This window comes from Alosa pseudoharengus, unplaced genomic scaffold (assembly GCF_046254945.1).
Source record: "Alosa pseudoharengus isolate Yale_2024_CS ecotype anadromous, Long Island Sound unplaced genomic scaffold, YU_APseudo_1.1 YU_APseudo_1.1_scf_11, whole genome shotgun sequence".
Taxonomy (NCBI): domain Eukaryota; kingdom Metazoa; phylum Chordata; class Actinopteri; order Clupeiformes; family Clupeidae; genus Alosa; species Alosa pseudoharengus.
Genome location: NW_027468576.1, coordinates 5,764 through 127,659, shown reverse-complemented (window position 1 = coordinate 127,659; position 121,896 = coordinate 5,764). Strand labels below are relative to the sequence as shown.

The 121,896-nt window shown below is 39.8% G+C and overlaps 1 protein-coding gene and 1 long non-coding RNA gene across 3 annotated transcripts; both read left to right on the top strand.

Annotated features, from left to right (window-relative positions):
- Positions 1-793: 793 nt before the first annotated feature.
- LOC143116555 (uncharacterized) lies at positions 794-12,304 on the top strand. The gene is made up of 3 exons (XR_012985841.1): positions 794-1,379; positions 9,800-9,904; positions 11,219-12,304. It is a non-coding gene; the product is annotated as an uncharacterized LOC143116555 (long non-coding RNA).
- Positions 12,305-14,991: 2,687 nt separating this feature from the next.
- LOC143116551 (mitotic checkpoint protein BUB3-like) lies at positions 14,992-121,211 on the top strand. Of its 2 annotated transcripts, XM_076277732.1 has the most exons (9): positions 14,992-15,091; positions 29,650-29,892; positions 101,852-102,046; positions 102,156-102,225; positions 104,302-104,453; positions 117,253-117,411; positions 117,893-118,070; positions 120,138-120,408; positions 120,928-121,211. In XM_076277732.1, the coding sequence occupies exons 2-8, from the start codon at positions 29,653-29,655 to the stop codon at positions 120,356-120,358; spliced, it is 1,215 nt and encodes a 404-aa protein (XP_076133847.1). In that variant the 5' UTR covers positions 14,992-15,091; positions 29,650-29,652; the 3' UTR covers positions 120,359-120,408; positions 120,928-121,211. The 2 variants fall into 2 exon arrangements, with proteins under 2 accessions (XP_076133847.1, XP_076133848.1); XM_076277733.1 differs by lacking the exons at positions 14,992-15,091; positions 29,650-29,892 and adding an exon at positions 74,780-74,910 and having other exon boundaries at positions 120,138-120,354.
- Positions 121,212-121,896: the final 685 nt, after the last annotated feature.

Here is a 121,896-nt window from a genome sequence, read left to right as displayed (position 1 = left end):
ACACAGAAATGCTTTAGAGGTGAATGTTCTGGAGAGGCCGAGTCAAAACCCAGACCTCAATCCTCATTTAACATTTTTTATTGATTTTCTTGAGGAATCAATACAATTATACATTACAGGTAGATAGATAGATAGATAGATAGATAGATAGATAGATAGATAGATACTTTATTGATCCCCGGGGGAAATTCAAGTATAATAATCACCTCACCCACCCAGAAATCCATCCCTCATACCCACCCTTCGCCGACCTATCCCATAAATTTACCAGAAAATAATAAGTCACATAATACAAGTATAAAACAACAACCAATAACAAACAAAACAAAAAGCAAATACATATACAAAGACACATACGCCATCTAATATTTTTGTTGTAGTGGGCTTTGTATGCTCTCATAGTAAGTCAAAAAAGTGGACCAGGTTCTCTCAAAACTCTGTATGTAGCCTTTCAGAGTGTATCTGAATATTTTCTCCAATTTTAGAAATGTCATGGTGTCTCTAATCCATCTGCTAAATGTGGGTGGTGTTTGTTCCTTCCACATGAGAAGTATCTGCCGTCTGCTCACACCACACATTGAAAAATGTCTGTCCAATATGTTCTAAGATGCGGGCAGGACCAGAACATCTGTATGTGATCAGCTGATTGACTTTTACAACGTGGACAAGAGGGGTCAACATCAGGAAAAGTCTTGGCCAATTTGGCCTTAGTCCAGTGTACTCTTAAAAGGATTTTGAGTTGAATCAGGCTATGTCTAGTGTAGCAGGTACAAATATTGTTACTGGCTTTAAGAGGTTAGCTCACGTGAACGCGCAGGAAAAGGAACGAGCAGAGCTGTAGTAACGTGAATGAGTCTCGTCGACTGAGTGATTACTGTTACCGGGCTGAACCAAAGTTAGAAAGTAAGTCGCAGTTAAGCCATATTTGGTGGATTTATAAGTCAGTATCACGTTAATATTGTTTACGTTTTATTTAGTAGTAAGGGCATCAAAGTTGAGGTGCATTTCATTTAAAAGTAAACATTTGCTACTAGAGGGAGTAAAGTAACATGGCGGCATATGTTGGGCTACACGGAAGACGGCTGGAAGAGCGTTGAGGTGTGAGCTGGAGACAAATGTTTCGTTTATGTCGTTTATTATAGTGTAGTGAAATGCGTTTATTTTGTTAGTTGTGTGGATTTTGGACGGGTGACTGCAGCATACAGGAGGTGTTGTTAGAGAAGCTAACCCCTTGCCTGTTCACCTAACGTTACACGAAGTGCCGCCATTTCGAGGTTGTGTTGCTGATGGCTAGTGAACCAAAGTCTGAGAAGATAGCCTGGGAAGGTTCCTGCCCTGCCATTTATCCGACATCCACGTTGTGATCTCGCTGGTTGTGGGTAACTACCTCTTTACAACAATTACACTGACAAAACACGCACACACGCGCTCTTCAGCCTGAACAGAACTGAACTGAACTAAAAGCTGTGCTCATACTCACTCACTCACACACACGCCATTCACACTACGTTCGGAGAGAGACAAGACTGTTACTGATTCTCTCACACTTCCACACGGCGCCTGAACTGAACTGAACTGAAACGCGCCTGTACATGGACAGCTGACGTCATTTACACTGACTGCCACACACTATTTTGAATGTGAATGTTTTTCTTTTGATTGTCATTCTGCCTAAATTTGAGATTCTGTTTGGATCGAATGTATCATTACCCTGAGATTCATACTGGTTTTCACAGTTTGGTATTTTGAAGAAATGTGAATTTAATTGACTTATGAATCATATATGAAAGTCATTTGAAGTGGATGTCCGATCTGAAGGGAAAAGTGTTATAGAACAGTAAGTCCATTATCTGTGAGATTGTTAATTCATGTCAATCTAATGACAAAGGTGGATTGATGTTTTCTTGTTACATGTTAAAAGATAGTTTTGTAAGCAAAACTTAAAGTTATCTAAAGGTCCTGTGTTTATCATTTAGTACCTTAGGCGGGAGTAATAAATATTATTTCCCTTAACTATTATAGTCATCTGTCTTTTGGGTTACTTACCTGGGGGTAGGGGCGTCCCACCTGATTCAGCTAGACTTGGATAGTGTAGGGGTGAGTGTATAGTACATCCAGCACATACTTTTCATACACCACAATCCCTTCAGGCAGCCACCGGACAGTCCTTACATCCTGAAGCCCACTTTAACCAGTCTATTAAGCCCACACTTAGTCTAGGCTGCTGAACAGGACACAACTTGCTCGTATATACACGAACATTGGGGCTACAGCTATTGGGTGTGGGGGACCTAGATCCTGTCCCACTCAGAGCTCCCTAGGCTAAGCACTGTACTATCCCCTACAAGGCGGCGGCAATAACTCCGACTGCCACACTAGCACAGGGGGAAGAGGTGTATACTAAGTCCAGCGTAGCCTCCCACTGATCCTCTCTCATTACTTCTCCAAAGTCATCCTCCCAAAGCTTTCTAAAGCTTTTCCTTGTAGTGATTGGGGGGAGATGTTGCAAATATAATTATAAAGGAAAGAAATCAAGCCTCTTCGATGTGGAGACAAAGAGAGAAGATTGTCAATAGCATTATCTAAAAGCAGATTTGGAAAGGAGACAAAGTTTTTCTGCACAAAATGTCTTATTTGGATATATCTATAAAAGTGGGATTTAGGCAGGTCAAACATCTCAGAGAGTTGTGAAAATTATCCAAATTTGCCTTGAAGAAAGAGATTTGAGACAGAAGTAATGCCTTTTGTCATCCAAGTTTTAAAGGCCGAGTCCAAAGTAGAGGGTAGAAAATTGTAGTTATAGACAATTGGGGAATGAATTGACATTATTGACAGAACCAAGGTGGACTGGGCAGCCTGCACACTCAAGGTGTACACAGGCCTCACTCCTGTCAGGGTGATAGTCCTCTGTCCAGAATAGCATTTTCTGGATATTACAGGCCCAATAATAGTAAATAAAATTGGGCAAGGCCAGACCATCTAGTCTCTTAGGTTTTTTAAAGAGATTGCCTTTTAATCCTGTGCGATTTACCATTCCAAATGAAGGAAGCTATGCAATGGTCCAAAGTTTAAAAAAAACTTTTTCCTAATCAGGATGGGTATGTTTTAGAAAAGGTAAAGAAATTTTGGTAACACAATAATTTTAATTTGACGCAACCAACCAAGGAGAGAGGTAAGCTTGACCATCTTGCCATACCTTGAGCGCACAAAAGTTCTTAATAAATAGCAAAGAAAATGTGGGAGGGATTTCTACTTCTAGATATTTAAACCCTTTCTTAACAACGTTGAATGGAAAATGTGATTGGGCAATTTTTGAGGCAGCTTGACTGAGAGGAAATATTTCACTCTTTTGGAGATTAATTTTGTAGCCAGATATTTCACCAAAATGATTTATAGTGTGGACAATTGAAGATACTGAAGTAATTGGGTTAGAAGTATACAATAACAAGTCATCAGCATAGAGGGATCATTTGTGAGTTTGTCTACCTCGCACTATCCCAGAGAAATCATCAGATTGCCTAAGTGCAATGGCTAGGGGCTCTATCGCAATGGCAAAGAGGAGGGACAACAGCGGGCAGCTTTGATGGGTGCCTCTACCTAAGGAGAAATATTCAGACTGCTGGCCATTGGTAATTACACCAGCCAAGTGTTGATCATATAGGAGTTTTATCCAGGATATAAAGGCTAAGATTAACCCTTAGAACCCTAAGCTGTTTTTAGGGCATTTTCACTAACTTTATTCATAAGTATTCATTCTGGTCATTGTAAGTGCCATACACTCATATTATGTATCGTTTTTTTCAGCAGAATCTAGGCTATCCAGATCATTGCATGTATTAGTACTTACTTACTTATTTTGATTTTTAAAGAATTAAAATATAAAAAGCGTATTATAAAAAATCTTATATTTGGACATATATCTCACCACAGCAAGCTCATAGCTCTACATGCATTCCATGTGTGTGTAGGGCAGACTGTCCTGAATCTGGCAATATAATTGCCATGTTGGAGGGATACTCTGGGGCTGAGCAATTTACAGAAATATGTGGTGTGTGATTTACAGAAATAAATGGCATTTTTTATTTAGTGATGAAAAATGACCTTTCTGCGCTCCATATCTGTGACACAAACTGATCTGACTTGACTTGACCCGAGTTTGCGTGTTAGCCTGTCTGTGCCTATGGTGTATGCACTCATAATGATTCTCAACTTTTTACTGCATTGCCATGAACAAAGTTAAGGCAAAAAAGGTGTTTCTTTTTTGAACAATTCGGGATGCAATGTGAGCCTTGAATTGGATGCCATGCAGGAATTTGCTAGGATCTCAAAACCGGATTATGAACATGCTTTGCCATAGAGAAACACACAATAGCGTTGGATTATAAACATGCTTTGCCACAAAAACAGACAAAAACGTGGGGTAAGTCCAGCTATATGAAGTTATTATTTTGCTGTCTCTTCGTCTGTTTTATAACCCAGAAGGATGTACTTAGTATCAAATGATAGCTCTGTGTCTCCTCTTTCATCTGACATGCATGGCATATCTATCTGATCACGGGTACGCGAGTAATTCAAACGAGAGTAATGTGTGTGCAGCGTTGGTTTGTGTACATGACATTATTTTGCAGTCACATCGTCTGTTTTCATAAGCCAGAAGGATCGATATACATAGTACCAATGGATAACCCTGTGTCTCCTCTTTCATCTGATATGCTTGCCATATCTATGCGATCACAGGTTTGCGAGTAATTCAAACAAGAGTAATGGGTGCGCAGGTGAACGCAGAGAAGTATAGACTGTAAATATGATGCAATTTGATTTAATTTCATGATTTATTTTAATTTTCATACTTGATCGTACAGACGAGTGCGTAGTCTCTTTGGATTGCCCCACTTGTGCTCTGTCATGCAATAAAGGTTTCATCTTGCCGAGATGAACAGTTCCGGAGCAATGTAACAGAGAAGAAAGCACTTTGCGTCAATCGGGTTCTAAGAGTTAAACAAAATACACTTCTTTACCATTTAAAATACACTAACAACAAAGTACACTTTTTAAAAGTACATTACAAAAACACTTTGAATATTGCAGAATTAGTATATTTAATTTTAGTACACTGAAGTTGAACTTAATAACATCTACTTTGAAGTATACTTTCTAAAAGTACACATTAAACATACTTTACATAAAGTGCAAAAAGTGTAAGCATACTTGTTTTATACTTCATAATCATATTTCTAACACACTAAAGTATATTACTTTTTTACCTGGGTGTGCATCCCAAAATCCTTGTGAATGATCCACAGTTTAACCTTAGCAGAGCGGAGCTCAGCCCTATCTAGAGCAGTCTTGTGCTGGTGTGTTTGCACTTTACCGCACCAGTCGGAGAAACAAATAACCAAACTCTTCAGTGGGATGAGTACATAAGTAGGCCTAGTTCTAAGTTGCATTTTAGTAATATATTTGCATTTCGTTAGCTTGGGTTTTGTAATATTACCTAGAAAATATGCTAGCCATTCCTGCTTCAGTTCCAGACAGGTCATCTATCTATAAAGCAAGAAGTGTCTGTGTGTCCTAATGTCTGTGGCACGCATATCTCGCTGACCATTTGTCAGACTGACCTAAGCTTTCGTGTGTGGCTCGTGGCACAAAGGTGTGCATTCTCTGCACTGCACTGTTTCCAAGGGGACCAGTTTCAGGGGAGCTCCACCCCATGTCTATTGTGTGGCTTGGTCTCACTTTGATGATAGTCAGTCACCGAGAAACACGCTTTGGATTTCAGCAGCTGAGTAATCTCACCTCATCTGCGAATTTCCGAATATATTTTTGGGGAACAAACGTCCTACGTAAATAAGCATATTTCGAAATATGCATTCAAAAGTCTTCAAAATCGAGATTGCACACCTTTGTGCCATGCACGAGCACGTACGAAATCTTAGGTCAGTCCGACAAACGGTCAGCGAGATACAGTATGCGTGCCACAGACATTAGGACACACAGAGATAGATAGATAGACAGCCTGTTAAATTGTCAAATGGTGTAACCACAAAAATGACAAATATCTAATACTTCACACCTCCTAGAGTTCATGCAATTGCTCTCATGAAATTGTTAGTTTATTTTGTAATATCCTATGAGAATATGTTTTATTATATTTATTTCTAAATTTAAATTATATGGGTTTTTCATTGTACTGAGCAAGACCATATGCTGTAAACATCTTGTTTTCTGTCTATTCTTTGACCATTTGAGTAAAAATGGTTTAAACAACCATTATTACAGTAAAGTAGAGTATTAAATCATTATCCATATTAATTTTTTTGTACATTATTAGTATTTTAGACAAAATACTGGTTACACCAATTGACATACATCGGTTACACCAATTGACCATAAAACGTTTATAGTAATAGGACAAAAAATTGACACAGAAAATAGGCATCAAGGTAAACTGAATTGGATATTTTGATATGTATTCATGTCATTCATCATATTCATATCAAATATCATTTCATAACATCAATGAAGAAACTTATGTTCTATTTGATTTCAATTCAGTTCTCATACAATTTCAGTCTATACCCATATTTTCAAAGAAAGTGAGATAAAGTGCCCTATTTTCGCGATGCAAAACCTGGCGCAAGGCGTATTATTATTCTGACACAAAGTTTTTTCATATCTTACACTTCACTTTTATTAAATAATGCGCCCGGGGGTGTGGCAATTACCGACATAAGGTGTGGTCTGGCACATGATCTAAAAATCGCTATCTTATACTGTCTAAAAAGCATTACGCCACTGACCAAGAAAAGCCTGGTCTATAGCGAAAGGCGCATATGAAACACAGCTAAAGACGCACTGTCACGAGATGTAAGCAGCAATTCCTCTGCAGAATAAATGTCCTTAGGTTATTTATTCAGTCATTCGAACATTATAGGGGGAAGTTTTGCTTTTTTCAGGCTATGTTTTTGCTGGTAACCCATTGTCAGTCAATATTGAAAGTAATTAACTGTGTATAACTGTTTTGTCGATGACTATGACACCACAGAGAAGTTAGTTTCACTTTGCCTATATGTTCAATTAATAGACAAGTGCAGATGTGTGTAGCCTATACTCTACTCGGTTTTAGTAAAGAATGGCTTAGTGGAATACCTGTTCCATACGGTCTTGCGTACAAGCAGATTCCTTCAAATACACCACTGACTATCAAAATACTGATGCGCTGTTTGAAGTTGCCCTGCTTGCTGGTTAAAGGGAATGACAGATGTCCTCCTCATTGGTTTAAAGGATGTTAAGCCCAAAACACACCCATGACTGATTAAGAAACATAAGAGCCACCTTTTTGCGCCAGGCACCTGACGTTTGATAACAAAACCACCCCGAATGTGGACTGGACAAACCCCTAAATGTATTTACGTTATTTGCTAGTGACCATGCATTTTATATTGCTAAATTAGGGCCCAAAGTGTGTGTGAGAGAGAATAAGAGTGAGTGAAAGAATGGGTATGATAATTTCTTAACAACCAACCAACAGCAGGATCTGCGTTCACATGCACTCTGTGGCGAGACAAGTTTTTCTTGCTTGTAAGTGGCATCCATTGGGGGACAAGAGGTACATTTTATATATAATAAATGTATTTATATTATTTATTTATAATTTGAACATACTGTTTACATACATCATAATAAAATATAAAAAAATGATTATGGAAGTTTAAATTTAAATGAAAAGCTTTGACATTTCAGAAATCGCTTAAATTGCATTCTAATTAAACCCTTTTAAAGCTATTGTTCATGCTAAACAGTTAGTCACTATTTAAATATTAAAAATAATATAATTGGCACCTAAAATTACATACTCTTGGCCCTGAATCTGATCAAACTGGTCTCAAACAGAAAAGAGTCAAATGGTGTAACCGGTTACACCATTTGACATTTCTATTTAAAAGCAAAATTTGAAGGCATTATTATGGACAACTATGTACACACTTCACCTTTATGCGAATATTCAAACACAGTTTTTACATTAAATTGAATATTTTATGATTATTATGATTTATCAACATTTTTAAAAGGTCATACCATTTGACATGTAACCTAAGCTTGCCTGGCCATGGCCTAAAAACACTATTATGTTACTTTAAGAGAGTTGCTAACCTTGACTCATAGCAGTTGGGGTCTTGAAGGGGTCCTTCTCTATGACATAATTTCCTGTCACATGATTCTCTGACATAATACATACACAATTGCTCCTTAACCCTTAGAACCCGATTGACGCAAAGTGCGTCAAAAAACACACCCTTTCTTCTCTGTTACATTGCTCCGGAACGGTTCATCGCAGTGAGAAGAAACCTTTATTGCACGACAGAGCAGAAGTGGGGCTTTCCAATGAGACTAAACACTTGTCTGTACGATCAAGTATGAAAATTAAAAAAATCATGAAATTAAATCAAATTGCATCATATTTACAGTCTATACTTCTCTGTGTTCACCTGCACACACGTTACTCTAGTTTGAATTACTCGCATCGATATGGCAAGCATAGAGGGCACAGGGCTATCCATTGGTACCATGTTTATCGATCCTTCTGGCTTATAAAACCAGACGAAGTGACTGCAAAATAATAACGTCATGTACACAAACCAACGCTGCACACTCATTACTCTCGTTTGAATTACTCGCGGACCCGTGATCGCATAGATATGCCACGCATGTCAGATGAAAGAAGAGACTCAGAGCTATCATTTGATACCAAGTACATCCTTCTGGGTTATAAAACAGACGAAGTGACAGCAAAATAATAACTTCATATAGCTGGACTTACCCCACGTTTTTGTCTGTTCTTGTGGCAAAGCATGTTTATAATCCAATGCTATCATGTGTTTCTCTATGGAAAAGCATGTTCATATTCCGGTTTTGAGATCCTAGCAAATTCCTGCATGGCATCCAATTCAAGGCTCACATTGCATCCCAATTTGTTCAACAAATAAACACCTTTTTTGCCTTTACTTTGTTCATGGCAATGCAGTAATTGTAAAGCAATTTACAAAAGATTCACTGAACAAAAATGCTGATGTGGTACATGAAAATTTAGCTAAAAATGTGGAGAATGCAATGCAATCAAGCATTTTGGACGATATATTGTCACAAGCTGGCAGAATAGGCAACAGGCCGATGTGCGTTTTATTTGGAGACTGTTTTGCGCCACAGAGACTGAGTTTGCTGCTGATATTCTGGGGATAGGCCTAGCCAATGTACGACTTTAGCCTTTTAATATATTTGCTGCATTAGATCAGTCTTTCTAGAACAGGCAAGGGCTTTCTAGCCTCACGTCAGCAGCGCTGCATCACCCATATAGCCTACATTAAAACAACCAACGGATGGTGGGCGGGTGCGGTTTTGAAAATTGGTCAACAAACTTTGGTGCTGATGGATGGCTGATGGATGATAAGTTTTGCTATGCAGTTATGGTTGAAATAATAGCCCATCAGCGCATCTCTAGTGTGTGTGCCTCTCTCTCGCTCAGAGGGGAGGGAGAGGCTGAGGGTCGATCCAGCATGGATTCTAAACTCTGTGGTGGATAGGATCTACAATTAGGTGTTAATAATATTACCACGCTAGGTCGAAGTACTCCCAAGTGCTATTGCATTGTAGTTCTCCTGTTTATTCGCTTGGAAAATCGCCACGTTTCATGTTGTGTGACGTACACATTTTTATCAACTACTCGTGCAACTGTATTTAAGTAGGGAAAATGTGGAGGTGTTTGATTACTGCTATGTTCCTCTCTCTACGGCCACGGCAGAGCCCGCTAGCATAGCAACATGCTAACACATTCGCGCCGCGCGACAGAGCGTTTGAGTGCACCTACCGGCGCGGGAGAGGTATGACTCAACTCGTGAAAGTTAAGGTAAGAACATATATTACTACTGATTTTGGGTGGCGTGTTCCTTTAAGTGGTTGATGTGACAGACACGATTCCCCATATTAATTCAAACATTCAGAACCAGTGTTGGGAGTAATGCGTTACAAAAGTAATGTAATTACTGTAATATATTGCTGTTTGCGGTAACGCGGTAATGTAAGGCATTACAAAAAAAAATCGGGTAATATTTACTCGGTACAAACTTCAGTAACGCGCGTTACAATGCAGTTTAACCCAAAATTAAGCGCTTGTTTTGTTTTGATACATATTCGCAAACACCACAACAGAGGAGAAAAAATCCGCGCAAAATAGTAGAACGTTATCTCCTGATACTGGTTGAATATGACTGTGGCTGCAGCAGACTCGCAGGCGGACTCTATTTGCGGGATGGACATAAGCCTACGCTCATTATTTTCAGCTTGTCAGAGACAAGGCTTTGAAGAACATAGTTAAGCACTTTGTGTGCGAAACCGAAAGATCTCTCAGCTCGCGAAATAGCACAAGTAGCCTAAATTAATGAAACATCTAAAGTAGTGCCACGCTAATCTTTTTGATTCTTGATAAAACACAAACTATGCTGTTGTGCATGTCAGCTTTGTGCTGTGAACTTAAATTGAAGAGAATAAAGGGATAGAAATGCAGAAAAAGATTGTGTAGCCTGGCAGTGCCACCGCTCCCACCACGCGCATCACGCACTTTGTGTTGGGCACCAAAGGACAGAGGGGGCACCCAAATGTAACCAATGAAGAGTAGCTTTACTGCAAACTGCGTTTCACTCTTCATTAATAACGTTTACAATGTCAAAATGCACTAACACGATGTTACATGCAAGTTTGATATCTTTTGGGTTCTCTCAATCACCACGTAGTACTAGAATTGGTGGGTCTTCAATCATTCGTTTTCCAAGCATTTAGGCTACATGAAGCACATGATATGCTGAGTCGACTGAAACGCATTCCATTCAGATAGCTAGGTGGATACCAGGCTCATAATTCACTTGTATTCGCAAAACGAAATGTGAAGCAACATGTCATTGCATACTTCCATTTCCAAAGCAATGAAGGTTGCTTAAAACAACTTAACATTGTGCATATTATTGTTAATATTGTGCTATCAATGTAACTCAAACAAATAAGGCTTGTTAACAAGAGCTGGCAAAAGGGCATTATGACAAGTAAAGATCAATGCTCTTAAAGTGACAGTGCACCATTTATAAGTAAAACAGCATTTCTTCAGAAATTAATGTTTAAAAATACACAGTAATGGTCTGTAAATAATAGGCCTTTTATTTTACTTTAGGTGTTTGAGTTATCATTTAAATGTCACTCACTCCTCACTCCTCACTCCTGAGGAGGCTGCGGTCCTTCAATGTGTGCAGTAAGCTCCTCAGGATGTTCTACCAGTCTGTTGTTGCCAGCGTCCTCTTCTATGCAGTAGTATGCTGGGGAGGAAGCACAAGGAAGAAGGATGTGGGGCGAATTGACAGGCTGGTAAGGAAAGCTGGCTCTGTAGTGGGAGCTGAACTGGAGTGCATCACTTCACTATCTGACAAAAGGACCCTGAACAAACTGATCAACATCTTGGACAATGAGTGTCACCCACTCCACAGCACTATTGTTAAGCAGAAGAGCCTGATCAGCTGGAGACTTCGCTCACTGCCTTGCACAACTGACAGACTGAGAAAGTCATTTGTCCCCAGGGCAATTGAACTGTTCAATGCCTCACTTAAGGGAAGAGGAGAGATAGACTTTTCTGCATAGTCTGCCTGCCTCTTCACCCCCTCCATGTTTGGTACTGTCTGTCCACTAGCCACTTATACCACTGTCTTTATGCCTCACTGTTTGCGTGCTATATTAGCACATTAGCACATATGCATAACCCCCCCCACCCCCTCCATGCCACAGCAAACTGTGGCCACACTTATACATTTTCTTAATAGTTAAATATATAGATATATAGACTTTACTTTATTTCTGCATTGTTGCACTGTTGACTTACTCATTTGCACTGTCACCATGACCACTATCAGCATTGCACTACCACCATGACACTCATTCACACAGAGCACCTTAGAGCACCTTACCATACCTTACTATGCACAGAGAATCACAGGCTTAGTCCCTGCCTCAGTCATTGCAAGCGCCTCTGATTTATTAATCACCACTGTGGATACTGTTTTTAGAATTGATTTAGATTAAGTGTTAGTATAATTTGTATTTTTGTAAGTTGTATTTTAGTATATTTTTATATATTGTATTAAGTGTTAGTATAATTTGTATTTTAGTATATTTAGCATATTCTTATCTTCTACTGTCCTTACTGCTTAGTTGTGTTTTTATATTATATACTTTAATTACTCTTTCTGCTGTTAAAGAATGTGTTTGTGTTGTATGTATGCTGCTGAGACCTTGAATTTCCCCTGGGGATCAATAAAGTATCTATCTATCTATCTATCTATCTATCTCAAAGCCACTGAAATGGCCAGCAGGCCACCATCTTGACATGTCTTTATTAAAGGAACCGTATGTAAAAATTGTATTTCAATTAATCATAAAATTGCCCTGATAGGTCACTAGACATTAAGAAATCATGTTCATTTCAAATACTTATATCACTGACAACAGTAGTCTGGCCAGGATATTGTCATTTAAAAAGTGAAGTTGCAGCCCTCAACTGATGTTGATGTTGTCATGTTGTGTTTTGGCCTAATGCGCCACCCTCCACCTATCTACTAATCACAAAGTCAGTAGTGTTTCGTCATTCGGTTGCCAACTCTGCCAGTCAGAGGGGAGGGGAAGGGGATACACCGCTCTACAGTAATTTGAAAGTGATTGTAGTAACCGTTTTGGCCACAATCTTACATACGGTTCCTTTAAGCTTTGATTTACAATATAGTAGGCTCTCTATTGATTTTAATGAGTTACAGTATTTCTATCACAATTTACCAGACTTTGACCTTTTGTCGGTTTTTAACATTCTGACTATGATTGTTCCTTGTATTGCATTATGAGCACTGCGCCTATTGCATTCTACTGTTGCCTTAAGCCTAGCTCAGTCATTATGCTATACCACATCTCCCTCCATTGGAAGAGCAAGCTGCATTGAGCGTAATAAATTGCATTTAGAATGGCAAATCCATATTTCTAGATATTTTGGTGAAAGTAACTTAAAAGTAATGCAATAGTAGTGTAATGCCTTACAATTCAGAGACAGTAATATTATAATGTAACATATTACTTTTAAATGACATTAATAAGTAATGCATAGTACATTACGATTTTGAAGTAACTTGCCCAACACTGTTCAGAACAATGGGGTTTCATTACTTGTATTAAATATAGAAAAGTTCTTGTGCAAGATCATGCCAGATTATTTTAGAAGGGATTTTGGAGAGAATTTCAAATTTTTTTCAACAAGTGTAATTATTTGGTTCATGTTTTTGTGGTTACACCGTGTTGACAATTTTACCCAAATTCAGTTAATACTCTTTCAAAATTAAATAAATCCAAAACTTTAAGATTAGGGTTTGATGAAAATGATATTTGAAAATAATTTGTCAAATTATTTTCAAATTTTAACCATTTTAAATGTATGTAACCCATATGTACACAAAAAAATGAGCGTCACGTCATTGACCCTAAAACACATGGCCATACTGACAAGCAGTGATTTGCCTTTGCTTCTGCTGAAATCATGGATCGAAGACTGTGTGGTTGAACATAGCCAGGCCTACTGAAAGAGAATGGCTTGTTGCATCAGGTAGTCCACGTAAACAGATCTACTTTGATAACTTCACAGTGCAAAGAGGTAACAGTTGCTCAAGTCTTGAGATTAGGCTATTATCACAAACGTAAGCAAATCATTGTGGTTAAGGTACAGAAAATGTGTATGTATAGATATGTTAGCGGTTAGGTTTAACCATTTCCCCCGTAGGTTCAGGAGGGCGTCATGACGCAGTAGGACTGCCCGATAAACGCACTATGCGCAGCAATCGACCTGACCTGCTCAGTGGAATATTCACGCCGGTGTTGTGTGCCTTCTGGTTTCTCCACCTACTGGTTTCCTTGCGCGTGCATGCGCTGCAGCAGTTGTCAGACATTCACAAACAAGTTGTTTTTAGGCGGTTTGAAGTCGCTTTTCATATACGCCATGAGCGCTCGGCTACATTACAGCCACTCGTACAAAAGACGTAAAAAAATATATGTTTTGAAAACTAGTATTAAACTGGATTCGATACCGCAAAAGCAATACATGCACGACTCTCTCCAGCCTGATTCTCTACTCCCTGAGCCAACTAATACCTGGCTGTTACGCGATACAATTAACTATTGTAGGCTACCATCAATTAAGAACGTAGGCAACACCCAGGTAACATGTTGTCCAGGCTATCTGAAACAAGTGGTTGCCCTTCATCTAAAACAACTGGTTACCTTAGGCTGCTACGGCCGTCAGTGCACTGTGCACAGTATGCTACTCTTTGTGGTTGATCAAATAAAAATAAATTGGTGATGACGTTATTGTAGGTCTAGTAGTAGTAGTCTAGTAGACCTAAATTCTTAGAAAATAAATGGTACGACAGAAGAAACGATCTACATTTTAGCGCACCAGACCGCGATGTCTTCAAGGGTTGAATGAAGGGAGTTTGCAAAAATTAGCGTATTTTTCAAGTCAATAAACATTCTTACGAATGTCTTTGTCAGGGAACATTTGACTTTTCAAAACCATAGGCCTGATAGTCGCTCAGACAAGGAGATAAGGGCAATACCATTTGTGTCACCTAATGCAAGACAAAATGTTGCTTGTGTGGTTAATTAATAGGTGATTGATGATGGTTTTCAGCGAAATGGAGTGGCTCAAAGAGATAATGCGCTGAATAGGTCGGTTTGGTTCATATGTGTGCGTATTTATTGCAGGTTCGAATCCATTTTAATGCTATAAAGTGCAAAATGATAGCCTTTATTTTACATGTATTTTGTACGAGTGATTGTAGTGTAATGATAATGGGATAGATATGAAATGCGACTTCAAATCCGCTGAAAACAACTTGTTTGCGAATGTTTGACAACTCCTGCAGCTGTGGTGAGCAACGCGAGCACGCGCAAGGAAACCAGTAGGTGGGAAAAACCAGAAGGCACACAACACCGGCCAGGGGTGCACGAAAAACTTATTAAGGTAACATTAACGTTAATGGTAACTTGTATCAACGTATAATGATTGACACGTTTAACAGGTAATTTTAACATAAGCAGAATTTAAACAGATTGGCCATGCGATGCTAACATGGTAGTGTTTTGGTGTCAATGAAGTAGCCTAAAGTTAACGTCATTTGATGGTTAACGTTAACGTTAGCCTTTAGCGTTTGCGTTTATTTCAAAATGATTACCGTTACTTGCATGGTACAAGTGTAACTTTGTGTTGCTTTAGTCAGAAATCTAGCGGTGACTTTAATCACAATGTTACTTTAACTTGACATCGCTCATGTTAGCATGTTAGCTAAAAGGGACATGTGGACCTATATAACGTTAGCTGACGTTGTGTTAGGATAACACGCACAGTAACGTTAGTTACCAAGCATAAAATGATTCACCAGTGAAACGAAATGGCACTAGTTCCGGACTCACAGGCGTAGCTTTATCAACCGTCTCTGGTGCAACGGTGCCTGTAACCAGCCATTCTGAAGTCACGTTAGTTAGCTAGCTAGTCCCAGTAGAAACAGATAGGGAACACCATAGACGGTAAAAGAGCCTCGACGCTGCTGTTCTGTCAAACTGGGCTACCTGTCGAGTTATACTATCACGAAAGCTCAATGAAAAAGAAAACTCACAATCCACTGTTAGAAGTACATTTACTGTAATTTTGTGTTACCTCGTTGTACAATATTTAATAGTTAACGTCTGCTAATCGAAATCGCTAATGTAAGATCACCAAAAAAAGACCGTTTTGAAATATGCGTTCCGTAGTCCTGTCATGTAGCTAGCACCTGGACTTTTTCTATCAAACATTTAACTGTATGTTGATGGTAGCATTTTAAAAAATCCTACCTATGTGCACAACTCAGGGACAACTTCTAACCCCAAGCCATCAGGATTAGCACATCCACACACACATCACAATACAGTTAAGCACAAATATTCCAAGTGATTGGAACACAGACAACTCATCATACACACCTCTTATTGTTTTACATTAGTTCGTTTTTTGCATGTTTAATTAATATTTGATCATTACTATTGGATTTATTTGGTTCAATTTGACATCTTTATTGAGTAAATAAAAACACACATTCAATTCAATATAAGCTTAGCCTTCCAAAAAGAACTGCAGGTGTTCATACCATTCTTTGTACTGGATTCTCATGTGGATTATCAAATGTAGTTAGACATATTATTTTCCACTGTTGTGTTCCACTGTAGTGGCCTGACTTAGACTGTATTCCTTTATACAACTAGATAGAAAGAGTATATAGCCACTCTGAACTTGTCTTAAACTGTGAACTTGTCTTATTAATATAGCTTTTAGATGTCCCAAGGGGGGCGTGTGAGGGTGGGACTCTGTTTGGCCTATTGCAATCCAGTGTCAGTTTGAACAGCTGAGAGAACGAGTTATGTGCCATGTTAATGTTTGCCTATGTTGTCAGAATTTTCATTAATATGTAGAAATGGGTAGAAATTGCTTGGTGTGAAATTGCAGTCCTGATAAGCCTTGTAGTTCATTTAATTATTTTGTCATGTGTGTGTTTGAAACATGCTGGTTGCTAAGTTGACATTTTGGAAGCGGTTGCTAGGTTTTTGCTAGGGTGCTTGAGGTGGTTGCTAAGGTGTTGCTAGGGTAATTATAGTGGTAACTACCAGACATGTGGACTCGAGTCACATGACTTGGACTCGAGTCAGACTCGAGTCATGATTTTAATGACTTCAGACTTGACTTGATAAAAATCTGCATGACTTGCGACTCGACTTGGACTTGAATACTATTCACTCGAGACTTGACTCGGACTTTGCCTCTTTGACTTGTGATGACTTGACCTGTCTCGAATCAAAAACTAAATTTCCTGATCGTGGACCAGTCACCCCAGAGACGCTTTCCCTCCGCGACTAAAAAAAAATTAAAAATTAAAATAGCGGAGACAAGTGGCCAGAGCACAGTTCAGTGCTGCCGCTACCCCCACACGTGTTACGCACTGTGTGTAGGGCACCAAGAGACCGAGGAAGGACCAATATTTAGCCAATAAATAGTAGCTTTACTGCAAACTGATTTGCACTCTTGTTGGAGAACGTTTAATGTTAAAATGCACCAACAGCATGTTACATAAAGATGATACTTTTCGAGACCTCTCCATGAAGATCCAACTTGAACTTATGCTAGCCTACTGCATTTAATTAAGAACGCATCTAAGCACGCACGAGAGGGAGAGAAAACGAGTAGGTTCCAGCTGGCTTGTCATTGTTGATGATAATTGATATTTTCTTTTAAATATAAGGAACGTATAAAAGGAAATCCTGAAGGCAACAAATACGAGATTAGAGGAGATTGCGAATTTATCCGGTTCTCACTAGCCTACTGTTATAAACTATGAGATCCAGGTCACTATGACATACTAGCTGCACTCACTGTGATTTGGAAAGTGGACAAGAAGAGTTGTCTTTGCCTTTGTGTAATGGAACTGGTGAATCTTGAAGTATTCTATAATTTATTTACATGAAGCACATGATATGCAGATTGAAACGCATTCCACTCAGCTACTGTAGCTAGGTGGCTACTGGCTACCAGGCTCATAGGCTACCAGGCTCATAGGCTAATTCACTTTTAATTGCAGACAGAAAATGTCAAGCAAGCGTCATGTCATACATGCTTCTCTTTCCAAAGGAATGAAAGCTGTTTGTCCCAACTTAATATCATGCTTATCATTGTTAATATTGTGCTATACATGTGGCACAAACAATGTTTGAGTTTGTGGACTAGCCATAGGCTGAATGGAGCTGGTAAAAAAAGATCATTATGAGAACGTGTGGACAGTGGCACAATGGGCTTAAAGTGACAGTGCACCATTTACAAATAATATAAACAGCATCAAATGTGTAGTATTTCTTAAGAAATTAATACTTTAAAACAAAATTACTGTCATTATTATCTTTTAAATAATATAAAAGTGTTGACCTTGGCTTCCCTTATGAGTCGCCACTGGCAGACAGCCTAATAATAATATAATAATAATAATAATAATAATAATAATAATTGTTTGCAGGCAAATCTGTGGCTTGGCGCAGTGAAATGCCATCAGTCAAATTATTACTCATCCTTACAGTGGGCTCTGCAATTTGGAAAAACAATATATATATTTGCAGCTGTGCTGAGTGTCATGTAGCTATACGTTTTGTACAGATTACTCAGGTATGCACATGTGTATATTACACAGGTATGCGCATGTCGTAAAAGATTGCAAGACAGAAACATTGAACATGTTTTAATCTGTATTTATAAAAAAAATACTGTGGATTAGATGTAAGTGCTAAAATTATGATCGATAGTCTAATAATGGCATTATTAAGTGAAGAGTACCTGATTACTTGTTTAGGACTTGAAAAAGATTGGGACTTGGACTTGGACTCGACTTGGCTTTGATGTGACTTGAACTTGGACTCGACTTGCCCTTCTCTGTATTTACTTGGGACTTGACTTGGACTTGACTGCTAAGACTTGGGACTTACTTGTGACTTGCCAAACAGTGACTTGGTCCCATCTCTGGCCCAGCCTAACAAGCAGATGTTGCAAAAGACATCAAAAGACTCAATTAATCAGAAATAAATAATGTCATCTGCATCGCTTTATTTAACAAACTGCAAGCAACAAGAGGGTTGAGTTCGCTGTGAGGCCAAACCCAAAGCAGAGCCTATCTGTTAAGGCACTCGATAGGCTATATGGTAACGAGCTGTGTGCGCCTGGAAAGACAATAGAAGATGTATTCTGAATAGCACAGCGAAGACGGCTCTGGTCATCCCATACCCTCCCCCCACTTCCTGTAGCCTACCATTATGACTTGTTGCCGTTTTGGGACATTAAGCTTTTTCACGTTAAGCCCCCCTCCCCCGCCCCCTTCTTTCACAAGCAGTGGGGGAGCGCGGGGCACAAAGTAACACTTTTTGGTAGACAAAGGAGGGTTCTCCGCGCTTCTGTCGTTTGGCGACAATCCGGTGCAACCAGGCCAGGACAGATATTTTAGAGAGGAGACGCGGGTGCAGCTCAGATGTCTTCTTAATTTTCTTTATTCTTTAGTAAAAGGTGCAGAACATTATTGAACTTTGACTAACGTTTTGATGTGTCGATGTTTTTGACTAACGAACGTTTAATAATGTTCTGCACCTTATACTAAAGAATAAAGAAAATTAAGAACACATCTGAGCTGCACCGGCGTCTCTCCTTCTCTCTAACACTTTTTGGCTTTGGCTAAATATTTCTAAAATAATTTGAGTTTCACTAGTCACATGTTTTAACAAGGAACACTTGTTATTGAACTAATAACAGACGTGTGTCGAAAATTTACTTTATTTTCCATACGGAGAAATAACATATGCAGAGTCTAACCAAGGTCAATCTTGCCAAAAAAGCCCTCAAACCTGAAAACACATGAGGCAAAAGTGCAAAACATCACAAAACTAACCAAACTAACACGCGCATATTTTTGTATTGCAATCATTGTACAATAGGCCTAGGCCTTTATATGGCTCTGCTCCTGCCTAGATTCGAACTCAGAACTGCCTGAAAGTTGCAGACCTGTTCTGGAAATACGTGCATTAACCCACTCGACCGTCAGACAACGCTATCTGCTTCGAGTAGGCCTATTGGGTAGGACTGTAGCCTACACTGGTTGCTGTGGCACAGTCTTGAGTGACCGAATTCGTTTTCCTTTGTCATATGAATGCTGTCATTTTGCTAACATTACTGTTAAGGAGATGCTGTAGGCAAAGGCTATATTTAACCTCGTTAGTGTAGTAAAACAAATCAGAACTATTCACGAGGTTTCTGGGCAGCATATTTATGTTCTGTTAGCAAGCAAACTTCTCATGACTGCCGACAAAGTAGCCTACTGCCAGCTGACGAAGCTCTCATTTTAAATCATTACTGAGAGACAGGCACTGTACAATCAAGACATCTTGCCACTGAATCCAAAACTATGTTTAACATTATGTACAAAGCTTATAGGCTACAGTGGACTAGCATGTTGCAGAGGCTGCTAAAAACACAGAGAAACGCACTGAAAACTTGGCCAACAGCCCTTGCTGTCGAATGCTCCGTCCGGTTCGACCGTGGAACGCCACAGTGGACTATGCTGCCCCCAAGCGGCTGCAGTTGTACTTACATTTCACCCAGCTGCGTGAATCACCTTGATGGTGAATGAAGTGTCAATTCTTAATTGTGGGACACTGTAGTTTGAGTAGTGCTACCAAAATCATAGAAATTAATAAAATTGCAAGACATTTACCTCTTCTATGATCCAAGAATGATTTCATTCGAGTTGTTTTTTTAACATTTATTTTAACTAATGACATAGAAAACATTCCCAATTGCATCCACATATCGTAATGCACTATGCAAAAAGTGATTTACACTCGTAGCTGAACACAGTGATATGCAAGCCTTCCAATCCACTCAGAAATGTAATTAGGCTACTCTCACGTCCTTAATAGTTTAAATCAATATGAAATTACTAGATACTTACTTGGCTATTAGTAATTATGCAGGCCACAGACTATGAATTATTAAAAATATATAAACTTAATATGAATTACAAAATATATGAATGTATTGAAACATATGACATGATGCCATCTCTTTAGGTGACTGTCTTTTTTGGACAGTTCTACGAAAGGTTATACTGCTTTGTGAATTACCTCAGTCAAAGCATTTTCACAAATAAAGTAGGCCTACGGTATTTTCCGGACTATAAGTCGCTCCTGAGTATAAGTCGCATTAGTCAAAAAATGCGTCATGAACAGGACTATAAGTCGCATTTATTTAGAAATGTATTTCACAAAATCCAAAACCAAAAACAGAGACTATGTAACTGGATTATTGAGGTCAATAAAGATTAATGTTAATGAAGACGAAGGAGTGAAGGCAGCCAAGAGGAGGGCAGGAAGGTCATTGCAAAGCAAAAGATTCACTGAAAGAAAATACCATGTGGTACACCAAAATGTATCTAAAATGTGGAGAATACAATGCAATCAAGCATTTTGGGAGATGTGGAGTCACAGGCTGGCAGCAGATTAAATGCTCACAAGAGAGAAAAATATGCAGTTTTAGACTTGACTGAAGCAAGCCAGGCGATAGGCCAGGCCCGACGGTAATTGTAAAGCAATTTACAAAAGATTCACTGAACAAAAATGCTGATATGATACATGAAAATTTTGCTAAAAATGTGGAGAATGCAATGCAATCAAGCATTTTGGGCGATGTGGAGTCACAAGCTGGCAGCAGATTATATGCTCACGATAGAGAAAAAGACGGTTTTAAAAGGACGTTACCGAAGCTGAGGCAGGCCAGGCAATAGGCATATAGGCCCAACGGTAATTGTAAAGCAATTTACAAAAGATTCACTGAACAAAAATGCTGATATGATACATGAAAATTTTGCTAAAAATTTGGAGAATGCAATGCAATCAAGCATTTTGGGCGATGTGGAGTCACAAGCTGGCAGCAGATTAAATGCTCACGATAGAGAAAAAGACGGGTTTAAAAGGACGTGACCGAAGCTGAGGTAGGCATATAGGCCCGACGGTAATTGTAAAGCAATTTACTAAAGATTCACTGAACAAAAATGCTTATATGGTACATGAAAATGTACCTAAAAATGTGGAGAATGCAATGCAATCAAGCATTTTGGACGATGTGGAGAGACAAGCCGGCAGCAGATTAAATGCTCGAGAGAGAAAAATATGCGGTTTTAAAAGGACGTGCAGACCGAAGCTGCAGCAAGCAGGTGATATTTAGAAATTTATTTCACAAAATCCAAGACTAAGAACAGACAGACTATGTAACTGAACACATTGAGGCCAAAAATATTGAGAATTCTACAGGGAATCTTGAAGACGAAGGAGTGAATAGTGGCAAGAGGCAAGCCGAAGGCTGCTAAGTGCCCGACGCTATTGTAAAGCAATTTATAAAAGATTCACTGAACAAAAATGCTGATGTGGTACATGAAATTTTAGCTAAAAATGTTTACACATTTTACAGCACTGTCTGACGTTAATCTAATAATGGAGCGGCCTGAAAGCGGACCAACTCTGACTTCAATTGAACCCCATGCAGAGACACACACACGCGCGCACAGGACCACTTTGGGGGTGCCTCTCTCTCTTTGCTCTCTCTCTCTCTCTCAGCAGGATTTGTCACCGCTAAAGTCAAATTATTATAGCCTATTACGTGCTTCTACATCAACCGCTATCGACAGGAAAGGAAAACAAACGTTTAGCGATCAGGAACCGCAAACACAGAAGCATGACAGCCTATAATATAACGCGAGAGAACATGGATGTGTTCTCCATTTGAGGAACGTTATAATCGATTGCGGACGTGAACAGACAGCTACAGACACGGAGCGCATAGGCCTACTTTCACTTTCTGTGCGTATTCACGTGAAAGATAATTAGTAGCAAAACAGCGATCAAATATAACATGGTAGTGAGTTTTGTTTTCAAATGTTTTCATGCATGTCCAGATAACGGGTGAGGAATGTTTAGGGGACAGACTATCGTGAATCCTGAATTTATGGCTGGGCACAGCACCTTTATTTGGACCATGGCTTGTAGCCTTCGAGTCAGCTATAGGCCTTCATTTCTTGCGTTTAACTGTGAGACATAGGCCTATACTTTTCGTTTGGAGCAGCATACCGGTAGGCTATCAATGGCATTGGGTCACTATTAAGTTTCATGTATGAAAGAGTGTGATTGTGAGATAAGGTATCCGCTTTCATTCATTCATTCATTCATGGAACGTGTGCTGTGCTGCAAGGGAAACCTTATTCCGTATAGCCAAAGAGGTCTAAGATAGCCTAAATTTAGTTATTTTTTAAATTATGCATGATTTACTTTTTATAAAATTCGTAGGCTGATGCCTGGCAGCAACAATTGTGTTTAAATGTAGGTTAACCTGGGGCTGCGTGCTACTGGTAGCTTGAGAGCAATGTGTTGGAGACTCATGGTGTAGGACAATGACTTTGTTGGCAACAATATTAAACCAACCAACAATATAAATTATTAAGAAGAGCTATTTTATGAGTTAAATTGAAACAAAATTATACTGGCTTTTATTTGTCCGAATCTGATGCCCAGCTATAAATAGAATCCCGGCAGTAATTTGAGGATTTAAGTATGCACGTGTGTTTCACGACTTGTGCATTTGAGAGCGCTCTCTCAAGGCTGTAGACGATAATGTTTCATGTAGGGTTCATGTCAGTTAATATAAATTAACATTTAAAAACATGTTCAATTATATAATTTTTTTCATATATAAGTCGCACCTGACTATAAGTCGCAGGACCAGCCAAACTATGAAAAAAAGTGCGACTTATAGTCCGGAAAACACGGTACTTTGATTTTCTGTAATCCTTACTGTTTACCTTTGATTATCCTTTTTTAATAAGCATCAAGATTATCAGTGTGATTTTGGTCTTACTAACCTTAATTGCCCTAAATTAAAAAAAAAAAAAGTCGCAACTATTTTTGCAATTTTCTACGGAGCCCCTAAGGGGACATGAGCAAAAAAAAATCTAAAGTTTAGTTTCATGTGCTCACATGAAACTTTCATGTGCTCACGTGAAACTTTCATGTACGCACATGAAACTTTCACTTGAGCACATGAAAGTTTGACGTGAGCACATGAAACTAAACTTTAGATTTTTTTTTTCATGTCCCCTTGGGGGCTCTGTAATTTTCACTTCCTCCCGCAATTTCTCCACAACAAACAGCTAAAAACACCGCAACTTCCATCCAGGCATTTTAGGTCGCAACAGTCTCAAAAAACCTTGTGAAATCCTGGAGGGACTGATTTTCTACCTATCCCTTACTGCCACTGGGGGAAAAAAAAAATCCCTACCGACCCATGGCCTCAACTGACAACCAACAGGAACCAAACCTTTTTTTTTATGCCTAGAGTAATTCAGTTACTAACTCACTTACTTTTTGGAACAAGTAGTGAGTAACTATAACTAATTACTTTTTTAAAGTAACTTTCCCAACACTGGGTGGGATGGTACGGTAACTGCATTACTACCGCAGTCACATGACGCCTACACAGCTCGTCACAGTAATCACCGCAAAAAAAAATAAAAAAATCTGTGAAACATTTGTTGCCGCCTGCAAATATTGCCACCTGCAGAGGTCTTAAGACGGGTGGGCAAACTGCGGCCCGCGGGTCGGATCCGGCCCACCAAGCACTTTCATCCGGCCCGCCGAGCATTTAATTTGGTTATCAGGTTGCTTGCTATTTTTTTCCTGCGATAGAAACGACGTTGGTTAGCTTTACTGCAAATTGCTTTTCACTCACCTTAGAGAACGTTTACAATGTCAATGTCAAAACATAATGTTAAATAAAGATGATGGGCCTAATCTTAGTTATCTCCTTTGCAGCAGATCTAACCTGAACGTTATGCTACTCCATTTGATTGGGACCGCGTCTGCGATCACGAGAGGGAGAGAGAGCCGCAGGTTCCAGCTGTCATTGTTGAGAATTGATATCTCCTTCTTATAAGAAACTTTTAAAAGGAAATCATTAAGGCAACAGTAGTTCCCACTACTGACAATATATAAACTGTTAGAGGGCACAGCCATAGGTACACTAGCTCATTGAGAACTAAACGTGAATTATTCTTTAAGGTGCCATGTGTAAGAATTAGGGTAAAAATATCCAAAAAAATTAGCTACACGCATCAAAAGAATGAGAAGAAATAAGGGCGATGATGTCATTAAAAAAATGTATAGTGCTGTAGAGATAGCAACCTGAATTAGCATGCTAAATTACTAGCCACAGCCCGACAGGTGTATACTCATTGATTCAAGTACGCCCACAAGCCATGCGAGTTATTCGTGCATTGCAGTTTGGCTGGCGGTTATGTTGCCCGCATACCGCCTCCCATGGCCGAAACTGGTATTATGACACCCGCCGGCCCATTTTCAAAACCCAATATGGCCCTTCAGCCAAAAAGTTTGCCCACCCCTGTCTTAAGATGACATGAACAATTCCGGGTTGAAAGCATATCAGAATCTCAGAAATAATCACGTTATGCAGTCAGTATAAGACGTCTGCAGGCGGCTACATGAAGTCGAATCCCCCTATTTAGTACATGGACCAAATGAGATGTTGGTACCACTCAAGGTGGCATCATACAAAAATGTTAACTGCAGACATGTATCTTTTCAAAAAGTATAAGCAACCTTTGCCACCTTGAGTGGTACCGACATCTCATCTGGCCCATGGACTAATTGGCCTGCACATGCGTGCACGTAGTGTGTAATGTTGTGATGTGTAATGTGATGAACCATCTTATGACATTGTTTCATCAAAAGAGGACCTTTCGCATTTGTGTTGGGGAACGCAATGCTCCAACATTCCATTTGTTTATTATGTGATAATAGGGGAGAACTGGCACAATCATAACACTTTTTATTCTCTCTGTTCAAACTCGATTTACACAAAGACGTAAGAATTTTACATTTAAAAAATAAATTGTAAATTTAGCCAGAAAGGAGTCATACATGTTTACTCCATGAAAGTTGAAACAAAATTAAAAAATATGTTCTAGTTTGTTAATAATTTAAAGTGTAATTCCAGCGAAAATTGACCCAAGGGTGTTTTTCTGCATTAAAACACATCAAATAAGCCGTGGAGACAGTAATTTCCGTTGATCAATCACTACAGAGCTTGGCCTGGTATATGCTATAGCCCCAAATCGCAAACAGTGGAGTATCTATGGGCACTTGGGCAGTAAGCTGTTAAGACTGTTAAGAACACTTACCAACTCCCTACCAGCACCGCAGTCACGCTATGCGGAGAAATTCTTTGGTCACCTCTATTAACGATTTGCGGCTCCCATTGACATCCATTCAACACATATAACCAATTGGGGAGCTGTAAATTGTTAATAGAGGTGACCAAAGAATTTCTCCGGATAGCGCGACTGCCGTAAGTGTTCTTAACAGTCTTCTGTAATAAACACCGCATTCGCTAACTAGGTTGTTGGTGTTTCCTTTTATTTAGTTTGGTGCTGTTTTGAACAATATTACTAGTTAAAAAAAATGCTACAGGCCTCTCAAGTGTCACGCATTGAGCGTGACAGTCACTCATTTCGGTCTTTTGTCACGCACTCCCGCCACACATTGTATTTCTCACGCAGAAAAACTATTTATAATATTTAATATGCCGTAGCGCCCAAAATGTCTCTGGCCGCGCCGCTCTCACTATGGAACCAGCAAGAATCAAGCACGTCTCCCCTGGAGTTCTTAGTCGAGCCTGCCACTTATCAGCCGATCAAAAGAAACTGGAGGTCTCGCAAAAGAAACTTGAGATCTCGTAAAACAAACTCAATATCTCGCAAAAGAAAGTCAAGATCTCGCAAAAGAAACTCGAGATCTCGCAAAACAAACTCAAGATCTCGCAAACCTAGTCAGTGTTTGTCCCAAGTACATACCTTTTCTCAGTTTTTTTTTTTTTACTTTCGTTTTTTTTTTTTTTTCACGTCACCTCACGGGCTCCGTATAAGAGTCTTGGAAAACACTTTTCCATTTCCATCAGGTGTCAAGAGTTCAGTGTCGGTCAACAAAATGAGCCCTGCATGAGTTACCTAATCGAAATTGACAAGCAGCTGTAACTAAGCATGCTAAACTCGACATCCAGTATTCTAACGTTAGCTTTGAGATACGGCTTGATTGCATAACTTAACTTAGTGCATTGAGGAGACTAAACTATGTTGTGATAAGACCTTAGTAGAGTTAACTTGAATGCAGCAGTTTTTAACATATTAGTGCAGAATGGTCACGATGCTAAGCGGATTTAATAGCAATTTAGCCCGCCTGCTTCTATGTGACAACAGCAATCCTTCAACAGTCTTAATGTTTTGTTAAATGCACATGCAAAAGAGGGGCAGCGCTGCAGTGGGTTCGTTATGAGAGAGAGCGGGGCGGGGCAAGGAAAGGCTGCGCAGTTAAAAAGCGCAGCTCAATGAAAGAATTTGATCTTATCCTTAATTTAATGGGGCAGCCGTGGCCTACTTTTGGGGCAGCCGTGGCCTACTGGTTAGCGCTTCGGACTTGTAACCGCAGGGTTGCCGGTTCGAACCCCGACCAGTAGGCACGGCTGAAGTGCCCTTGAGCAAGGCACCTAACAGGGGCGCCGAGCGCCGCTGTTGTAGCAGGCAGCTCACTGCAGCTGAGTGTGTTTCACTAATTCACAGATTGGGATAAATGCAGACACCAAATTTCCCTCACGGGATCAAAAGAGTATATACTATACTTATACTAAATAGTATAACATAGAACATTAATATGTGGCAGCCGTTTTTAAATTCATGGCGCCCCGCCACAGATTACTCAACGTATGGGAAAAACACTGCTCTCTCCAAATAGGCTTAATAATTTTATTAGCACTAAATAAACTGTATTACATATTGTCATAAGTCACTTTTTAAATCATGCCATATTGTATAATTATATCCTGGCCATGGATGCATTAATCATTGCATCTGTCTTTCAAAGATGTCTGGTAAAAAAACAATTAAGCATCCCCTCATTCGCCCTGAGAGGAAAGCCCCCTAAAAAGGCCAGGTAAGTGGATGCTAGCTCAGCGGTGGTGAAAAGGGTAGGCCCGTTATTGAATTGTTAATGCCATGTGTCAAATCTTTTCTTCTGCAAGTCTGAGCAATTATAAATTATACTTACGCCCCATTTTGAGTTTTTTGCACATCATCTACTTAGGAGGGCATTGCTCCTATATACTTTGACCAATAATCAAATGCCTGATCTCTTTGGAAAGCTGAGACATTGTAGTTTTTGGAAAACAATTAGAATTTTGTGATGTACTGACACAGAATTACAGAGGCTAGAATATTGTTTTCTTTTTCTACCGGATAACAAGCATCTCTGAACTGACCACATTTCAACCCTCTAGGTCTTGACTTGATATGACTTAGAAACACAACTGAGCCCTAGCATCAGGTCTTGTGAAGCTGTGTGCAAAAGTAGATCAATATAGAATGACAATATGAGTACTTTAGACCATTATTTGCCAAGGTATGCTCATGTGTTTTGTAAAATGCCCTATAGAAACTCCCCATAGGACTGGGTTATCTAAAATGCATACTGACAATCAGATGCTTACTGTATGAACCCCTTAGAAGCATAATCTTGGCCTCAAATTAAAGGTAACACTCTGAAGTTTCATGCTTGCATTTGGTGTACTTCAGGGGTTCTGATATGGAATGACTACACTAAATATGAAATAATTACAAAAAAGTAAATCTTTACAATTTCTATTTCAATTCAATTGGTGTTAATAAGATGGATTATACATCTGCACAACTAATATTGGATCAACTGGTTACCGACACATCTGAAGGCAATTTTCGCTGGAATTGCACTTTAACTTAAGAGCGACATGTAGGCCTAGGCTACCTTTGTTACAACCTCAGTGAGTTGCATAGTTTTAAAAACAAACGTTAAGGGTTGTTTTAAGGACATGTTTGTGCATGCCCATAGCCAGCCACTCTGAAACAGTCAAAGGCGATTCAAAACTAGTTAGATAGTCGAGACAGGACCCATCGTCCACCACTCTAGTTCATCCAAAACAAACCAGAAAAGGGACTGGAATTATCTTTTAACCAACTAGATTACCAATATCATATTATAGTCAACACATAAGAAAATTCAATTGACATGTTTTCAATGATTGGTGCCTTGGCCAGCATTTTGAAAATTCATGATGGATGTAAATCGTAAAAACGTAAATCAGGTTTCTCGGCCAAATATAATAATAATAATAATAATAATAATATTAATATTAATAATAATAATAATCTCTATTTATATAGCACTTTTCAAAACAAAGTTACAAAGTGCTGTACAATATCAACATAAATGAAAATGCAAATAAGACATAATAATTTAACAATCAAATAATATATACTAATTCAATTAGAACTTAACATAAATTTGAAAAAGGAAAATAAACTTACACTGAAATAAAACTTACTGAAATAAAACTTGACACTGAAATAAAACTTAGGATACTGAAATAAAACTAAAATAAAACTTGCGTATACAAGGAATTTGGTTTCTGCATTTATTCCATCCGTGAATTAGTGAACACACAGAGCACACAGTGAACACACAGTGAGGTGAAGCACACACTAACCCAGAGCAGTGAGCTGCCTTGCTATAGCGGCGCTCAGGGAGCAGTAAGGGGTTAGGTGCCTTACTCGAGCATTTCAGCCGTTCCTACTGGTCGGGAATCGAACCGGCAACCCTCCGGTTACAAGCCCGAGCCCTAACCAGTAGGCCACGACTGCCCACTGGATCAATTTCTAATTTTTTGGACTCTTTGGCTATACGTTGTGTACCAAATTTTTTCACAAAGTGCACAATTCTTGTGAAATTTCAGCAAAGCCACTCCAGTTATTGGAACTACTTTGTGGTTGCTTTAATGAATTACTGAAAATGTCATTGTTCATATATTGTTTCTTTTAGACTATGATGCATGGAGAGTTTGCCTTCGTCTCCGTGACAATGGCCTGCTGGCGAAGCCCACTCATGGTGACATCATCAGACTGGCCCCACCCCTCACCATCAAAGAGGATGAGATCAGGGAGTGCGTTGAGATCATCCAGAGGGCAATCCTGTCCTTCTGAACCAGGGTCTGCATGTTCAGCCCAACACTTAAAGGCTTCTTTTGTAAAAGAGCTGAACTTAGATGCAAGTTCTCCCAGGATGGTACTTTAAGCGTTTGCTCTATGAAATATTGAAATTAGCTGTTACCTGCATAGTTGCAACCATTTTTAGCATTGTTACATGGAGACGAACTTGTGATTAGCAGAACAGGTCAAATTAACATTTAGTACACCTTGAAATGGTCAGGTAAAAAGGGATGTGCTCTCAAACAATATTCATTATTGTATTTAAATACCAGAGAATAAAGTTGTCGACAATGGTACATTGGCTCAAGAAAAGCAAAGAGAAAAGGGAATGACATCACAGCAAATTGTTTTTTAATCAAATGTTTAAGACGTTTTACAAATTTTATTATGATGAAAAGTGTAAACTCCTTTTTTAACAGTGAAACCACTGTTTCACTTTTAAAAGTGGAAAAAGAGGCCACATATGGATATTTGTATTGAAAGGCTATAGGGGACATATACCCACTTTTAAGGATGTCTTTGCAATTCCTTGACCCTTGTTCTTGAATCAACACTTACCTCTCATCTTCATGAAGTTTCACTGAGTAATGAGACTACTATTTGCATTTACAGAAAAAAAAAACAGGTCCTTTATAATGTAATTATTTGTATTCCATCTATTAAGTGTTGTCATGTTTTCCTTTGTGGGTCATACACTGTGTTTGAGAGGGAATATAAGAGAAGAGAAGATACGTGTGTAAGCTGTTCTAAAAGTTATAAACTTGTGTTAGCATATGGCTTGATCTTCGTCTGAATGACAACAATGGAAAAAGCAACATAATCTTTTGTCACTGATGTAACAGAAATGATTGTATTGACTTTGTCCAGACACATTCTCAATGTCAGTTGGAAAAACAAAGTGAAACCCAAGGCTAATGGCTGGAATAAATGCTCATTTGAATCAGAAGTTGCCACCTGCAATTCAAACAATGAAATAGGATTGGACATGTAAATGAGGTAGAGAAAAAGCCAGAGCATAGAAAGTGGATAACCCCACATAGTCCATGGGCCCAGAACAACAACAAATAAAAAATCCATGACTTACTATAGTCCCTGACAAAAGTCTTGTCACCCCTTTAGAATTTTAGTTTTTTAAGCAAAATACAGACACTTTTGGAGTTTTGTTGAGGAAACAAAAAAACAGGACAATTTCAATAGCTCAACACAAATGAAACAACAATTGGTTTCCCCAAATTCAACACAAAATATGACCAAAATGCTGCAGGAAGTGTAATACTGTCAAACTGACGTGGTCAAAAGTATTGTCACTTCACAAAAAAGTGTCTTTTGCACTAATAAAAGCACATTTTCATTGTTAAAATCCAGTGCAGGTTATGGGTAGTCAGACGTCAGCTGTGAAAGCATTCCTGAGAAATATCAGTCCATTTCTAATGGACAATAGACTCAACTTTACATTTCTATTGATTTCTATGGATAGTATGATGTTTTCTCCAAGCTGAATGGGCATAAGTCACAACTTGTTGTAACAGAGGTAAATATCGTAGCAAATAACCTATGGTGATAACACAGCTTTAAAAAGCAACACTAAAGAACTTTCCCTGTGTCGCACGCACGCTATTTGTTTATCCAGCACCGGCTTTGCAAATAACTGTCCACAGACAAGGTAGAATATTTTGCATGACTTATAAAAGTATGATGTATTGCGACATCAGATGCCAGTCAAATTTGTAGTTTCTTATGTCTCATTCCATCGAACTACAGATCCGCTACCCGATCTGGCAAACTTACATAGTGCGGTTATAGCCGATAGAGGGCCACGAAGCGAATGCAGAATTGCCATTCACCCTGTTACGAGTTGATGAACCACTGAAACGATTTTGGAAACATTATTTTAAGGTACAAAAAACTCGGTGTTGCTTTAAAACATTTATTTCACTCTTGCTGGAGTGAACGCAGAATGGGCTGTTGCGCAAACAAATGAATTAGGGTGATCTGCATCTCCGTTCACCAAAACCTATGGTTTTGCTTACCCATTCGCACAATAAATAATTTCTGAAACGTTCTCTACAACTACAGAGACAACGAAATGCAGTTTGTGTCTAACCAGAAGTGCAAAAAAGCAGAAAAAGTGCAATGTGATCTACAAAGTAGGTGGTGCATAGACAGGACAAAAGATATAGTGCAGTAAAGACGTATGTTTTCAGAAGGTGGTTTAGAGTAATATAAATTAAATATAAGTACAGTGGGCAGTGCTTCGACTTGGCCAGCTTCACTCGCGGTCCGCGCGTGGGATCACGCGGTATCACGCGACTTTAATTTGTATTTTTCCAGTAAGACGCTGCAACAACTCAAACAACCGGTAGATGGCTCAAGTGAGCAGGGTGTCTCGTAAAAAGAAATGGAGCCTGGAAAACCCTACACAGACTTCATTACAAACTTTAGCAGACTGGTTTAGAAATAATTTAATAGCCAGAAATATGCCTTCCCTGCCCTAATAAAGAAATATTTGGTTAACTGCGAGTGAATCCCGTTTGCAGCCGTAGAAGAAACGCAGGACAAATTAAACATTCTGGTTTTCTCCGAGTGCAACGATGATAGACAGACATCATTTGGACAAAATATAGAGCATATTAACCTCCGTTGCTCAGCCAAATGCCTTCCTGTTACGTCTGTTATCACGGAGTTACAGGCGATAAACGATTTTTGATGGTCACAGTTTACTTCATTAGCGTTTTTTTTTTTTTTTGATTATTAAAGAGTGTTTTTCATTTAAAGGTTTGACTTCGTGCTTATTCAGTAGAGCATTTAGTGCTCTACCCAATCCCAGACGTTCACATTTTTTGTTTGTAATGGATGCAACCGCGAGATAGGCTATGCGTTTGACGGCAATGAGTTGTTAACAGACATGAACCAAGACATATAGCCCAGCAGCAATATAGGGACTGTTCGTTATTTATTGAAGGGGCCACCGGAGGAATTTTGAGTGCTTCAGTCAAAAGTTGCATGATCCTCTCTTGCCTGCTAGAAATTGTTCAATGACCCTCCGACAGAATTGTTCAAAAAGACATGACCCTCCCCTGCCAATTGTCGCTGTCTTCCGCCCGCGCCACAGCCACACACTGTGATAACGTTCTTAAATCAATCTTCCCCGTGAGCTTGCATGCTACTTCCTTTTCAAATGTGTTGCGCCTGTTTGCACAATTAATCATATGTGATTAATAATATGACATAATCCCTGTGCACGGGGACCGAAACAATGCATGCCAACTTTTTCCGTGTTTATCACGTATTTTAACTTTCCCCCGCTGTCTTGCCGTTTTAATGTTTTCCCGTAGAATATCCCATATTTTAATACTCTCATAACAGCCCTGCCATCGGGCCTGTCTCTGTGTTGCCCTGTTGCTACCCCTTGCCCTTCCAACGAAACAGATGTCTTCAAATCATCGTTTTCCTTGCTTTTAACGGCGTGATTGTCGTGAGAGCACGATTCATTGGCGCTTGCATGTTCGGCCTTTGGTCTACGTGTGCACCTGAGGCTACTCAGCTACAAGAGAAAGAATTTCCCCTGTTTGTATGTTCACTGCAAGTTGGCCTACCATAACTTACCAACTCTGCACTGTACAGTAGACCCTAACTGGCTATTTATATTTTTCTGAACTTTATGAAGCAGAATTACGCATAGGCTACTTGGAACATAATACATTTGACAAAGGACAGATGTATGTTGCTAGTGACAAAATATTAACTTTGTGTTTTACGATGTCTTTGTCATGGGGAAGTGTTTTTCCCCATGCATTTATTCTAGGTTACTGTCAGTGACTGCCGTGAGAGAAGCGGGTTCTGTGTTTCGTTCATGTCAGTGATTGACGCGAGAGAAGCGGGGTCTGTGTTGTGTTGCGTTGCGTTAATTTATTTTCATCGGGCATACCGTGCCGTGCCGTCCACAGCTCTTCAGTTCTGACAAAGCCAAAAATTACTAATTTTGAAACAATGAGTGCAAGAAGCGCGTTTGTATGGTTATATTGCTTGACGGGGGGGGTCCCAAGCAGCTTTCAGCCATAAGGCTACTTTGAGAACATTTCAATTCACCCGACACTAATATTCAAAATGTTGAAAACTATTTCGGCATAGCCTATAAAGCAGTTTAATTAAATGGAATGTTAGTTGTAAACAAACGAGCTACTTGGTGAGGCTTGGCCTCACAGATGCGTTCGTGCCTTAGATGGCAAGAAAAATCTTCACGATAGGCCTATTAACTAACCACCCGATTCACGTTGGCTGGGGGGAAGGGGGGCCATCAGACATTTGTGCCCAGTTAATCGGCCCTGCCCCCAACAAATCACACCTTCCCACCTCTGACAGCTTAAAAGAAGTCAAGAGGACTCCTTACTCACAGACCTATTCACAAACCTGCGGCATTTTGCCGTGTTTTGAAATCCTATGCAGCTACAGGAGCTTCCAATCGTGAGGAAGCAATTTTGCATTGTAGGCATAACTAACATGCAATAACGCCGCCAACAACAACCAAAACTAGGCTAATCATTGTCAACATGTAAATGTAACATTATTGCGAATCAAATAAAAATGTTCTCTTTTGCAAACGTAGGCATAGTAACAGAATAATTTAATAATGTTACAAAGATACTACATCAATCCGTATGTTTCATTAGGCTACTAGGCTATTTGTTTTGCCTTGATTCATTTAGGCTAGGCCTTTTTATTCAGGGGCCGTATTCACAAAGAATTTTAAGGCTAAAAGTAGCTCCTAACTGGCGAATTTAGGAGCAACTCCTAAAAATAATGGGCGTGTCACTCCTAACTTTAGGACTCCTAATTTTTTCACAAAAAGTAATTCACAAAGCATTTTAGACCTAAAAGTAGCACCTAAGTCTGGGACAGCTTAAGTTGAGAGGACTCCTAACTCACTAAGGCCTATTCATAAACAGCTTTTTTATGGCATTTTACGTTGCGATGTTTTGAAATGCGTAGCCTACAGGAGCTTCCAATCGCGAGGGAACAATTTTGCATTCATAAAAGGGATGCAATAACGCCACCCAAACACAACCAAAACTACTCATTGTTAACATGTAAATGAAATGTAACGTTTCATTGTGAATCAAATTAAAATGTTCTCCTCTTTGCAAACGTAGCCTATGGTGACAGATTAATTTAATAATGTTGCAAAGGTAGGCTACTGCATCAATCCATAGGCCTGTTTCATTAGGCTACTAGGCTATTTGTTTTGCCTTACTCTTTATTCATTTAGGCTAGGCCTTTTTATTCAGTTATTAATCATCTTCCATCCTTCGCACTACTTGTGTAGCGCACGCATTCTCGGACCTGTCACCTGTCACTCATCATCGGAAGAGAGGTGTTTGGAATTCCTGCGTTACAATCGTCAGCCAATCAAGGTGGTCACTTCAGTCAAGCTTGTGCATGAGTAATGACGTCATCCATACCCACGAAGACCAGGGCTCTACACTAAAAAAAACATTCAGGAGCACTTGTGCGCCCAAGTTAAAAAATTTAGGAGCACAGACAAAAATTTGGGCGCACAGTCAGTTCTGTAATTTACACATAATCTAAAATTATACTCGGCTAACAGTTAAACATGCCAGTGCACCAATTGCGAATATTAAGGTTGACTGACAACATTTAGGCTACAGGAAACAGGATTTTAAAGATCAGTGCCTATACTACTTTACTTTCAGTCTGTTCTATTTTCCTACATTTTGTTAATGTAAAATAATATAATACCATATTTGCATTTAGCCTGTATATCAAGTATCCTGCCAAATGTAGGCTAATTTATTTATTTGTGAATCCATCTATAGCTAAACCAAATATGCCCATGGTGACCTATCTGACTGCATACTGCCTAATACTACTACTGAAACAGTCCATTTTCTCTTCCACAAAACCCAACATAGGCTAATCAAGGATATATGTTTTATACTTTTAGTTTTTATTTGAAATATCTGCATTGATGGGGGCAGTAGGCAAACGTTAGGCCTACTTTCGTTTTGCACTTCAGCTTGTATTCGGTGCAAGCATGCGTGTAAGTCTGGAGTTGTCAGTAGCGTTCTACCTTTGAATAAAATGGGAGTATTACGGGAGGCTACTTTTGTGCCGGTGTCTGAAAGGCTTTGTGAATAACTTTTAAGAGAAAACTCCAAGCTAAAATCTTTAAGTGCGATTTAGGAGTAACCTACTCCTAGTAGCAAGATAAAAGCCTTTGTGAATAGCCTCACGGCCCCAGTTATTCATCATCTTCCGTCCTCGTGTAGCGCACGCATTCTGAGACCTGTCACTCATCATCTTAAGGGAGGTGTTTGGAATCATGCCCGCGTTACAATCATCAGCCAATCAAGGTGGTCACGCCCATTTACCCAAATTAATGGTCGAATATTACTGATGATCATTGTTATTTAAGAACATGCAGTGTGTGTAGGGTACCAAAAACATCTTGCTCGTAAAAAAGCATCATAACACACATTCTGGCGGGTCTGTTATTTACTGTAGGCTGCGCAAACCACATGCCTTTATTTTGGGCAAGCCTGCATTCATTCAATCATTCATTCATTCAACCTTTATTTATTCTCGGAGGGTCATTGAGGGAAGCCCTCATTTTCAATGAAGCCGAGATTACAGAAGCGAAGCAAAGCGCTCCACAAACAATACAACATTCGAGGCCTTCTGTTGAAGAATTTTATATAAAGCCTGCGCTAACAGTAATCCTCCTGCCCCTGATAGGCCTACCACAGCTGTGGATAGTGTGGAATGTTCAAGTAATAACACAATCCAATGTGTGTCTCAATTGTCCCCCACTGACCACCTCACACATTTCTCTAGATTTTGCAACGAACTTACATGACACAATGCCATAAAATATGCCAGTTTTAGGACACAGAATAATGTTTGTAATGATACCAGGTAGGCCTACGTTTAACAGTAACAAGTGTAAATATAGCTGTAAGCAGCAATGTGGGGGCCAAGCAGGCAGTTCAGCAGTCCAGATTTGCCATGCAACTCAATGCCGTGGCATCAGGCATATAGCATTAAGCAGTTACAGCAAGTTCCATGTCAAACAACCCAAGATTGGCTGAGTTACAAGGTCAAGTTTCACATCAAAACATAACTGATTTTGTGGGGCTGAACCAGGGCTGAGTGTTGCCGCCCCCTCCCCCAGCCAGCCCACCGCTGCAACCGCCCCTGCCCGTCCCACCCTGCCCCACTCTCACGCACGCTTTAGAATTAACTGGATGGAACTCGCTGTCATCAGTTTGACATCAAAAATAAAAGATCGATTGATTGCTGTGATTTCAATGCCCCCATAGAGGTCAAAGGTCACCAAATTAGGATCATCAGGATGAACCAGACGGTTCTATGGGCTGGCATTGACCTGCATTGCAGAATAATGCAGCAACTACAGGCCAAAATACATTTTTGCCAATTACAGAGCCCCCTAGAGGTCAAAGGTCACCAAATTTCTTGAGCGTCCTCCTGGTTGGTCCTGAGGGCCATGTACTAAGTTTGGTTTTGATACATGAAAGCGTTGCTGAGATATGAGCTCACTTCCTGTTTGGCGGCTTCGCCGCAAATTTCGATTGGCTGTTACGCGCGAACGGTTTTAGTTCCGAAGACAAAAAGCAATGCATTAATGAGGCATGGTCTGTAGATGATATCTGTGAAGTTTGGTGTCGATCGGACAAAATTTGTGACCTCTGATACGTTTTAAGTGATTTTGATGAAATCCAAAATGGCGGAAAATCCGTCATGGCGGAAATTTACGTCATAGGGTGCGTTGAACTCGGCTTGGTCGAAGGATTCCAACGATACCTCATTTTTGACAATTGGCCATACGGCTCAAAAGTTACGTACGTGAACGCACGTCCAACTTTGGCCTGTTGGTGGCGCTAGAGTGCTTGAGGTGCCATCATGAAACTTGGTGACTTTAATCATGGGACTGTCCCTAATCATCAGGTATATAGCATTAAGCAGTCACAGCAAGTTCCATGCCAAACAACCCAAGATTGGCTGAGTTACAAAGTCATTTCCTGTTTGGCGGCTTCGCCACCAATTTCGATTGGCTGTTACGGGCGAATGCTTTTGTCAATCGTTCCAGAAAATTAAACACTGATAAGGCCTGGTCTGAAGATGGTCTGTGCCAATTTTGGTGAAAATCAGATGAAATTTGTTGAAAAGGTTTTTGACAAAATCCAAAATGGCGGAAAATCCATCATGGCGGAAATTGACGTCATAGAGTGCGTTGAACTCGGCTTGGTCCAAGGATTCCAACGATACCACATTTTTGACAATCGGGCAAACGGGTCAAAAGTTACGTGTGTGAACTGAAAGTAATTGTAGGTGACTAATTACTTAATATTAATCTTAGACTGGCGAACTTCAGGAAAAACTCAGGAATCAAGTTTATTCTATTACAGGCAAAGAGGGTACAAAAAAAGGTCTATGTAGGCCTAGCCCAGGCCTAAAAGGCCTAGGTTGGCCTAGAGCCAACTCCTCTCTTCCGCTACATCCTTAGTCCAAGTCTAGAAAATCTGATCTCTCAAACATTGCAGTTTAGTTACTTTTAAATGGTTTAAACAAAAAACAAAATGGCGCCAAGAACAAGCCCACTTGATTGGTTCTACAGTTGGTATCAGACACACCTACTCACACCCACTTCACACCTATGAATTCTTGTCAGAATAGCATGAGGAGAGATATCTTATATATCAGAAATATCACTTATAGAATGTTCCAAACATTCTCACAATCACATCATTACAATCCTTGTAATGAGACTATCAAAATGATACCAGACATGAATACATTTACATTTCATGATACATGGATACATTATATCAAGGAAGCATCCTTTGTCTTGTGTAAGTGATAGGCCTTAAACCAGCACATTAGCATTCCATTGGGGGAGGGGATAGTGTCTTTGTTTAAAACCAAGATGGGTTACATGGCTAACTAAAAGTAGTCTTGAAGTTAAATTATTATCCATTTTAACCATACATTTTATTGCTATCAGAACGCACGTCCAACTTTGGCCTGTTGGTGGCGCTAGAGGGTTCGACAGGGAGGCATGAAACTTGGTGAAATAAAATATTGGAGTGTCCCCAATCAGTGTGCCAAATTTCACAACTTTTTACCAGACGGTTCTATGGGCTGCCATAGACTCCCATGGCGGAAGAAAGATGTTAAATAATAAATATAGCTGCAAGCAGCAATGTGGGGGCCAAGCAGATTAAGCATGAGTTAGCATTAGACATTGTGATAGTTTCTATCCACAAGCCATCAGGATACTGAATTATGGCGTCCCTAGTCAGTGCTGGATTACCAGATCATAGACACCTGAGCACAAATGTCTGATGCGCCCTATAGCCTATAGCTTGACTAAAACCTTAACATATTACAGGCTATTCACAGATGCCAGTCATTTACTTCTGTTTATGATAATAATAATTGTATAATCTATCCTCTCTCACATCATGCACCCACTTGTTGCTTTCTGTCCTGACATCCTCTGCTTTCCATTTCTCCAAACTCCAAGTTGTCATTGTATCTGTCCTCTGCTTTCCATATCTCCAAACTCATTCTGTCATTGTATCTGTCCTCTGCTTTCCATTTCTCAAAACTCATTCTTTCATTGTATCTGTCCTCTGCTTTCAATTTTTCCAAACTTCAAGTTCTTTCATTGTATCTGTCCTCTGCTTTCCGTTTCTCCAAACTTCAAGTTCTTTCATTGTATCTGTCCTCTGCTTTCAAAGTTTTTTCATTGTATCTGTCCTCTGCTTTCCATTTCTCCAAACTTCAAGTTCTTTCATTGTATCTGTCTTCTGCTTTCAAAGTTATTTCATTGTATCTGTCCTCTGCTTTCCGTTTCTCCAAACTTCAAGTTCTTTCATTGTATCTGTCCTCTGCTTTCAAAGTTCTTTCATTGTATCTGTCCTCTGCTTTCCATTTCTCCAAACTTCAAGTTCTTTCATTGTATCTGTCCTCTGCTTTCCATTTCTCCAAATTTCAAGTTTTTTAATTGTATCTGTCCTTTGCTTTCAAAGTTTTTTCATTGTATCTGTCCTCTGCTTTCCATTTCTCCAAACTAATTCTGTCATTGTATCTGTCCTCTGCTTTCCATTTCTCCAAACTTCAAGTTCTTTCATTGTATCTGTCCTCTGCTTTCCATTTCTCCAAACTTCAAGTTCTTTCATTGTATCTGTCCTCTGCTTTCAAAGTTCTTTCATTGTATCTGTCCTCTGCTTTCCATTTCTCCAAACTTCAAGTTCTTTCATTAAGTGTGCTTGCAAAGCAGCACACTTATTGTTCTTCTTAAGTTTTCTTATTATTATTATTATTAATATTATTATTATTCCCGTCTCCCTTAAATTTTTTCTCCCTGTGCCTAGGCCCTTTGAGACAGAGACACCGTTCCAACTTTAAAACGTCCGGGCAGTACCGGTGTAACTTGCTCGAGAAGATGACGTCAAGTGGGCGTGTCGTTCGTCCGCCATATTGGATTGAATAGAAAGCGAAACTAAATTTTCACAGGTCACAAATTTGGTCCGAACGCCACGAAACTTGACGTACATTATCATTGGACCAAGCCTCACAAAAGTTACTAGAAGGATTTTTGATTTTCGAAAGCGTTTGCCCGTCACAGCCAAACGAAATCGGCGGCGAAGCTCCGAAACAGGAAGTCGTCCATATCTCAGGAACACTGTCACATATCGATACCAAATTTTGTATATGAACTGGGGACTCCAGTGTGAGGGTGCATAAGCTAAAAAAAAAAAAGGAATATTCCAAAAGTTTCCATGATTTGGCAAACCACCCACAGGTATTTGGTAACTCTCCCCATTCACCTTTACACCATTCACCTTCTATCACAACGCCTTCCGAGTATGCACAATCAATGCCTCTGGGTATCCACAATGTTTCCGGGCAACCTTGCCCAACCATGAAATCCTTGCTCTGCCATGGGATAGTATGGACTTACGAACTGAAATAGCAAGGAGAACGGTAGCTATATATAGCTTACATAATAGAGTTGTTTTCACATTGACGGTATTCAAATTAAATTTTTCATTATTGTTACATATCATGATGGGAGAGTATTATTAAAAATGTTACAAGTATGCAAATGCATATGTTTACGGGCATTTAGGTTTTACTGTGTTGTTTTGTTGTAAAGACATGCAAGGCATTCTGGGCCATGTAATAGACAAACAGTGGTCGGCAGCGTTAACTTGATTTCCATACGTATTAATATGAATAGGTGTTTCTGTAAACCTAGGGACAATAAACAGCTATCTCTGTTACAAAAACGAGCTGGTAATCGCTCATTGAAGAGGGAACTATGATAAAAAGAATTTTTTCCTCAAAGCATGGATTTGACGACAGTACAAGCAGGAAATACCTTGAAAAGACTGTCCGTTTATTTGATGTTGCCATAGCAACGCATCCTTCAGAGCAAAGATTCTAGAAGAGCTTCAGGGAGACACGTTTTGAGTTTGTGGCCAAGTACCTAAAATATCGGTTTCCATGTGTATGTGCTGGATGGCGTGCTTCCTTTATGAAAGTAAGTGTTTTATAGAGTTACAGACATAATGAGTCATGTTGTAGTGGTCAACATAAATGTGCCCCTTCTGTTATTAGAATGCTAAGCGGAGATTTAAAACCATTCATTTCTTGTGTGGCTAGAAGCTAGCTAGCTATGTCAGGGAGGAGATGTTGCTGTAACGTTAACGTTATGAGATGTATGTTGCTTGATATGCTTGTACTCGTAACTTCGTCACTCGTAACTTTAGGACTCCTATTTTTTTTTACTAAGAGTAATTCAGGAAGCATTTTAGCCCTAAGTAGCGCCTGAGTCTGTGACAGCTTAAGCGAGGACTCCTAATAAGACCGATTCACAAACAATGTTTTGTGGTGGCATTTCACGTCGCGATGTTTTGAAATGCGTCTAACAATCACGAGGGAACAATTTTGCATTGTAGGCATAATAACTAAGGGATGCAGTAACACCACCAACAACAACCAAAACTAGCCTACTCATTGTTTACATGTACATTAAATGTAACGTTTCATTGTGAATCAAATTAAAAGATTCTCCTCTTTGCAAACGTTGGCATAGGCATATGGTGACAGATTAATTTAATAATGCTGCTGTATGAATCACGGTAAGCACGAATGAAGTGGCCACTTCTTAATGGGACTCACTGTATGGAAGTAGGCTAAGTAAAATAGAGATGTTTAAAATAAGATAAAGTTAGGATATGCCCGCTTGACAACGGCAGAGATAACTGTGGCCTTTGGCCATAGCAACCATCCATTTAGAACGACTGGCCTTCATAGCAACCAAGGATCTTAGCTGTGATTCATGTAGCTACAGTATGCATGCAATGTGATGCAAAGTATAGAAAGGTGATGAAATATACAGAGACAGGTCAAGAAATATAGTGCAATGTAGACAGTAGTATACAGTTGATTTACAGAAGGTGGTTTAGAGTAATATGAATTAAATATAAATATGTGCAGTGTATTAGCAGTTATCTCATACAATAAGTAGAATAATGCATGTAGATGTAGCAGTAACAGTATAATAGTAGAAATAATAATATAGATATAGGCAGTGTATTAACAGAATATAATAAAACAGAATAATTATGGATATTCAATTTGACAAATATATAACAGAAATGTACATAACATACAGCTATGTGCAGTGTGGAAACAGTGTCATTGTAGTGCAGAAACAACAACTTAAGAGTAGTAAGAATAAGTCTATGTGCAGGATGAATAGTATGAAGATCAGTAGAATAACTATGTATAAATGTAATTACAGTAGGCCTATGTACATTTGTAAATAAATAGAAAACTATGGGTGAGAGGGATAAATTAATTTTATTTAATCGTAAAAGTAAATTGCATTCAATTAAATTGCAATTAAAAATCTTTCCAGTAGGCTTTAATGTCACACAAAAAGTACAACCAAAGCTGAGCTTGATCAACTACAACGTCTAAAGAACCAGAACTTCAGTGTAGTTTTTTGCTGGGTCCCAGGCCATGTTGGTCTGAGGGGAAATGAGAAAGCGGACAGTGCTGCTAAGCAAGTCCTCAATGAAGAAGTCACAGATGTCAAATCCGTGCCCCAGACCTTAAACCTATACTGAACTCTTACATCTCAGATAAGTGGCAATCTGAATGGGATTAATGTACCAACATCAAGCAAGGAATGGGAATTTTGGCACGTTTTCATGATCCACTGGGTCGTTATGGGCCACACAAAATACGGTGTTGCTAAAATTACTCCTATTGTGGCTATTAGAGACATGCGTTCATGAGTATTCAGCTACATTTAATGAGTTAAGTAAAATACATTCACACACAAAAAAAACCCATCGCTAATGTTGTGGACATTACTTTATTCTGAGATACATCAATAGGCTCAGAAAAACAATCCTAAACAGACATAAGGTCTTTATAGAGCAAATCCATATAGATTATTTGTCAAATAAACCAGTAAAACAGAATTAGGGGATGGAATATATAACATTCACACTCATAGCTCATATTTTTAAAATAAATCAGTGAAAAAGTATCCTGACAAACAAGCAGCATTTGAATTCCTTAGTCATATTTCATCATTTCAATTCTTCTAGGTTACCTGATAGCCCAGTTTGAGAGGTGCAAGACACGTGACATTATTTATTTTTGCAGCCAATCACTGCTGTTGTTTTATTTTATTGATTTGATCTTAGTCATAGAAGCTAAATTCAAAAGCATGCCACAGGTAAAATCCAACGAGCCGCATTCACCCCGCAAGTCAATAGTTGAATAGCCCTCTCCTAGAGCTTTTGCGGTATTGCCACTGCTCCAACACTGAAAGGCACTGTCAGAATGCTTGGATCAAGCCAGGTTCAGCATAGCGTATGCCACTGTCTGCTCATGTTGGTGACCGGACCAGGGCAAGCACACTTTTGCAGTTCCCGCCGGAAATGCAGTCTAGTTGTATCTGTCCTCTTTTTTCAAAGTTCTGTCATTGTATTTGTACTCTGCTTTCCATTTCTCTTAACCCCAAGTTCTTTCATTGTATCTGACCTCTGCTTTCCATTTCTCCAAACTTCAAGTTCCTTCATTGTATTTGTACTCTGCTTTCCATTTCTCTTAACTCCAAGTTATTTCATTGTATCTGTCGTCTGCTTTCCATTTCTCCAAACTTCAAGTTCTTTCATTGTATCTGTCCTCTGCTTTCCATTTCTCCAAACTTCAAGTTCTTTCATTGTATCTGTCCTCTGCTTTCAAAGTTCTGTCATTGTATATGTACTCTTCTTTCCATTTCTCTAAACTCCAAGTTCTTTCATTGTATCTGTCCTCTGCTTTCCATTTCTCCAAACTTCAAGTTCTTTCATTGTATCTGTCCTCTGCTTTCCATTTCTCCAAACTTCAAGTTCTTTCATTGTATCTGTCCTCTGCTTTCCATTTCTCCAAACTTCAAGTTCTTTCATTGTATCTGTCCTCTGCTTTCCATTTCTCCAAACTTCAAGTTCTTTCATTGTATTTGTACTCTGCTTTCCATTTCTCTTAACTCCAAGTTATTTCATTGTATCTGTCGTCTGCTTTCCATTTCTCCAAACTTCAAGTTCTTTCATTGTATCTGTCCTCTGCTTTCAAAGTTCTGTCATTGTATATGTACTCTTCTTTCCATTTCTCTAAACTCCAAGTTCTTTCATTGTATCTGTCCTCTGCTTTCAAAGTTCTTTCATTGCATCTGTCCTCTGCTTTCCATTTCTCCAAACTTCAAGTTCTTTCATTGTATCTGTCCTCTGCTTTCCATTTCTCCAAATTTCAAGTTTTTTAATTGTATCTGTCCTTTGCTTTCAAAGTTTTTTCATTGTATCCGTCCTCTGCTTTCCATTTCTCCAAACTCATTCTGTCATTGTATCTGTCCTCTGCTTTCCATTTCTCCAAACTTCAAGTTCTTTCATTGTATCTGTCCTCTGCTTTCCATTTCTCCAAACTTCAAGTTCTTTCATTGTATCTGTCCTCTGCTTTCAAAGTTCTTTCATTGTATCTGTCCTCTGCTTTTCATTTCTCCAAACTTCAAGTTCTTTCATTGTATCTGTCCTCTTTTTTCAAAGTTCTGTCATTGTATTTGTACTCTGCTTTCCATTTCTCTTAACCCCAAGTTCTTTCATTGTATCTGACCTCTGCTTTCCATTTCTCCAAACTTCAAGTTCTTTCATTGTATTTGTACTCTGCTTTCCATTTCTCTTAACTCCAAGTTATTTCATTGTATCTGTCGTCTGCTTTCCATTTCTCCAAACTTCAAGTTCTTTCATTGTATCTGTCCTCTGCTTTCAAAGTTCTGTCATTGTATATGTACTCTTCTTTCCATTTCTCTAAACTCCAAGTTCTTTCATTGTATCTGTCCTCTGCTTTCCATTTCTCCAAACTCATTCTGTCATTGTATCTGTCCTCTGCTTTCCATTTCTCCAAACTTCAAGTTCTTTCATTGTATCTGTCCTCTGCTTTCCATTTCTCCAAACTTCAAGTTCTTTCATTGTATCTGTCCTCTGCTTTCCATTTCTCCAAACTTCAAGTTCTTTCATTGTATTTGTACTCTGCTTTCCATTTCTCTTAACTCCAAGTTATTTCATTGTATCTGTCGTCTGCTTTCCATTTCTCCAAACTTCAAGTTCTTTCATTGTATCTGTCCTCTGCTTTCCATTTCTCCAAACTCATTCTGTCATTGTATCTGTCCTCTGCTTTCCATTTCTCCAAACTTCAAGTTCTTTCATTGTATCTGTCCTCTGCTTTCCATTTCTCCAAACTTCAAGTTCTTTCATTGTATCTGTCCTCTGCTTTCAAAGTTCTGTCATTGCATATGTACTCTTCTTTCCATTTCTCCAAACTTCAAGTTCTTTCATTGTATCTGTCCTCTGCTTTCCATTTCTCCAAACTTCAAGTTCTTTCATTGTATCTGTCCTCTGCTTTCCAATTCTCCAAACTTCAAGTTCTTTCATTGTATCTATCCTCTGCTTTCAAAGTTCTGTCATTGTTGTATATGTACTCTGCTTTCCACTTCCCATGATTATAACGCGTCCTAGTGGTCAAAGTTCACCAAATTTATTGATCCTCCTCCTAATTCGTTGTTCAATCCATGTACCAAGTTTAGTTTTGATACGTGAAAGCTTTGCTGAAATGTTAGCCTACTTCCTGTGATTATAGTGCCACTAGTGGTCAAAGCACAACAAATTTATTGTGTGTCCTTGGGATGTGCTCCTAAGTCCACATACCAAGTTTTGTTATCATGGGTGAAAGTGTTGTTAATTACAGCGCCCCTAGTGTTCAAACATCACCAAATTTATTGTAGGTCCTCAGGATGTGTTCACGAGTCCATGTACCAAGTTTGGTGATGATACGAGAAAGTTTTGCTAATTATAGCGCCCCTAGTGGTCAAAGTACACCAATTGAATTGTGCGTCCTCACCGTGGGGTCCCAAGTACATATACCAAGTTTGGTTTTGATACATGAAAGCGTTGCTGAGATATGAGCTAACTTCCTGTATCTCTAGCGCCCCCGTAGTGGTTGAAGGTCACCAAATGTATCGTGTGTCCTCAGGATGGGGTCGCAAGTCCATATACCAAGTTTGGTTTCTATATATGAAAGCGTTGCTGAGATATGAGCCTACTTCCTGTGATTATAGTGCCCCCCTAGTGGTCAAAAGTCGCCAAATTTATTGAGCCTTCTCCTAATTGGGTCCTGAGCCCATGTACTGAGTTTGGTTTTGATCCGTGAAAGCTTGGCGGAGATAACATTTCACTTCCTATTTGGAGGCTTCGCCGCCAATTTCGATTGGTCGTCACGGCTGACCTGTTTTGAATAAAGGTCCAAAAAGCAATGCGTTTGTGAGTTATGGTCTGAAGATCATCTGTGCCAAGTTTCGTGAAAATCGGATGAACTTTGTGACCTGTGAAAACCTTTTAGTGTTTTTGATGAAATCCAATATGGCGGTAGGACTAATTATGCTGACGTCACAAATTGCCATCAGTCAGCTTACGGACTTCCCAAAATATTAACAGGCATCACTAATATGTTTTAATTCCAAAGACATCACCCGTTACAGGCCAAAACGTAATTTTGCTTATTACAGGGCCACCTATTGGTCAAAAGTCATCTAATTTATTGTACCTCCTTCTAATTGGGTCCTGAGCCCACGTACTGAGTTTGGTTTTGATCCGTGAAAGCTTGGCGGAGATAACATTTCACTTCCTATTTGGAGGCTTCGCCGCCAATTTCGATTGGTCGTCACGGCTGACCTGTTTTGAATAAAGGTCCAAAAAGCAATGCGTTTGTGAGTTATGGTCTGAAGATCGTCTGTGCCAAGTTTCGTGAAAATCGGATGAACTTTGTGACCTGTGAAAACCTTTTAGTGTTTTTGATGAAATCCAATATGGCGGTAGGATTAATTATGCTGACATCACAAATTGCCATCAGTCAGCTTAAGGACCTCCCAAAGTATTAATAGACATCACTAATATGTTTTAATTCCAAACACATCACCCGTTACAGGCCAAAACGTAATTTTGCTTATTACAGCGCCACCTATTGGTCAAAAGTCATCTAATTTATTGTGCCTCCTCCTAATTGGGTCCTGAGCCCAAGTACTGAGTTTGGTTTTGATACGTGAAAGCCTTGCCGAGATCTGAGTTCACTTCCTGTTTGGCGACTTCGCCGCCAAATTCAATTGGTTGTGACAGGTGACCTGTTTTGCATATGGGTCCAAAAAGCAATGCGTTTGTGAGTTATGTGACCTGTGAAAACTTTTAAGTGTTTTTGATGAAATCCAATATGGCGGAAGATCCATCATGGCGGAAATTGACGTCATGCAGTGTCTTGAACTCGGTTAAGTCCAAGGATTCCAACGATACCTCATTTTTCAAAATCTGGCCAACGGGCCAGAAGTTACATGCGTGAACGCATATCCAACTTTGGCCTGTTGGTGGCGCTAGAGCACTTGAGGTGTCAACATGAAACTTGGTGAAATGAATCATGGGACTGTCCCCAATCCGTGTGCCAAATTTCACAACTTTTTACTGTACGGTTCTATGGGCTGCCATAGACTCTCATTGCGGAAGAAAGTTGCATAATAATAGGAATAGGTAGAATCACTAATGGTGCCTCGCAGCTTCGCTGCTTGGCCCCCAATAAGAAATCATAGAATCACTAAGGGTTGCCTCGCAGCTTCGCTGCTTGGCCCCCAATGAGCTATTCATTGTCGAAGGTGCATGGTGAAGTGAAATTCTTACTTTGGAAAACAAACATTTGCCGATATCATCGCCGATCATCAGAATATTGCAACAGATTCTGTGTTCTGGACTGCAGGTAACTTGTTAAGCCAGTGGTTCTCAAACTTTTATTTCATTCCCCACTTTGGTCATCAGTCGGTCATCAAGGGGCATGACTGATGATAGTGGAGATAACGTGTTATCCCGAGGATTTTGCAAGTCAGCATCTTCAACGGTATTAAAAATATAAGTTTTCGATGTCCCAAACGGAGAGCCATACTTTATTGTTTTTAACGATCTCTATGCTACTCACAAAAATGTAGGCATGGGGACATGATGAAGTCGGCTATCCAACTGTCGTGTGTTAAATTATTGTGATTACGAGCCAGTGGTTTTCAAACATGCGTGACTCGGACATCTAACTAAATGCAACAGGCATATTGTCCTCGCATTCGCAAAATGAGGACCAGTGTTTTGGCAAATTGCAAATAGCCATTCGTTTTAACGATTTTTTATGATAGTATGAAGTGCTTTTTGTATAGGCTATAGGGGTGTGAATCTCTCATGTAAAAGACGATACGATTCACATCTAGATACATGGGCACGATTCGATACAAGAAAAGATACATGTTCATAAAAAACGATTCAGTACGATTCGATTCGATGCAGTTCGATGCAGTTGAAGAATGGAAAGCATTCTGAAAGATTTTTTATCATTTGCTTAAGGTGCACATTAATTTTATATTATCAATTATCATGGTCATGTCAATTAGGCAAATACAAATGTGTGAATATGATTATCTAAACTGAGGTTTGTATCATATATTATATTGAAATGAAAAAAAGAATAGTCATTTCAGCCAAACAAAGCAGCCACATTTTTATAGACTTTATAGATTTTCTAGAGTTATATCTGATTGTTTTCAAGGAGCTGTAGCCTATTGTTGAGGTAAGACAATACCAAAATAAAATCAAGTCTGAGTGAATATGAGCAAAATAATAATAATTTGTAGCCTTGTATCGTTTTAGCAGCAAGGGTCAAATTATTCTTTAACTTTAAGGAAATCCCTTCATCAAACGTAAGGCTACTCTACAGACTATCGTTGCCGTTTAGGAATGCTATAGTAAGTGTTTAATTTCGCGCTAGATTTTGACAAACAAAAGAGTAAAAAGTGTCCGACAGAGTGCGAGTTGTCACGTGCTTAAGTTGCAAGTAGATGTATGGGTAATGAAGTTCTTTGACTACTTTGGGCAATGAGTGTAGCCCAAAACGAACTTCATTACCCACAAATCCGTGCCACGTGTAGTTTCAAAACAGGAAGTGGGATGAACGCGCTGCTTGCAACGTAAATCAGAGTCTGAGCGAGCAGAAAAGGTTATGAACCGATTTGTAACAAGTAAATCGATATAACGACCGGTTCATTTCAGTTTTATTCCGATACGGGGCTTCACATATCGATGTAGCCGTATCTTACACGTTAAAAACGGATACCGATACGTATCGGTTAATCTTTACACCCCTAATAGGCTACTATCTTAATCTTGGAATATGGGGAGGGAAGTGGCTCGTCTGCAGTCAGCCAAATATGAATGTAATTCTGCGGCATAAAGCAGATGTATTTGTTTATTGTACAGAAAAATAAAAATGACATGTCAAGCAGTCAATTGACTACATTGCAGTCAAGAAGTAGGGCAAATGAAGACACTGTTTTGCGTAGTTGCGTTACCCCCAACACTGACAATAACATAGACAGCAAATTAAGATATTTTTTCGTTTTGTGGAGCGGCACCGGTAGGCTATCAAAAGCAGATTTCGATTTTTGCTACCACCGTGTAGTCAAGCCATACCCAAGTAGTCTTAATCGAGGTAATGTTTAATTACGATTTATTTTGTTATTGAATTCGTAGGCTGGGATTCCTCTCGGTAACAATTACGTTTAAAGGTAGCCGAGCCTCAGGCTACTGACAGAGCGATGTACAGTGGCAGAGCGACGCACAGTGGCTGAAAGTGGTACTAAAGCTTCACGCAGCTTCACGCCTCGTAATGCGCGACTGAAGTGGCCATTTGAAAGCGATGCCCACTGTATGTCCATGGCCTTCAAATCTTATCCTAGTGTTCTAATCCTTGGTGGTTGCGTGCATGCTTGCGTTCTTATTCTCATTCTCTCTCCTGCGCAAACATTATGTCCTGCATGCCTACTGCGTGTAGTTCTACTGCATAAAGTTACGCAAATAAATTTGTTTCTTTTACAGAAATGGCCTACTGTCACACTGCATGCAGGCTATAACCAAAAGCACACATTTTGTAAATAAGCGGGTCGGATCGCGGGTCGGGTATAATTTTGTCCTAATTAATATTCGCAAGTTGCGGTCGGGTTGATTAAAATATCAGGCGACCGCGGACCGCTTGTGACCAAACCGCGCAACACTGATAGCGCACCAGACCGCAATGTCTTCAAGGGTTGAATGAAGGGAGTTTGCAAAAATTAGTGTATTTTTCAAGTCAATAAACATTCTTAATTTTCGAATGTCTTTGTCAGGGAACATCTGACTTTTAAAAAACATAGGCCTGGTAGTAGCTCAGACAAGGAGTTATAAGATAAAGGCAATACCATTTGTGTCACCTAATGCAGTTCAGTGAATTAGCAAGATACCATCAGAAGCCAACAATCATAAAGCACCTGTGCGCGCGCTCTCGCTCTCTCCCCTGCGCATGAAGCTGTCTGCTGTTGTAGGCTAGATTTGCGTTAGTTCTTTCTATCTGCTTTACTTTTGTGAGTTGCGACCACCTAGGCTATGTTATAGACGTTCTATGAGGTAGCAGTGTTTAGCTGTGTCACAAAACAATAAGCTTTGTCAGACTACTTTTAAAATGATATTCAGGACTATATACATTTTAAACATTCGGGGCTGAAGAATACCCGACAAAGCCTTGCGTTAATTCTTCAGATACACATTACATGTTCTTAGTGTTCTTAGACCTTACATGTTCTTAGTGTTCTTAGACCTCCTTCCTCCTCCTGCTCAAGCGAGTAGGACGCATTTCACACTGCTCCTGCTTCAACTGTCCTTTTAGCAATTTCCACTCTTTTTCATTCTTTTATTTCATTTACAAGCTAGTTTAGCAAAGACAGTGAAACCAGTACATTTAGATCTGAAACTTTAGTGGTTAGTTTTTTACTTTAAATGAGCCAGCCAAGTCAACGAGCAAAAACTGAACGGCAATTCACCTTGAAGTTGGATTAAAACAAAAATGCACTCCTCCGGCCAGAGACCCAGGAGATCATGGCCAAAATGTACTGAGCTAGAACAGAGGATTTCTACTTTGGAATCAAAGATGCATGCCCTTCCATCAAAGACAGATGAACTACGAGAGGCATCTCATGAAGTGAGTACAGCAACTACTGGAAATGCAGAGAATGTAACTCAGCAGTCTAATGTCACTGCTAATACAGCAGATGAATGCATCGACCTCACAAAGGAAAATGTGAGTACAGAGCCTTGGCACAGGCAAGGTGCCAGACCAAAAAACTTAAAACAAGAACTGTAATTACCTCAACACCAGTAAATTCAGATGTTAACTTCAGGCCTCGTATCAGAAATACAGACAGATCAGCAAACTACTACAGGGCTTGTGGCTCTAAGGGAAGCCCACAGCCCCTAACACTATGGAACAGATTTGAATGCCTCCGGGACGTGACAGAGGAATTTCCCAGGGAACAGACCCAAAGCAGGCAGCGATCAAACCCCAACAATAGAAAGATGGGCACAGACAAGAAGCAGCACTCAACACCTATTCATCCCATAACCCTCATTCTAGGCGACTCTGCTGTGAGACATATAAATGGGGAAAGGATGATTGTATGTTGTTTTCCAAATGCTTCCGTGTCTGACACAAAAAACAAGCTTGCAGACCTGGTGTCGAAATATGCAACTATCAAGCGCATCATTGTGCATGTTGGAGCAAATGACATCTAAAGAGAACAGCTGTATGTCAAAGAAGATTTCAAGGAACTTTTCTCAGCCCTATATGAGCTTGGAATACAAATTTTCATCAGTGGCCCACTCCCAGCAGAGGGAAGCTTTGTATTTTCCAGACTATTCAGTTTAAACACCTGGCTCGCAAAAACATGCTTTTCAGTTGGAATGAATTTTATTGACAATTTTAACCTTTTTTGGAATCGCAGGGAATACTTCAGACCAAATAGTACAGAGCTGAGTTGGACTGGGGCGCTCAGTGGCCATACAGACGGAACAAGCGGATGACATCAACATCAAACAGAGATATGCCCACCCCCCCCCCCCCCCCTGCTGTGGGGCCCTCTGGTAATCACCCGGTAGCCTCCACTGAAATGCAGACCTTGGAGAAACATAAACAACCAGCTCAATGCCCAGCCAGAAAGGGTCATGTTGTAACACCAGTACCAATACCCCTCCCCACCTCCGTCGACTCCTTGTCACCACAAAGACACAACAACTTGGAATACACTACTGGAATACATGCTGAAAGCGGAGCGTCTGCAACAAACTCCCCAGGGCCTCAGCAGGCAGATGGAGACTCTGAACCAATATTCAACCCCATCTTCCTTGATTTCCCATCACCACCTACACCCAATCACGTCCCCACCCGATCAAATTCCCCAGGCCACCCAAACCCCCCTGTATATATATCCCCATCCCAACACTCCCCCACCCGCTAAAACTCCCCAGGATCCCCTGTATACCCATCACCATCCCCACCCCAGCACATGATTTTCCCTGCAAGAATGGGAGGACTGCTGCCAGTAGCCCTGCAACTTGTTAGTAGCCCAAGACCTTCAACTGTATACCCATCAACATCCCACCTTGTTGGTAGACCAAGACCTTCAACTGTATACCCATCAACATCCCACCTTGTTGGTAGACCAAGACCTTCAACTGTATACCCATCAACATCCCACCTTGTTGGTAAACCAAGACCTTCAACTGTATACCCATCAACATCCCACCTTGTTGGTAAACCAAGACCTTCAATGGTATACCCATCAACATCCCACCTTGTTAGATCTCTTAAGCAGCAACAACCTCTTAGTTCATATTGTCAGCTGGCATATAGCAGCTGCAGTGGACAATTATTTGATGATGATGATGATGATGACTGTATTGTATGATATTCTCAGGGTCCCTGCAATATAAATGGTACTGACAGTAGTTTTGAGAACATGCCGGGACCCAGTAAGCCCATGACATTCTCTATTCCTGTATTGACAAGAAATAGAACACAAATGCATCGAGCTTATAGGGTAAACCAGTCCAATCTCCTATCCGTACCAATTCAACTTCAGATTTCCCCCATGGACCATTTTTCCCCAACACTTACAGCAAAACTAGCACTCCTAAATATCAGATCTCTTTCAAACAAATCATTCTTAATTAATGAATTTGCACACACAACCTTGATTTTTTACTTTTAACTGAGACATGGTTAGATCAAGCAAACAGTGCTGCTACTCTCATTGAATCAGCTCCCCCAAATTTCATTTTTTGTGTGCTACCAGAGCAAATAAAAAAGGTGGGGGGATAGCCACAATTTTTAAGACGTCTTTTCAGTGCAATCAGTCGTCATTCGGTGACTTTACTTCATTTGAATATCTGTGTGCACGCATTAAGTCTTCTCCTCAGATTTTATTACTGACAATTTACAGGCCTCCAAAACATTCAGCAAAAGTTTTTCTTGAAGAGCTAGGTGAACTGCTATCAGTCGTTTGCATAGAGTTTGACTGTCTTATTATATCAGGGGATCTAAACTTGCATGTGGATAATCCTGAAAACAATTACGCCAAGGAATTCATTGCACTAATCGATACTTTCTCCCTAACACAGCATGTACAGGGGCCAACACACTCTCTTGGCCATACCCTCGACCTTGTTATCACAAAGGGTCTCGATGTCTCTACAGCTGTTAAAGACCTGGCCTTATCTGATCATTTCTGCGTGTTCTTTGATGTGTCTATGTCCCCACACACTCAAAACACAGCTATGATTGTAAAAAGGGGAATCATAAATGATCAAACAAGTGCTCTCTTTGAGCAAGCACTTTCACTAAAGTCAAGTCAACTGTCAGACTCTGTAGAAGACTTATTTGATCACTTTAATGCAAAAATGGCAAACATTATGGATGACATTGCTCCATTACAATTCAAGAAAGTTAAGGACAAACAAGAAAGCACCATGGAGGCAAAATCCAGCAGTTAAACTTCTAAAAAGAGAATGTAGGAAGACTGAAAGAAAATGGCGTAAATACAAACTTCAGATCCACTATGAAATCCATAAAGAGATGCTCCGCACATATAACTCTGAAATATGCAAAGCAAGACAGTCCTTTTTTTCTAACATTATCAATAGAAGTTCAAATAACACTCGTATTCTATTTTCAACTGTTGATAAATTAACAAATCCCCCCTCACAATTAGCGCCTGAACTTCTCTCAACTAATAAATGCAATGAGTTTTCATCTTTTTTAAAGGTAAAATTGCCAAATCAGACTCAACATATCTGCTCAATTACAAATTCAACAACCTGAACTTCCAGCAACAAACAGACGGAAACTAAACTTAATGTCAGAGTTCAGCTTGATAGACTACGAAACACTTAAAAAAACGGTACAGAATCTCAGCTCTTCCACATGTGTCTTAGACACTGCCTACCAATTTCTTCAAAACTGTTTTTCATCTCATAGCGGCGGATGTCCTTCAAATTGTAAATGTATCACTGCTGTCTGGCACTTTTCCTAAGTCACTGAAAAAAGCTGTTGTAAAGCCACTTCTCAAGAAGAATAACCTGGATGCCTCCATGCTAAACAATTACAGGCCCATGTCCAATCTACCTTTTATTGGCAAAATTATTGAAAAAGTAGTCTTTAATCAATGAACCACCTTCCTAACATCAAATGGGTATTTTGATTACTTTCAGTCTGGTTTTCGGGCAAATCACAGCACTGAAACAGCTCTCATTAAAGTTTCCAATGGCATACGCCTAAACACAGATTCAGGTAAAACATCAGTCCTAGTGCTACTGGACCTTAGTGCAGCATTTGACACTGTTGATCACAATATTTTACTACACAGACTGGAACACTGGGTTGGATTTACAGGCATAGTTATCAGCTGGCTAAAATCATATCTACAAGAAAGGAGCTTCTTTGTTGCCATCGGAAACTGTACCTCAACACCAACGTCCTTGACCTGTGGTGTTCCCCAGGGGTCGATCTTAGGGCCACTATTATTCAACCTCTATATGCTCCCACTTGGACAAATCATCCAAAATAACTTGATTGAAGTCCTTGCACTGGCTTCCAGTAAGTCACAGAATTGACTTTAAAGCTCTATTGCTTGTTTATAAATCAGTAAATGGAGCAGGACCTAAATACCTGTCAGACATGCTTCAGTAGTACACACCTTCTCATCCTCTCAGGTCCCAGGTGAAAAACCTGCTAGTAAAACCTACTGTTAGAACTAAACATGGTGAAGCAGCTTTTAGCTGCTATGCGGCTCAGCTGTGGAATCAACTTTCGGATGACATCAAAAAGGCCCCAACTGTAGCCAGTTTTAAATCTAGACTTAAGACCAAACTGTTCTCAGATGCTTTCTGCTAACTGTGCCGAGTTACAAATTCTGAATCTGCCTTGATAACTATTCTACTTTATCTTTTATTACTTTTTTTACTACTTTTGCCTTTGTTTTTTGCTTTTGCCTTTATTTTTAAATTATTTTACCTTGTGTTTTATATTTTCTTTTCATTATGATCTTTACCTTTTAACTATTCTTTGACTCTATTGCCTTTCTTTATTTGTTATTATTGTTTGGTTTTGTTTATGTAAAGCACATTGAATGACCTCTGTGTATGAAATGCGCTATATAAATAAACTTGACTTGACTTGACTTCAGATGGGAAGTGTCAGGAATTTTCATACGAGAGACGCTCTCATTGGTGGTTAGTATATGGAGTAGGGAATTGACAGCAACATATCCAATCACATTATGAGAGATGCTGAATTTAACATAAACTGCGATGTTTGATTTTAAATTAATATAAATTTAGCCGGGACTGTAAGCTGGCACACGTGGGTGCTCGATGTTTTCAGTGGGTGCCCGAGAGACGGAGCACCCACGGTATCGGCGCCTATGACAAGCGTATCTCGCGGTTGCATCCATTACAAACAAACATGCAATGTGAACGTCTGGGATTGGGGAGAGCATTAATTGCTCTTCTGAACAAGCACAAAGTCATGTCATTAAATGAAAAACACTCTTTAATAATCAAAAAAATAAACGCTAATAAAGTAAACTTGTGACCATCAAAAATCGCTTATCGCCTGTTACTCCGTGATAACAGGACGTAACAGGACGGCATTTGGCTGAGCAACGGAGGTTAATATGCTCTATATTTTGTCCAAATGATGTCTGTCTATCATCGTTGCACTCGGAGAAAACCAGAATGTTTCATTTGTCCTGCGTTTCTTCTACGGCTGCAAACGGGATTCACTCGCCGTTAACCAAATATTTCTTTATTAGGGCAGGGCATATTTCTGGCTATTAAATTATTTCTAAACCAGTCTGCTAAAGTCTGTAGTGAAGTCTGTGTAGGGTTTTCCAGCTCCATTTCTTTTTACGAGACACCCTGCTCACCAGTGTTGGGCAAGTTACTTCAAAAGCGTAATGCATTATTTATTACTTGTTATTGTCATCTCAAAGTAATTTGTTACATTACAATATTACTGTCTTTGAATTGTAAGGCATTACACTACGTTTACATTACTTTCACCAAAATAACAGGAAATATGGATTTGGTGTTCTCAATAGATCTTCATGTGTTCAATGCAGCTCATTACACAGCAGGAGGTGATGTGGTGTGGCATAATGACTGAGCTAGGCTTAAGGCTAACAAAAGAACAATATAATGGTTGCAGTTATGGCTCATGGGACAATGTAGGCCCCAAAGGCCAAAGGTCACTCACAAATTAATATAGTAAAATATAGCCATAGTAAAATATAGCCATAGTGAAATTGTATGTTGATTTTAAATGGTTCTCATCATTGCTGGTTGCCTTTCCTTCCACTTACAGTGGTGTAGACTTAATGCAAATAGTTTGAGAATAATGGCTACGATCTTTGTCTGTAAAAGCAACATTTTAGTTATTCTCACTGTTTGAAATGAGAAGTATAGCCTAACCATGTTAGATCTGTTGCATGAATGGCTGAGAACTCAAATTCCCTTTCTACAAGTCATCTAAACAAGGCAATCAAATTCCAGGACCAGCATAGATTACTTTTTTTAATTCTTGGATAATCTTCTCTGGTGCCAATTGAGCATTTCTCAATTTTGGATTAAAAAGCAAAGTAACTTAAGTTACTGAGAATTGTACCGAGTAAAATATTACTGAAATTGTATTGGTAATGTCTTACATTACTGCATTACAGAAAAAAGCAATGCATTACTGTAATTACATTACTTTTTTAATGCATTACTCCCAACACTGCTGCTCACTTGAGACCTCTGCCGGTTGTTGCAGCGTCGTTGCAGCGTCACTGGAAAAATACAAATTAAAGTCGCGTGATGCTGCGTGACAACAGCGTTCAAAATGGCCCGGGTAACACCGTTACTTAAGAAAGCTTCTCTCAACCCTGCTCAAGTCGAGAACTACCGCCCTGTCTCACTCCTGCCTTTCCTATCCAAAGGCATTGAGCGAGCAGTCTCCAAACAGGTCTTTGACTTCCTTTCACAGAACAACCTTCTGGATCCAAATCAGTCTGGGTTCAAAAGCGGCCACTCTACCGAAACGGCTCTGCTGTCTGTAACAGAAGCCTTAAAAGAAGCCAGGGCGACCGCTCGGTCATCAGTACTCATTCTGCTTGACTTATCGGCTGCCTTTGACACGGTTAATCACCGCATCCTTCTCTCTATACTCGCTAACATGGGAATCTCCAGTTCTGCTCTCTCCTGGTTTGAATCCTACCTCACAGGACGCTCGTTTAACATATCATGGCTTGGTCAGCTATCTGCACCTCACCAGCTCACCACAGGGGTCCCCCAGGGCTCAGTACTGGGCCCCCTTCTGTGTTCGGACCGCGACCAGAAAGTTGCATATTCGGTTTTTGCGCGGAGAAGCACTAGGGGGAGACGAAGCACCCACCAAACGACCCAAAAAGTGTTGTAGAACCATCAGAACGACTCTCAACATGCATAATTAAGGTCATTTTTGCTAAAATTGTTGCATAGGGCTTCTTTAAACCTATACTGAACTCTTATATCACAGATAAGTGGCAATCTGAATGGGATTAATGTACCAACAATAAGCAAGGAATGTGAATTTTGGCACATTTTCATGATCCACTGGGTCGTTGGGCCACACAAAATACGGTGTTGCTAAAATTACTCCTATTGTGGCTATTAGAGACATGCGTTCATGAGTATCCAGCTACATTCAATGAGTTAAGTAAAATACATTCACACACACAAAAAAAACATCACTAATGTTGTGGACATTCCTTTATTCTGAGATACATCAATAGGCTCTCAAAACAATCCCAAACAGACATAAGGTCTTTATAGAGCAAATCTATATAGATTATTTGTCAAATAAACCAGTAAAACAGAATTAGGGGATGGAATATATTAAAATAAATCAGTGAAAAAGTATCCTGACAAACAAGCAGCATTTTAATGCCTTAGTCATATTTCATAATTTCAATTTTTTCTCTAGGTTACCTGATAGCCCAGTTTGAGAGGTGCAAGATGCGTGACATTATTTATTTTTGCAGCCAATCACTGCTGTTGTTTTATTTTATTGATTTGATTTTAGTCATAGAAGCTAAATTCGAAGGCAGGCCACAGGTAAAATCCAACGAACCGCATTCACCCCACAAGGCAATAGTTGAATAGAGCTTTTGAGGTATTGCTACTGCTCCAACACTGAAAGGCACTGTTAGAATGCTTGGATCAAGCCAGGTTCAGCATAGCGTATGTCACTGTCTGCTCACGTTGGTGACCGGACCAGGGCAAGCACACTTTCGCAGTTCCCGCCGGAAATGCAGTCTAGTTATCTTTGGTCAAACAGGAAACTGGGTTTCTTTTACCTACCCACGTGCTGTATATGGCTGTATTACAGATTTTTAAAAAGTTGATGTATAGCAGGGCCGTAGTCACCATAGACTTTGGGGGGGACGTGTCCCCCCTAATAATATTCAGATGTGACCAAAATGTCCCCCCCAATATTCGGACATAGAAAAATAAAGGAAGAAAAAAACGCTATAGGCTACTACAGGAAACCAACAAGTCCCACCATCTGAAATGCAATCAAACGTAAATAACGCACAAATTAGTGACCTATTGATGGTTTCAGAGAGAGTAGCCTACACTGTGAGTGGTTTGTCCTGGAGGTTTTGCGTTTATCGTTTGAGGCGTGCGCTATCAAAAGCTTCCTGCACCCTACTGCGGTGCGGGCTGTCAACAATATCGCAAAAGATACCGGTACAATTCTTACAAAACTTGTTGAAAAGGTGTAGCACTGTCTAAGGAAACCCCATTCATTTTTGAAGCTGATCAGACTCAAAGGGAACTTTGAAGCATTTTCCATATAGCCTATTTTCTCGAAATTATAGCGAAAGTGAAACGTATGTCCTGTCGACTTAATGACTTGTTTGTGATTTTAATAATATGTTTGCATGGCAGGAAATGTATTGAAATTCACACCGCACCACAAATTTGGTCCCCCCCAATGTTGACATCATGGCTACGGCTATGTATACACTGCAAAAACTGCTTATCTAACAAAATCTAACTAAGTGTTATTAATCTTATATCAAGATAAAAAAAACTAGTTGGTATTGTTTTCAGTATAAAGAGACTTACCTAGCGCTTTCTTGTGAAATCATTTGACTTAATTTAAAAAAAAGTTTGACTTATTTTAAGACATCTCATCCTGAAAACAAGCAAATTTGTCTGCCAGTGCGTTAAGCAAATTTGTCCTTAAAACAAGCAAATTTGTCTGCCAGTGCGTTGAGCAAATTTGTCTTGATAAGACTCGTTAAAATAAGTCAAAGTCTTCTTAAATTAAGTCAAAATGATCTTTTGAGAGGGCGCTAGGTAAGTCTTTTCATACAAAAAACAATACCAAATAGATTTTTTAATCTTACTATAAGATTATTAACACTTGGTTAGAATTCATTTTTTGCAGTGTAGGCTATTTACTTAGACAGCACACTAGGTGGCGATAAGATAACTCTACAAAGACATATCACTCACTTTAAATGAAAAGAAGAAGAAGCGGAAGAGGAAAGAGGACAGTGATGTAAAATCTTTGACCAATCCATAGACCTCTCTAGAATATATCCCGCCTCCTAATTCCGTATCCATCCAACTTCCGGGCGTGATTTGTCTATGGGAAATAACATGGCGTTTTGAAAGATCGTACCTGTCACACTCTGTAGGTGACAAAGTAGAAAAAGCTGCTGGGCAGATTGGCCTACACACTTCTGCCATCTAGTTTCCACTGGATTTTTTGATTTTCGGTGCCGTTTAAGTAGTATAGTCTATAGTATACTACTTAAACGGAACCGACAATCAAAAAATCCAGTGGAAACTATATGGCAGAAGTGTGTAGGCCAATCTGCCCACCAGCTTTTTCAACTTCGCTACCTACAGATGTTTTACCGGTATGATATTTCGAAACGCCATGTTATTTCTCATACATGGATTTCTATGGAACGTCATGAAAACATGCGTGCGCAACCAAGAGGCAGAAAGCACCATAGAACAGCATAGAGCAATGCAAAAGAGCAAAAGAATAAAATTAGTTTTTGTGCTGAAAACTGCACCAATTCGAAATCACGATGGTTAGAGAATGTTAAATATGTTCAATATCCCTAACAGAATGCATGTCTTCACCAAAAATGACAAAATACGATGTTATATTAATCATTCAAATGAACGTCAAACTTTGAAATATAGTCTGAAATGAGATGTTATTATCATTGAGACAACAGGGGTATACAAAAAAATCCGATTGTAGCTTACAGCAGCCGACTATTTAGGTTAAGTTTATAACGTTGTGGACGGCCACCAAGCGTCTTCTGCCTCACGGCTGCGCGCGCATCTAGTTTTGTTGGTAAACGGGAAACCCGTGTATAGACAATAGGCGAGTTCGACTTGCGGCAGATCTGTGCAGATCTGACTTGATGTGATGCATGCTGGGTTGAACACAATGCATACTGGGATGGACGCAATGCATACTGGTTAGAAATTCTGTCTGACTTCTGTCAGCCGGGGAGGGACTTACCACCGTGACACCATGTCACATGGCCTTAAAATATCGCGGGAGTCTTAGCCTGCAGACAGATCTTGCAGTTGCCTTCCACGAGCTGCACGAGCTGAAACACGCCCTCATGACGTCAGTTCAAAGACGTGATAGGGCCATTTGGGAGGAATGTCCTCATGACGATTATGACTAGAGGCTCATGCTGCTTCCTTATGTTGGAATATGCGAAAATAAACAGAAATCGAAGGGATACCTTCTTATACGTGATTTCTGCAACAATGGTAGGCTAGCCTACTGAAAACGTTTGGATATTCTGTTATTTTCTGCTGTTGGCTAAATAGATAGACACACATATATAGGGGAAACACTTGATATTGAATTTATGTGCTACAATGCAGGCCTGTTAACTGTATGACAACAGTGGTTTATTTAAACTACATCATAAGAATTTATTCCGTCAGTCATCATGCTCATTTTAATGAGTAAGAATGAAAGTTCTGCTGTGTTTATTGCAAACAACATTCCGCGATATCTCCCGCGATGTCTCCCGCGAGTCACGTCAGGTAGACTGTAGCCAGAGAATAGGCTTGTTCGTCTTGACTGAGTCTGACTTTCGTCTGGCTTTCTACGTAAACGTGATCTTCAGAGGCTAGCCGGGAGGAGCTACAACAGAGGGCAGCTCATCCCGGACAGAAAGGCTACAGTCTGCCTGACGTGACTCGCGGGAGATATCGCGGAATGTTGTTTGCAATAAACACAGCAGAACTTTCATTCTTACTCATTAAAATGAGCATGATGACTGACGAAATAAATTCTTATGATGTAGTTTAAATAAACCACTGTTGTCATACAGTTAACAGGCCTGCATTGTAGCACATAAATTCAATATCAAGTGTTTCCCCTATATGTGTGTCTATCTATTTAGCCAACAGCAGAAAATAACAGAATATCCAAACGTTTTCAGTAGGCTAGCCTACCATTGTTGCAGAAATCACGTATAAGAAGGTATCCCTTCGATTTCTGTTTATTTTCGCATATTCCAACATAAGGAAGCAGCATGAGCCTCCAGTCATAATCGTCATGAGGACATTCCTCCCAAATGGCCCTATCACGTCTTTGAACTGACGTCATGAGGGCGTGTTTCAGCTCGTGCAGCTCGTGGAAGGCAACTGCAAGATCTGTCTGCAGGCTAAGACTCCCGCAATATTTTAAGGCCATGTGACATGGTGTCACGGTGGTAAGTCCCTCCCCGGCTGACAGAAGTCGGACAGAATTTCTAACCAGTATGCATTGCGTCCATCCCAGTATGCATTGTGTTCAACCCAGCATGCATCACATCAAGTCAGATCTGCACAGATCTGCCGCAAGTCGAACTCGCCTAATGTCTAATAAGGGGAGAACTGCCACTCTCGGAAAACTTCCGGTTTCTGAACTGGTTGCAGTTCCTTCTGTGGTTCCACATGAGGGCGCTCGTCCACGAGTGCAGAATGCATGGAGGTCTATGGAGCTGTACCCCTCAAAATCCACTTTTCTTGGGATATAATTTTTTTTCAAGTAATTTGAGTATTGCATTCGAAAGGGGAGGCAAAGAAAATACACTTGGTTGAGTATTATATTTTTTAAAGTCACTTAAAGCCTGTGGTGCAGGTTAAACAACACTTTCAATTAATGGGTACATTAAGCACTCAAGATATGTATATAAAGTTAGATATGTCTCCAAAATGGTGTTAAAGTCCAGTTTTTGTAATTTTTTGTTAGTAACGGTGTGTTTCCACACAGCGAAACACCTCGCGATTTTCGGCCAGCGAAATTTCGCCTCGGGGGCGTGACGGCGAAACCGCTAACCTTTTGACTGCAGTGTCTAGCCAGTGGTGGCAAGCGAGCTAATTAGGCTAATCAGCTAATTCTAACGTTTAAGTACTTAATGAAGATATCCAGGGGTCTTTATGCCTCGACTAAGTTGATGTTGCCTATAAACAACAATTCATGTTCATAGAAACAACAAGGTCAATAAGACATAATATATTTCATACCTGTGTTGCAGCATGTAGCCTAGCTGTCTAGCTAGGTTTACAATGCAATCCAATGTCCTAAAATACTAGCATTTCGCCTGTCAGCTAGCTAAAAATGATCGAGTGCTTAAACTAACATATATAGTGGTCTATTTAGTGGTGTATGTGCTCTGACTAAGTTCGTGTGGCATATAAACCACAATTCGTGTTGATACAAGTGCCAATGTTCGTGTAGAAACATTTTAATCACATACAAATTTTCGTGTTCCAGCTCAGGTAGTCTCCGCCATCTTGGTCAGACTTTTTTGTAACTCCCGCCTCCAAACACAAAGACGCGGACCTGATTGGTTCTCGAATGGTCCTCATTTAAATAAAGTTAAACTTTGGCCAACTTTGTTTCGCCTGCCTCTGCGATTCGCTTTCATTTCGCCCAACTAGGGCGAATTTCGTCTCCATTCAACCTCAATGAGAGCGACGCGAAATTTCGTTGTGTGGAAACACACCGTAACGGTTATTTTTTACGCAATTCGGCGATGACGTCATATGAGGTAGACGTGGTGGAAGCTATCTTTTACAGTCTATGGGTGGAAGCAGAGATAAGAAGGAATCCGACCTGCAGTCATATCCCTGTCCCACCCCATCTCTCTCTCCCACTTACTTACTGTCTCACTATTCACTGTCCTATACAAATAAAGGCAAAAAGCCCAAAAAATATACTATACTATAAATATAAAAAAGATCTTTGGTGGAAGTAGCCTCAGCCTTATAGCAGCTACTAGAACTAGCACTGGCGTCTAACTGGGATGAGGAAGAGGTGGCAAGACTCACAGTTAACATTTATGATGGCCCACAGCCATATCATTTTGAACCGGTTAGACGTGAGAGGGCGAATGGGGAAATACCGAGAGCTGATGGCCATCAAAGAGAAATAAATGCATGGTCAGAGGAGAATCACTGGAGAGTTGGTGAAGTGTCCTGGTGAGTTGCTAGCGCAGCAACGAGCGCTGGAGCTAGTCTATGAATAGCAGTGGGTAGGCCTACAATAACAACTTTTTTTACTGTCGAGTGAAAGTCAATGTTTTCTTTATATCTAGTGACAGTGATTATGTCGTTGGCTTAGATAAGTACCCTAAACTTAGTCAGAAGATCTAGAAATAGAAGGCATATTATGCTAGCTATGTAGCTTGCAGAGGAGGCTTCTATAAGACTACAGGTGAAGCAGTGCTTCACCAAAAAAAAGTAAAAAAACAAAACACAAAAAAAATCTTACAATTATCACAATTTTTCTCCTTTGAAACAGAAATACAGTTACTAAAACAAGCTGTTTTCCTGAAATCAGTTCTGTGAGTGACAACAGCGCCATCGCACCCGCGGTGAAACAGAGAATTACAGTGAATCAGACTGCTTCACCAACTTTTCGTTTTGCTTCACTACCATAGATATCTTTCCCCATTGACTTCAATGTAAATCGAGTGAAACCCCAGGCGGCTCGTGGAATTTTTCAGTTTCAATTGATCCTTATGGCAGATAAGTCCCACCCGTGAAGCAGTGACCGATTGGGCAGAATTTCACACTTCCTGCCGTTGAATATGATTGACGCAACACTCTGGCCAATCACTGTCTCCATTAGCTTGCCATCACTTTTCAGTTGCCTTCAGTGACCTTACTAGAGTTTCATTATGAATTGTGTAATTCATTCGCATAGTTTGTTTTACATTAATTTTGTAAGGTACATCGGATTTTTTTCTGTGTAGGAGAGAACGTTTTATTTAGGATTATTGTGTGTAGCTCTGTGTTTTCTAACATCAGCTAGGGGTCTCCCCCACCAGTCAGCTAACGTTAGTGACTCGCTAGAAGCTAGAAGCTAAGTCCTAGCAAGATGGTTTCGACGGAAGTTTCAGGCGATGAACATCGTTGACCGCAACGTACAGGATTCTTTACAGTTTTTTGAAATGAGGACCTATGAGTGAATGCAGAGGGGAGACCAAGAGACTTCCTGTGAAATTAACACAGTTCGTGGGTGCTACTTTGGCTACGGTAAGGATAAACTTGATAAACTGTAGGCTACAGTAGGCTATGCATTAGGTGCATAAGTGCAGCTTCTCAACGTAGCCATCCTGTAAGTTCATTGATGTGTTATGATAACATTAGCCTATGTTATGGATGTGTTATAGGCCTAACGTCTTGGCTTCCCATTTTAAAACCTCAACTTTGTCAAAGACAATTCAGAACAATCTGCTTGAAGCTAAATTTCAACTACCATTTAAAAACGAAATAGACACTGATTTGATTTAGAAAAAAATCTAGGATTCTTCAATGTATCAGAGGCAAATGCCAAGTGGATCTTTACTTTTGTAGAGAAGGAAGGCAGTGACAGAAACAAACTGGTTGGTCAAACATATGCCAGAGCAACAGTCATGGTATAATTTCTTAATATATCCCAGAGGCAAGAATGTGTCTCTTAATAGGCTACTGAATTTGACATTGCTTATGGGGCATAATTAGTAGCTTAGAATATTGGAAGGTTGTTGTTTCAAGATGTTGTGGACATCAACAACTTGGCATTAATACACTGCAAAAACGTACCTAGTCACTAATAAGTGCTAAAGTGGAGATGCTCTTTTTTGGGGGCATGACCATAGATAGCCTAGTCTCTGCAAGCAATATGTCTAACAAAAATATGCAAACTTATAATAATAATAATAATACATAAACCTTGTTTACTGTCTTGTCCAGTCTTAGGCCCACTACACCCCATTTGTGGCCTGTACTTCGAGATGGTGGTAAACAGGTCTTGATTTCTCAACAAATTACTCTGAGCTCTCTGACTGATCAAACATAGCTTTTGTTTATGCCATTGCAGACAGTTCAATGTCATCATGTGTCTCATACATTCAACCTCACCAACTTTGCCAGGTGTGTTAGGCACAATGTTTGTTTCCTTGAGGGGTGGGGGGGGGGGTCATAATTTCATAACTGCTTCACTAGAAAAAAATACCACCAGCCGCCACTGGTAGCTTGACCCACCTGTGAACCCCTATGTTTATTTCTAAGCTTTCAAGCTACCTCTTTCTCCGGTGAAAATGTTGTTTGCAAACGTAGCCGACGCCGAGTAGGCTGGTCGTGTCTTCAGTGTGATTATAGTGCTAGTTTTCCCCGAGATTGACATTGTCATTGACACCGTCAGGGTACCGCTTACCGGGAGAGAGTAATAAGCGTTTCTGTGTCGCTGTGTTTGGCAAATTGGCAGGTGTATGTGTGGGCGGTGTCGTCCCATGGAAACTGTGGTGGAGAGCTTGTGTTGTAGGGAGGTGAGCGCGTTTTGGTCGCTGAGGAGCTCACCCCGCGGCCAGCAAATAACGTGCCTAACACAGCGTCCTGGATTTGAGGCATGCTGCCTGAATCCGTTTGTGCTACACATAGCATACTCACACTCCAGGCAAGATCATGGTCCCCTTCAAGCCAGCACGCACGAGTATGTTCATGGTTTATGTTTACTTTACCAATCTTTTTACACGGAGTTCTTTGAACCAACAGTTATAGGAGAGGAGATGTGTCGCATACACAATAAACATGCATAAGACACAGGCTTAAAATGACGTCTCCAACCTACTTACAGTTTTAAACTGAACAATCTTTCCTACTTATCCCTATGCAATACCGGTACACTGTGTACAGGCAGGCTATACGCTGGGCTTATGGGGTTTTAGGCAGGAGTATAAGGAAGCCTCTACCCTCTTGTGTGGTTTCACCATCAGACAACAATTCCAAAGTGGTGACCAGGGGCCTATTGCACAAAACTAGGATAAGGGATTAAGCCGGGATATCTTGGTTATCCTGGCTCAATTTATCCGTGATCCAGTTGCACAAAAGCGGGATAGGGGGCAGCAGGATATGTTATGGTATAAGTTACCATGGCGATTTATTCTTTGGCGCTAGCCTGCTCCAGACCAGGCTAAGTTCCAGGATCTATTTAATCTCATCCCTTATCTCAGTAAGCAGTCACCACAAACGGAAACCAATAATTATTCCACTGCCCACTACACATTGTTATCACATATACCTAGACCCATTGTCATTATTTAAACGTTTGTGATCATTAATTAACTTTTACATACTCGCCATTCCCGACCTGTCATGCGACAATGTGACATCACGGGAGTGCCTAACCATTTCGCACGTGGTGGTCGCGGAACTAGTTGCAATATTCTCCTAAACAGAGGTGTTGCTGTTTGTTGCTGTTGTGAAAAGGCTATCGCTACCTACTTCACACCGTAGAAGAAGCAATGAAGCCGCTAGTTGCCATGGTGAATCAGTGAATCTGTGATCGGTGGCGGGGTCTATTTGAGGGAGCCGTGAGCGCGCACTTATCCAGGATAGGTTTCACCTGGCTTGATGAATCCGTGTCTGCTCATCCTGGCTTGGTCTTTGTGCAACCAATTAAGCCTGTACGCTCTTGTTTTGGATTCATTGAGCGCAGCTCAGTAACTTATCCCGGATGTCTTAATTCTGCTTTTGTGCAACGGACCCCAGACCTATCAGGGGCCTGTACTACGAAGGGAGCTTAACTAACCCAGATGTAACCCAAGGTTACTTTGTTAAACCGGGGTTGACAAAACCTGGTTATCTTTAGTGGTGTTAATCGGTACTACGACGCTGATTATGAAGTTGATTTGTTGAGCCGGGGTTAACCTCATTGGAGTTTGTGCGCGTTCACATAAAAGGGGCAGGTTGCAGCGCAAATCACCACTTTCAGTGATGACGCGTTCACCTTATTTTACGGATGAGGAATGGCAATTATTATGACAAATACGTCGGCAGTGAACAAAGCATGCTGGCAAAGCTGTTGGCAACGTATTGCAGATCCTAAATGCCTAAAAGTAAAGTTTTATTTCCACATGTTCTTCAAATACGGAGGAGTAATAGCTTGCGGAATGTATTTAATGAGTTGAAATAATTAAATTACTTATTTTGAGTTCATAGAAATGCCTACAGATGCAACACAATTTAGAAGTGGGCATATAGATTACAGTAATAAGGATAATTGAATGTTTAAGTAGCCCCATTGACTGATTTAGTGTATGCCTAATCCTGTGAACATTTCAGATGCAACACCATTGCCAAACGCACATGGCAGCAGGTGAAAATGAAACACAAACACATTATTCAGAATAGTGGTTTATATAGTCATAGCTTGCATTAATATTTCCTAATTATGAAAACATGTAGGCCTATGCTTATAGCCTTCACTTGGCCTCTGTTTTACAGCTAACAAGAAAAAGGTGTCTTTGAACACTACTGTAAGGCACCAGAGTGTTTTACAGTAGCAGAGGAGTTGGCCATCGCAAATAATAGTGGAAGGCCGATTATGGAGGGGGTTGAGGGAGGCATTCGGTCGGATTCTGGTGCTGTGGAAATGTGTAGCCTTTATGTGCAGGGTACAGTAATATGACATTCAATTCAACAAGTTTGTTAAAATGGTGATTTTTATTTATTAGGCCTACTGCAGGCTATGTCCGATTTATTTTAGGCTATTCTTGCTCAGATGTTCAGCATACTGTAGGCCTATGTCCGATTTATTTTAGGACATACAGTATTCTTGCATCACCGATTGAATACATGAATGTCCACGTATACGGGCATTGCTATGAGACGTCTTCCTAGATCATCTGACAAAGATAACGAATTCCCTCGGCTGACAATCTATATCTTCATAGAGAATATCGTCCGGGTAGGCTATATATATTTTCTGGCGGTCTCTAAAACCCCTCGCCCTGCGAAGAGAGTCCCTCACGATTTGCGCTCCAATGTCGTATGGATCATCCAGGTACGCCGACATGTCTCGGGAGAAATTGTTAGTGGAGGGGTGGTACTTATAAAGGGTGTGGTTAACGGAAACCTCGGGTTAACCAAGAACATAACCTGGTCGGAGCAGGTTTGAGATGCAGCGTAAATTGCCATGGCAGCATACCTCGGTTAAAACCTATCCACCTTTCATAGTACGGGTTAATCGGGAAGTTACGCCACACGTGATCAAGTTACTCTCGAAGTTACCCAGATAAGCCAGAAACCCCGCTTCGTAGTACAGGCCCCAGGGCTTTCAATGGCCTCGTTTAGATGAAAATGAATAAAAAGAATTGTTATGCTTATTCTATTGTGATCGCTCCATTGCCCTTAAAATGTTATAAAGTACACAGAACACATGAATTTTGATAATAAAAAAAAAACAGTTTATTGGCATTGCTTGTAATGGTTACTGAACATTTAAACATTTACTGAACAAGGATAAAGACACAGGTTGGAAGTAAACAAATCTCTATTAAAAAAAATGGTTAGGCACAAAACATACAAGGATACAAGGAAGTTTATTGTCACATGCATATAGTTACTGGAAGTAAGAAATGCAGTGAAATTATGTCTGGTGTCAGCCTATTTGTGCATTAATGGGGGGGGGGGGTAAAAAGTGCAGTAGAAGAGGGGTTTAGTAGATTAAGTGGCAAGGGCTGCATAAGAAAGGTGGGGGAGGATTGGGATTGGGGGGCACCAAGGAGCACCCATAAGCAACAGGGGCAAGGGAAAACTCCCTTACCAAGAAAGAAACCTTGGGCAGATCCACGGCTCAAGGGGCTAACCCAACTGCCAGGGGTCTTGGTGTGTGTGTTGGGGGGATGACAGGGGAGATGGGATAGTGTACTGTGTATGTGGGGAGAGGGCAGTGTGCAATATGTGTGTTGGAGAAGCTTCCTCATGAGACAATGTGCTGTGTATGGGGGGGGGGGGGGCAGTGTGCTGTAAGTATGTTGGGGATGTGTGTTGGAGAAGCTTCCTGATGAAATAATGTGCTGTGTATGTAGGGGGGGGGGAGGGTAAAAAGTGCAGTAGAAGAGGGGTTTAGTAGATTAAGTGGCAAGGGCTGCATAAGAAAGGTGGGGGAGGATTGGGATTGGGGGGCACCAAGGAGCACCCATAAGCAACAGAGGCCAGGGAAAACTCCCTTACCAAGAAAGAAACCTTGGGCAGATCCACGGCTCAAGGGGCTAACCCAACTGCCAGGGGTCTTGGTGTGTGTGTTGGGGGGATGACAGGGGAGATGGGATAGTGTACTGTGTATGTGGGGAGAGGGCAGTGTGCAATATGTGTGTTGGAGAAGCTTCCTAATGAGACAATGTGCTGTGTATGGGGGGGGGGGGGGCAGTGTGCTGTAAGTATGTTGGGGATGTGTGTTGGAGAAATAATGTGCTGTGTATGTAGGGGAGAGGGGGGAGCAGTGTACTGCAAGTATGGTGAAGGGACTTACTATTGCAAGCAGAGTACTGTATGTATGATGTATGTGAGTGATGACGGTGAAGATGTGTGTGTGGGCGGGAGGGGAGTGGAGCAGTGACTGTGTGTGTGTGTGTGTAGTGTGTAGGTGGGGGCAGTGTGCTGTAAGTATGTAGAGGATGTGTGTTGGAGAAGATCCTGAAGACAATGTGCTGTGTATGTAGGGAGGGGGGGGGGCAGTGTGCAGCAAGTATGTAGAGGAGGCTTACTGTAGCAAGCAGTGTGCTGTATGTATGTGAGGTGATGACAGTGATGATGTAAGTGTGTGTGTTTTTTGTGTGTGTGTTGGGGATGGGGGTGGGTGGGGGGGTACACATACAAGGAACACTGATGAAGGGCTAGACGCGAAATGTTTGCACCTTGTTTCTTTGGCCTGCAATAGTGTGGTCTTACCTGAGGGTCAGCTGATGGTTCTCTTTCTCACACACAAACCCATGATATTTCATGCATGCATACTGTACATGCAGTGATACATGCAAAAGCACATCAAGCAGACACACAGTGAGCCCAGACAACACCGCTCACAGGTTGACAAGGCACAGGTAAAATGATTGGTAAATTATTTTGAATTACATACAAGAAATGTCATGCAAATAACAACAAAAAAGAAAATCCAAGCACACAGACATAGGAGCAGACATGCAGCACCCCTTGAATGGGGTACAGCGACAATTATTACCACTTACATAACCAATACAGTATAACACTCAAATATGATATCACAAACCAACAGACTAAAGCCAGCCTGGTACACCTGTGTCCCAGCATCAGAAGTGGAGGTGGGCAAGGGCTGATCCCCAGTATCACACTGTCCATGGTCTCCTGCTGTGAGGCGTCTGTCAACATCTTGTGAAAACAAATATAAAAAAGGTCAGCGAAGAGGGTACACAAGAGAAAAAAGATTACAGTACAGTGGACCCTGATATGCGCTACTCGATGTATTCAAAAATACATGAAAGACATTCAGAACATATTTGATGATGTTGAAGGTTACTGTTAAATGTTTACATCAATACTAGTGGTAATACATGTCTAGAGTGCATGTGGTGCATAAACTCTATGAGGTAGTGCATTTACTGTATTGGGAGGTAGCTAAACTCTGAAGTGAGAAGTGGATAAACTCTGTTTCTGAAATGTCAGAGGTGGGTAAACTGTGTTTACTTGCGTTAGCCTCCACTACAGCCCTGGTGACACGGTCATGGACAAATATATGTGAAAGAGAACCGTAGCAGTCTAACACAAAACGCAAACACACAGAGCTAGCTAACGCGCAGCTTGTAAACATTAGCATGATGCTTACCGTGGCAATATCTCGCTTGCGGCAGACGGTGTCTCTGGACCTCGGGACAGGGCAGGCAGAGAGGTTTGCATGCACAGACGGCAAAGCGGTAGGAATTAACTTCGCCATCCTCTCACTCTTTAAACCAAGTGAGACCATCTTGGCATCCCCTGAGTGGTAATCCTCCTCCTTGAAATGCGCGCTACATATTCTCGAGAAGGCGGTGACGGAGCTAGCTGAAAAATCTGCCCACCTAACCTTGACAAATTGCACCTAGCTTCGGAAGATCCCTTTGTCCTTGGGGAAGCAATGGACCCTAAGTCCAGTTTTGCTGGAGTTCTTGCACCCGGCACAAACACAGTAGTAAACCATTTTATCTATTTATTTATATATCTACTCTCTCCCTCTCTCCATCAGCTATGTTATGTTATGCTATGCTATCTCTCACTACTATCTATCTATGCCAGGGATTCCCAAACTGTGGTACGCGTACCCCCGGTGGTACGCGAGCTGCTTCTAGGGGGTACGCGAGATGAAAAGGGCTATGGCGGACAGGTAGCCTATAAAATGAAAATTTTAAATCTTTTGTAATTAATTCATGAATAAATACATAATTTCGAATCAGGTCATAATGATATGAAAACGTGAAATTAAAGGATATCATTTATAAACTCTGTATGTGTTCATCAAAAAAAGGGCAGCTTATTAAACATGACGCCTGGAATAGCTAATAGAATGCGTTACTTTTGTTGGATGGTCCGTGGGGGGAAAGTTTCGCGGATATAACAGGTTTTTGAAAGAAAGGTAACATTAAGCTAGGCTTTACATTTAACAAACTAAAGGTAGCCTAAGTTTAGTCTTTCTAGACTGTATAGTGTTGTACAAACGAATACATCCTTGTCATGCGTTGTTGTAGGCCTATTATAAGATAAGATATTGTATGTGGATGTAGTTAGGCTACTATGCAGGCTAATTTTCATAACTTTTTAACTGACCAAATGCACGCACCTAAAACCGGGAAACGGACAAATATTGTCAACGCGGGGGGGGGGTTATGTGTTTATGTGTCGGATGGTGGGGGTACGCGAGCCGAGTCGGAATGTAGGCGGTGGTACGCGGAGGGAAAAGTTTGGGAACCGCTGATCTATGCTATCTCTCTCTCACTATCTATCTATCTATCTCTATCTATCTATCTAGGCTATCTCTATCTTTATATTTACTTATATATCTGACACTGTTACTCTCTCACTAGCTGCTACTCTCACTAATCGTAGTCTCTCTCAATGGTATCAAGGCGGCCTTTCCTATGTCTTCCCAAAACGAGTACCTCATGTGACGTCATGGAATGCATTGTGGGAGAAATAAGAATCTTCGCAAACCTGTTGCTAACCGTTTAATATCACCTACTTTTCCTTATTATATTTCTTTTTTGTGATACTTTACAACATCAAATACAATTTATAATTGTTTAAATGTTTATTACCAACTAGAAAATTGCCAGAAAAGACAAAAAAAAAAACCTGCACCACAGGCTTTCATTGTTCTAAAAAGCCTTTCAAATGTGTCAATGATGTCATTCATTAGCACAATGCTAGCGTGTTATGTGCAACAACGACCCAACCTGTAAGAAATCAAAAGGACATAAGTACTCCATTCAACTTTTGACCTATAACCCATGTTGAAGTTATACAAACTACAATCAAATCTGAGATTTGTCAACGACAATCAGGTGGAAGAGACAAATTTAGCTGTCTAGCTCCATTGACTCCCATTCATTCTGCACTCATGGCGATCGCCCCCAGTGGAACTCTGGTGGAACTGCATCCAAAATTCGGTACAATGGGACTTAATACGGAGTGGCAAGGCTCTCCGTAGACGGGCTCTGCTGTAGCCTTTCTGTCCGGGATGAGCTGCCCTCTGTTGTAGCTCCTCCCGGCTAGCTAGATCACGTTTACGTAGAAAGCCAGACCAAGTCAGACTCAACCGAAGTCGAACTCGGGGGCGTGACGGCGAAACCGCTAACCTTTTGACTGCAGTGTCTAGCCAGTGGTGGCAAGCGAGCTAATTAGGCTAATCAGCTAATTCAAATGTTTAAGTACTTAATGAAGATATCCAGGGGTCTTTATGCCTCGACTAAGTTGATGTTGCATATAAACAACAATTCATGTTCATAGAAACAACAAGGTCACAAAGACATAATATATTTCATACCTGTGTTGCAGCATGTAGCCTAGCTGTCTAGCTAGGTTTACAATGCAATCCAATGTCCTAAAATACTAGCATTTCGCCTGTCAGCTAGCTAAAAAGATCGAGTGCTTAAACTAACATATATAGTGGTCTATTTAGTGGTGTATGTGCTCTGACTAAGTTCGTGTGGCATATAAACCACAATTCGTGTTGATACAAGTGGCAATGTTCGTGTAGAAACATTTTAATCACATACAAATGTTCGTGTTACAGCTCAGGTAGTCGCCGCCATCTTGGTCACACTTTTTTGTAACTCCCGCCTCCAAACACAAAGACGCGGACCTGATTGGTTCTCGATTGGTCCTCATTTAAATAAAGTTAAACTTTGGCCAACTTTTTTTCGCCTGCCTCGGCGATTCGCTTTCATTTTGCCAAACTAGGGCGAATTTCGTCTCCATTCAACCTCAATGAGAGCGACGCGAAATTTCGTTGTGTGGAAACACACCGTAATCCACGCCCGGAAGTTGGATGGATACGGAAGTTACGGAGGCGGGACTTATTCTGGGGAGGTCAATTCATTTGAAAGTGAGAGAGCCCGCACGGAAGTGGTTTAAAACAAAACGATTGCGCCTTGGGATATCGTTTCTGGTCGAAGCTGTTGAAATAGTTTTTGTCCGCTACAGCAGCAATCTTTTGAACGGTAAGATGTCTGAGCGTCACTGCAGATCACATATAATTTGTTGTACAGTTTGTGAACTGGGTTAATGTGTGTGTGTGACTAGTCAGGCACCAAATTAAGACAGCGAACAGTAACGTTGCCGCTGTCCTCACGGGCAGGTTAACGCTAAACTTATTGACAACTGTATGATCCTTACAAATTGGGGTTGTTGTTTTCAAGTTAGTAATTATTATAGTCTAAACTCGTATAATTTGCGTCTCACACTAAATGGACATTTTGCTAGCAGGCATCCTTGGCAACACAAGCGTTGCACTTCGACGCATTTGTTACCGTTTATCGCCCGTGTTTGTAGACCTGGGGAGACTGACAGCTACTCCCATTCATTTTAATGGGCAACGGTATACTAATCCATTCACATCGGATGCATGGCGTGTGCATGGCAGCTGCGTTACCTTCCTGTTTTCTTTTCGGCGCCCACGTTAAAAGAGCCAAAGTCCCGCCCTTTCCGTTTACTCGCGTGGATATGGGGATTCGACCATAGATATTAGAAAGCTAGATACAGAGACGGTTGATAAAGTTAACTATAGAATCTTTGCTAGATACCTCATTGGGCTCGAGAACGTACGTAAATAGCGACGCCTTCTTTGTGGGGCCAGCAATCACTGGAGGCCAATGGAGGAGCATGTGACTGACTGGAAATCAGACAGGTGTCTGTGATTGCCTGCCAATGTGGGCCATAGACAATAAAGGTGCCCCACATAGCAAAATTCAGTTGAATCAACGTTGAAATATGTTTTGGCAGAAATGTTGAAACTACATTGAAGCCTAACATTGATCCGATGTTGAAAGTGTCCCCTCTACTTTCTGTTGAATCAACATTGGATTTTCAATCAAGGAGACAATGATAACAGGAAGTTTATTGTCACATGCATATAGTTACTGGAAGTAAGAAATGCAGTGAAATTATGTCTGGTGTCAGCCTATTTGTGCATTAATGGGGGGGGGGGGGTAAAAAGTGCAGTAGAAGAGGGCTTTAGTAGATTAAGTGGCAAGGGCTGCATAAGAAAGGTGGGGGAGGATTGGGATTGGGGGGGGGGGGCACCAACAAGGAGCACCCAAGAGCAACAGGGGCAAGGAAAAACTCCCTTACCAAGGAAGAAACCTTGGGCAGATCCACGGCTCAAGGGGCTAACCCAACTGCCAGGGGTCTTGGTGTGTGTGTTGGGGGGATGACAGGGGAGATGGGATAGTGTAACGCAAGTATGGTGAAGGGACTTACTATTTCAAGCTGAGTACTGTATGTATGATGTATGTGAGTGATGACCGTGAAGATGTGTGTGTGGGCAGGAGGGGAGTGGAGCAGTGACTGTGTGTGTGTGTGGGTAGGTGGGGGCAGTGTGCTGTAAGTATGTAGAGGATGTGTGTTGGAGAAGATCCTGAAGACAATGTGCTGTGTATGTAGGGAGGAGGGGGGTTGCAGTGTGCAACAAGTATGTAGAGGAGGCTTACTGTAGCAAGCAGTGTGCTGTATGTATGTGAGGTGATGACGGTGATGATGTAAGTGTGTGTGTTTTTTGTGTGTGTGTTGGGGATGGGGGTAGGGTGGGGGGGGGGGGGCAGAAAGGCTAGGCAATCAAGGACATGGGTAGATGGAGGAGAAATCAAAAATAATAAATAAAAAGTTCTATGGAGATGTGCAAAAGTTGGAGAAAGTCAGATATGTGTGTGTGTGTTTTGACGTGTGATGAAATAACAAAATAAATAAAAGGTCTGTAGCATAGGAGAGGGATGTAAAAGTGCTAAAAGTCTTGTAGGTGTGTGTGTGTGGGGGGGGGGGGGGATGGGGTCATGAGTGCTGAGTAGTGAATGAGTGCAAAGTCAGTATAGTGTGAGTTAAGAGTTGGGAAATGTTTGAGAGTGCTGAGGAGTGAATGTGTGCAAAGTCAGTATAGTGTGAGTTCAGAGTTCAGATGGCCTGGGGATAAAAACTTCTCCTGAGTCTCTCAGTTCTGGCTTTGTGACTACATAGGCGTCTTCTTGATTTCAGCAGTAGGAATAATCTATTGTTAGGATGAGAAGAGTCCTTCAGAATCTTTTGGGCTCTTAGGAGTACTCTTCTGGAATAGATATCTTGTAGAGCAGGGAGTTGAGTTCTTATAGTATGTTCAGCTGAGCGCACTACTCTCTGCAGAGTACTACAATCTCTAACTGTGGAGTTTCCATACCAGGTGATAATGCTACCAGTTAGAACACTCTCAACCGCTGAAGTGTAGAAGGCCTTCATGATGGATGTAGAAACTTTGAATTTCCTTAGCTGACGAAGGAAGTAGAGTCGTTGTCTGGACTTCTTCAGAACATATTGAGTGTTAACAGTCCATTTTAAGTCTTCAGTAATGTGGACACCAAGGTATTTAAAACTTGAGACTCTCTCTACAGGTTGCCTGCTGATCATTAGTGGGGTGTAACTGTAGTTCTGCTGCTGCCTTCATACTGACATTGAATCAATGGTGTTTCAACCATCACCTAAATGGGAATCTACATTAGGTTGAAATAATGTTACTGAATCAATATGGTTCAACCATTATCTAAAAGCTACAAAAATGCTTAACAAAAATGTTAATATATGAATCACTGAACAAAATAATAGAAGAGGGTTTGTTTTTACATTTAGGTTTATTTAATTAATGTCTACAAAAAACAAGTTCAACTTCATCATCGTACTCATAAATAAGCATTTATCAGCATTGAAATTCCTTGTGTTGAAGTGTCCATTCAACTTCAAGAATAACTAGAATTGCGGTTCCGAGGAACTGCAAGAGTGGGTTTGATCAGGGGCATGGAACTCGGCCTCATCCAAGGATTCCAACGGTACCTCATTCATGAAAATCGGACATACGGGTCAAAAGTTACATGCACACACCTTCATATACACAGACAGCCCAGCCCAGCCCATTAGAGCTCTGCCAGATGGCTCAGAACTCTGCCAGGTGCAAGCTTAAACAATTAGAGCTGTGATGTCACAATCGAATTAGAATCCTTGAACATTCCGCCATTCATTTCAATGGGGCCCAAAAACGCCGAAAAACGGGAATACTGCGAAAACGACAAGGGCCAGCGACACGAAATTAACAAGCAAGTTACACCGGTTCGGGCCTGAATTTTTGGAGTTCGAACCGCGTCGATAGCTCAAACGGTCTAGGAGCAGTAGTTCGGCCAAAAAGTGGGTGAAAAAGAAGATATAACTAGAATTGCGGTTCCGAGGAACTGCAAGAGTGGGTTTGATCAGTGGCATGGAACTCGGCCTCATCCAAGGATTCCAACGGTACCTCATTTATGAAAATCGGGCACACGTATCAAAAGTTGTCTGCATTAACGCAACATCCAATAAGCTAAAACGCATAAATAACATGGTTGCTATGCTGGTTGCTATGGTGGTCGCTAGGTTGACATTACAGGGGTGGTTTCTAGGTTGTTGCTAGGGTAATTAGTTAGTTGCTAGTAAGCCATCTTAAGCTGACTGCATAAAGTGATTATTTTAAGAGATACATTTTCAAACCAGAACTGTGTATAGGTCATGGTTAAAAACGTATCAGAATCTCAGAAATAATCACGTAATGCAGCCAGTTTAAGATTTTTTAAGAAGTCAGATTTTTTAAAGGCAATCAAATTTCTGCTGACTCTCTTCTGGCTGCGGTTAAAGGCCAGCGCCTCCTGAGAGGCCTGAAGGGTCAGTTCTGAGGTTGTTGGCTGCTGGAACCGAAAAAAGGACTGCATTTTCTTAAAAGACAATGTGACTGAAGTGCGGGCAAAGTTTGCACAGAAATGTAAGATTTTTCCCACCCTTATCGACCTTGTCATAAAACTTGTTTAAATGATCACACGACGCCTCCTTGCTGCTTTGTCGTCCACATCAGCATTTCTCAAACTTCTTTGACCTGAGGCCCAGTCAAGGCATACTTTGGGGTCATAGGGCCCACCTACATGAACCCACCCCCTCCTCCCAACCCCTATCAAATTGTAATGATATCACAATTATTATTTTTATACTATATTGCTATACATGCACTTCAAAACAGTCAATGTTTAAAGTGCTAAGATTGTTCACAAAAGTTTGTGAAAGCATGCACATCAGAGTACTGCTTTACTAATGTAAAATATAATTAGGCCTACACTAGTTTCTTTGTTTTTGAATTGTTGCATGATGCTTGCATGAGAAATACTTCTCAAAACAACAGCAATTATATGGGTGCCGTTGTTTTGGGATGTTTCCCTCATGCAAGCGTCATACACTGATAGAGTATATATATGCTATTTAATTACATTTCATTTGAATGCCTGAATGTAAGAATTCAGGAAACACAATACCAGCTTTTAACATTTCTGTTGTTTACTAGTTTATGTAAATCACATAACACATGAACTGTTCATACTACTGATAGCCCATTACTGTACACAATAATACTGTGCCCATTCATTAACATATATTAAACATCAGGCGTCTTGTTTACACATTTAAACCATATTTGCACTTCGAATTTCGCTTCCAAATTGTAGTAGTAACTACATCTACGAAGTCTAAGGAAGATAACCATGTAGTCTGTTCAACGATAAGATACATTTTGACAGAACTACAGACTTCGTGAAAGTAGTAGGCTACCAAAAAAGTCTCCATTCACTTCATTGCAAAATCGCGGTTGGTCTATTTACACATTAAAGATAAATTTTGACAGAACTACAGACTTCGTGAAAGTAGTACCTACACTAGTTTCTTTGTTTTTGCATTGTTGCATGATGCTTGCATGAGAAATACTTCTCAAAACAACAGCAATTATATGGGTGCCGTTGTTTTGGGATGTTTCCCTCATGCAAGCATCATACACTGATAGAGTATATATATGCTATTTAATTACATTTCATTTGAATGCCTGAATGTAAGAATTCAGGAAACACAATACCAGCTTTTAACATTTCTGTTGTTTACTAGTTTATGTAAATCACATAACACATGAACTGTTCATACTACTGATAGCCCATTACTGTACACAATAATACTGTGCCCATTCATTAACATATATTAAACATCAGGCGTCTTGTTTACACATTTAAACCATATTTGCACTTCGAATTTCGCTTCCAAATTGTAGTAACTACATCTACGAAGTCTAAGGAAGATAACCATGCAGTCTGTTCAACGATAAGATAAATTTTGACAGAACTACAGACTTCGTGAAAGTAGTAGGCTACCTAAAATGTCTCCATTCACTTCATTGCAAAATCGCGGTTGGTCTGTTTACACATTAAAACCATATTTACACTTTGAATTTCGCTTCCAAATTGTAGTAACTACATCTACGAAGTCTAAGGAAGATAACCATGTAGTCTGTTCAACGATAAGATAAACTTTGACAGAACTACAGACTTCGTGAAAGTAGTACCTAAAATGACTTCATTGCAAAATCATGGTTGGTCTGTTTACACATTAAAACCATACTAACAATTTACATGTCGACTCCACATCCTTGTAACACCATACCAAGGTTAAGAAGTGAGTCAATTTGGCTGATTACGTTAACGCATTTCCATGGCTTGTCAGCTCAAAAAAAGCAGTGGCTATTGCTAACGCATTCATTTTCAATGCTTAGCATGTTAGCTAACCTTAAAAGGTTTGTATATGTGCTAACGCTTACTTGAACGTTCCTATTGTGGCTTGTGGGGTAGAATTTAACTTGTTCACACGTGTAACATTAGGCCTACTGTTGTTTACTACTTTATGTAAATCACATGACTATAATAAACTGTAACTTACTGAGAGCTAAGGTAATTCTGATTCAGTGTGATGAATGGCCATCACGTAAAGCATATGACAACAGCAAATAGCTAACGTTTACGTTAGCCTAACTTACATATCGTTGACGTTGACCCGACACGTTTATAAGTTAGACCATAGACTGATGAGGACGTCCATGAAAATTCCGTGTGTATCCTGTGTATCTTTCGTGCTGCTATCCTGTTGCCTCTTCCCTGTTGTTCTGGCAACAAGGTTTTTACGCGATATTTACGCCACATCCCAGAGAGTTGTTGTTTGTTGGGTCAGGTGACGAGCCGTCGAATCACAGCACAGCACCCAGAATGCATTGCAACACACCGTCATGAAGGGACTCATCGTTAGGTCGGCTTTAAATAGCATACAGAACCTATAGTAATATAACGTTGTCTGTAAGCTCCACAGATCGTGGCAAGACAATTGATTGTGGACTTCTTGCCGGGCAATGATGAGTAACTTAACTTGAATAATAATGATGCGTGGATGTGCATAATATCTGCATGAAAGTGTGGTTCTCAATGTAATAATCTATACAACTGTACACATGACTAAGTTTGAATGGAGCTAGCTGGGCATAGGACTGGGCTGAATGGATTTGGAAAATACTATTTATTTATTTTTTTAATGACCTATATGAACATGGTTTGGCTTTAAAAAAAAGATGAGACAGCGCTTCGCGCTGTCTCATCTTTTTTTACATTGCCTTTACACTTAATGCTGGCAAGGCATTGAACTGGGCTTCTTTCGAAAAGGAATAATAAATAAAGTAAACTTAAGAAGAACAATAGTGGGCTTGCTCCGCAAGCCTCTTGTTGGATCAAACCCACTAATAAGTAAACTTAAGAAGAACAATAGTGGGCTTGCTTTCAGCCATGCTGTGGGCTTGCTGGATCAAACCCACTAATAATAAAAGAATAGGATTGAGAGAGGAGGAGGAAGAGGGTAAAACAAAATCCAAAAAATTAAGTTCCATTATGTGGGGAATTCCAAGGACGATTCAGCATCCTGATGACTAGCGGGTAAAAACTATTCCTGTATCTGCTGGTACGGGTCCTTATGCTCTTGTATCGTCTGCCAGAAGGCAGGAGGGTGAAAAGACAGTGGCTGGGATGACTGGGGTCAGAAACTATACGCTTGGCCTTTCTTCTGCTGCGCTGGCTGTAGAGGTCCTTGATGGATGTTAACTCAGTCCTTGTAATGCGTTGTGCTCTTTGTAGCGATTTTCGATCCTGGGCAGTGATGTTACCATACCATGTTGTTATGCCACCAGTCAGAATGCTCTTTATTGTACAGCGGTAAAAGTTGGTCAATATGTTGTAGTCCATGGCAAATTTCCGCAGACGGTGCAGAAATAAGAGCTGCTGTCTTTGTGACCACACCAATATGGTGTGTCCAGCTCAGATCCTCACTGAGGTTTATACCCAGGAATCTGAAGCTTTTGACTCTCCACAGCTGCACTCCCGATGTGAATGGGTGCAGAAACTTGATATCTAAATGATAAAAACAAAGGGCTGCAACCAGGTCTCCATGTGAAGATGACACTGTGGATGAGAAGCAGAGACAACACTCATCAGCACTCACAATGGAACATTTTGCAGAGCAGACAGTACAACAAAGCAATTACTACTTATGCAAACAGCAATTTAGGAATGTCAAATCCACCTAGATCTAGTTTTTCTTTAATCCTCCGGCACGCCAAGTGGCGTAACGGAGCCAATTTTTTTATGATGTCGCTGAAGGCCTGCTGTGTAAGTTTTCGGTCATAGCAATAATGTTATCTTCTTATCAATTAGTGCTGCCACTAACGACTAATTTTCTAACGACTAATCTTTCGACTAATTTTTCGGTTAGTCGACTAATCTAAACGACTTTTTTTTTTTTTTTAAATCAAGTGTTTGTTATTTCGTTGTGTCCATTTTATTTTGAACTCAACTGAAGGGAAAACTTAAGTAAACTGTTCAAAAACATGTGTAAAAAAAAGAAATCACCATCAAATGCTACCATCAGGTCTAATGTCAGACCTTTGATATACTTTATTTGTATGCCAGTGTTGCCATGGACATAGACAATGTTCAATGTTTGTCAAACTTCTTTGACCTGAGGGCCGGTCATGGCACCTACATGAACCCACCCCCCATCAAATTATCATTATCAATTATTATTGTTATGCTATATTGTTATACATGCACTTCAAAGCAGCCAATGTTTAAAGTGCTAACACTGTTCACAAAAAGTTTGTGAAAACATGCACATTAGAGGACTGCTTTACCAATGTAAAATATAATTAATTCATTGCTTTTGCATGGTTGCATGCACTGTAAAAAAAAACTCTCTGCGTTTACTTAAAAAAACAAGTCAACACATTTCACTAGCTTTTTTGAGTAATTTCAACTTGACAGTGAAGAACTCAAATATTCAAGTTAAATCAACAAATGCTCCCAACTTGAAATATCTAGTAATGCCAACTTAGTATTGTGAGTAAGGTGGACTTACAGTAGGTTAGCAACTCAAAAATTCAAGTTGAATCAAGTGCTTTTAACTTGAAATATCTAGTAATGACAACTTAGTATTGTAAGTAAGGTGGACTTACATTAGGTTGGCAACTCAAAAATTCAAGTTGAATCAAAAGTTCTTCCAACTTAAAAAAACAAGTCAACACATTTCACTAGCTTTTTTGAGTAAGTTCTACTTGACAGTAAAGAACTTAAATAATCAAGTTGAATCAACAAATGCTCCCAACTTGAAAATATATATTAATGCCAACTAATACATTGACTCTAACCAAAAACAAGTCTAAATAACAACTCAAAAATCCAAATAGATCAAACAATGTTTTTATTTTTAGCCAGTGTGAACACCCCTGACCTACAGTACCCTCCAGAATTATTGGCACCTCTGCAAACGCTGACTAAAAAGAAGAATATTAAATCATCTTTTGGAAATTGATCTTAATGCCTTAAGTTAAACAATGAGGGAATATCCAACATATAAGAACACCAATTGTCTTTGTGAATGAATAATGTATCATAAATAAATAAATGTTCTTCCTTAAAATACAGGGGTCATAAGTATTGGCACCCCATGTCATGCAGGAGTCCGCATAGGTAGGCCAGTGCAGATGGAAGATCCTTGATGTCCTGTAGAACAGTCTCTTCCAGGACGAAGGCGATATTGGTGACAGTGTCCGGTGCTTTCATGGCGTGGTCGTCTTCAATGACGGTCAAGATTCCAATTTTCATGCCTCTAGTCCTCCTCAGCATCTGCATCCTTGGTGGAAAAGCACAGAACTACATCACTAAATTTGCAAAAAATAAATTAAAAGTTCTCCGCACGTGTGCCTTTTAGCGACCATCTGGTGCAACCAGGCCAGGACAGAAAATGTAAAGAGAAGGAGAGGAACGCCGGTGCAGCTCAGATGTCTTCTTAATTCTTTTTTTACTTAAGGCTAGACACTACAGGTGAATAGGGTAACATTTTTAACTAGCAGATATCACTATGAAACTTTCCCAGTTGTATTACTTATACTCATATTAATGTATTACTTACATTAATATGAGAAAAAAAAGTATTACAAGTTTTCTGTAATTTAGTGTTTAATTTATATGCAAATTAGGCAGTATCTAATTAAATATGCGATCATTTGCATACATTTTAAAACACGTTGAGTTCATCATTAACTGGTGCACCTACTGCATTTCCGAGTTCCCTAATTATGAAGTGTTTGTGCTTCCTACTTTTGTGTGTCGCAAAGTTTTGTACATTGCCAATGCTATGGTCGCAGCCTACAAATAGACAAGTTATAGCTTCACCACGACGTAAATGTCCTCCAAGATGTTTAAAAAAAAGTTCACTGCACTGCAATCACATTGGAATGTACACTATTGACAACTGAATGTAGTTTCGACCTGAGGTGATTTGTCTTTTGCATGGTACCGTGCCAAATTAAATTTTAATGTAAGCTTACCTAAAGTCTTAAAGATGCACATGCACTGGGGGTGGAGGCAGAGCCAGCTTTTTCCCTGGTGACTGATGAAGCCTGTAATGGGTCAGGAGGGTCTCTCCGGGTGAGAAAATGGACACTCCTTACATTGCATAGCAACAGAAGAGTCTGCAACAACAAGAGTAGAAAATTATTATTTTTTATATATGTTTGTAGTGCAGTGGACTTTTTTAAACATCTTGGAGGACATTTACGTAGTGATGAAGCTATAACTTGTCCATTTGTTGGCTCTGATCAAGCATTTGTTAAGGGAGCGCGATCGGCGAATGTGGGGTTGCCACTGTTTTATGTGCCTGCATTCTATTGACATATGTTGCATTAAAAATTACATTGCCATTTAATTTTTTTCAACCTATATGCAGCGCTTCTGCAGATCGAGTAGCAGCAGTTGCAAGACATTGCTAAAAACTTTGGGCGGGAGTGAGGTTTAATCAGGGGTTTAGCTTACTGCACAGTGAGATAGCTACCCTCGCTGGCATCCAATAAAAAGGTCTTTCTATAAAGGTTAATATTTTAGGAACATACATGTTTTCAGCAAAACAGGGAAATAGCTAACCAGACAGTTATACTATTGCATTGCCTTGATAATTGAGCTGTAGCAGCAGAGCTGTATGGCTATCACTAGTTGTGGAATTTAGCCACTAAGATTAGCTAGCAGGCTAGCTTAGCCTAATAGCTACTATTTCAACAACACCACACTATTTCCAAGAATGTTCCTTGCTGACATCCATTTTACACAAAGTTGTCCTGAAAGTGAATGTTTTAGGAACATCCTTGTTCAGCATTATCGGTTATGTCTTCCCAGAACATTGCAAGCTTCTACCATTCACAGTTATAACTAGACATCACTAACGTTAGCTAGTGATAGCTGCTAACGGAATGTGGGCAGTCAGATCAACAATTGGATATTGGATAAAACTAAATGCCTTACTTACCTTTGACAATTCTGTTGTCATTTGCTCCATGCCGCATATAGGTAGGGAAGGTGTCTCGCTTCTGTCCTCCTGACAAATTCAAGCCGCAGCCCACAGGTCGCCTTGATACGTTAGGAAACAATGCGCTTGCGCCAACTTGACTAAAAAGTTCAGTGAACTTTGGGAAACTTCTCTCTTATAGATACTTAATTATACAAGTTGAGTCAACTCAGTTTCTTAAGTTTGTTAGGTGAAATTCCCAAATTAGTTGTGAAAACTTGTTATAATGAGTTTTACTACACTATTTGATTATTTGAGTTCTGTTTAGTCAGAAAAGTTATTTGGCAGTACTAAAGGCAAGTTGTATTTTTTACAGTGTGATAAATACTTCTCAAAACACCAGCAATTATATGGGTGGCATTGTTTTGGGATGTTTCCCTCATGCAAGCATCATACACTGGTAGGCAAATGGAAAGAATATTAACATGACATTTAATTATGCCACAATAGCTTTTGGCCACTTTATTCAAATTTGACTATACAATACAATGCTAGATAGTGTATTAGTCTGTGCTTTTATGGAAGTTGCACAAATCCACATCGTTCTATTAAATGTCGTTTCATAATTAAATAGCTTCAATAGGTTGAATCGGAGCTTTGCTACCAACGTTATCGAGTGGTTTCAGTTTCTCTCGCGCACACGCATCATTGAATGAACACTAATGGTATGCCTGGCTCGCCAGGCTAATGCCTCTATGTTTGATGACACTGATTGCAGAAACGTTTGTTTTCTTTTTCTGTCGGTCCGCGGTTCCTTGATCAATTGCGCAGCAAATTATCAGACGAAGCCCCGGGAATAATTTCACTCTGCGGCTCTGGGACCAGCAGTATCCACGTTGCGGCCGGTGCTCGTCCGCGGCCCATAGTTTCAGAAACGCTGGTCTAGCCAATTTTGAAAAGGCGTATGGAGTTGAGGATTTTGCAAATGAGCCTGACATCAGCATGTTCAAAACAAATAGGGTACAGGCACTTTGCGCGTCTTACCACATAGGTTACCTCACTTTATCAGTGGCTTGAACGCTAAGCGTTGTGACTTATTCAACATGGGAAATGACGCGCACCTTATTGTTGATATCACGGGGCGGCATGTTTTTTACACACCGTTGCGTTGTCAACGTGAGCCACTCTCTTCACTTAATTTATTGCAATTTCCACAATACTAGTCAGAGTCTGGACTAGCGTAACTAGTTTAGCTTTCCCCACTTAGCTCTGCCTAATAATGAATTGCGCTCGCTGAAAGCAGGCAGGCACGCAGTTTTGCTGCTCGAGTTTACACTTGCGTGCATGGCAGGGTTTAAAACATGACTGCCAAAGTCTAAGTAGCCTGTTTGACAGTCGTACTTTTCAAGAGTTAATAACATTACAATGAGCCGTTTGAGACGGGAGACCAAAAATAAATAGGTGGTCAATAGTAAAACGACTCTTCGACTAAAAAAATTGCCGTCGACTAATTTTCATGGTCGACTAAGTCGACTAATCGCGGCAGCACTATTATCAATGCATTTTATGTCTAGCCTACCAGTCTTTTCTTTATAGAATAGTGTTGTAGCCTAACTGTAGTGAGTCCCAAAGGGAAAATGCAAAAATGAACCTTTTTAGTATCCTTTGCACTTATAATCTATGGTCAACAACCATAAGAAAGGTCATACTAAGAGTAAAGAACATAATATTGGCCTAGCCTATTGATTATGTGTATGTGTTTAATTATTGACATGCTAAATTGACCTGATCCCAAACAGCTGTCTCAAAGTTATTGAGAAAATTTCATATATATTCTGTTAATGAAATTGTAACATTTTACAATAACAAATGATCATATGTCTGTTACAGAGTAAACATGTGTTAACTGGGACTGTCACTGTTTGCAGGTTTTCAATTGGCAATTTAACATGCATCCATTTCCTACTGTGCCTTCTATTTTTGCCAATCATAATGATGACGATCAGCCCTTATTATCATCTAAGAGAAATTGTTTTGGACAGCAGAAGACAGAGGCTACAGTGGATCCAGACATGCAGCGCACATAATTTAAGGCTACATTTCCACATACAACAACACTGTCAACAATCAGGGACAACTGATTGACAGTCACACAATAAAGACGTCAGTAAAAAGGCCATTTGACCCTCCTGCCCTTAGCCTGCGCCCCATCTCGATAGATACATCTACATGAAAGTTCTGAATATTGCAGGTATGATACAACAGATATTGCACTTCTCACAATGACACACATTAGATAGACTGTGCCATTCACCATTTTGATGACATCTTGATTGGCTTTGTTTGTTCTCATCTCTTTTTTGAAAAAAAAAAAAAAAGAGAGTGAATGCCATATGCTATAGGGTCATTCCACGTAATTTCAACCAGGGCCCACATACTTTGGTTTCAAGAAATTCTGAAACAATTACATGGGCAAAATGCACCATGGTTGTAAGGCAGTGCGTGTAAAGTCTTATGCGGGCCTCACTGTAAAGTGCAATATCTGCTGTAGTTTGCCTGCTATATTCAGAACTTTCATGAAGCTGTATGGCTGGAGAAGGTGTGGAACTTTTTCAATGTAAGTGTGACTGTCAATCAGTTGTCCCTAACAGTATGTGTACATGTAACTTTTCATTAAATATTGTCTGCTGCCTGTGTGCATCCACTTTATTCTGTGTCCCCAGATTGCACAAAATAATTTATTGTAGGAGGCAATAAAGGGTAATCATTATCAGAAAAAACATAAATTATTACATAAATCATTAATTTAAGGTGATTCGGGGTTCCTTACTGAAAACAGCTGTCACTGTTTGCAGGTTTTCAGCCAACACATCTACTCTCTGTGTCAAACATAATATGATAATTTGTTTTGGGAAAATATGTACACTGTCACAATTAAATTTCATTAACAGAATGTTTACAAAATTCAAATAACTTTGAGACAGCTGTTCAGGATCAGGCAGGTTGTTGACCATGGGTTATAATATGCAGCTATATGTACAACAACAGACACATGGTACATTTTCCAACTTTGGGACTCAAGCAGTGACACAGCCTGTTATTAACTAATAGGCCTTCACATCAAAGAAAATAGACTTGGCCTCGACATGAAATGCATTAGCTAGATAATATTGCTATTTTTTATGCTATGTGACCGCTTTGAATGGCTGTGTGCATGAAATAAGCAAACAAGACATATCCTACCTTAGAAACAGAAAGGTCAAGTCCAAATTATGTTATCATGTTACTTATCTCACAAAAGATGCAGGTGCTGTAGCCAGTGTACAAACCTGTGTATTAACTGTAAAAAATGTGATTCAGCTCGTCTTCGATCCTGAAAAGGAGAAGAGAGAAAATCAATGTGCTGCAATACCCCCTGTAAACAGCTGTTGCAATAAAAACAGTTTCTGTTAAGTAGGGAAAGTGACATTTTGAGGCCTTGCTAAAGCACGAAGCGTTCTAGAAGTATATTAGGCCATGTTGGCAGCCAGCTGCGGACTTGAATAGAGCAACCATAGACTGTATGAGAGCAGTACCATAACTCGGGTTTATAACTTTGTCAGTATCAAGAAAAATATCACTCGACCCACACTGTTTAGACCAGGGGTCTCAAACTCAAATGAGCTGGGGGCCAATTCTGCCAACGTCATCTGATTGGAGGGCCGGCTATTTCTGAAAATGCGATGTTCTTTTTTTCAAATACCACAATGCAAACAGAAAGTGCAAGTGTTTTTATCTAGTTTTAGACACCTGTGCTAGCAACCTTAGCTTATAAATAAAATAATGATAAAATAATTATTAATACAAATTATTAAACAAATGAAAAGCATAAAAACAGGTATGTGTGTGTTTCACACCAAATAAAAATATTTGGTGTGAAGCAACACCATTGGATTTTTATATAAAAATTTCAAAAGGCCATGGCTTGAAAGTGGTCAGAGATAAAGTCCTACTGTAAATGTTAAAATCTTTGAGTAAAACAAAAGTTTATGAAGGGGGTAAATTTACCCATCTAATTTGGCACTGGATGGCAAGCACCTCAAATTATGCACCTTTCAATAAATACTGGATGAACATATTTGAGCAGGTTTACTTTCCTTTTTTCATATTGCCCACATAACAAATTAACAGGAAAACACCTAAGATGTATACCAACACCTAAGATGTATATGGTTTCTAAACCACAAGGCCTACAATAAAGTATTCTGGTCAAATCAGTTCCTATCGCGGGTAATCTGAGTACCCAGAAGTTCGCATCATATTGCGGGTGACTTTGTAGTTTTGAGCCCTATTTCTACTAGCCCTGCTGTCTGTACCACGTCCATTACGGACACTATCATCAAGATTACCACTGCAACCTCCAAGCTATGTTGGGCAGAGGGTCGAAATAAGCATGGTATAGTGGACACCGTCGTATACACGCAGACGCACCTCCATTCAATAGACGATCGATCATAATCTCCAAAAGGATATTCTCTCCAAAAGGATATTCTCTGAATAACATAGCCTACCTAAGACTTCATCACACGTAAACGTTTTTCAACATTTGGTGTAGGCCTATTTCTGCTTCAATTTCTGCAACACTATGGCCTGCATCGCTTCCGCGTCATTACAAATGCACGTCTTTGTTTCTCGCGTGTAATACAAGTATTTCCTGAAAACTTTGTGCAGCGATTTTGGGTTTGAATGAACTGGATGTTTAGCACATAGTGGAGCAGAGTACAAAGAGATTTGTCACCGTACTTGGAACTATCGTCTATTTTAATCAGTATCGTTGTTTGTCACAATTAAAAAGTCTCAAGGGCCGGATTACATTATTATTTTGACATACGTCGCAGGCCGGAATTAGGCCGGACGCGGGCCGGGTGTTTGAGACCCCTGGTTTAGACCCATTAACACAGATTACGAGGACCTGTCATTATTACCACCTTAATTTCTCAGAATAAAATGTCTTAAATCTGCAGTAATTTGATTTGCACAGAACATATTAAAACTATAATGTCTGGTTTGTCATGTTTAATTTCAAACATACCCAAACTTCTCCAAAGTTGTTTTTTGTGTGTGTGTGGCATTTAACATTACCACAATTAATAGAGTGTGATGGCCACCTGGAAGTTTGTAGTTTTCAGCTTCCTCATGAAATTATAGAAGAATATTGTGTAATAAAAAGCATTTTTTCTTAATTTATCCTATTTAGCCTATAATTATTTGTTATCCTGCAATAAAAAGCCACAACAAATTAGTGTTATATATTGCAATGAAATCAATTACTACTACATCTTAAATTCTATCACACAAAATGGAAGTTTTTGCATATAGCTGTTGCCCCAATACTGTTCCTCCAGAAGAAGACCTCCAGGAAAAGCAATGTATCATAAAAAACTAACTTGTTTTTTTCAGGGCAGGTGGTCAACTTTGCACAGAAAAATAAGGTTTTTACCATCGTAGTATTTGCGAGACAATGCGTAAAATTCCCGTAGATAATCATAATAGATAGATAGATGCTTTATTGATCCCAAGGGGAAATTCAAGGTCTCAGTAGCATACAGACATCACACACAACATGCACTTACTTAATCATCTGATATCTCTGCGTCTGCAACGTCTCTCCTTTCGCTATCATATGCCATTTTCCGAGAAGGCTGCTGGCCGCGCTGCACTGGCGTTGCTAGGGAATACACACGTTGCTCGTTTGTTATGTTTGTGCAATGCATCATGGGTAATGTAGAGTGAAGCTGTGTTCAGGAGTAGCACGAGCAGCGAGTGAATGAGTCAACGGCATGCTTTTCAAAAAAAATTCGAAATAAAATCAATGCTAGTACTAATACATGAAATTATGGCTGATCTGAATAGCCTAGACTCAAACAATATATAATATGTGTGTGTGGCACTTACAATGACCAGAATAAATCCTTATGAATAAAGGTAGTGAAAATGCCCTAAAAACAGCTTAGGGTTCAAAGGGTTAATCGACCCTATCTTCAGTTAAAATGTTCAGAACTGCACCAAATTTTATGTGTGTGATTAACCTGACATTCTCTGGAGTAGGGTTGGGTATTGTTTGAATTTGAACGATTCCAATTCCGATTTCTTATTTCGATTCCGATTCCTAACGATTCTCGATTCCGATTTTTTTTAAGAGGCAGGGTCAAAAAAAGTTTAGGATATTTTAAGTGAGCTAGCTAACCAACGGTCTTTCTCAGGGTATCTGCACATTTTCCAAGTGCAAATTTAAAGACTTTTAAGACCTTTTCAAGACATCTAAATGAAACTTAAGACTATACCACGGCAAAAAGATATATATGACTGTTTATATATTTTTTTTCCTACTAATTTTAACCCCCACCCCTTTGCGTTTGTGTTTGGGAGCGTAATGTTCCAACATTCCATTTGTTTACTATGCGAGAGTAGGGGAGAACTGGCACAATCGTAAAACTTTTCTATACTCTCTGTTCAAACTCGATTTAGTAGTAGTAGTAGTAACACTTTATTTGTCCCAGAAGGGCAATTATTTACATAAAGCTGTTAAACGTGAAAGCTGTGAAATTTGGCCAGAAAGGAGTCATACATGTCTAGTTTGTTAAGAATTGAACTTAACAGCGACATGTAGGTCTCGGCTAGCCTAGGACCTACCTTTGTTACAACCTGAGGCAGCCATTAAAACGTCCAGTAGCCTACTGTTGTAACATTCGCATAAGCGTAATGAATGTAACAGTTCTAAAATCGTGATAGCCTTGTTGATAAACTGCTTATTTCTTTCATGTCTGAGGCATTTGGTCCAGTGGTCTTTGAAGTTGCTGCGGCTGTCTAAAGTTTAATTGGCTGTGACGGCTGTGACCTAAAAACGAATCAATAAATGCAGAATGAAAAAGTTCAGTTTTTAGTTTCTTTTTAAAACACTCTAGTGTTGGGGAAAATCTAATATCTATTGGAAGCTGATTACAGCGCTGTGTGGCATAATAGCTAAATGCCATTTCTCCTTGCTTGGTTTTAACCCTGGGGACTATTAATTGACAAGTTCCAGTAGATCTAAGCTCTCTATTAGGTGTATATTGGGGAAGCATTTCAGAAAAATATTTGGGGCCAAGTCCATTCAGTAGGAGTAATTTCAAAATCGTTGTTTCACTCACGCTCCGTGTGTTTCACGCAACTGAATTACAACCGTCGCCACTAGGTGGCAGCTTAAGTCCGCTGCGGCCAGAGCCGTATATGGAGAGCCATATACGGCTCTGGCTGTGGCATCGCTGGTGTGGTTCAGCGATTCGTTTTGCAGGAGCAATGACCTGTTCTGTTACTGTTTATTATGTTATGCAACATTTGTTTGGCTGTTAAAAATAAGTATGAGTCGCATTTCAGATGTTCAGGGTTTCCCGCAGTAAATGGGTTGCCGTCCGACTGGGGTGGGGGGTTATGGTTGCTGGCGTCTTGTTTGTGCGATACACTACAGACTCTGTACATTTAACAATGATTTATTAAACACTACATATTAAATAAATAACCAGCTAACAGTTAACAAAGTAATAACACCAAGCAAACTATACAACAGTATACAAATATTTCAAAATATTTGTGTAATTTGTGCAATTTTAAAAAAGAATATTACAAACTATAGATCAAGTGCAAAAGAAAGTGCAAAACAACAAAATGTGCAAATGTGATGATCAGTCACTACTTATGGCAGAGCTGACAACTAGCATTGTTACAAGCCATCCTCCTTGGCTTTAAAAAGATCACTTCAAGGGCCCTTTGGTAATTGCTAGGGCTGTCACTTTACGTTCGAAAATCGATTGCACAATCGATTGGACCAAACAACACAAGTTTCGAAAACTAAAATGGGGAATCGATTTTAACCAAATATTTACAGTATTAATTTTAAACGAAATAAACAAATAAAAAAGATAGATGTAACAAAATTCACAAACAAGAATATAAGAATATGAAATAATTCCGAAGTGCAGTAAGCATTGCGAAAGCTAAAAAGAAAATTCCCACCAATTTTACGCACCGGGAACAGCTGTTTCAATAAGCTGCTGTGCTGCTCGTGTTTTGCCAAAAAATGGAGGACAACGCGATCAACCTGTGCGACATGTAGAGAGACGAGTGATAGGCCCTAATAACTTGAGGAGATGTGGAAGTACTTCGGATTTTTGGTATATCAAACTATGGAGAAGAACAAAGCGGTAGGCTACGCAAACTGTGCAATCGAGTTCTACGTAGGCGAAATTTGTTTGACATTTCTAATCGTAAACACAGACACAGCTACGTTGAAGCCTGCAGTTATGTCACTGATGTAATGGCAGTCCACTCGGCTTACTGGTTTTCGAGAATGTTGCACTTCTGTTTGTCATTGTGCACGAAACTTCACGCCAATAAATCATCAGAAATATTGCTGGCTTGCGTCTTCAAGCGCCCTCTGTACGTTCGTCCTAATGCCTGTTAGTTGTTTGTGGATTGGCCTATATTTTGCGTTGAAAATGGAAGCGTCTTTAGACATAAAAAATCGATTTTACAATCGATTCAATGAACACTTATGTCTCAAAAATCGAACAGGATTTTTTCACAAAAGTGACAGCCCTAGTAATTGCACTGTTTTACTATTAACGCTTATCTTCATGCAGGCTGTCAGTCTGTTGCCCTGCAGCCTGTTCCGCAAGTCTGTCCTGATCTATACACCGAGATTGAACGAAGTTTAGATTATTTTATAGTTTTGTGTAATATGGATGGAATTTGAGCGCGGAGTGCTTTTTAATTTAGAGGCCGGAGTGGCCGCTCTTTTCCGCCCGTCTATTGTCAGTCTTGCGCGTCCGATTAGAGGGCTTTCCTTTGTTTACGCTCACCATCTTAAAAAGATGCGCAAGTCTATACTGTGCTGAGAGCAGGTGGCTGTTTACTCGGCCGCTCCTCCGGTCAAATTCGCGTCAGGTCAATTTCGCTCCCGGTCCCAAACTAAGAGCAATGGCAATATATTTCACTCAGAACATTTATTTTAAAAGACTGCAACACTGATAGTGCAACAACAAACAAGCTTGGCAACATTAATACACATAAGCCTTAAACTAAAGGGATCAGTCGGGATTCATTTCCAAAAGAATACAGGCTTAGCATCCAAGTTTTACTTTAGCCTTCCACTTGATATGAAAGCATATTCAAATTGCTCACGTTTTTCTTTGCTCATGTTTCCACGAAATGTGTCCTCTTAGATTCCAAAATGAATCTTTACTCATTGGAACAGTGTCACCACCACATGGTTATTCTTGCTCTACATTGTTAGTATCTAGTTGTTTTGTAGGAATAGTACACTGACTTATCAGTTTCCTTTCTAGTAGCGTAGCCAGAAATGTTCAAATGGGTGGGCACAGAAAAAACGGGTGGGCAAAGCGAATTTGATTGAACATAAGAGAGGCCTAAATTAGATACACCATACAAGCATTAATCATAGTCATGTTATATTTGACATAAAACAGGAATTTATTGAACGCATTTGATCACAGCTGACAAATTACGCAGAAACATTATCAACTGGAGCAAAACAATGCATGAATGTAGCTTCTGCGCCTCATATGAAACACAATTGAGACAATAGATTGACCATATTGGACAACTGCAAAGCCTTATCATTAGGGATGCACGATATATCGGCGGCCGATATATTATTGGCCGATAAGTGAAAAAATTAAAATATTATTTTCTGGCCGATAATTTGCGCCGATATTTTTTAAAGTCCTAATTTAGGCCTACGTAAGGTCCGTCTGGCTACACTGAGCTACTTGAGCTTGGTTGGCTATACTTTTTCCTCAATATAATGTCAGCGGTGTGAATGTATTTCACCACTCTAACAAAATCTGTGGATATGCATTCATTTGGGAATCTGTGCATCTCAAAATCGTCTCGTGAATGATCCGCCATTTAACCTTACCAGAGCGGAGCTCAGCCCTATCTAGAGCCGTCTTGTACTGGTGTGTTTGCACTTTACCGCGCTGGTCGGGGAAACAAATAAGCAAACTCGTTAGTGGGACGAGTACATAAGTAGGCCTAGTTCTAAGTTGTGTTTTAGTATTATATTTGCATTACGTTAGCTTGGGTTTTGTATTACCACCTAGAAATATGCTAACCATTCCACCACAAACTCTGATTTGGTCACTATACTCTAGCTTATTCCCAGCTGAGCCGTTTATGAGCGTTTAGTCCTAAATTAAAACGATTCATACTCTCTAGCCACTCACTCGCAATTCACTGACGTCAGGTTCACTTAAAGGAGCCACACATACTGTAGGGCTAGGCTACTGTTATGATGTTGACTGCCGCACTATTGAGGACTATTATGAGTTCTGTCCATCATTTGGTGGTAGGTAAAATTACAGCAATAAAATTATGCTTATTAAATGCTTTCCCCAAATCACTTTTCACAATTTTTTTTCAAGAGTAATATTATCGGTTATCGTATCGGTATCGGCCACAACAAACCAATAAATATCGGTTATCGTTATCGGCCCTAAAATTCCATATTGGTGCATCTCTACTTATCATAGGCATGTTACATTCATGACATGAAAAGTGGAACTTATAGAACGAAAATGACAAATTATGCAGTCGGCTAAACATTTTAAACTTTCGTCAAACGGATGAACCCAGCATCGGTGCTTCGCATAAATTAAAACACAAATTGAAGCAACAACTTGATCATTGGACAATCCTACCACAAAACCTTTCCATAGGCCTGGAACGTTTATGACATAAAAAGTGGAATATGAACGCATTTCATCACACCTGACAATTAAACGGAGCTGTGGCTGTTCGCGATTTGACTGATTCTTGAGAGCGATGAGCGAGATATTTGCACCGCTCAGAGCTCCGCTCACTAGCTCTGATTCGGAGGCATATCACATATGTTAAAATGATAAAAATCTGATTATTTTTCGATTCATGACACGTTTCTTCTTATTTTTTAATGCGTTCTGCGGAGAAGGGAGATTGGCGTTGGTCACGGTTTGGAATGAAAGGGAGAAAACAGGACAGAGTAACACGGTTTTTTTTTTTTTGACGACGTAGTTAAGGCGGCAGGCTTGTTTTGCCAAGGCGGTCGCCTTGACTGCAAAGTGCTGCGGGAAACCCTGGATGTCAGGTATTTGCGCATAGCGTGTGCATCTCAGAAGAAAGAATGTGATGAGAGGAAGGCTAGGTTATAAATATTGAATAAATAACACTGCAGTTTTTTAATTTAAGATGAACTTTGATGACACCAAAGCAGGTGAAACTGTTTTACAACCTCCTCTGTTATGTAACTGGCCAGACCAATAGCTTACACGTTGGATAACCTTGATGCTATACACCTAGTGTTCCCTTATTTATTTTGAGCAGTGTATTATGTTTAGAAAAGTATACTCTGATTTCTTTATAAAGATTGTTGCTTTTGGATTTGTTGCGGTCAAGATACCATACCATCCCCCCCCTCATCTGACTTTTGTGCTTCAGGTGCTAATACACCACCCCTCCCCTTCTCTTAATCCACTGAATAGACATTTCCATCACAATTCGCCTTATTCACCCGGCGGCCATTATGAGGCTGAGGGGTACACTTGCCATTACTCCTCAGTCCAGCAGATGGTGGTGGTAATGCAGTCTGTTTGCAAACTGCTAAAAAAAAAACTCACTGAAGAAGAAGAACAGGCCAGTGAACCCTTTTTCTTTTTCGGTGAGCTTTTTTTGGCAGTTTGCAAACGGAGTGCATAACCACCACCATCTGCTGGACTGAGGTGTAATGGCAAGTGTACCTATCAGCCTCATAATGGCCGCCGGGTGAATAAGGCGAATAGCCAGCAGAGAAAGGTCAACACATCAGATCAGCTTGCTTACTTGCATGAAACAGCAATGTGTAGGTATAGCCTATAAGACTAAGAGTTTTGACTCTCCCTGTGCGCAAATTTTGTGTAAAATATGGACACATTATAGACTTTTCCTGCCCATTGCAATGTGCGTTTCAGTGCCTGTGTTTCATGAACTGAATTCTTAAAAGAATAGGCTGGACAAAAGCTTACATAATTAGCCTAGGCAACACATTTTTATTTGATTTTATTTGCTGGCAATCGTGCCTCTACAGACACTTCAGGTAGGGGCGGCCACAGCCTAACCTCAGTGGAACGCTTGTAAAACTTAAACACTTTGAAGGCCTACTAAATGGCTTGGGCAAAGGTAGCAAGATAACATGGTAGCCAGATAACATGATCAGCTATGTTAACTTGTTACAATGATAATAACAATAGCTGACTTCTTTTAATCATACAACTCAAGTAAATTTCTGTGCCGTCAGCTGGTTTTCGATGGCGCAAAAGTAGGTAGAAGTCTGATTATCAAGCTAGCAGTTCAAATTATTAGTGGTCCGATACCCACGTGGAGTTAATTTATGCTATTTAGGTGTTTGTTTTTTGGGTAGCATATTCATGGTAATAATTCAATTGCCTACCACTAGGGCTATCAGTCCACCAGCAAGACATTGTTTCGATTTAACTCAATGAAATAAGACCTCTTCTTAATATTTTATTATATTGTTGGTTGGATTAATACTGTTGGCAAAGAAAAGCCTTTTCCTACACCATGGGTCTCAAACACTCGCTCTCAAGCTCATTCGCTTGCCACCCCCTTCGAGCTTAGGCTGAAGCAGGCTACATTTAAACACAATTGTTGGCGCGACTCAAGGCATTCTAGCCTTGAAAAGTAAATCATCCATAATTAAACAATAGGCTAGGCCTACTTGGCTACGGAAAAGGGTTTCCATTACAGCACAGCCCCTGTTCAATGAACAGCGGTGGAAGTTCCGACACTTTCCACTGCATGAAACATAATAGTAAGCCATCAAGTACGCCCCAGATTTCTTTGCCAGTCCCAACATTTAGCAATAGGATTTATGCTAAGCAAGTAGCCTGCATTAATTTATGATGGTTGGTAGACAAACTGGCTTCAGATATCCAACCGAGTGAATACCAGTCTTAGATGGCTGTGGTTAGTGATGTGATGCTGATGGGGAGTTTAACAAAGCGTAAACCTATAGGTTTCAGATTCGGAAAGTTTCCCAGTTTCTGATAGTAGCCTATGTAGCCGAACTATAGTATTTTCTGATCAAATAACACCTAGGCTATTAGGCCTAGCTTTGCACCCTGCCCAATCATCTTCTTTAGCTGATATGTGAGGGCGCAAAGTAGGCTATCATATTCAACAGATGGTGTTTAAAGGTGCCCTACCACACAAAACCGTTTTTACTTGTATTTTTTTAAACATGTTAGGTCCATATGTGTTTGTGCTATGTCGTGAATGTGAAAATGAACAGCTAACTCCTCTGTCAGCTCTAGCCACTGAAAAGAAATAAGCGGAGAAATTAGGCCAATTGCCAAAGCTCTTCAGATTGACGTGGAATTGATGAGCTCATTACTATTCATGAGCTCGCCCAGTTGAGACCATCCCCACAAAATTCGTTTAGCTCTTACAGTTTTCGTAGGTCTATGCAAGAATGGCTGAATGTCAACGGACTTGTGCGCTATGCACAAATAGAACTTTAACAATGCATTTTGCCCAAGAACCCAGACTTGAGGATCAAATGGCTTCAGTTTATTTTTTGGAACAATGCCACAGGCTTTGCAAAAAGGTTGCTGTTGAAGCCTGGAGCAGGCTACCATCGCAGTCTACGACCATTGCCTGTAAGTAAAACGTAATTGTCAACTCAAGGAAGTGCTATGTTATACAGGTTTAATGAACTCGCTAGCCTAGCAGGTTAATAACGGCTGTCATGTTATGGACGAAACCTACTAGCTGTTAGCCAATCAGAGTCAAGCAGCTTAGCTTGTTGAATATGAATGAGAACTGCCGCAAATCGAGCCAGGTCTTCATGCAGGCTTTCAATACCACACTAGAATGGCTTGAAACAAGGTAACCAAGGCATGTTTTCCACAAAAAATGGTAGTCCATGGTAGAACTTCAGACATTACCTCAAAGTAATGAAATGCGTGTGGCAGGGCATCTTTAAGGTAATACAAATGAATGGTGCATTGGAAAAGCGAGACATTTTATTTTTTTATTTTTTTATAGTGGGGTGGCCTCGAGCTAAACCATTAATGAAAGCAAATCAACCAGATGCGTCTTCATAAAATAACAAAGACACCTTCATAAACAATTCTTCTATAAACGGGTCCGAGTGTCCACGGGGACCCAGGTTCGAATCCGACCTGCGGTCATTTCCCGATCCCACCCCATCTCTCGCTCCCACTTGCTTCCTGTCACTCTCCACTGTCCTGTCCAAATAAAGGCAAAAAAGCCCAAAAAATATACTTAAAAAAAAAGTTTTTTATATGTGAGATTCATGGCACAATTAGAACAGGACCAAAATAATTACTGTTATCTCTCCATTCCATTCATATTGTTTCTGAATATAGTGCCTTGTTCTATTTGTCTGTTCAAGTTGTTTTCAGAGCTTTTTTCCCAGTTCAAAGTTCAAACTTGCAAAAGAATCGCCATGGGAACACCCTCTGAAGTTCTACCGCGATTTCCGTGTTTTGGGAAAAGCCCGTAAAAGTCCTGGCAGGAAGCGATTACATCAAAGTTTTTTGGTATATCCCGTTTTTAATATTTTTTCCGAAGTGTTTACAACTTAGTGTTAACTAATAATTGTTGCAAACTGGTACTACGAACAAAATATTAGTGCATTCCTAGATCTACATCCTTATGCATGCTTCCTGCCAGGACTTTTAGGCTTTTCCCAAATCACGGAAGTAACGTTGACGGCAGATAGTAGCATCCATCAGGCAAGTGTAATTTAAATAAACTTTTCAATGCCTCGTTTTATGAGTAAAGAACATAGTTGTACTACTGTAGAAGTTTCGTACCATTCAGGGCATTATTAGTGGGGTAATTTACGAGATACTAAGTTGGTTCCATTACGCCTGCAGAAAGTCATTAGTTTCTGACAGCGCTACTCGACCAGGGTTCAACCAAGGGAAAACAGGTTCTGGGAGGGTGTTTGGCTCGGGGTCATGGTGCAAAGGACCCTAGAATGAAATTACTCCAAACCATCGCTTTAAAGAGACGTGATGTTGAACTGCATGCTGATGTCATTTAACCCAAATGCTCCAGCAGCAGCACGGCTGACAGAGGAGCTGCATCATCTACTGTATAGTGAGGTTATGTTAGATTACATTGCAAAAATATCACCATCCATAACCTCGCGATTCAGTTATGATTCCAAAACACTGGAAAGTATGTCTTTATGACATTTCTGTATTTCATTTTGTCATGAAGAAAAATCAATAGCAAACTGTCCTGAACAGTCCTTATTACTGTGTACTGTGAACCACTCCTGGCTGCGCCTGGCAAATCCGCCATCATAATAGCAATCCGCTATGGAACAAGCGCGCCTGTTGTTAAAGGGAATGTGAGATGACTCTCTGATTGGTTTATTGCACGTTATGCCCAAACCACACCCATGAGTAATGTAGCTGCTTCAGACCACCCCATTTTAGATTTGCGTCGGGCGAAAAAGTCATTTATCCCGCCGGTAAAATAGCAACAGCGCCCAAGATCCGCCCACAAAGCTACTTGCGCTTTGCGTTTGATACTTGCGTTTCAGATCGTTAAGATGGCGCCCAGTATGCGATGTAATGTCAACTTGTGATGTGAATGATGATAACTATGCAAGTTGTGAAGCTATGCTTTTTGTACAGTTGGGATAATTGTCATTGGTGTATGCTTGGTCATTAACTTTTTTTATAATTATAATTTTATTGATGTTAGTTTACACAGTTTATATTTTTGTACGAAGCATTTTTGTAAAAAACAATCAATTGAACATGGTTAAGGTCATGTGACACTTTAATTGCTTATTTCATTGGTGGGGGTTCATGCGAAGAGAGAGCAAATCTGAAGCAGCTGACGAAATAGTATGTTATGAAAAAATCCTGCTGTAGCCACATGCTGGCTGATTTTATTTTTAAAAAACGTATTGCTCTGCTCAGCGAGTAGCCTCCTTTAAAGTGATGTGAAGAAGATATTTAATATTCTCTATACCAGATAAAGACAAAGGCTTGTGTAAATACTTCTAAAACCTTGAGGAAATAACTTGTTGATAATAGATTGTTGATAATAGATTGTTGATAAAGCATTATGTATTTATTTTTAACCTACAAATGTTTATCTCTGCCATAGATGACTGGGTCAAATGAATTTAAACTCAACCAAGGTCCTGAAGACAGTATTTCAGCTGTGAAATTCAGTCCTAGTACGGCACAGTTTTTACTGGTCTCTTCGTGGGACTCTACTGTACGTCTGTATGATGTTGGGAGCAATTCTATGAGAATGAAGTATCAGCATCTTGCCCCAGTGTTGGATTGTGCCTTTTATGTAAGTGGTTTGATCGTTTTATAGTGAACAAATTATAAATCATTGTGAATAATTTACTGTCTTCTAAAAGCAATGCATCTAAAACTGAATGTTTTTGATCCAAATATAGGACCCCACACATGCCTGGAGTGGGGGCTTGGATGCACAACTGAAAATGCACGATTTAAATACAGATCAAGGTACGCTCTTCATATTACAATGTTTTGTCCATGTCCGTCTATATACTTGCTTTTCTTCCATAAAATATGGACATGAATTATTTGTACTGAGCGATATTTAAAACAACAAATTAAGTTTATGTAACTGTCTATGAAACAGCATAGTGATATAGCCTAATCCACTGCACAAAAAAATGGAATTCATGATGACATGTTTGTAAGCCTAACTGAGATATAGGAACGTCACATATTACCAACCGTCACGCATGTCCAACCTCTTACGTGTATGTGTCACTATATTATATTATTTTAAATTACATTTTACCGTGACTCGAAGAGCTGCAAACAGTGTTGTAAGGCTGCGTGTACAAATCCGCTTGGAGCTCAAGTGGAATTTTGATTTGCCGACGAGAATTCTTGGGCTAACCGTTGATCTGCCGTGTGACAGGTTGGGAATAGGCACCCGCAAGCCCAGCACTAAATTCCGAGCGTGGTAAACAAAATCGGATGTTTCAGGCAGTAAAAGCCCTGATAAGAACCAAACTAGATTGTGTTAAAATCTACACACCTATGGATATTGAGTTAAGGTTAAGGTTAAAAAAACATCGTTGTTTTAGAATTTCCGAACGAAATGGTTGGCAATTAGCGTTTGCGATAATTATCGTAGCAAATAGCCTTTGGTGATGACCGCTTTAAAAACATGTTTTTCACTCGTCTCGCTGGAGTGAATGCAGAATGTGGGCTGTTGCACAAAGAAATGAGTGAGGAAGATAATCTGCATTATTCTCTGTTAACCAAAAGCTATAGTGCTATAATGTTCACGTCACCTTGGTGAGTTAGACAGAAGACGGGCCCTGCTTGCTCTGATTAGGTATTTCTGTCCCTCCCAAACTGTGTTAAAATGGTGTGCTGTGTTAAGACTGGACGTAGTTAAGCCTAGGCATAATTTCAGTTGGTGCAACCGACGTAAATTCTATTCTAAAGACTGGTCTTAACAAAGACCAACTTAGCAGTTAGGACCAGTGGGGTATACTACGATACATGAACATACCCAGGCTTTCTTTGGATAACCTATGATCCAGGTTATCCAAAGAAAGCCTGGGTATGTTCATATATACAGTGGGGAGAATAAGTATTTGAACCCATGCTAAAGTTGACTAAAAAGAGGAATATAAAATAATCTGTTAGAAATTGATCTTAATGCCTTAATTAAAAAAATGATTAAAAATCTAACCCGAACACCAATTTTAGTGAATGAAGAATGTATCGTAAAGTTGCATCCTGATAAAGTTCCCTTGGCCTTTGGAATTAAAATATCCCTACATCACCACATACCCTTCACCATACCTAGAGATTGGCATGGTGTGGCATGGCATTGGAAACTTGCCAGTGGAATGTGTTTTTTTTTTTAAAAGTTGCTACAGTAACTGTGGAGACAAAAGTTATCTTAGGGAAGGCATAATTTAAAAATGTATCACATTTGCTAAATATATATAATTTACTGAGTTTGTCTCTAACAGAGTTGACAGATTTTTCTGTTATTACATCATTTTTTTCAAATAAATACTTGAAGTCTTATAGGTTTAAGCTCAGCAAATACTTGTCATGTTAACTTTGAAGTGTGTTCTATGACTATAAAAAAGTTTAATGATAAAAATGCATTATATTTTTTTGGTTTCTCTCTACACTTGAACTGTACCCTGAATTATAGAATTACCCATATATATCATACATACAGTATACATCAGTGTTTCTCAAAGTGTGGTCCGCAAGCTATCCCAAGTGGTCCGCGAGCAGACATGGTAAAATATAATATAGATGAGTTGTTTGCAATATTGAACCAACTTGTGAATCCAAACAGTTCTACAACACTGCCTATGTAAACTATGCCAGTTTAAATCATATGAATCCTCTGACACAATAAGCAAGGTGGTTCAGTGAGTAGGCCTACTGTGTAATATACTGTTGAAGTAGGTATGTTGTTGTTTTTTTAGCTAGGTGGTTGTGTATTTTATTTTAATTGGTTAAGTGGTCCTTGGTCTGAAAATGTTTGAGAAACACTGGTATATATAACATGTATTTATGTTTTCTCTGTAGATACTATTGTTGGAACACATGATGCACCAATTCGCTGTGTAGAGTACTGCCCAGAGGTCAATGTCATGGTAACAGGCAGTTGGGACAGGTCAGTTCGACTGTGGGACCCAAGGACCCCATGCAATGCTGGAACCTTTACCCAACCTGAAAAGGTATGAATGATCTTGATCTTGTTGTGCTAGCCCAATTCAACACTTAACATTAGCTACATAAGATCATCATTAATATAAACCCTTTTTGACAGTGGTCAGAGATAAAGGCCTATTGAAAATAAAATAAATGTTGAGCATGACTAACAGATTGTGATGGGAGGAAATTTACTCATCTAATTGACATGTTATGATATCACTAGAATTGCATAACTTAACGTAAATACTGGATGTTGAACATACTAGCCATTTGTTAGTCATTATAAGTCACTAATTAATACCTTATTCTGCAAGGACTACCCTTACTGCAAGGACTACCCTTACTAGACCCTTAATTAAGAATTTCCCCTATGTAAGCTCCTAATTACCCCTTATTCATAGTTCTTAAATAAGTTGTTGCATATGAATTATGACCTAAATATGCATGGCTCAGTATGGGGCTTGTTGGGAACAGGACTTTTTATCATAATTAACATGTGCTGTATCCAACTAGCCCTGTTCCCAAGCAGAATTTTGAGTTTTTGACCATCTAATTGGCATAAACACAATGGCTGCCAAAATGGCGATTTTGGGCACTTTCTTCAGACGGGCATCATTATACCATGTAAATAAATTAATATTGCTCACACCTGTGCATCTCAGAAATCTCCTGTGGGCAATAAATAAAAAGTAAAGGCTATAAAAAATATAAAAATGCAAAAAAATATATTATTATGCTAATTAGCCTTATTATCACCTCGTGAACCATACTCTTGACTATGTTTACGGTCCTCTTTGGCAAAGAGCCTGGCCTGGCTTCATTGGTAAACAAGTGTATGTACAGTATATATAGAATATCGCTATGTTTAAGTGTAATTACAGTATGTACATTTATAAATATAAATAGAATACTATGGGTGGGATGGGGGCAAAATGTTCGCCTCCTTGTTGTCCCTGTGAAGGTTGCCATTGACATGGACACCTCAACAGGCCCAGGCAAGGAGGCACCGGGGAGGTGGGGGGTGGGCGTTGATGGAGGGGTGTGAGGAACCAGTGATGCGTTGAGCAGTTTTCACCATCCTCTGCCGTGCTTTCCGGTCGGAGGCAGAGCAGTTGCCATACCATACTGTGACACAGTTGGTGAGGATGCTCTCAATGGTGCAGCGGTAGAGGTTTAGAAGTTCACCAGGATCTGAGGAGAGAGGTTGTGTTCTTTAATTTCCTCAGAAAGAAGAGCTGCTGGTGAGCCGTCTTGATCAAGGTAGAGGTGTTGAGGGTCCAAGAGAGGTCCACAGAGATGTGGACACCCAGAAACATGAACTGGTGACATGCTCCACCTCAGTCCTGTTGATGAGGATGAGGCTTTGTGTGCTAGCTTTTGACTTCCTGAAGTCCACAATGAGGTCTTTGGTCCTCTTGGTGTTGAGAGCCAGGTTGTTGTCGGTGCTCCGCGATGTTAGGTGCTGGACCTCCTCCCTGCAGGCTGTCTCATTATTGTTGCTGATGAGAGCAATCACCGTAGTGTTGTCTGCAAACTTGACAATGGTGTTAGAGCCATGTACAGATATGCAGTTGTAGGTGAAGAGGGAGTAAAGGAGGGCTCAGCACACGCCGGTGTTCAGGGTGAAGGTTGAGTGGGTGAGGTTATCTAATCTAACAGACTGCGGTCTGTTGGTTAGGAAGTCCAGAATCTAGTTTCAGAGGGAGGTATTGATGCCCATTTCACTGAGTTTGGTGATCAATTTGGAGGGGATAATGGTGTTGAATGCTGAACTGAAGTCAATGAACAGCATTCTTACATAGGTGTTGCTATTGTCTAGGAGGGACAGGGCGGAGGGAATTGCCGTAAAGATGGCATCCTCTGTGCTCCTGTTCTGCCAAATTCTCTTGAAGCACTCTATACTGCAAACAAAAATCTACCTATGGGTACAAATAAAGTAACTTGAACTTGCACTAGTTATAAAGTTATTCATCTAGCTATTAATTCACAGGACATTCAATCATTTTACTAACAAAAAGGTTATGAAGAAATATGGGTAACACTTTATGGTAAAGGTACATGAATTATCATGAATTAATTCATGATTTTATGCATTACCTCATTCCTTAATATCCTATGAATCATCAGGGATTGACATGAATTAATATACTCTCATTCATGATGACCTCATGTAGGGCTGGGCGATAAAACGATAGAGATATATATCGCAATAGACATGTAATCGATATCAATGAAAAATACATTCGATAGAACATTCGATAATTAAAAGCAGCACACACCTCCCGCCTTACGTTGTCCATAAATAAACAGGCTAAATATATCTTGCATTGTAGCTAGTATGTGCAACTCTATCAGAGTAGGCGATAGAACAGACTCGAGTCCTTGCCCTGTGCACTCTCTCTCTCTCTCTCTCTCTCCCCGTCTCAACAGGCGCACCCCTCCTCAGCATGCACATCCAAACATTCACAATCGTGCAAGACGACTGGCTATATTGCTATTAAATCTGGTTAGCATTAGCACGCTGCACGAATTTGTTCAAAACTGTTGCATTCAAATTGACTGCTAAATTCTAATCATCTCAATCCCGATGTAAATGGAAAAGTATTTTCCAAGACTCAAACGGGCCTATTCCAAGGAGAAAAAGTATTCATTTGAAACTTACACACGTGGGTAAATTGAACAGCCTGACCAGTAGACTATGATAAACTAGCAAATCAAGCTACTTTGTTTACAATATTTCCAGGCTTTAACCAGTGCTGCTTTTCATTCAGTCTTATTTATTTGAGTGTTTTTCATGATTGTCAAGTCAAGTCAACTTTATTTCTATAGCACATTTAAAAACAACTGAGTTGAACCAAAGTGCTTACAAACAAACATAAAACAATGACAATGGTACAACAACAATAATCACATAACATGGGGGGAAAATAAATAAATAATTGAAATAATAAACTAATTGGTCAAAAATAAAATAAAGAATAAAGAGTGTGTGTGTGTGTGGGGGGGGGGGTATTAAGGTAGATTAAAAGCTTGGGAGAAAATGAAAGTCTTTAAGTTAGACTTAAAGCAGTCAATGGTTGGAGAGGACTTAATATGTACAGGTAGACTATTCCAGAGTTGGGGGGCAACAACAGGGAAGGCTCTATCACCCTTAGTTTTAAGGCGTGTTTTGGGGATATAGAGAAGATTCTGAGATGAAGACCTAAGTGATCTTGGAGTGCTGTAAGGAATTAGTAGGTCACCTATGTAACTAGGTGCCAAACCACTGAGGGCTTTGAAGACAAAAAGTAAAATTTTAAACTTAACTCTGTGCTCCACAGGTAACAGCCAACACAGGAGTTATATGCTCACGTTTCTTAGAGCCACTTAATAATCTAGCTGCTGCATTTTGAACTAGCTGAAGTCTGTTGAGAGTGGAGTGGGTCAGGCCTGCATATAAGGAATTACAATAATCTAGTCTAGATGTTATGAAAGCATGTATAAGAGTTTCAAGATCGGAGAAGGACAAAAAGGGCTTCAGTTTTGCAATGGTTCTTAACTGGAAAAAGCTGCCTTTGACCACACTATTTACTTGCTTATGAAAATTTAAAGAGGAGTCAAAGAAAACCCCAAGATTCTTTACTTCACTGTGGCAGTTTGCAGAGAGAGGTCCTAGTGCATTTTTCAAGATAGAAACATCGCTTGGAGGGCCAAAAATAATTATATCAGTTTTACTTTCGTTCAGTTGAAGAAAATTTCTTGCCATCCAGCATTTGATGTCACTGAGACAGTTAAAAATATTCTCCAAAGAACAAATGCCATTAGTGTTAACAGGCAGGTAAAACTGAGTGTCATCTGCATAGCAGTGATACTGAATGTTATACTTTTTAAAAATTGAGCCAAGGGGTAGCATATAAAGAGAGAATAAAAGAGGGCCCAAAATGGAACCCTGAGGAACACCACATTTTATAAGGGCAGAGGAAGAGGAGAATTTGCCTAAACTAACTGAAAATGATCTATCACTAAGATAAGAAGAGAACCATTGCAAAACAGAACCCTGGAGACCAACTTCATCCTCCAAGCGTTTTAATAGGATGTTATGGTCAATGGTGTCAAATGCTGCACTCGGATCAAGAAGCACCAAGAGGGCACAAGATCCAGAATCAACTGCTAAGAGAATGTCGTTTTGGACTTTAAGCAAGGCCGATTCAGTGCTGTGCAGAGATCTAAAACCTGATTGGAATTTATCACATATATTGAACTCACTCAGATAAGAAGAAACCTGAGAGAGGACAACCTTTTCTAGTATCTTTGACAGAAAAGGTAATTTAGAAATAGGCCTATAATTCTTCAGGTCACTGGGCTCAAGGTTAGGTTTTTTTAAGTAAAGGTTGCACAATTGCACGTTTAAAACCTGAGGGGACCACTCCATTGGTTAGTGAGTGATTAATTATGGCCAATACAAGAGGGCAGATGATGGTAAAAACTTCTTTAAAAAGGCGTGCAGGTAAAACATGTAAGTGGCAGGATGTAGATTTCATATGGGAGACCACCTCAGAAAGCTGGGAGGAAGATATAGCCTGAAACTGTTGGAGGCAGCTAGGTGAAAGTTCTATCACTGAGGGATCCGAATCTGGAGGTGAGATTTGAGATTTTATTTTGTCAATTTTATTGATGAAGTTGAGAAACTTCTCACAGATTTCTGTTGAAGGGGCAAGAGTAGATGACGCAGAGGCAGGATTTATAATAGAGTTAATGGTATTAAATAAAACTTTAGGCCTATGAGCATTTTTGTTGATAAGCTGAGCATAATACTCAACCTTTGCTGCCTTAACAGAGTTTTGGTAGGTCTTTAGAGAATCTCTGAAAAGGTCATAGAAGACCTGAAGCTTCTCTTTTTTCCATTTGCGCTCTGCTTTCCTGCAAGATTTTCTGACAGAACGGGTCGTGGCATTTAACCATGGAGTGGTGATAGTTTTGACACGCTTTTGTTTTAGTGGGGCAACACAGTCTAAGGTCTCAAGACAGTGTGCATTAAAGAGAGTGACTAATTCTTCAATGTCAGAGCAGGTGGAAATAGCAACAGAGATAGTAGGTGAGTGAGAGAGGATGAAAGTATTAGAGAATGTTGTGGCTGTGGTGGAATTAATAGAACGGGCAAAGGAATAGGACTTAGGGGGAGATACAGGGATACAAAACAAAATAGATTCAAATAAAATCAAAAAATGATCAGAGACCCCAACATCCATAATTTCTAAGTTGGAAACATTGAAACCATAAGACAATACTAGGTCTAATGTGTGGCCTTTCTGATGTAACAGATTGCACAAGATTGAAAGAGTCCACAAGGCATAAAAAGTCCTTAACCAAAGGTTTTGATGGGCAACAGATGTGAATGTTAAAATCCCCTAAAATCATGAAATTGTCAGAGCGAGAGGCCATAAAAGATAGTAGATCAGCAAATTCTTGAATGAAATTACAATTAAGCTTAATTTTTGGTGGTCGGTAAACTAATGCACAGAGGAGGGTGGCATTTATCTTTACAAGCTGTACCTGAAAAGTGGAGAACATATCAATTTGTACAATTCTACATTTAAAGTTGTTATTATAAACAGTGACCAGACCACCTCCATGACCAGTAGCCCTAGGGCAGGGGTGGGCAAACTTTTTGGCTCAAGGGCCACATTGGGTTTTGAAAATTGGCCGGCGGGCCGCACAACCCCCCACGACACACGCGTAAAAAAATAAATTTTTTTATAGCCTATAATTTAGTATGAAAAGTATTTGTTTTAAAATACTGCTAATTTGTTTTTAAAATACTGCTAATTTTATGCTGTTTAACAAATGTATAAATTGTGCACTGTCGCTTTAAGACAGTCGCTTTAATTCACGTTTATTTCTCATTGATCTTCTGCCTGCTCCGCTATGGCTAGTGCTACCTACGGCTGGGCCCTCTCACAGTTTTTAAATGGTCAGTAGTGGGAACTACTGTTGCCTTCATGATTTCCTTTTAAAACTTTCTTATAAGAAGGAGATATCAATTATCAACAATCACAAGCCAGCTGGAACCTGCGGCTCTCTCTCCCTCTCGTGAGTGCAGACGCGTTCCCAATTAAATGGATTGCATAATGTTCACGTTAGATCTGCTGCAAAGGAGATAACTAAGAGTTAACTTAGAGATAACATCATGTAAAACTATTTAACATGATGTTTTGACATTGACATTGTAAACGTTATCTAAGGAGAGTGAAAAGCAGTTTGCAGTAAAGCTAACGTCGTCTCTATCCCAGGAAAAAAATAGCGAGCAGCCTGATAACTAAATGAAATGCTCGGCGGGCCGGATGAAAGTGCTTGGCGGGCCGGATCTGGCCCGCGGGCCGCAGTTTGCCCACCCCTGCCCTAGGGGAATTCATGAAGCTGCAGTGAGGAGGGCAGAGTTCTCCAAGTGGAATGACGTCGTTACCGCTGAGCCAAGACTCCGTTATAAACAAAAAGTCCAGGTGATGAGACGTGAAGCGGTCGTTTAAAATGAAAGTCTTGTTACAAATAGATTAGGCGTTCAATAACGCAAATTTGACGGGAGGAGGGTCTTGCGCATGCTGCAGAACTTCCTGCGGTGAACCAGCTGTGAGAACTTTTACCTTCGGATGAAGGTCTTGCGGCGGTTCAGGCGCAGTCTGACATGGTGATGTGACATTCTCAGCAGCTCCATCAAAGTTGTCCAAGATGTGAGAGACAGATTCTCGCTGCGTTGTTGGTCGCTGTAGATTCTCCACTGACACTGAGTTGTTTGCGGGAGCGGACTGCTCTGGAAAACCGAGTTGATTAGGCAAGAAATCCCATGGAGATGATGGAGGGATGCTTTCGTCTGTCGCACGGATGATAGAGCGACCTGCGCCTCTGTGCAAGTAGCGTTTCCGCCGGAGGATCCCCGCTGCCCGGCAAAGGTGGAGCACCTCGATGTTGATGGTGTCGGTGGAGGCGAACTGTCGAAGTTCAAGGGGTGTGTACTGAAAGCCCCCCATAGCCAAAACACAAACTCCGACACGGCTTGATGCATCAGCCAGTCCAAAGTGTGCAATTTAATCACCTAGCTAGCATGAAGCCCCAATCTCCGGCTGGTCAGTCAACCGACTAAACCAGCAGCTGGACAGTCAACCAACTATATGAACCCAGCGTATTCAGGATAGAAAAGGAGAGACACTAGCAAGCTCGAATCCAGCACAGCTTCCACCACACAAGCAGACAGCAAGTCCAATAGCAGTGAAGGCCTTGCTGATGGCAATCGGCAGGGGGGGAAAAAACAGCTGAACACCAGGCGAAAAAACAGCGCAGGTAGAACTCGGACTAGAGGCAGACTTCATAAAACGCAATAAAAGTGTGGAAAAACAAGATAAACCGTTTAAATAAAAAAGGCTATCTATAACTGTACAGCTAAATTAACGAATCTACAATAATTGAAGAAAAATAATCAGGAATAAAATAGTAAAATATTAAAAAATCCGAATAAAAACAGGTCAGACGGCTTGCAGCCAGCGTCCCCGTTGCTAAGCGACCGAAAAGATTGTGTTGCTATTTCTTTTCCCTGTTTGCTTTGATTGATAACTGAGGTGATTAAAATCAGAGGAAGGTTAAGTTTAAAATAAAAGTGTTTAAATTGGACTTTTTTTTCTTCTGGTCCTTATCTGAAAAAGATTTTTTTTTTAAAAATCAATAATTATCGATATCAACTGATATGAAATGCTTATATTGTGATACAGTTTTCAGCCATATCGCCCAGCCCTAACCTCATGTATGAACAACACATCAACTAAAGCATTAGGTGTGATGGGTATATCATTATGATTTCTTAAGCATGATCATCATGATTACATGAATTTTAGGTTAATTTCTCATGCATTCATCATGTCTGTGGTAGGGCTGCACAATTAATCGAATTTTAATCACGATCACGATTTTGGCTTCCCACGATCAAATTTGAGTGATCGAGCGATATTAAAAATGCGTGCTCTATCCATAGAACCAACCTGGCAATCCTACACTACAAAACAAATCAAGCGCTCCTTAAACTTGTCTGACCATGTGCCTGCATGCAGCCTTTCAATGACAGCTGCTCCCTGCACTGCTCAGCCTGATGCACTGCTCAGTTTGGATGCACTGTGGACTAATAGCATTATGTTAACTATTAGTAGGCTATTTAGATTATACAAAAAACGACGATCAAAAATCTAATGTGTGGTATGTTTGGCGCAGCAGAAGGCCAAGAGCTTGTCCCCCGAAACGGATCATCCGTTGTTCGAAAATATTTCGGATTTCAGGCAAGTGAAGTTAACCAAAACATAAGCAAAGCAGGGCTCTCAACTCATACCGTGAAACACATCACATGACGTAAACCACACATGCCTTTTTTATCACGTTAACTTTTAGTCTTTGTTTGCTTCCTCCAATATAGCCTATAATAAGTGTTGAGCTAACGACGGGATTCGTTAATTTATTCATGTATTTTATAAGCTACATGTGCAACCTACAATGCATATGCGTTTCAAGACAGCCTATGCAAAACGAGTGAACAGTAATGAAAATGTAGCCTACACGTCAGTGGTTTACATATCAACGAATGACTAAACCAGGGGTGTCCAAACTGCGGCCCGCCACGCACTTCCGGCCCGCCGAGCATTTATTAGTTTATCATAGGCTGCTCGCTATTTTTTTCCAGCGATAGACGACGTTGTGGTCAACTTTAGGCTACTGCAAACTGCTTTACACTCTTCTTAGACTACGTTTATAATGTCAATGTCAAAACAGCTTATTACATCAAGATAGATAGTATCTCCATAGCAGCAGATCTAACTGCTACTCAATTTGGGAATGTATTTGAGTGCACGAGAGGAAGAGAGCACGATGGCAATTATAAACTGTAAGAGGGCACAGCCATAGGCACAGCACTAGCCATAGCAAAGAGTCTTAAAGTGACAGTGCACCATTTATAAATGATTTAAACAGCATCAAATTAACAGTATTTCTTAAGAAATTAAGTTGTCATTTAAATAATACAAAATGTTATTATTATTATTATTATTATTATTATTATTATTATTAGTGTGTGGCCCGCCGGCCAATTTTCAAAACCCAATGTGGTCCTTGAGTCAAAAAGTTTGGAAACCTCTGGACTAAGCGATTAAACTCAGGAACAAGAAGCAGAGCTTAACTGGCTAATGGGGAGCGTTGGGAGGATTCCCGGTGGGCCGTTAACGTTTCCCCAAATACTAACAAAGTAGCATGCACAAAAAATTTGTTTGGAAGTTGCAGTCAAGTCTATATTTGCAGTAATTTAGGGGAGTAAATGTGAAGGGAAGAATTTGGATGAGCCAGATAGCAAGTCCAATATGTTTAGGGAAAAAATATTTTTGTCACTAAAATTAATTAATAATCGTGATAAATAATCGTGATCTCAATGTTGATCAAAATAATTGTGATTATCATTTTGGGCATAATTGTGCAGCCCTAGTCTGTGGCCCCTCAACTAAAGTAGTGAATAATGACATGTGTTTAGAGAACTCCAATGTTATGTTCAAATCAGAATTTGAGCAGTAATGACCACATTTTTGGCAGAAAAATAAATAGTCATGATCATGCTTAATACATCATAATTCATAATGATGTGCCAACTGTACCTAATACTTTAGTACAGTCATGTATGAGGTCACAAATGACAAACTATGAACTCAGCAATGCGAACAGAACGCTTGTAGCCTCCCTGTCTGTGTGACTGCAGATAGATCGGTGAGTTGCACAGTTTTGAAAACGAACGTTAAGGGTTGTTTTAAGGACATGTTTGTGCATGCCCATTGCCAGCCACTCTGAAACAGTCTAAGGCGATTCAAAACTATCTAAAACTAACTAAATTATCCTTTAAGGATATTTCCGTCAGGATGACCGCGTCGCCTCCAGCTTAATTTCTCCAAAACGGAGCTTTTGGTACAGCTATTCCCCAACAGATTAATATCTTCACTGACCTTAATAAAATCGGCACGTTACTTTGGCGCCATAATAGATTTTTGGGCATGCCGTTTTTTCATAAACATTTTTTAAAAAAAAGATGAAAACACTTCTTTTTTGATTCCATATTTCTACCACATTGCCTTAAAATCTTTTGGCATGTGACCGTGTAATTTTCAGTCAGAACAAACATATTGGTCAAAAGAAAATTAACATTAAGTTGATATGGGTATGAACTATACTGCCCTGCAAAAGGCAAAAGACCTTAACTGGATATCTTGCATGAAAGTCCATGCTGATTATATTTAAGTATATGCAGAAAATATAAGAAAGTGACCAATATTGAATATTTACTCATATTTTGATATATATTGATAAATACATGGATATATATTAGGGGTGTGAATCTCTCATGTAAAAGACGATACGATTCGCATCTAGATACATGGGCACGATTCGATACAAGAAAAGATACATGTTTATAAAAAACGATTCAGTACGATTCGATGCGATGCGATGCGATGCGATTCGATGCAGTTCAAGAATGGAAAGCATTCTGAAAGAATTTTTATAATTTGCTCAAGGTGCACATTCATTTTATATTATCAATTATCATGGTCATGGTTGTCAATTAGGCAACAAAATGTGTGAATATAATTATCTAAACTGAGGTTTGTTTCATATACTGTATTGAAATGAAAAAAGAATAGTCTACATTTCAGTCAAGCACAGCAGCCAATTACAACATAAAAATAAATTTTTATAGACTTTATAGAGTTATATCTGATTGTTTTCATGGAGCTGTAGCCTTGTTGAGGTAAGACAATACCGAAATAAAATAAATCAGTGCTTAAGACACTCTTGGCCTTTTCTCATATAGGCCTAGCCTACCCTACAAGAATAAAATAGGCCTACAAATCAATGAACTCTCTGGGCTTATTTTGTTCCAACAGTAGACCTAATGCAGAAACCTAAAATGCCACAAGTCTGAGTGAATATGAACAAAATCATTGGCCAATAATTTATGCATCGTTTTAGCAGCAAGGGCCAAATTATTATTTAACATTAAGGAAATCCTTTCATCAAAGGTAAGGCTACTCTACAGACTATCGTTGCTGTTTAGGAAAGCTATAAGTGCTTAATTTCGCGCTGGATTTCGAAAAACAAAAGCCGACCGAGTGCAAGTTGTCACATGGTTAAGTTGCAATAGATGTATGGTTAATGAGGTCATTTGACAACTTTGGGCAATGAATGTAACCAAAAACGAACTGCATTACCCACAATTCCGTGCCACGTATAGTTTCAAAACCGGAAGTGGGATGAACGCGCTGCTTGGAACGTAAATGAGTCTGAGCGAGCAGAAAAGGTTGTGCACCGATTCATAACAAGTAAATCGATATAACGACCGGTTCATTTCAGTTTTTTTCCGATACGGGGCTTCACGTATCGATGTAGCCGTATCTTACACGTTAAAAACGGATACCGATACGTATCAGTTAATCTTTACACCCCTAATATATATGTATTTAACATAGTATATTTATTTAGATGTGCTTAAAGTTTCTTTGTTGTATAGCCAAATGTATTAAAGGTTTTAATGGAGATAAGTCTGTAAATAAATCAATCTTATCCCAATCTTTTTTATCAAAATTCATTGTAATCATATAGGCTAAGAGTTGTCAAAATGTTCAAATGTAGGCTATGGCCTATTTCTTTACGCAAAGGCTGACTGACTGTCATCAGCTCTGAATGAAGAATTAAAGCAATAGTGCTATTGAGGAAGAAACGTAAAAGAAAGCACAGTGAACGTTATTTTAAATCTCAACTTTTCCTGCACTCAGCATTTCTCATTTTTCTGACAACATAAGTCCCATTGCTCCAAGGCCTAATTAGTCCAACCACAGCATTTTTAACAAGTGTCAGGAACAGGCTTGGGTAGATTTAAATGCCTACCCAAAAATTCTGTCTTGTTATTGTATTGTGTGCACAAGGCTTAAGTTAAAGAATACAAATACCCGTGTCTCCCATGTTTTGCCTGTAGCCTAGTTATAGGTTTGTGCCAGTATGACCACCTTCCCCTCCTATTGCGTTCGTTTATGTTTTGTGAATGAGCCTCTGGCTGTGCCTGTTCATTGATTTCACTGATCTCTAAAAAGCACTGGATTGACTAACCTAGCCTATTGTCGCCGGCGCCACCCTATCAATAATAAAGTGATTCTTTACAGTGTTTCCGCTAGATTTGTTTTTAACAGTGGCGGCAATTTTTTTAAATTCTAGTTGCTAATCACACCATTTAGCCTAACGTGACTTGAGAGGGACAGAATTCAGAAACTAAAGACCGGCCCATCTTCTGTCTGACTGTCACGGTACCGAGCGGAGTTACCTTCAATCAAAGTGGGTGTGACCAATGAAGCAGAGGCAGTGGTTGAGAATGGACCATAAATGTAATGATGTGTCTTGAACACAACACAAGCAGAGGGGTTCATAGAAAAATTACCAAACAAAGAAAGGGAAAAAAATAGCAATAATTCTTCAAAAGGAAATAGATTCCACAGGTGACTATTTTCAAAATGCAGGGTCGTAACACTCACGTTGCGCATCACCAGCAACATCAAGACTGACATCACATGAAACAGAGGGGTACATATAATTTATAGTGTCTTTAGAGAGTAAATGTTCTGTGTGCCTTTGTGGTTTTGGCAATGTCCTTGCACTTTTTGCATTTTATCATGTTCCTAGGCATACCAAAAATGGAAAATATAGTAGATATGGGATCTGGGAAGGTATTTGTCTATATTATTTTAAGTATTATGGTAACATTATCATTAATTTCCCCTTCCAAAGGTTTACACTCTGTCAGTTGCTGGAGATCGACTTATTGTGGGAACAGCTGGAAGGAGGGTGCTTGTATGGGACCTCAGAAACATGGGTTATGTCCAGCAGAGAAGAGAGTCTAGTCTGAAGTATCAGACTCGTTGCATCCGTGCTTTTCCAAACAAACAGGTTTGCCTTGTTATTTCCTTGTTTTTGTAAATTAAACCAAATTTAATGTAGACATGATGCAAATGATAACACAGTATAATACTGTATGTATACAGTACACTGCAAAAAAATAAAATCTAACCAAGTGTTATTAATCTTATATTAAGATCAAACAATCTATTTGGTATTGTTTTACAGGAAAGCGCTAGGTAAGTCTCTTTATACTGAAAACAATACCATCAACATTGTTTGATCTTGATATAAGCTTAATAACAGTTTTATATATAATTAATACACAAGCAGTTTTTGCAGTGTAAGTTTCTGTGTTTCTTTTACTTTTATGTTTCATTCAGTCATGAGTGAATTATATGCATATAAATAGAGCCATTGTTTCTTTTCTTTTTTCAACATACATGTGTGTGTGTGAGATTCTAACATTTTTTTTTTAGAATGGGCAATAATAACTGACTGTTTAGTTGTATGTGGTTTATGCTATCTGCAGGGTTATGTTTTGAGCTCAATTGAGGGAAGGGTGGCTGTGGAGTATCTGGATCCCAGTCTGGAAGTGCAGAAGAAGAAATATGCATTTAAATGTCACCGTCTGAAGGAGAATGGCATTGAGCAGGTCTACCCTGTCAACGCTATCTCTTTTCACAGTATTCACAACACCTTTGCCACAGGTACACTTTCCTATTAGTTCTATCTTCTACTATGACTGTACTGTGCAGTAATTCCGTGGAAATGCATGGATTCCAGTTGCTTCCAGTAGCAGCAACTGGAATCCATGCATTTCCACGGAATTATTTTTGGAATCGTATCCCTTATCATACCTGTTCATTTGTACTCGTCGCTCGACTTATCGTGACTAAATTCAAGATGGCGACCAACGGTAAATTTCCGGAAGGTACTGTCTGTATAAATCGTCTTGTAAATAAACTACCAGTGCTTTTTCAAAGTTCTTAGTGTTTTTTAAATGTCAAGGCCCTCGGAAGTCTACCGATGAAGTGTGGAGCTACTTTGAGCCTTGTAAATGGTGTAAAACATTGATTTATTTGCATGGCTAGGCCGATGCCCGAGGCACCCCCCTTGAAAAACTGTTGGTAGCATCGGCTAACTAGCACCAGATTTCTGAGTGCAGGGGACAAGCCGAGATGAGCTATGAGACATACGTTCACACTCGGTATCATGTTTCAACACACTTTAGGTCAATATCAAACCGGAATTCTCTAATGATTATATTTATTCTAAACAGGATTATTTGTTATGTGTGGAACCTTGCTCTTGCCAAAATGAATTTGAAGGGTATGGTACCACTAGTGGGGGTTTTATGGGGGTCCAAAAACCCTCTCCGGCAGAGGTGACTCTTTTGGAACCCCATATTTGGACCCCCAAATGACCATGTGGGCACTTGATGATCCTAATGGGATTTATACCAACTTCACCGTGGTGCCATAGTCAACGTCAAAACAGTTATACACAGTTAATTACTTTACTACTGACTGATAATGGGTTACCATCAAAAACATAGCCTGAAAAAAGCAACCCTTACCCCAGTAATGTTTGAATGACTGAATAAAAAAAACCTAAAGACATTTATTCTGCAGAGGAGTTGCTGCTTACATCTCGTGACCGTGCGTCTTCAGCTGTGCTTCATATGTGCCTTTCGCTATAGACCAAAAAATGAGTAGGCCTAGGCTAATAATTGGATATAGGTAATTGCTATGCATAAATGTATTGTCATAATCAGTTACCTTGTCAACCCACAAATAATAGTATATGACAACATTTACTTTTTTATATTATTTACCACAAAGTCTGGTATAATACAGCCTAAACAATGTAGGCATTAAGTCAAGTATCAGTAGCTTAATCCAAGTAGGTAGGTATCCAAGTAGGTAGTTCCAGAAATATGCTTAACCAACATGGACGCGCGAGAACGCTCGTGCCCAACACTACACTCGTGCATGAGCTGTCATCTCAGTGTGTCCCACAGAATTGAATTCTATTTGTGGTGGTAGGTTTGCAGAATTAACTCGAATGCAACAGTTTTTAACAAATTAGTGCAGCGCGGTTATGATTCTAACCAGATTTAAGCACAATTTAGTACAACCAGGAAAATCATTGTGTGGTGGTCAATGTTGATATTGTGGTGGGCCGCCACAAATAAATCAATGTATGGGAAACACTGCATCTACCAATCAGCATGTAAAAACTGGTGCTAGAGGTTGCAACCATGTAACGCCATGTTTTCAAAAATGTCGGCGGCCAAATGCCATGCTAAGTGGCTGAAGCTAACCCTCCAAATCCTGACCCCCTGGCTGTGACCTAACCCATGTATAAATATAGTGAAGTAACATTGTGCAGTAGAAACATTATATAAATGGGAACACTTATGTTCTAACTATAAAAATGGCGAAATCAACCATATGCATGCAAGATACACTCTTCACAATGACTGCTAAGAGCTGTTATTAGACATTCACTAAGATGTATAGCCCAGCAGAAATCTATCTAAAATAAAACTTTTTCGAAGTACCATTCATTATGTTGTAAAATATTGAAGTTGTGGGGAGTTTATATGACTTAAACTGTATGTTTTGAAGTGTTGAATTTCCCAGTGTATATAATGTACTATATAAATAAACTTGCCTTGCTTTACCTACTTGCTAACGTATGTTGATTAGCATTTGATTTTTACCCTTTTGTACAGCCAGATTTTTTATTAAGTCTTTTATTTCCATTGACAGGTGGTTCTGATGGCTTTGTGAACATATGGGATCCCTTTAACAAGAAGCGTCTGTGCCAGTTCCACCGCTATCCCACCAGCATTGCATCTTTGGCTTTCAGTATTGATGGAAGCCTCCTTGCAATTGCTTCATCTTATATGCAGGAGCAGGGTGATATCACACACCCAGAGGATGCCATTTTTATCCGACAGGTCACAGACGCTGAGACCAAGCCAAAGTGAGTTATTTCATCTGGTCACAAAAAAACATGAGTACCTGTGGACTCTTTAAGGTAAGAAAAATACTGCAGAAAAAAACACTTTTTTGATTTTGATAGATTATTAATACCACTTGGTTAGATTTTATTAGTTAAGCAGTTTTTGTAGTGTGCTAACAATAAGTAGGAAGTAGTAGTAAAGTAAGTAAGTCTTTATTTATATAGCACATTTTTATGCACAGAGTGTAACCCACAGCACTGTACACACAGACATCAAGACATAGACAAACAAATTAACAAATAATTGAAAATAAACAGAAAGATTAGATGTATTCTATAGAAATGGAGTCTGTTGCTCTTTTCTTTTAGCACCCAAAAGCACAATACAACATTTTATCTGGGAACTGTCACACATGACCCTCATGCTTTTCTAGTCGTTTTCTGCAACCATATTTATAAACAACCAGCTTGCGAGTACAGTCAAATCGGTATTTAAAAATACTGCTCTAACTTTTATTGTTTTTTTTAATGCCTAAAAAACATTTGTGGACATGATTTAATAAAAAAAAAAAACACTCTTGTTTTGGTTTGCAGGTCAACTTGAATGTCTCATGGATAACCAATCTCTTGGTCACCTGTTGTCACCCAATTTTGCCTGTTTTTCCCCTTACACTATTTTTACTCTTTTTTTCTGCCTCTGTCATACTGTAGAATATGTTTATTCTCTCCTCTCTTTTTATTCCCCATAGTTTGCCATTTGAAAGACGACTTGTATATCTACTTAGTGTTTTGTGTACATTTTCAGACTCCATGCTGCCCTGGCATCACTCTTACTTGAGTGTTTCCTGGTTTCCAACAAATAAACAAATGAAATATAACTTTCTTTTACAGTGTATTTTGACAACTCATAAATATGATTGGGGTCTTGAGATCAACTGCTGACTTGACTGTGACTCGCCCTAAAACTGACGCTGCCATGTCAAGAGCATTTTGGCATGGCACAATGTGGAGGAGCTACCTGAAACATACTGTACATCTACGGTGACCCTCTTCATTGTATTCCCTGTAATACAGTTTCAGCTTGCCTCATCAAGGCTCTTTGAATAGAAATCTTTGGCCATGCTTTCTCCACTTTAGGTGAGCAATGAACTCTTCCAGGTGTAGCTTTTTAATGAGATATTTGAGCTGTCAAAGTGTCGTTATTTCCTTCACACTTCTGATACCAATGGGTCAGAACCAGTGCCAGTAACAACTGGTTTCAGCTTCCCTCTTGTGAGATTTGTCATTAAAACACTGCAAAAACAACCAGTCAAATAAATGCAAAAGAATCACTATTTCTATACCACTAACAAGGCTCAAAATAGCACCACACTTCGACGGTAACATAATAAGTGTCCCTACATGTAAACCAAAGCATTGTGAACTTTGTACACAACAGGTTATTTTAAAAGATATAGTTTAGAAAGACTGTACCGTTCACATATACAGGCAATGCAGGCAGGCACCATCTTGGAAAAGGTCATGTGACAGTTCGCAACGTTGGACCGGTTGAATCATACATTC

Bases quoted from the DNA above. Each gene is read 5' to 3' on its own strand.
- LOC143116551 (XM_076277732.1), top strand. From the start codon at position 29,653: ATGATGCATGGAGAGTTTGCCTTCGTCTCCGTGACAATGGCCTGCTGG. The intron at 29,893-101,851 runs GTACTTTAAGCG...TCTCTGCCATAG, and splicing joins ATGCAAGTTCTCCCAGGATG to ATGACTGGGTCAAATGAATT. The intron at 117,412-117,892 runs GTTTGCCTTGTT...TGCTATCTGCAG, and splicing joins GTGCTTTTCCAAACAAACAG to GGTTATGTTTTGAGCTCAAT.